The 144,179-nt window shown below is 37.5% G+C and overlaps 1 protein-coding gene across 1 annotated transcript; it reads left to right on the plus strand.

Annotated features, from left to right (window-relative positions):
• Nucleotides 1–15,787: 15,787 nt before the first annotated feature.
• On the plus strand, nucleotides 15,788–106,322 carry LOC131045321 (serine/threonine protein phosphatase 2A regulatory subunit B''beta). Its single transcript, XM_057978897.2, has 13 exons — nucleotides 15,788–16,121; nucleotides 17,979–18,230; nucleotides 18,406–18,511; nucleotides 18,599–18,698; nucleotides 56,157–56,262; nucleotides 56,426–56,516; nucleotides 77,152–77,293; nucleotides 92,275–92,422; nucleotides 92,541–92,650; nucleotides 104,525–104,681; nucleotides 104,770–104,895; nucleotides 105,008–105,150; nucleotides 105,703–106,322. Exons 1-12 carry the CDS (start codon nucleotides 15,960–15,962, stop codon nucleotides 105,146–105,148), a joined length of 1,641 nt encoding a protein of 546 aa, XP_057834880.1. The 5' UTR covers nucleotides 15,788–15,959; the 3' UTR covers nucleotides 105,149–105,150; nucleotides 105,703–106,322.
• The last annotated feature ends 37,857 nt before the right edge of the window (nucleotides 106,323–144,179 follow it).

Below are 144,179 nucleotides of genomic sequence, written 5' to 3' on the forward strand. Positions count from 1 at the left end.
GAGGCCTTAGACTTATTCCTCCTCCTTATGATGGACCTGATATCCTCCCTAGACCTTCTATTCCTCCTATATATGCCGCAGTCCCGCCTCCTACATATTACAAAGGAAAATGCTTGACATTCTTTATTTTTCAACCTAGTAGACCTTCTCCCATTCCTCCTCCTTTAAAGGAAGGGAATAAGCCTATGTCTATTGACCCTAAACCTTCACAACCCTTGGCTAAAGCTATGAGAAACTGTTGTGTGAGAGAACACCGACAGAGACATTGTGCTAAGGCCCACGAACTTGCTTCTCAACCCATTTCCTCCTCGAACACAAAAAATATTGACCTAGTCCCATTTGTCCAGCCTTCGCCTAACCCTAGGGAGGAAGTTCAACCTAAAATACCAAGATTAAAAATGCTTAAAAAAGGTGATGGTTCATGTTCTATTCGTATTAGAGATCCTATTTTTATTAATCTCGATGAAGAAATGGATGATGATGTTGTTCTTGATAACAATGTTGATTCTAATGATTCTAATGAGCTTGTTGATTTGACAATGATTTATCTAAATAATTTTCAAAAGCATTAATCCTATCTCTCGGTGATAGACAAAGTGACTCGTCATTAGAGTATGGTCCTTGTGTTGGAACTTGCAATAGCTCCATCTATCGTGCTCTAAGTTGATCCTCTTGCATCTTGTAGATACATTCCCAAAACAATGTTCAACAAGATTCAAAGGTGGGTGATTTGCTTGATTAGCTTCATTCGTGCCATATATTCTCTCCTCTCTTGCTTGTTTGTAATGTGTTTCCCCTGTGATGTGTTTTTCTGTTATGTTAGTGTAGGATTTTGCCAAGATCAAGGGCACAATGAAAACCATAAAAAGAGAGACAATAGAATGATAAGAACAAATTATATTCTCATCAATATGCAAAATGATCAAGTGGATTAACCAATACAATGAATATAGGCCTGCTTATATAGGCAAGGCCATATGGATGTACGAGCACACAATTATGACATGTGGCTCAATGAGAAACAAGGGTAGGTAAGAAATACTAGGGGTAGGTAGGAGAAATAATATAATATTCCACAAGAGGTGGATGACCCATCGAATGTGGAGTGTAATAGCAAAATAAGACCACAAAAGGTGGAATTTCTCCTACAAGCTCTATCCCTATGTGCACACTTCCCTAAGTGTCTCAAATCCAAACTACGAAGAGATGCATTATCCTAAGTTAACTTAAGTAAAGTGTAATAATATCCAAAATGAATATTTATTTACACCAACACCCCCCCTTAAGTGCAACTTAGGGGAATGAAGACTCAAGTCAACGATGCAAAATGGGTCCCGACTACTAGGCCATGATAGGTGCCCATGTACAATATGCAAATACAAGCAAAACAATGCAATGCAATCTCTCACAAATGGAGAAAGGGAGAAAACCCAGTGGGAAAAAACTCCCCCCCAAAAGAGAGATGAATGTACAAAAGACTCTCAAAGAAGAAGGACAAAACCTCAAAGAGGAAAAAGTCCCCCCCATAAGAGAGGAAGGAGAAGTCAACTGACCCCCCCTAATGACACATCCCGCACCCCCGAGAGAGCTCGCAATTGCTGGAACTTACTCTTGGTGAAAGGTTTGGTGAATATGTTAGCAACCTACTCTGCTGTAGGACAATACTACAAATCAATGACCTGCTCCTGGATGAGCTCTTAGATATAGTGCATATGAATCTCGATGTGTTTGGTCCGCTGGTGCTGGACCGGGTTCTTCGAGATTGCAATAGCACTCTGATTGTCGCAATGTAGAACTGTCAACCGTGGAGTGGTGAATCCAAACTCTGTGAGAATCTGCTGGAGCCAAATGGTCTCAGTCGCTGCGTTAACAACACCTCGATACTCAGCCTTAGTCGAAGAGAGAGCAATAGCATGTTGCTTCTTGCTCTGCCAACAAATGGGGCCCGAACCAAGGTGAAAACTATAACCAAAAGTAGACTTACGATCATCAAGATCGCCAGCCCAATCGGAGTCTGTGTAACCAACCAAGCGAAGTCTTGTGCCTGCTGCATAGTGAATCCCATAGTGATGTGTACCCTGGATGTAATGAAGGATGCATTTGGTGGCTTTCTAATGAAGCTCATGTGGTTCCTGCATGAAGCGGGAAACCATGCCAACTGCAAATGAAATATCAGGGCGTGTATAGGTCAAGTAGATGAGATTACCCACAAGCTGATGATACAAAGTGGCATCAACTGGTGGAGAAGAACAGTGAGCCTCAAGCTTGACTCCTGAAAGAAAGGGAGTTGGGGCAGGCTTACAATCAGCCATATGAAAGCATGCAAGTAGATCAAGAGCATACTTGGGCTGCGATAGTGTAATCCCGGAAGGTAACTGTGAAATCTCTATCCCGAGAAAGTAGTGCAAAAGACCCAAGTCAGTCATAGCAAATCCGTCATGCAAAGCAGATTTGACCCTGCTAATGATGGATGTGGTACTCCTTGTAATGATCAAATCATCAACATAGAGCACAAGTATCAAGTGAGAGTCATCATGTCGCAAAATGTAGAAATTCGGATCGGAATGACACCTGGTGAACCCTGCGGAGAGAAAAAAGGAATCCATCTTGGCGTACCAAGCCCTGGGGGCCTGCTTAAGGCCATAGAGAGATTTCCTTAGTCTGCAAACCAAGGAAGTATCCTGGATGAAACCCTGTGGCTGCTCCATATAAAGCTCCTCATCAAGATCACCATGAAGAAAAGCACTCTTCACATCCATCTGATGTACAACCCAACCATGAGTTGCAGCAATAGCAAGTGTCAAACGAATGGAGTTCATCTTGGCTATGGGTGCAAAGGTCTCAGTATAGTCAACACCTGCAACCTGAGAGAAACCTTTCGCAACAAGCCGAGCCTTATACTTATCCACACTACCATCCGCTGCAAACTTGGTTTGATAGATCCACTTACATCGAACCATCTTTCTCCCCTTAGGGAGATGGACCAAATCCCATGTGTTGTTCCTCATCAAAGAACTATACTCTTCCTCCATAGCTTGGTCCCACTCAGGAATCCCTGATGCTTCCCTAAATGTCTGTGGATCGGAAGCGGTAGAAATGAATGCATGTGGAAGATCCTAATGTTGTGATCGAGTTCTCTGTGTATCTGAAGGATCCCCAACAAGAGAACCCATGGACTCAAGTGTCTATCGAGCCCAACGAGGTCTAGGTGGAGGTGGAGAACGAGGCTCCTCAACTGCAAGTGGACCTTGCGGAGGTGTAACCCTGTGAGTCAGAGTTGTAGGAGTCTCATCATCTGAATCACTAACATCACTATCCACAATGGAGGAAGGTGGAGGAGGTAGAGAGGCTAAGCTAGGAGAGCTTTCCTCAAAGTGAACACTCCTCTCAATGAACACCTCATGTGTCTCTAGATCCATCAATCTGTATGCCTTAACACCCTCAGGATATCCAACAAATATGCAAGGTCGACTCTGTGGTTCCAATGCCTTGCGCTTCTGCGGAGGTATGCGAGCCCATGCTGGACACCCAAAGACTCTGAAATGTCTCACAATCGGTTTCCTACCAGCCCAAGCTTCAAAAGGATTAATACCTTGCAAAGCTTTGTGAGGAACCCGATTCCAGATGTGTGTGGCACAACTGATAGCCTCTGCCCAAAAGGTGGGATCAAGAGACCGTGCATGTATCATACAGCTAGCCATTTCTTTGAGAGTTCTATTCTTGCATTCTACAACACTGTTCTGCTGTGGAGTGTATGCTACAGAATGTTGAAGATCAATCCCCTCTAATGTACAAAAATCCTCAAGTCTTTTGTTCACATATTCCCTTCCATTATCTGTGCGAAGAATCTTGACCACTTTCCCTGATTGCTTCTCCACACGAGTCTTGAAGTCCTGAAATCTGTCAAATACTTCACTCTTATGAATAAGAAAGTGGACCCAAGTGAAGCGGGAGTAGTCATCAATGAAGGTGAGGACATAGCGGGCCTTACTAAATGAAGGTGCTGGAAATGGACCTGCTACATCGCTGTGAACAAGTTGAAGAACTTCCAAAGCTCTCCAAGCTTTCCCTTTATCAAACTTCTCTTCAGGATGCTTGCCCATGGAACAACCTAAACATACACCCTCTGAAAAACTGATTCGAGGTAGACCTGTGACCATGTCTTTAGTGCTTAGTTGCTGAAGATAGCTGTAGTTGAGGTGACCAAACCGCTCATGCCATAGCTTACTTTCTGAATTTGAATGAGTAAGCAAGGCCCTAGAAGGTGAACTTGGCACAAAGTGAGAGAAAGAATAAAGCCTTGAGTTGTCATTGACTTGTCCCACTGCTACCAAGGCATCATCAATAAGTTCCTTTACCACAATTGAATCTGGTGTAAACTCAACCTTTTTCCCATTCCCATAGTGAGTGATTTGGTAGATGGAGAGAAGGTTGGTAGACAAGTTAGGAACATAGAGAACATTCTCAAATGTTCCATCATCCATGTCAACTGAACCTTTCCCTTCAACCTCTACTTGTGTACCATCACCTATGTAAATGTGAGGTGCCTTAGATGGCTCCAATGAAGAAAACTGCTCCTTTGTAGAACCCATGTGATATGAGGCACCCGAGTCAAGTATCCATTGCTGTGAAGAACCTGTTGTAGCCACAAATGCTTGCCCTTTTCCCTTAGATTGTGAGGAAGAGGAAGGAGATGAATCCTTCTTTGTGTAGGCGGATGGCAAGTTGATGTTGTTTTTCTTAAGAAGATTAGTTAACTCATCAACTTGCTTTGCGTGGCATCGATGCTCATCATGACCATACTTCTTACAATATGCACAAGTTGGTTTATCCTTCTTAAGTGGTGTCCCCTTCTTGGAAGAGGATGAAAAATCGCCTTGTGATGGAGAGGGTGATTGTCCTTTTTCCTGGTGTGGCTTAGACTTAGAGTGCTTCTTCTTCTTGTTGGAATCTTTGCCTTGACTTCCTTGATTCCCTTGATTTGCCACGAAAGCCTTGGACTTTGAAGACTTGAGAAGTCCCATGTTCAACAACTTAGATTGTTCCAATATTAACATTTCTGTGAAAGCATCAAATGAAGGCATAACATAGGAACTCCCCACTATCAAACGATGAGTTTGGAAGCTAGACACAAATGCTGTATATTCTGGTGCAAGCTTGTCCAACAAGTTGAATATCAACTGAGCATCCTTTTTGTCAATTCCACAATCCTTAAGCTTTGCTCTTAGCTCATTTGCTTTGGTGACATAATCTTGGATTGTATCAAAACTCTTGGGATCCAAGTTGGTGAGCTCATTGTCAATTTTGTAGCCTCTGATTTCATCAACTTGACCATACAATTTCTGAAATATATCCCAAGCCTCCTTGATTGTTGTACACTTCTCAATGTGAAAAATGAGGTCATCTGATACATACTTGCACAAAGTTCCAAGAGCCATGCAATTCTTTGTGAGCCATTCTAACTGAGCATTAGGATCAGCCTTAGGATTAGGTGGTGCTACTATTGTTCCATCTATGTAATGCGTGAGACCTTTTTCCATTAATTTACTCCATACTTTAATTTTCCATGATGCATAATTATGTGGAGTTAAAGGTGGAAATTTATGAGGACTCATTGCAACAAAAATGAAAGAGCACAAAGAGAGACACAATCACACAAGACACCCCCCCAAATTCACTCAATCAAAGAACCCCCCCAAAAGTGATGATTTGACACTTTATAATTAGTGCGTATACAATGGGCCACTTGCAAAAGATGGCAAAGTGGACTTCTGATTACAATTTTACAACCACCTCAATAAGGTCAAAAGAGACTCAAACTAATAATGCAAGAGATCTAAACTAAGATCCAAGCACATTACAAGCACCTAATAGGCCAAATAAGACCAATATCTGAAAGTACAATTCCCACTCAAAATCTCTGAAATCTGATCATAGATTATGAAAGTAGATGAAAAAACATGCACTTTAAAAAAAAACGGCACCTGAAAAGGAGGTCGTATGAGCTCAAACGAGGCCTTTGAAGTTGCAGAATTGAGGATTGGACAGGTACAACTGAGAGAATCCAAAAATTCTGAAAAACATGTGCACCAAAATCAGAAAATAACCACACCACTGCGAAGATCATGAAATTTTAGCCCATTTCAAAAAAAATTGCACCAAAAAAGGAGCAAAAATGAGCAAGATATGGCCTTTCAAAGTTGGACTGCAAAACTGAAAAGCTCAATGGAGAGGGGGTCAAAAAATTTCAAAAGTCTGATGATGTAGCGCTGACGTCAGAAATTTACTGGCTTAAATTTGACGGTTGTATGACCGTCGCGTAAACTTTGCCTCCCTGCTGACTGGGCGTCCGTACCGTACGGACTAATGATTGGGTGCGGTGACTGTGCAGCTAACTGTGCGTACGGATGGATGACGTGGCTTTGTGACTGGGTGTACGCTGTTGACCACGGGCCAGTGGCTGCCTGCCACGTGGCGGGCGCAGTTCCACCTGTTTAGAGTCGCCGGTGGAGAGAAGGCGTCGCTAGAGAAGGATATTCCGGCGGGCCGAGAGCCGAGGTCGCCGAAGGTGGAGGGAGCTGCTGGAGAGTGTGGGCGGCGGCCGGCGTCGCCGGAGGCGGGAGCTGGTGGAGCCGGAGAGTGAGGCCAGGGGCCGAGGCGGCGTGCGGAGCGAGGCGGCGGCGGGAGCAGGTATGCGGCGGCGGCTCCGACAGCACCTACAACAAAGGTACAGCCTTGCAACGCAGGGTATTACAGAGTACGAGGGGGTCTGCGGACCCCCAAAACAACCAAAAAAAAAAAATTTGATTTTTTTGATCACTTTTTTTTTTTTCGAATTTTTTTTTTTTTCAAAAAATAATAAAAAAATTATGAAATCTGTACGATAATAGCCAAAATGGGGGAAAAAAATTTCTCACCAAAATAGGTCGACTTTATAGTCGAAATTCATGGAAACGGCCTCCCGGATTCAACGGTGATGTCCAAATCACTGTATGACGCCCCCAAAAAATGAAGATCCCCAAATCCAAAAATAGAAGCCTCCAAAATGTCTCAAAATAACTAATCAATGAAGCCCCAATGGCTCTGATACCATGTAGGATTTTGCCAAGATCAAGGGCACAATGAAAAGCATAAAAAGAGAGACAATAGAATGATAAGAACAAACTGTATTCTCATCAATATGCAAAATGATCAACTGGATTAACCAATACAATGAATATAGGCCTGCTTATATAGGCAAGGCCATATGGATGTACGAGCACACAATTATGACATGTGGCTCAATGAGAAACAAGGGTAGGTAAGAAATACTAGGGGTAGGTAGGAGAAATAATATAATATTCCACAAGAGGTGGATGACCCACCGAATGTGGAGTGTAACAGCAAAATAAGACCACAAAAGGTGGAATTTCTTCTACAAGCTCTATCCCTATGTGCACACTTCCCTAAGTGTCTCAAATCCAAACTACGAAGAGATGCATTATCCTAAGTTAACTTAAGTAAAGTGTAATAATATCCAAAATGAATGTTTATTTACACCAACAGTTAGGTTCTCTTTGGATGAACTTTGTCACTCCATTGGTGCAAGGTAATAAAGAGACTGAATCTATTGTGACATTCTTCTATTTGTTGTCCCTTGTGTTGTCTACTTGGGAACAATGCAAAGCATTGAGATCTCTTTTGGTCTCTTCCATGTTGACTCAAAAGATACATGTTCCCTTCTTCCATCATGCTTGTGGTTCCACTACCTTTGGGGGATGAGGTCAATTCAATGCAAATATTCATGATATACATTATTTATCATAAGAGCATATTGATCCTAAAGTTAGTGGATTCCTATGTGTTTTTTATGTTTTATGACCATCATCCTTTTTTGGGGGCATCTCATTGTGGTAACATGCTTGTCTTTTGGAAGCATTCTATCTTAAATTAATTGCTCCCTATAAGGTGTATGCAATCACTTTAACATGGGCGCATACAATTCGCTCAATATTTCACTTTATGCATATACTATCACGTGTTTCGATACTCGAGTTATATTGCAAACATAACCTTTTGCTTTGTAATTTGGTATTTTTCTTTTTCATGACTCACAATAAGCAAACTTTGCTAGGCTAGCAGTCATGATTCTCTCTCTTTCCTCTCTCTTATGATGTCCCTTTTATCTTGATATTGAAGTAGTAAGATCCTAAAGTCCCTTTAGGGCTTAGTGTGTCTTGTCTATTTGATATCTTTATGAAATTTTTCAATACAAACCTTTGTACTTTACCATGAGTATGCTTAGTATCATACTCTCACTAAAGTGGGGGCTAAATGTAGCATCCTAAATTATACTTGCCTACAATTTTGTCCTCGCTTAGGCCTCACTTTGGCGTTTGTCCTCTAAGGCTTGATTGAAGCTCTGATTTTGCTCACACCAGTCGCCAAACTCAATTTATTTCACTATTTGCACTTTCCTCCCCTTAATCTTGGGACCCTGATGTCCGAGACCAGGGCACCCAACACCATGGTCCTCTCAAAAAGGGCCCATTTTGGGGCCTCATAATAGTCACTCAGTTTGAGTGGGAACCTAGATCCTATGTCGGCCTGTGTTGGAAATTCAATTTAATTTTCAAATAGCATGTATAAAAGGAGGTCTACCCCTCTCATTTTAAACCTAACAAATGAATTCAAGATATCCTACACACTAGAGAAGTCAAGTGAGCAAGCAATCAGTCTTATTTCAAGCATTGGAGCAGAAGTAAAGTCAAAATTCAAGCATTGGAGACGACATTCATGCTCTATGTTTTATGAAGGCTATCTACATGAAACCCTAATTCCTTGTGAAGGAAAACAAAACTCCATTAAAAGGTATATCATTAGTGTTTTAGATATTTTCAGCCTTTCCCTCAAAAGGAAAGTATTTCATTACAAAACTTCATTTACATTTCAATTCTATTTCATGGTTAATTCCAAAACCAGGGTTTGACCTAAGGCAAACCCCTATTCCCAACAATTTTCCTCTTTCTACTATGTGAAAGAATATGTACAAAGCTACATTTCAAAGGATCAACGAGATTCACAAAGATGAACATGTTCCCTTTTGGACGACGAGAAGTTTAAAGGACCAAGGTGACCACCACCACGGTCTCGATAATTCTGGCCGAACTTTTTGGAATAGATTCAAACCTTCATCTACTACTTAGATCCAAGTTTGTAGCTCCATTTAACGAATGTAACTCACCGTTTATGTATAATTGAGCTTCAATATACACACATTTACCCTAATTTCAAGATCTTTAATTAATTTAATTTAATTCACAGGGAAAGAAAAACTCTATTTAAGAAACTAGGAATCTAATCAGAATCTAGATCTATCAAGGCTAGATCTATCAAATTCCATCTTTCCCTAATGTGATGGTAATTAAGTGAAAATTAATGGTCTTACTACATTCTAAGGTGAAATCCTAATTTTTCACCATTATACAATCATGATTTTGGATAGATTTTGATTAGTTTTTAAGATGTTTGACTGGTTTATTGGATTTTTGGGAAGAAAACACCCAGGAAATAGAGAAGACACAATGATTGAATGAAATTTTAGGGTATTAAGGCCATTGGTTTCACTAATTTAATACAAGAGAAAACACTCTTAAGACAAACACAACCCAACTATTTAGGTGGGTGTGTTACTCTCCATGGACTCACAAGGTTGACATTTGAATCCACTCCATTGGGAATGGAAAAGTCCATCCCCTTAGTGCCCTTTACTATGCAAAAGGATAGATAGAGAATTTATGGCCTTATACCACCAAACGCCTCTTACCTTGGAGGACTAGCCTTGCCTAAGGTAAACCCTAGCTTAGTGTATTAAGACACATATGATAGCACTTTCCCTCTCTAAAAGACACCGCTTGGAGTAATGACTAATGGCATTAAAGTCTTCTAAAAAAAAAGGTTTTTAGTGGGGGACTATCATGAACAGTGAGCCTGTATGTAATAGCCTAAGATTGGGGGCTCTTCCACTCTCCTCACCAACTAGTCTCAATAGACTAAGGGTCTTGTGAATTGGTGTCGAATGATGTTGGGTACTCTTTGAGGCACACATTTCACTCTCCCCTCTTTATATACCCCACTAGGAATGTGGCTATGGTAGAATCTTGGTATGGTGAAATCTCTAAGCAAGTCTCCTGAAAAATAAAAAGGGAAAATGTATGTGTTTTCTTACACCCAATTTTGTACAAGCACTCGAGGGGAGAGGATATACACACACACTTTTGAAAGAAACAAAATGTGCAATCTCACCAAATACATAAGACATGATTCATTTCATTAATAAATAAAAGTACTATCTAATTTGAAACCCACAAACAAAATAACATCTTGCAACACAATTATCAATAGTTGAAATTTTGTCTTTTCCTAGCAATCGCTTCCTACATAAAATATGTTAGTAGTTTCAAATTTTGTCTTTCAAAAGAGAAGGGCAGACTGCACAAATCTTGTTAATGGCAAAAAATAGAGAACCGATCAGCAAAAAATGAAACAAAATAGAATAAACATTTTGGAACAAAAAGGCAAATATAATGAACAAAATCGTTGAAACAAATAACAAAAGCACAATTATAACTTATAGATGCACACCTACATAGACCAAATGCGCAACAAGAAGCGAAATATGTGTTGACAATCTCAACAGATGCGGTGAAGTAAAATATTTGCTTAGACGTTAGTAGTGAATGCACAAAATTAGAAAGACCAAATAAAAGCACATGAAAATTGTTGGCCCTCTTTTTAAACTTGAAAATTTTAAAAAAATTTGTGCTGAATGCCTTGTATGGTGAACCTCCTAGTCAAAATCTTTGATCATCATCAAATGCCAAGCTCTTTTCCATTTTGAAGCAAAATCATAAGTTGTCATAACCAAGACCTTAGAGAAAAATGTTGCAAATTTAGAAAAATCACATGAAACATTATCTTCAAAAATCCACAAAGGATGGTGTAAAATGACCTTATGTTTATCAGGTGAAAGTTGATAAGAGATAGGATTTATTGAGACACAATGACCACTTAGCAAATTTCTCAAAAGACCATGATAAAAATAAAGTTGATTTTATTGGCCTTTTTGTCAAGTCGCTAAACATTCTTATGTCACTGACGGGGTTCCATATCGCTATGGAAAAGTTGATGGAGAAGTTTGAAGTTAACAAAAGTTTTTCAGAGGCCAATAGAGAGGGATAAAAGTAAATTTCTCAATTTCAACAAATCACCAAAACTTTGTTAACCTGCATGCAAACCGGTTGAAGATAAATGAAACCTTTTTGGTAAGTTATGACACTTTTGCAAATCACGAATGGAGTAAAGATGAACTTGGGTTCATTATTTATTCAAATATCGGCAACTTGAAGCGCTTTCACAAATTACCGATGGAGATGACAATGTAAAAGCATTGGCAAGTTGGGTGGCTATACAAAAACAATGATTTATTGTCACTGAGTTGCTCAATTTTTTAAAAATCCCGATATATTCAAACCTTAATGTTATCGACAACGTTGACAACAAACAAAAGTTGGCCATCTTGCACAAAATTCTGAAGGGAGTTTTGGTTTGTACTCAAAGACTAAGAGGGAGGTAGTTATTATAACTACTCGCAAATAACTACTTTATCGAACATTGGGTGCAAGATTTGTAACAATGTTTTTAGAAAGTTTTCAAGAAAATACAATTGGTAGGTTCGAAGCCAAATTTCGTGCAACCTTTGCCAGTATCCTTCCCTCTCTAGCCAAAAAAAAGAGCTTTGGAATAGCCTATCAACACCCATCAAAGCATAACGGTACAACGGATTTTGTGCGATAATATTGTTGGAAATGCTTCGGCCAACATGATATGCAGCAAATGGATTTGGTGAAAAGGCTTAGAAACCTAAAGTGAATGCAAGAGACGCTTCCACGATGATATCCAACATCATCACCCCTGTGCCTAAATGAAAGAGTTGGAACAATTTATAAACATCTATTAACACGCACCAAATGCTCAAAGAGACGTCATCGCAAAGAAGGAAATGAAATGATTGCAGGTTGTGAATAAAGTGATGTGTTAAAAAAGATTTAGAAACTTTCAAGCGATTATAAAATGGCAGGTGTAAAGATGATTTATACAACCTTGGATGTATCTTCTCTGCCTACGCAAAATGAAGCGTTGGAAACAATGTATGGACACCCACCGATGCATAAAGGATAGAGGAAGTTCATTTGATATCATAGTTTGAAATGCTTTGGCTGACATGCCTGGAAACTGTGAAAGAATTTGCATAGCAAGAGATCTATTGATAAATTGCCTTCAAAGATATCACGTTTCATCGAATGTGATGATTCCAAGATATGCAAATTTGAAGCTTTCTGAAAAAATGCAATTGTCAAGAGTAAAGCCAAGTTCCATTACCTTTGCCAACATTGACGTGGAAGCTCTGTAAATAGTACGTGGGCATGAACCAAAACAAAATGGTGTTCAACTATCATTAGAACTTGTAGTTCCAACTGCCTTAGTGGAAATGCATGCAAAATGTGGAAGCATAGCCGAGGCATGTGAAATGTTAGACATGATGTATCAAAGAAATGTCGCCTCATCACATCATATACAAAGAATGGATTTGTTGAGAAGGCTTTAGAAACTTATAAGCAAATACAATAAGGCAAGTTAGAGGTGTGGCGGTTGTGTGGGCATGCTTTCTCGGTGCATGTAAATCATATATGAATATGGGTTCATTATTTCAAACACCACTTTGTTATTTGAATAGTTAAATTGTCGCAACCTTTGTTTTTTAAAATCGGCCTGGCACATGGTATGCGGAATGTGAAGCAAAGACATAGTTATACGTAAAGTGTTTGACTAAATTCCATAAAGAATGTGATCTAATGAATGTTGTGATCATGGTCTTTAGGTGGTAATGCTGCATTATGCATGGAAATTGTACGATATGAATATGAGCGAAATAAGGTTATATTCATTCATGGACATAATCAATTGTATCATTGAGAAGAGGCCTCAATGCACCGATTTTGAGAATACCATGGAGACCTTATGGTCATCACAACAACGAGGAATATTGGTGTCATTTGGAATACTAATACAAATCTCAAGAAAGATGTGGCTCACATAGTGTTCCGTAAAGACCAGAATGTTCATGAATGCAGGAAGATACATTGCTACTTCAACAAATCCAATGCCATATTCTCTTTATGATGTTATGTTCTTCAAACTATCTTTTTGTAAAAGTGACTTATGTCACTCATGTAACCTCAAGTTAGAATTCAAGTTTAGCTTTTGTAAAATTTAGTTATCCTATCTTGTTTCGAAAAGGTAGTTATTAGAAGTCATTACTTGGGTAGTTGTCCTAAGTTGGTACTTCAGGTAGTTATCCTAAATGGTTACCAAAAGTTGGTTATCCTAAGTGGCTATTTAGGAAGTTATTCTAAGTAGTTAGGAAAAGAAGTTAGGCAAAGTAGTTATGAGGTAGTTTTTTTCTCCAACCTATAAATACAAGGCTATTTAATTTGTAAAGGGAGGACTCTTCCTATGGAAAAGTTATTAGAGAAATAGTTTGATGACTTTTGTGTTTACCCTTTGCATAGAAGAGTTCTTGAGATTGTATAATTTCATGGAAATAATAAAGGATGCATTTAGCTTGTATGTTCTAGATGTGCTTCTTGAGTTATTATTACTGATTTTTCATGTGTCAAATTGGTGATATCTTTTGTCTCAGTGCAAATCATTTGTCATCTATTGGAATGCTTATACTTCATGTGTAATGTAACACAATCAAGCTTTGGTATCTTGGTTTGGATGTGCTAGAGTTACCCATTTCTTCGTATGTTGAGATATGTCACCCTTCTTTCATCATTATTGCAAGTTAAAACTTGTTTGTGCTTAAACCCCCTTTGTATCTATCATCATTTGTGAAATCCTATTTGGTGTTTGCATGTCTGCCATTGGGGTTTCTTTTACTCACCTTCTTTCTTTAGTTTTGTCTCCTTTTTGTACTTTCATGTAAAAAGTACACAAAATCCCCAAAAACCCCCATCATACGAGGGAGCTACCCCTCTCAAACACAGAGGAAGATTGCAATCTCTCCAACTGTTGGAACGGTTGTCACCACTCTTCGGGCGAATAGGGTCAATTTTGAAGGAGAATTCACAGTGACAAATCTGTTTACCAACAAAAATATAACAAAATCACTAATAGAATGAGAAAATGCATCAAAAGATGCTTCAATAGCATTGATATGTGGAACAAATGCATTGATTCGAGACCTAGAATTGCAAAAACACTTAAAACTCGTAAAAAATAGATTTGTGGAATGTGGGTCCTATTGGGCATGCCAAAATGTATGACTAGAAATCTAGAATGCATAGATAATCCTAAGGTAACCACAAAACCATTGAATCTATGCCAATTTTCCAGCCTACCAAGGAAGAATGTAAAACAAGTGCAAGAAATTAGAAAGACATCAAACAAATGTACACCATCAAGCAATCATCATGATTTCTCCATTGCTTTTGAGTCTTCTTCGAAATGTTGTTGGATTGATAAAATAAAAACTCAAATGTTGTGGTTAAAGAAATGATAGAGGAAAATATCTGAATATATGTAAATGGAAGGAGAAAGATCAATGGTCTAGTTTGAATTTAGCTTAGAGTAGATCGATGATCAAGATCACGTAGGAGAAAGTGGAGGCTAAAGATGGAAGAGGGAGTGGGAGGAAGTGGAGAATTAATGGAAGCGAAGAAGAGACAAGTGGTTGGATTGTAGATGAAATTAAATAATTAAAATTCTTTAATTTTGAGGTGCATAAGGATAAATAAATAAAATAGATATTTTATTTATTTTGAGAAGAATAAGAGAAGATGACTAATTGAATAAATCAAATAATTCATTCATCTATAGAAGAGTGTTAGCTAATTCAATAATTACAATAATTATTTAATTATGATAAAGTAAATGTATATAAATGATAAATTAATTAAATAATTAAATAGTGAGGATGATAAAATTATTTATTTAACACTAAAAGAAAAGGATAATTAATTAAACACTTAAATAATTAAAAACTATTTAATTATTTCTAAAGAAATAATGATGAGAAATGATGATGAGGAAGAGGTCAATTTTTGGTGTCTATAAATAGAAGATAAATTTACAATAGATGGACTTGATTGTATGACAAAAAGCATCCTTGGACTAGATTAGAGGCATGACCTAGTCCAACATTAGTTTAATCTTTGCTAGAATTCTATCACAAACTTAACATTGTAGATCAATTTTCAAAATTTTAAATCCAATCATCAATCATCTTCAAATTATAGAATTTAAATCTATAAAAAGACAAACAACTATAAAAACATGGTTTGATGCATGCAATTTCAAGAAATGAAATCATGAATAAATATGTTCATGATAAAAAAAATGCTACAAAATAAATTTGAACCTTATCCTATAAATAATAGCCCCTACTTTTTAACAATAAAAATGAAATTGAAAATTTTCCACCAACATCATAAAAAAATATAATTATATAAATAATTGATTTATCCTATAAAATTTATTAAACCATATAATTACACAAAACTTTTAAATTTTCTCATCATCACCCATGATTTTTTTTTCTCTTATGTAACCCTCTTCCATAAAATCATAGCCTAACTATAATTTTATCATTTACAACTTTCTATCTCAACATAATTTACATGTACTAATAATTACTAACTATTTAATTACTCAATTAAATCGAGCGTGTGGGGTGTTTCATTCCCGAACAAATTCATGCCTTAACCGTGAGGTCAACTGTTTCATTAACCCTAGTAAAAGAAGACCAGTGATACAAATCAGGAGCGCGTACAGCCTGCGGAATTGTTTTAGCCAAATGCGGAATTATATTTGAGGAGGAAATCGAGGCTTGCTTGAATCGAAGTTAATTGGTAAACATGGATGTCTGCGTGGATTGGGATGTGTTGCAGTTGCAGGAGATGATGATAATGCAGCCGGGAGGGGTAGGTGGAGGTGGAGCGCTCAAGGGCAATCCATACAAAGCTCACATCGATCACCTCTTTTCGCAGTGGCTCTCCCTTCCCGACACCGTCAAACTCGTACGCTCTCTTCGCCATTTTTTTCTTATTCGTTCCTTGCTCTATATATTGCCACCAAAATTATTTAGCATTTGATTCATGCACTCACAATCACAACTCTTCCTTGCTTAGGTTAAAGGAAATTTTTTATTGGCATTCATATCAGTCAAAACAAATCTGGTGATCATGCCCATTATAAGTTGTCCCACAATAGTCTCCAGAAAACAGTAATAGTAAACCTTTCCCAATGCTTTGGAATCAAATTGGCTCCAGGCAAGGTTCTTCCTTATGCCTTTCTGTTTCGAGCATACTTCTTGAAGAAAATGGACGAAATTGTTCTTCGATCTCTTGGCCAGGCCAAGTAATGTTAGCAACTTTGTTGTTGGCATGTACACGTCTGTATTACAATTGTATTATTTATCCAAACTGAAGCTCAGTTCATGCTTGTATAATTATCATATCGAACCTTATAGTTTTGCAAAGAGAATGTCTCTTGGAAAAGTTTCACATTCTGGAGTAATTTTGACACTACTCATCAGCGGTCAGCTGGTTTGGGGAAACTTCATGTCATGGTGCGAGATGCCTGCCAATGGGAACCGGAATCAAGAATTATTCTCTTCGAATTTCATAATGAAAACTAGTTTAAACATATAATCTTGAAATTTGAATGAAAGAGATGATAGATGATCATCTGTATATCTGTATAAGCAATTCCTTCCAATTCTTTTTTTCTAACCACTATTGTAACTACCTCTCTAAGCTAAATGTTCAATTTTACATAAAATGAACAGTCCCGGTGGCCTTTTTTAAGATGGTTTACTTCACTTGCTTTTGTTCAAATTGAAAATGAATGTACGAGTTGACAGACACAAGTGTAGTTTATCATGCTTCATCAGCATGAGACAGAGAGTGGGAGGGTTCTTTCAGTATTGCTCATTTGTCTTCTTTTCCTTGCATGTTGTATGTTGCCTTTTTCATTGTAATTGGAAGGTTTATATATAATTTTATTTCTTTGATTATCATTGTTGTTCATCTATCTTTTTTCTATTCCGCGTCCCATGTTTCTTCTTTCATTGTAAAATTGGAAAGCGGAGATTTTTCTTCTCTACATTTTATCTTTAGTTCTATTTCTTAATTCAAAAATTATATGCGTATCTATTTTAAACTTGGATCTTACATGTGACAAAAAGCATTCAAAATATTTGAGGTGTCAATCCCCATATTCTTCTACCTACATGGTTGTTGATCGATACTTAAAAATGTTTTAGACACCCCTTGGTGCGTGTGAGATCTAATTGGAGATGGATCTGTAGTGAAAAGTCTCTGACATTATATCAGAGACAACCTTTTATGCTATCTGATAAATGGACCGTCAGTGTATTGGGACTAATGCTGATATCTTCTTGATTCTATAAATGTGCATTTACACTCTTGCTTGATCTCATCCACTGCTCTTCCCGCAGCTAATCAAACCTTTGGCTACTTCTTGAACATCTATTTTCAAAAGGTGTGTGGAATTCATAATGCAAAGCAATCAGCAGTTAATAGAATCTTATCCAAATATTGTATTAGGAGTCACACTTGCCAAATGCTATTCTATGTTTGGAAAATATTTGTTGCCATTTAGTGTGTTACCTTCAGCATGCCTGGAAATATAGAGTTTGCTTCTCTTGTGTCTGGGAGGATTAGTTTGGTAATGATCTAAACATCCACTTGATTTCCTTGCCTTTCTTATTTTAATATAATCTCTCTTTCTATGTTGTTAATATAAGGGTAATGTCATTAATCAAAGAAGCAAAAGCAGGAAGCCCTTTGAGTGTTGCAGGGAGTTCCTATGTAGTCATATTTTAATATAATCTGTTTTTTTATGTCCTTAAGGTAACTTCATTACTTGAAGAAGCAAAAGCAGGCAGTACTCTGAGTGTTGCAGGGAGTTCCTACAATGCAAATACAGGTTCAAATAATTCTGTATTGCCAAATATGTTTCCATCTGGCAGTGCACCTCCACTTTCGCCAAGAAGTGTTTCTGGTTCCCCACGGTCAGTCATGAGACGACATGGAGCAGGACCTAGTTCTCTTGGATCTCCTCTGAAATTTTCCAGTGAACCTGTGAAAGAAGTCATCCCACCGGTAGTTGTTACTTTCCGAATTTTTCTTAGCTGCTTTACAGCTTCTGATTCCATTAGATCATAGCACATGCAATTTGGTATGTAAAAAAAATCAGTCTAGTTTGCATTCAAATATATAATTCATGAAGAAACATGCATCTTGCTATAGTTTAATGACTTATTAGCTTTATCCACAGTTTTACTTTCACAATGGTCCACCACTTCCAAAGGAACTGGCAGAACAATATTTGGCAAGAATTGATCAGCTTTTTTTCGGACACATGGATGGCTTACGAGTAGAAGGTCTGAAAAAAACATAATTTCAATTGTATGTTACTTTTATGACGTCAGTGCTAGTTTATATTGTTGATGGTAAGATTTCTACTACAGACTTTAAAGCTGTGACAAAGGAAATTTGCAAGCTACCTTCATTCTTTTCGAGTATGCTTTTCAAAAAGATTGACGTGGATGATACAGGAGTGGTGACAAGGTATGACAATATTTTTGACCAATAAATTAAACAATAGGATATTTGGGCATACATGATATGGATTATTTCATCCTAAATGCTAGTTGCTATGACTTTCTTTGTCTTAGTCTCTATGGAATCATTAAGTCACAACTGTGGAGGACAATCTTCCTTAGATTTTGAAAACATAGGATTTTATAAATGTTATTTCCATTGAAAATACTGCTGTCCGATTCCAATAAAAATTGCCAGCTTTAACTTCTTTGAACTCAAGAAACTGATATCTATTTGATGTTGTATGTTGCATTGCACCTGAACTATGACTATGCACATGTCAAGAATTCATCTTCTGCACAAAGGATGAAATTAGGAGGATTATGCAATGATGTTCTTCTTCTATGTTATTTGTAACATTAGCATTAAAGTTGAAAATACCCTGTTTGTATTCTAGACTTTGGTAATGATTTGGGGAGAAAACATCAAATTCCTATTAAAAAATGTTTGTTCTTTCTATCATAGCAACAGTTTATTCTTCATATGCACTCCTAATTTGATTCTGATTTTCTGTCTGTTATGCAAATTACTTGTTTTTCTCATGTTTGGATGGACTGCTTCCCTTGAACTAATCTTCTCTTTATAAATGTACTTCCCCTAAGCTGTAAGGGAAAATTCTACTTTCCACCTGTTTTCATGGCATAATTCCATTTTGTAAAGGGTTGCTGCTTAAATTTGTATTGATGGAGCTTTCTTTATTACCGTCAATGGAGCTTTCTTTGTTTTCATTGCATTGAAGAATCTATTGAAGCTGTTGCAACTTATTATTAACATTGCCCAAAAGCTCCCGTCACCTTTCAGGTCCATAGCTTTTGTGAGATTCTCATTCTTTGTTTCTCTTTGCTTAATTGTAAGTTTGCATAAAAATCCGCTATAAATAGTAATCTTGATATTTTTTCTTTTCAAAGCTTTCATTTAAGAGTTTTGGATCTTCCTACATGTTTGAACTTTTGAAGTTGTATCCCTCTTCCAACCAATATTGTAGCAGCTGTGCATTTTAATCACTGGTGCAGGCCAAGCACAAATGAAAAACCTTTTCGTTCAAAGAACAATTTGAATTCTCTTTATTTTAAGCTTATGAAATAAGCCTGAATATGAAGAAGCGTAGGACATGTTTGATTAACAGTTGGTTAGGATTAGTATGATGATTTCTGGTAAGGGTGTTCATATCCCATAAATTATAATATGTAAAACCCTGTACATATTTAACCAAATAAAAGCATCCTAATTGATGCAAAGATCTTATATAGTTGGTCCACATCTTCATGCATCTCTTACAACGTAGTCTTTGAACAACAAATCAATATATTCTGGCGATTGGGATGTAATACATGGTTACAAGCTACACAAATGATAGGTATTCAAGATACAAAGAGAAACAAATTGATATAAAATGATGGAGAGTTTGAGCTGATATGTTGAATAACTATAATGTAAAGTTAACCCATCATAAATTAAGTTTGAAAACAAGCAATGGTAAGGGTCAATAAAATATCATATATTTGCATGAAATCCTGATTTCATTACATCAGATTGTCACTTGATCCACTGTTTGAATACGAAAGTTGATTACCTAGGTTAGAAAATATTTATTTTGTTCCAATTTTCTATGAAATTGGTGTCAATATCATGTTCTGTTTCACAAGTCCTCAATTACTTTCACGAAAAGGTAGTGTCTTGTCTTATCTTATTTACAATTTGATGACATGATTAATTTATGCCGCAATACCTAAACAATACAATTGCCAATTTGATACTTTAATTGCTATATGTGGTACTGGTCAATAAAACTTAGCATGTGATTACAAGATTTAATAAAGTTCTTCCTTCGGATGGTTAGCAATTGTCTTTAGACAAGACTACTTGACCAACAGAATGAGATTACAAAATACTTCCATCCTTTGTAATCCTTTTAGTGTTAAAAGAGCCAATGCATTTGATATAAACGGCCTCTCTATTGCTTTTGTTTCATTTCAATTTCACATAATTGAATGGATACTGTAGGTTAAATAGTGCATGGTATGTTACAGGTTTAGCTACATTAACTCTCCATGGTATTTGGACACAAAATTATATTTGATGAGCACTTAAGTTATCATTACTGGGAAATGTATTATTGTTTGCATATGGAGTCTCCAAGTTGTGCCCAGTTGCCTTTTTTGGGCCAATTGTTGTCACACAGCATAATGTAGTTTTTTGATTTTAAATATATCATCATGGATCATATCTCTGGTATTACACTCTTAAGTTTTAACTGTAGGACTAAGGACAATGCCCTAACATTTTTAAAGTTACCTCCAGTAAAGTTTGGGTCCTCAACTTTGCGTGGCCTTGCCAAGTAAGAAAAATGTTCATGCCATCACCTTAAAGCTTTAAGCCAATGTTGGATTCGAATTATGGATTTGAATTTGAAACTTTGAATATGAACATTATGAATCATTGTAACTATCTTCTGGTTGAGTAAGAAGCCCATTGTCATGGATATAAAGCTTCAACATTCTATTGCTGAATGCTGAGATATTTTGAAAAATGTGCTCTGAAAAAGTGAAAGCTACAGTAGCTTCAGAATGGCATCGAACATCGTCAACCCGCTTGTGCTAAGGTGGAGAAACTGACAGTTGTTGTCTTGAGATGAACTATCTTCAACTCTGATATGGAATACACCCTGTCTCAGATATGCATAACTGCATGCAGAACACCATTAGGTATATAATACACCTCGAATATGATCTCGATACAGCCCTGAATATTGCTTAGATCCAAATTTGGCCCTGGTAATCTTGTGGATCCAGTCTTTCTAGTATAGTATCTAGGCTGTATCTTTTTTATACCTTACACTCTTAATCAAACATAAGAGTAAGGATAATGCTATGACATTTTTCAAGTTATCTCAATTAAAATTTGGTTTCTGGACCTTTCGTGGCCTTGGCAAATGAGAAAAATGTTCATGCCATCATTTTAAAGCGTTAGGCCGATGTTAAATTCTAATTATGGTATTTGAATTTGAAACTTTGAATATGAACAATATGAATGCATTGTAATGGTTTCCTTGTTGAGTAGGAAGTGCATTTTCATTAGTATGAAGCCTCAAACATTCTGTTGCTGAGATATTCTGAAAAAATATGCTCTAAAAGATAAGGAAGTGTAATGTCCCTTTTTGTTAATGCCCTAGTTTTTGCCCTAAAATCACAATTCCAAGCCAAGCAAGGTGTAACATGCTAAAACGAAATAAAGCAAAATAAACTACAACTTGCAACTTTTAACAGAAACGAAAGAAACACTATATTTTTTTTTAACATTAAATACTGAAATAAAATTAGGTTTTAACTGAAACATGAATTAAACAAAGATCTGAGCAATAAGCAAGTATGAATAGAAGATACAAATGTAAATTTAAACATTTTTATTAAATTGAAAAGAGAGGTTTAGAAAATACATTTCTTCTGATGCCAATATTCTAAACTGTCATAACTTTATCAATTGATCAATGAGGAGGGAAAGTATCATGAGGGTGCTTTTTCGCCCAACCACGGACTTACTAGTCCCCTGTGCCATATCTAATTGGATTGGCCCGACCTTTCGCAGGGAGGTAATGGGAAGTTGAACTCATGCCATCTGAGGTTTGGTGTATAATCCTACACGGTTCCCTAGTCGGTCATACACTACAGGATACCCCTAACTAGTATGACCTCTGATTAGGGTGTGTATCTGGACTATAGAATTGACTGACGCTCATAGTAAGAGCACCACCTTGGCCAAGGTTTTCAATGGATGCGATCACACTTAAGTGTGACGTCAGTTCCACCCTTTTCGGCTTCAACTTAAGGTTCTAGGATATAGGTCTAGAAACAAGTAAGATTTAACTTATGGTTGACCATATTTGTACTCATATAGAGACTCTTGGCCATACAATAGTTTACATGATTTTTGTTATCAGCACTAATTCTAATTAGAGGTTTTTGAGTAATCTTTCTCATAAATTACTGCATGAAGTATTAGGGAAATAACTAACCCCCTAGATCAGGAAGGTAAATGGCTTATGAGCCGCTAGCTGCCCATACATTCTTTAAGTTCTTGAATGTACATCCTGCATGACATGACTCTGCTGTCATTGCAATGTTGGAATGTTCTTTTTAAAAAAAAATTGAAATGCTAACCGCATTATGGTCACTGCTGTTTGACACATATCCATTTTTCTTCCTAAGCTAGTGTTTTAGTTCCAACACATGCTAGAGAAGTATAATCTCAGATTGAATGATTAGCCTCACTGCTGTTATATTTTTCAGATATGGATCATTCTGAGACAGCTCAAATTAAGAAGGTAATTTCTTCATAATAGAAGTCTTTTTGTTATGCAAACCCTCTAATCTGAGTGGTATTATTCTGCATATACTTACAGCTACACTCCCATTTTTAGGTTATAACCCTGCTGTTGGTTATTTCTCCCAACCATCAAAAACTAAAGGTCTTCCATACTGTGGAAGAACAGCCATGCTGTAAGTACACAGCCATACTGTACTTACTCAGTATGTAATATTTATCTTTTGATAAAATGTTACTCTCAGTTGTTTACTATAAACGAAGAGTTTTATATATTTCTAACTATCAAGAATTCCTCATAATCATACAATATTAGGCCCTGAGTTTTATGATTCACATCTGTCAAGATTGCACTCACAGCCATACTGTGATACTACACAACGTATATAAGTTCCTTTTGTCAAAAGAAAGAAAACAACATGGCCATACATTTCAAGGCACTATACATATGTATTCATTTCTAGTCTAGAAAATTCAATTCTCAGCCATTCTAAGTATGCACAGTCATACTGTATATGCACAACCTTGTTGTGTATACACAACATGGCTGTGTATTATCATTTCGTGCAAATAAATATATTTCTTCATATATGAAACTCAGCTTGTTAACACAAATGTTCACTAAAAAAGAAAGGAAGGGTTTCTTTATCATTAACCCTTTTGAAAACTCTATGAATTGCAGCAATTCATTAGACAAATGCAGAATACAAAGACGAACGTTTCTTCCTTCCCAAATTTAAGGTGACTAAGGCAAGAACAGAGAACGTAAATTATTCCTTTCAGCTTTAGAAATGAAGCACATGACCTGGTGATAGAGAGCAATGAGTTGCTGTGCCTTCCCTTACAGATTGAGCAATGCCAAACAAGTTTTCACCAAGCCTAGCCGCTAGTAAGGTTGCAACGTTATAAAATGAAGAGCACCGTAGTAAACAAAATGCAGAGCTCTAATATTTTTGCAGACCAAAATCCCCGAAGGAAGAAAAATGCAGAGCTAAAAATCCTCCAAAACTCCTGTGAATAATAATATGTATTGCCCTTCCAAACAAAATGCCTATATGCTTCACGATATCGATTAACCTCTCTTTTTGCCCTAAAATTCACGCCAAATGCATGCATGATTCCTTCACGGGAAAGGTAGACAAGTCACACAAAAATCCCTGCCTCCGTTTCTTCTTAGCGAAGGTAAGAGTCACGCCAAAATGGCTTCCTTCCCGACTCTTCTAGAAGGATCAATTACATACACATGATTTATTCATTTCCCTTAAAAATGAATCTCAATATCAATAAAATATGTGCCGAGGATTCATTTATATTTTACCCGATGAGAATTTTTAATATGACATCGAGATAAGCATAGGTTTATATAAAATCGATACCTTTGTTAAATGGCACTGTAAACTTTAGCGGCTTAAGTGTGATTAATATTAAAGCCCTCCCTTTTTAATATACTAAGCTATAATTTAAATTAACCATAATAAAATCGGCCAATGCAATTTTTTTAATTTAATAATTAAGAATAATAATAATAATAAAATTAATAATAATAACCAACTAACTTGGAAAATCATCGATGACTTAAAGTCGTGAAACCCTAAAACCTCTAAATAGACCAATTAGGGTTACTTGACGCGTTAGGCTGACGAAATAACATGGTCAATCATGAGACAACTTGACTCACGGTTAGGGTTTCCAAATGGCATGAGTTTTCCCTCTCCTTACCTCTCGACCTGATGATACTTCCCCTCCCTTCTCGGAGGACGACGAACTCCTGCCTGCACACACTTGGCCAGTTCAACCGGTTAGCTCAAAAATCTTGTCATAATCCTGATATTTTCAAAATATCATTAACAAAAGTAAAACATCTTAATGTCATAATGTTAACTATCAAAGCATCAATCTAACAATTATGAGTCATTAATTCATTGTTCTAAGCGCAATTAACATCATTCAATTATGCATAAACATCCAGGGCATCATCATTCAGTTAAAACATGAACATCTAGGGCACATTCAATCAATTGAAAACATGAAACGTCTAGGGCACGATTAAACATCTTGCAAATACAGCATAAACAACTAGGGCACACATATAACATGGCGTAATCACAACATATAAACAACTAGGGCACAAGTGGTATGTAACATAGGGGATGAAATAGAATTAGAGATATCGTTTATCAATTTAAATTGTTGACCAAGATAGATCCCAGTTGAGATCCACCAAAACTAGAGTATTATTGACTAGTGATTAATATGGTTCAGATCTGGACTGATTTCTATATTAAAGACTGCTGATCTAATCTCTTATGCCTGACTTCTAGAATTGATGTGCTCTTTAAGAGCCTTGATGCTTCTTCAGTTGTGTTCCTTGTTGCCACAACAAGAGGCAATAACAAGAGGCAATAACGTCCAACCAGGACCGGATCTATCTCTTGGGGTAATGAATTCATCACTTAGACCACACGAGGCAGGAATGCCCAAGTAGGACTAGATCCATCTCTTGGGTAATCAGTTTCTCACTTAGCCCAAAAGAGGTAGGAACGCCCAACCACGACCAAATCCATCTCTTGGGGTAATCAATTCATCACTTAGCCCACAAGAGGCAGGAACGTCCAACCAAGATTAGATCCATCTCTTAGGGTAATTAACTCATCACTTAGCCCACTTGAGGTAGGAACATCCAACTAGGTAAAGATCCATCTCTTGGGACAATCTAACTTGGTTTGGGTGGGGAGGGGTAAACTTCATCTCCCTAACTCAATTTCCTCCAACGAGGGTAAGGAACATTATCTCAATCATATGATATTCATATATCTAATTTCATTAATGGTGTTCAACCATAAAGGGTTAAGAAAAGGAGGCATGATAGGGTACCCAAGAGATCCTCTACCCTAAGCCCAAGAGCGGATATACCATCCCTCTTGGCCTCATGTAGCCTTCCGCCATTTCATATGAGGTGGTGTACCTAATGAGGAATCCTATAGTTGTTTCCCATCATCTTACCACCGTTCTTCTTTATCTCTTGTTTCTTTATTGGATATGTTGTTTGTAATTAGGGCTGGCGGATTCCAATTGCCTTGGGCAACATTGGAATCCGCCTCCATCATATAGGGGCAGGCCCAATACCTCTTGGCTCACACCTAAAAGGCTTCCACGCTACATCCAAACCCAACTCGCCTCCTTGATAGGGCCGACCCTATCCAATTCACTTAAAAGGAATTAAAATAATTAAATGTTCAATTGCAAAGAAGGCCGACATGATTAAGAAGTAATATGACTCCTATAAATATAGCATATACTTCTCATTATCATTATTCAGTTTTAAGTAGATGCAAAATATATTCGGTGAAAGCGAAATTCATATCAAGGCAGTTGGCAACAGCGAACTTCACTAGATGGCAGTAGATCTCTAAATAGGAGACAGCGAACTTCATTAGATAGCAGCAGATCTCTAATTGGAGACAGCGAACTTCATCAAAGGCAGCAGACCATCTCCAAAATATAGAGAACTCCATTGAAGGACTGTGAGCTACTTGAAAGGTGCTGCTACCCTTGCTACACAAAGAAAAATCCGATGAGGAGGACTGCAAATCATAATCTTCATTAGCAAACTAATTGTGAAGACTTCTATCTCTTCTTCCTTGTGACTGCAACCTCTATACTCCAGATAAGTGTGTAATGTTCAGTTGAATTCAAAATCATAATCAGATCTGAGGATCCTTTGGCTGGGTTTTTTCCTCCTAGGAGGTTTTCCCAGGGTAACTGTGCTTTGTCCTTTTGCATTTCATTTCCTTTACTATGCTTAAGTCTGGAAAACAATAAATTAATTAACCTAGTTTAAACTAATTCTGATTTTCTGAGTTTTATTCAATCTGAAAATACTAAAAATAACAGGATATTGCTTCAATATTATGGGCTTGGCTTCTCTCCCCACATTTTTGCCCTCGCTCCCATCTTTCTTTACATTTGAAACACAAGTTTTTTTGCTTAAGGTACTTTGGATTACAGATGTGTCTGTGCCTCCATTCATCTTTGCATTTGTAGCGCACCTTTTTCTCTTTACCCTTGTCTGGCTCACAAATATGCCGAGGTCCCCTTTTTTCCTTGCATTGGAAGCATTCTTTTTTTCTAAAGTTATCATGGTCATCTCTAGAAATAAAGTCTCTCTTATACCTTAATAATGTTCTCGATTTTTAAAGTGACAATTAATTAAATTGATTTTTATTAAGTTGTCAGAAATAAATAAAATATTTAAATGACGACTTAATATTAATTAATTTAATAATAATAAAATATTATTATGTCACTTTATTAAATATATTTCTCCAAGTCGACCTATCCTCTAGATACTTCCTAGAGGGCTTTATAAGGAGGTCCTTGGGTTGTGGCAAAGGTATGCTTGAATTTGATAAATCAACGACTTAAGATTTTTGGAGACATAAACCTTCAGGAGTTTGACAGAAGAGCTGGACGAAAACCTAGTTCATCCAAGGAGTGGATTCGTGACAAAGTCTACATCTATACCAAATTTGTAAAGTCTCCATTGGAGACAAATTTGCAATGATTAGTATTTGATTCAGAGAAACAATAGATATTTTGTTATTATTGTTACAAGGAAAGAAGGGCATTGTTTCTGAAAATTAATATTGTTGTTAACCGCTCTTTAAAATATTTACGATGATTATTTTAAAAACGGGGCTTGTGAAATATTGTGGAGATAATGCATAAGAGCCATTCCAAATAAAGCTTATTTGTCTAAGTTTCGAATCTCGTTTCATTATTGCTGTAGAGCTGAACATTAGAAATATTGCCTAAAGAATAAATTTCATATTTTGGAACTTCATAGCGGTGGAGATTATTTGGCTCGGGTCATAAGGTTGGAATGTATAATAGAAGGGCAATGAACTATCGCCGTAATTATCAAACAGTGAATCGTATCTGTCTGGCATACATGGACACAACTCCTAATACCTTCGCAGAGGTTCATTACACAGCCTGGTAGATGCGACACAAAGCCCTGTGAGCTGAATTGGCTTCATTGAGTCCAAGGATTATAGTTCATGTTTTCAGTGACAAGAGTTGCTTCCGGCAAGCACAATAGTATTCCAGAAATTAAAGATTGCAGGTGGGACAGACTCCTTTGACAGGTGGTTGGAGTATCGATTCCATATAAGTGTGGAGCTTTTGGACTGTATCGTGAGTTCAAAGTATAGTGTGACTTCCACCGGAGAAGACTATCATGCATGCGGAGAAGGATAATATCGCTGCTTGCTTCCAGGCGGGAGTTGTGTGACATAGCCATTAAATGCCAAGCGCCTTACAATGCAGACATTTCCTTCTACATCGTTTTCCTCTATGGATTCTAAGTGCAGGTCCAACACAAGGTGCAATTTTTAAACTGTGTTCTGTAAATAAACTGTAACATTGGATCCTTTGTTGAAAGCAATTCCAGTATTGAACATTGTAGAGCATAGCATCTTCATGTTTGTGCATTATAGTTTATGCTAGATGGTTGCTGTTCATTCACTTGCTATATCTTTGTTTAAGTTTTAGAGGAAATAAGTATATCAGTCCTGGTACAAGCAGCAGTGGTACATATTCATTGAGTCCAGAAATAAGCATTTTTTGTCTAGAGCAGATTTGGGGTCTTTTCAATTGTATCGGAGCCAAAATTCTGCCAGCCTGTGGGATGCTAAGGATGATTACAGAAATGGAAGAAAGGGAAAATGAACGAATGGTATAACAGATATCAAAGTATGAAGGATCTACTAACATTTCAAGAGTATCAAAGTTTGACAAGGATTGCAATACCCGTGAATGAGGAGGTTATTATAATTTTTGATGAATATTTAAGTGAACCTGAGGAGGTGAAGGCTAAGGAATCTTTTGACAAATACGACATAAGAAAAATGAAAGAAGAATTGAATCCTAAATCAAAATCAAAAGATTCCAAGTATGATGAAGCAGAGTATTGTCTTAGCGACAAGTTGGATGGAGAAATTGAAATGAATAAGAAGAGTGAAGAGCTGAAGCTAGTAGAAACATTCTTGGAAGAAGAAAACTCAGAAGCCATTATTGAAGATAGGATAGTGAAGAAAGAAGAATCACTTGTCGGTGATTTGTAGCCCACAATTGATCATGGAAAGGACAAAATTCAGTCAGCATGTCTAGAAGTTTGGATTCCTAACCAAACACATGGAAGCCCCAAGGAGGGTGAAGCCTTGTTCACAAGTTCACTTCAACCATATGCAGATTTGGACAAGCAAGAATCAATCCAATGTTCAGCCCAGAGTAAGATTGATTTCCCTTGTTTTGCACACATGATTACATTGGAGGAATACTTGTTAAGATCATATGAGGCATTTTGTCTTAGAGAGCTGATTGTAGAGACTAAGAAATTGCCTAACAAGAAGGTTGTTCAGTTTGATAATGTTTGGTTCGTCACAGATACTTCACCATGGAGTTGCTTGAAGGCAAAAAACATAGCAGCTAAGGAGGTGCAGTTATGGATCATTTTAATGATAGCTAAGACATTTGGGAGAATGTGTGTCTTTCAGCTGGAGACCTCTCATAAACCAGCACTTATGAAGAAGCAACCTATGTTGGAAGAAGATGCAATAAAGGACAATGAAGACACTTTGAAGAGACGTGAACATGATTCTAATTTTCTGAATTTGACCAGCAGTCCTTTGTTATCTCACGAGCCTTGCATTGAGGACATCCAAGAGTGGTTTGATAAGTATGGGGTGAAAGTTAAAATTCAGGTTGCTCACAATCTGATTTTGTATCAGCAGTTGAAAAAGAGCATGATGATTCTACTTACTATTATGATGGTGATCCCTTGACTGAGCATGATGGTGACCAAACTTCCAGACATGGATATTGTGGAGAAGATGTCATGAAGGAAGCTGATTTGAAGAGGCATTATTATCTAGACTAATCGGAAAAGTTGTATGAAGATAATAGGCCCCATGAGTTAGATCGTTTAAACGGTCAATTGAAGGTAAATGAGGATATGATTTTTGCAACCCTAACTTACTTTACTCATAAAATGATGGCAGATTATTGTTGGAGGGCTCAAGGGAGACACAAAGGCCTTGAAGGAGAATCATCTCTTGTACCCACACCTAAGGAAGAGGAAAATAATAAAATAGTAGAGGGGGTAGAGGATCTTCATAGAGAAGAGGATTTAGTTTGCAACCATGAAGAAGATCCATGTAATTTTCAGTTGGATGCTTCTTTTGGAGCAGCCTTTGTTGAGGAGCAACCTCTCAGTGAAGAAGTTGCAATAAAGGTTCAAACTATGATCAAAGGAGAGAAGATTATTTATACTTCTTGTGGGCCATATAAGGATGATAGTGGTGTAATTGGGGAAAAAATTATCCTTGATTCAGAATGGAAGAGATCTCCTTGTTTTTTGACATCTCGTCTTGAAGAAGGTGATTTCTTGACTGAACGTGATGCTACCTTAAACTCAAAAAGTTCTGATTTTCTGATTGTTGACAGCAGCACTGCAGTTGGGACAATTGACAACCCTGAGGAGGGTGGTTTTTGGTGCGGCACACACTTTGGGACAACAAAAATCAATGGCACACCTATGAACATGACAGCCAAGAGGATGGAGGCTCGAATCAAGCCTGAAGCATGTGATTTTCAATTAGAGACATTTCTTGGAGCAGCACTTGATAAAGAACTGTCCACAAAGAAGGAAGGAGTGTTTGAGGCTCTTGAGGACACTATGGAAAGGTACGATTGCCATTCTGATTTTTTGCTTGGCAACAGCAGTCCCTTACCTTTGCATAATCATGAGAAAGCAGCTACTTCACATAAGGATGATGGTATTGAGGAGTCTCCCAATATGGGCACTCGAATTTTGTGTGAGGAATGCATTGAAGATTCAAGCCACAAGGTTTATGATTTTGTACTTCAGACCTTGAAGGATGTAAACAAGTCACAAGTTACATTACAAAGAGATAGGAAGGCCAAGTGGTTGACTGCCCAAGCAAGACAGCACTTACAAGAGGAACATTTGGAATTGTGTGGACATGGAAAGAGGTATGTTTCAGAGATTCCTGTTTGTATACATCATCGGGACCAGGAGTTACTTCTTTTAGTGAATCCATTGAAGGTTCAAGTCATAGAGGAAGATGGGATAGCTGAGCATACACTTGGTGGATTAGCCACTTGTGTTATACCTACACATGTAGAGGGAGGCATAAGTAATTTGGTTAGGCTTTTGGTCATGCATGGAAAATTTGAGGAGTTATCTCTTTGTGAGACTCACATGGTAGAGCTTACATTTTCTGGACCAGCCTATGAAGGAGTGTACATGGATGGGGGCATTAGAGATTTAGCTTTGCTTAAGCATGTGGACACTCTTGGAGAAGTTATTTTTACACTTCTACCTCATGATACATTATTAGAGTATGGAGCCATTCAATTTTCAAGGAATGAAGTGTACATAATCAATGTTCTTCATGATGGAAAGTGTTTACTTGGAGTGAATAAGTTTCCGCTGAACCTTGGTACATGGCAAGCTGAAGCCACAAAGATTTTAGGGACAGCTGCTGATTGGAGGAGATGGAGAGGATTGTATCGTCTTTCTTTTATTGGAGGTTGGCTTATTGATGCATTCCCATCATCCATTGTCATTGGAGGTACTTGTTGTTTCACTTGGTGTGAGATTCTCAGTCGAATTGCTGCTGTCCTCAATTACAACAGGAGCATATCGTATATTGTCATGTCTGATTATGCCCTTAGGATGATCATTGTTCACATCCTTGGGAACTCATACAAATTTATATGGACATTGGGCGTTGGTGGTAGGATAAGAGACTTCTATCCCTCCACTTTTCATGGATACGAGAGTGTGATGATTTGGGATCAGTCCATCAGCTTGGTAGTGGGATTCTGGATAACAAAGTTGCAGAATTCAGCACTATTGACAGCATTAGAGTGGAGCAATAGAGTGATGTGATATTGTTCATATGGTTAGTTTGGGATCCTGCTGGTGCAATAGAGAATTGCTTGAGGACAAGCAATATTTGGGCTGGGAGGATTGTAATGTTCCTGATTTTTAAAGTGAAAATTAATTAAATTGATTTTTATTAAGTTGTCAAAAATAAATAAAATATTTAAATGATGACTTAATATTAATTAATTTAATAATAATAAAATAATAAAATATTATTGTCACTTTATTAAATATATTTCTCCAAGTTGGCCTATCTTCTAGATACTTCTTGGAAGGCTTTATAAGGAGGTCTTGGGGTTGTGGCAAAGGTATTCTTGAATTTGATAAACGACTTATGATTTCTGGAGACAAAAACCTTCAGGAGTTTGACAGAAGGGCTGGACAAAAACCTAGTTCTTCCAAGGGGTGGATTTGTGATGGAGTCTACATCCATGCCAAATTTGTGAAGTCTCCATTGGAGACAAATTTGCAATGATTAGTATTTGATTCAGAGAAAAAATAGATATTTTGTCAAGTATTATTGTTACAAGGAAAAAAGGGCATTTTTTTTGAAAATTAATATTGTTGTTAACGCCTCTTTAAAATGTTTGCAATGATTATTATAAAATCGTGGCTTGTGAAATATTGCGGAGATATTCCATAAGAACCATTCCAAATAAAGCTTATTTGTCTAAGTTTTGAATCCTGTTTCATTATTGCCGTAGGACCGAACGTTAGAAATATTGCCTAAAGAATAAATATCTTATTTTGGGACGTCATAGCGGTGGAGATTATTTGTCTTGGATCATAAGGTTGGAGCAAATAATAGAAGGGTAATGAACTATCGTTGTAAATATCAAACAGTGAACGTGTCTATCTGGTGTACATGGACACAACACCTAATACCTTTGCAGAAGTCCATTACACAACCCAGTAGATGTGACACAAAGCCCTGCGAGCAAATTCAAATTCATTGAGTCTAGGGATTGTAGTTCATGTTTTCAGCAACAAGAGTTTCTTTTCTCAAGCACAACAGTATTCCAAAAATTAAAGATTGCAGGCTGGACAAAGACTTTTGATAGGAGGTTGGAGTATCGATTCTATATAAGTGTGGACCTTTTGGACTATATTGTGAATTTTAAGTATAGTGCGACTTCCATTGGGGAAGACTATCATGCATGTGGAGAAGGATATTATCGCTGCTTGCTTCCAGGCGACAGTAGTGTGACATAGTCATTAAATGCCAAGCACCTTACAACGCTGGCATTTCCTTCTACATTGTTTTCCTCTATGGTTGCTAAGTGCAGGTTTAATGCAAGGTGCAATTTATAATCTCTATTCTGTCAATAAACCATAACATTGGATCCTTTGTTCAAAGCAATTCTAGTATTGAACATTGTAGAGTATAGTATCTTCATGTTTGTGCATTGTAGTTTATGCTAGATGGTTGCTGTTCTTTACTTGCTATGTCTTTGTTGAAGTTTTAGAGCTTGGTATAAACAATAGCGGTACAAATTCACGAAGTCCAAAAATATGCATTTTTTGTCTAGAGTAGATTTGAGGTCTTTTTAGCCTTTCCTTAATATAGCAGGTTTTGTCTTTTGATGTTGTGTGTTTAGAGTATCCTTTTTCCCTTGCTTGGGTGGCACCAAGTCAAGTCGCTTTTAGGATTGCTTTTTGGAGTGTGGTAGGGTCGAAGGCACTTACTAGGCCATGGAGTGTATTGGAGAATCCTTCTATGAATAGGTAAGTGAGTCTCTCAGATATTTTGGGAACCGCAATTGCTAGTCTTTGAAATTATGCTACGTAGTTCTTTGAAATTATGCTATGTAGTCCTCAAGGGTTCCCCTTTGCCTTATTCTTGTTAGTTCTTTGAAGCGTCTTTGGTGGTGTTTTTGGTCGAACCTTTCAATGAGTTTTTTCTTGAAGGCATCATAGGTCTTAATGCTACGATGGCATTGGGTGATTAGGCCATGGTGCCACCAATCATGTGCCAACCCTTCTAGATGAAATATGGTGAATGTGATTGCATCTTCCTCTAACATGGGGTTAAGGGTCAAGTAGGTTTCCAATTTTTAGATCCATGCATGGCCGTGATTTTTCCTGACCCATCAAAATTTGGGATGGACAATTTTCCAACTTTGTGTTGTAAGTCCTGATTATGTTGAATCCTTTCCTTTCTATGGTTACTTATTGCCTCCGCCTCATAATACACTATGAATGGGATGCTTCTCTTGACTTCGGGGTCAAGTCTTGCATATGCCTTAGCGAGTTCATTCATATTGGGTGCATTACTCTCCCCATTTCCCCTTGATGATTCCTCCCTAACTAAGAAGGGAGGCCCAATTGTTCTTGGGGTTGATCCTATGGTGGCTTTATTGTCACTTTTAGATTGGCTAGGAGTGTCATCCCTCTCATTCTTGGGGTTAGGGCTAAGAGTACTTAAGGTGACGTTTATGTTTTCTAAGGCTTTGGCTTATTATTCCATAAAGGCCCTAAATTCTTGTTCCATTTGTTCTTCTCTTGTGTTGTCCTTTCTTATTGTAGTTTTCCTCTTTTCCCTTTCTAGAGCCCTCAAAGCCCTTTGACTAAGTTGCATTAATAGTTGTACGTCTCTTAGGCTGGCAGGAACATGCTTTGATACCACTTGTAATGTCTTATTTTGTTAATGCCCGAGTTTTTGCCCTAAAATACAATTCCAAGCCAAGCAAGGGATGAAATAGAATTAGAGATTATTTTCTAAATTAAATTGTTGAACAAGATAGATCCTGGTTGAGATCCACCAGAACTAGAGTATTATTTACCACTGATTAATATGGTTCAGATCTGGACTGATTTCTATATTGAAGACTGCTGATCTGATCTCTTATACCCGACTTCTAGAATTGATCTGCTCTTTAAGAGCCTCGATGCTTCTTCAGTTGTGTTCCTTGTTGCCCCTTTAAATATATAATTATTCTTTGCTTGGTCGCTGATCTCTTCTTAATCAGGTCGGCTCTCCTTACAGAAATTATTGTCCTTAATTAGGTCGGCTTTCCTTAAATGGTTATGGCCAAGATTTATTATTTTTATAGGGTGGTCCTTGTATATATTAGCCACCTAGGCATTTATCTAAGATGCAATTTGCTAGTTTTATTGCTGTGTATTCTGCTCTTATAATAAGCCCTAATCTTGGGCAGGGATATGACAGGAAGCTTCAAAATGGCCATTGAACATTGCTAGCTAGCTTGAGCTAAGGCGGAGAAAACTGAGTTGTTGTCTTGAGATGAACTGTCTTCAACCGTGACATAGCATACACCACCTTTCAGATATGCTTATCTGCATACATGATGCCAATACATATAATATAATTCATCTTAATATGATATGGATAGAGCCCTGAAAAATACTTAGATCCAAATTTGGCCCTGGTACTCCCTTGAGCTTTGTCCAACCTTTTGAGTATGATATCTAGGTTGTATCCCTCCCGTAAATCAAACAAATAAAAATTCAAAAGAGCAAAAATCATACATATATAGAATGAGTAGGATAAGAAAAAAGCAAATATTATATATCAAATAAATATCACATTCCATTTGTTCGCCACTGTTGACCAAGATATTATTGGCAACTGGAAAGTTTGTGTGTAGGTTTGACATCCATGTTGGAAGTGTCACAAAATCTCAAGCAAAGAGAAAGATGTCATTGAGGGATTGATGAATAGGCCACACATGGGTCACATTGCAAGTCATGTGGCAGGACAACTGTCAAAGAATGAGGAGGATCGACCCGAACCTGGCATATGAGAACCAATCTTGACAGTTGATTGAAGGATAAATAATGACCAAGTAAATCAAAGGCAAAAATGCTATATAAAAAATAAAGACATATAGATAAAGAAAAGAACAGCTAGGAAAAGAGGGTGGTGGAAAAGAGCAGGCAAAAAGAAATTAAGAATAGAATAGGTTACTTGTGTGTACTTCTATGCATACTGCATAGAATCACGCAATGATTATCAAATGTATAAAACACTTTCAAAATGAATGCAAGCAATGATCGGTTCAAGTCATCTGTGCTACAATTATATTTTGATGTGATGTAGTGGGAATGCTGATAATTCTCAATGCTTTCACTTAACATTAGAATCTTAATGAAATGGTTAAGTTTGTTCAATCCACAGATTCTAGTATACCAACAACTGACCTTTAGTGTGACATCATTTAACAATTGGGACCAGAGTAAGCAATTTTAGGGAGCTGCTATGCCTAGGGTGGGCTCTCAAGTCTGTCTTGGGCTTGAGTGATAAACTGGTGTGGTGTCTCTTGTTGTTAGGTAGCTGTTAATCTGCATAGGGCTGGAGTTTCCCTTGTTGGGTCTGGTTTGAACTTACCCACTCAGGACCTAATGCCACATTTTATTTGTGGTGTTGGTAAGTTTTGAAGAGCTTTGCTCAAGTATGCCTTTTGTGAGTATGGTGAGTCAAAACTATAATCTTTGTTGTAAACTTGAAGTTAAATGAGTCAAGAATTTGATTCCATAGCAATTCATGATACGTTTGTTGAAAATATTCAATTTGGTTGTATATGTAAAACCAGTAAGAATGTGTTTAAATTTCTCAAATGTTTCCCTAGGTGGTTAATTGTAGCAAATGGTTGCTACGGTTTGTCAAGTATTTAATGAACTTGGGGAAATTCCGGTGATCTTTGTTAGGTAGTCTAAGTATTGGAGTAACTATGAGCAACCTTTGTCCAAATTTCAAGTAAATTTTATTCAATTTACAGTATTTGCACAATAGGGTTGAGTATGCTTCATGTTTGTTGTCATTAGGAAATCTGTCCAAAATTGGTGAAGCAGGTGTCAAATTTAGTTAAATGGAGTTTGTAGTGTAACGATTGTCTTACCTTGGAACAAGTTGAAAGGTTGCTTGATCAAGAATCTATCCGGTTTGCTCAAAAGTATATTTATAATGGTGAAATGAAGCTAAAGTGTGGTTAGCAAGGGAGATTTATGATCTGTTGTATAAAGTTTTGGAAAATTGGTGTGAGGGAATTCTGCATGGGTATTTGTTATAATTTGTGTTGTCTATATAGTTATGTCACGAGGAAACAGAGTTTCTATTTCTAAGAGAGCCATGGGGTAAATTTGTGAATGCTGTTCCCTTTTGGATTAAGAAGTTAATGGTTGATTGAATTGAGATTATGAGGATTGACTAATCTCACTTGTGTTAAGAACCATGTGGAAGGAAGAGCCTTGGTATGATTTCCATTCTTGATTAATGTTAGAAGCTGATCATGAACCTCAAATGAATAGGGAAAAAGATTGACCAAGTGTAGAGGAAGAAGATCAATAGGTTTAGTAGAGATGGGATCCCAACAGAAGGACAGTATCTGACTTGGAGGAAATCATGAATGCCCTAGAAAAGGGGGGAAATTTCTTTGTTAATACTAGTGTGATAAGTGGAGATCCAGTAATAGAAGAAGGTAAGAAGACATTTTATATGGGTTTAGGGGATCAAATCAATGAAAGTTGGTTGGAAGAGAGACAAAAAGCTGCACAACACAATGCCAAGTGCCACTTGAACAAAGTAGATGATTGCAAGCAAATTTCACCACAAAAAGTTGAGCACTAAGTAATGAACCTATTTGAGTTTGCTGAAGGAAAATGTTTTTGTTTTAGAATAAATTGTATTGTCTAAATTGGTAGAGTCAAGTTCTTTGATAATGGATGGCAGTAGTAGTATGCTTTTTTGCTGAAAAGCTAAGCAAAACACTCACAAGTTTGGCATTTAATGAAGGTTTAGCTGATATGAACTTTGCTATTTTGGGATTTACCTTTAGCACATGGGTCAGAGGAAGTTAGTTTCTTATGAGCCAAGGAAGTTCTTGTTCAAGTTATGTGCAAAGTGTTTGGTTTACAATCTGGATCAAATGTTAGTGGGCAAATTAATAACATTGCAAGAGCAATGGCGAGTCTGATAACATTTGTTGAGGATTGAGTAATGGGATTATTGGAGTTAGCACCATGGTAAGTGTACGCTTAAGTTGATTTACCCAACATCATGCACAACTGGATACCACAATAATTCATCTGCAAATGGCTCATACAACACAGGTTTTGACTATAAGCAATCTTGCACATAATATTCCAATATCAAATGCTCTGAATTCCAAGTTAACCTATGTTCCCCCATTAGTTCAACAACTACTACCAGTGCAGAACATGAGGTGTCAATGGAGTTGTTGGAATATTGAGGGATCGAAAATGCTTCAAAATATTTTCACATGTGTGAAATCTTGCAGAGAGCCAAGTGACTGCACTTGAATTGAAGTCAAGTTAGTTTGTGACTACCTTGTGTGATGGTGCTCATACTTGGTACTAGAATTATGACAGCTAGTAATTGACTACAAGCAACTAAAGGATGCCTTCATTAAGGAATTTAATATCCCAAAATTTGAGTAGAGTATATTGGTTTAAAGGAGATCAAGTAGTAGTGGTTTGAGAGTTTGTGAATTTACGATGCTTGATTCAAGGAATTTGTGTCCATGTTGCTGTATGAACTGCACCCAATGCAACATACATAGTTTGAGGGTCACTAGCTCCATATTGAAGGTTTGTCTTAGAAGACTTATATGGATCAAAGTGAAGTGCTAGAAGCTACATCACACATGGAGGTACTTGGAAGTTTTGATGGAAGAGTAAACCCATTTTTAGAGGCATAGATCATGAATATGGCTACATAGTTGCAAAATTTATCCACAGATGTAGTGTAGAGTCAACTTGAACTCTGGTGTATCTAATGCCAAGAAGAGAGGCATTCTAAGATTTCTTGTCCAAGAAGGAATGTGAAAGCATTGACCATTGCATGTGAAGCCAATGGTGAGACCAAGCAATGCCCATTAATTGAAAAGGTGAAGTATATCAAAGTTTCTATATTGTGGAAGATTTGCAATGATTCAACACATGACATTGTGGATTGTTAGATAATAGATGAAATGAGTGAAGCATGCTTGTTTGTTTTGCATCAGACTTTTGCAGGCCAATCTAGTATGCAATAGGGGCTTCCTCGATGTTTAGCCCCCGTACACAAAAATAATATACCATAGCATAAATGAAAAAAATTTAGTTGTTGAAATCAGAACTATGGATGAAGAGGCTTAGGTTGTGGAGGAAGGTTTTATTGCCAAAGTAATTAAGGATGATCTGTAAAAGGATTTTAAATGTGGAGAGAGGCTGACCATATGTAAAGGAATTGTTCAAAATTCCCTCAATGTGCACACTACACATTAGGCAATTAAACTAAAGATTGTTTAGTTGTGCAAGAAGATTTTACAGAAGGATAAATTGCAAAGAGGAGTTGGCATGATCTGAGTATTGTTTGGAGATGGATCAAACTTAGAATTAGGATACATGGGAAGCAAAAGTGTATCACAAAGATTGATCCCTATGTCAATATTACCATGTAGAGTGGAACTACCACCCAACCACAAAGAGTTCCTAAGCTAACCAAATAACAAGTTCAACATGTGCCATAAGCAAGTGCAAAATATCCAAATGGTGCCATGTAGAAGGATATCTTACATTAAGTTGCAGATGTTATTCAAGGACTTCAAGGGGAGTTGTATGCTAAAGACATGGAGGGTAAAAGGAAAGAAGCCCAAGAGAAGACTACATAGGAAATTGTGAAACTATTTAAAGCTTTTTGTCTTCTAAAGACACAAGTCTTACCTTATTGAAAAATGGGCTTGAGCAAACTATTGGGGAAGGAGAGTTACTTAAAGAATTGTGCACAAGAAGAGTGTTAGATTACAATCAAGAGTTATTGATTGCTGTGGTAATAAATGGTTGGTTAGTGTTTGACATATTTTTTGATGCTAGCATGGTAGTCAATATTCTCACAAAGGATGCATGGATTGAATTTGGATGCCCAACATTGTAGCCATCCCAAAATTTTTTTGTTCATGGCAATAAGTCTTGGGCAGAACCTGTCAAAGTAATATGTGATGCTGAAGTGAATATAATGGGAGCCAAAATTAAGGGAGATCTCAAAATCAACGAATTAGCAGAGGAAAGCTCTCACCTTTTCTCGATGGGTTGATTGTGGTGTTACATAAACAATGCAAACATGTGATTGAAGAGGAGGTTTATTAGCAAGAATGGGTAACAAGAGTAGTCATCCTGTTGGATGCAAGTTGAGGACTGGCATATGTTGTGGCTGTTGAGATAGAAGATGATAATAATGGCATCTATGCCATCTATGCCATTATTGCACAACATAAGGAAAAAGTTGCAATAATTTGATGATGAAGTATTATGCTGGATGAGTGTATATTTAGAATTTGATACCATGAGTAGTATGTGTGATTGATGGATTTGAGAAGAGTATGAGATAGCAAGCAAACAATGTAATGGAATTCACATCAAAAGAATGGACACCATGTACGTTGAAGTTCTAAGCTAAAAGAATCTAAAAATGGGGAAATGTGCTATATGCTGCTAGAGCAAAAGCTCCCTATAAAGAAGCATGCTGAAGACAACAGTAAAAAGGGATGTGTGTAGACCTACTAGAAGACAAGAAATACCCAAAACTATTATGTGGAAAGCATGCACACATCAAGCACAATCATGTGCAGAAAGTGGTGAAAATCAGAAACCATGAAAAACAAGACAAAATTGCCCACAACCTATCCAAAACTAAGGCCAAAACAAAATATAAAAAAAGGGAATACACGAGTCATTGCAAATATCTACTACAAGATGAAAGCAAGAGCAATTAGGGGGAAAGCAACAACCAAAGCCTATAATGGAAATCATGCACATGCTGAGGCCAAGGAACAATGCAATAAAAAACTGATGGAAAATAAGGAAATTCCATCGTTCAATTGGTAAGATTCAACAAACCAAAATAAAATTTGTATTAGGTCAACCAACCAAATAGTGTGTACTAGTAGGTATGTGCAAAGGGGACTTTTCACAAATTTTTTGAGTTAAAGAAGAATTAGAGGCTAGAGTAAGAGTATAAGAAGAGATTCAATAATATGAAGAATTAGAGACTAGAGTAAGTGTATAAGAAGAGAATTCAATAATATAAATAAATCAAATATAGCAGAAAAGTAAACAAAAAGAGGAGACTGAAAGATGCAAAGTATAGAAGATAACATGAAAGATTAGTTAAGGAAAAGTAGCCAACAACAAACAAATAATCTCATTGCAAAAGATAGAAATGATTGGAAGGAAAAGCTTAGAAACAACAACAACAAAAGGCAATAGATAACAAGAACTAGGTAATACATGAATGGACAAAGGGCAAGGAATAAGAATGTTTCCCCCATAAAAGATGGAGCTGTATTTTGAGGGAGGAAGAACATAGGAAGGGCAAAAAGAAATAATGTGTATGTGGGACTCAAAAATCAAGGAATACATTTTGGAATTGTGTAAAGAGTGTAGAGTAGAGAAGGCATCGAAAGTCTGAGGATAAAAGAGCATGAAAAACATTAAAGTAGGTAAATGTACATAGATCCCATTATTGCTTGAAAAAATCAAAGAAGAAATTGCTAGAATGACACATGTATAAAGATTGGGCAAGTGTAAAAGAAGTGATAAAATTAGGATATGTGCATATGCAAAGGATGGGATCTAAAAAGGGAATCTTCTACATGGTTCAAGAAGTGGTATAGATGTACAAATTTGAAGGTAAAATGGGAAAGATGCGTTAGAGATGCAAGCAAGATTGATTTGGCCACAAGAAAGGGGATTGGGTCTGCAACAAATTCAAAAATATTTCACACGGAAGAGCACGAGTCCAAATATGTAAAGTTCACCACAAAAACCAAGGATTGATATCTAAGTTACCGGGTTCCTCTAAACCCCCTCCGTACCCATGTGGATATGGCTTAGGTTTTGTTGTGACCTTTTTCACACATCGCCCCATTGTAGATGGGGACCCCCTGTTTTTTCTTTTTAGGGTTTTGCTTTGGTGTCACAACTGCTAATCACCAATCTTTTTGCAAATGAGGAGTTAGAGTTTTTCTGAAGTCATGTTGAGCCAAGTAGAGAGTTCATGCTCGGAATCATGTTTGAACGTTGTCAAAGTGCTTAGAAGGTCTGAAGGACAAGGATCACAATTGCTTTGGGTCATTTCTGACAACTTTCTATTTTTAGGAATTTTTGCTTTTTTGCTTTTTTATAAATTTAGAAAGTTTTGTTTTTGGCACTTTGGGTACATTCCGAGAAATAGCTTTTTTGGCTTGCTTTTTGCTTTTTTCTGCTTTTTTGAAAGTAGAACCTGGGTTTTGTTCCTCAAGTCATTTGTACCCATGTCTAAGTACAAAAAGCAGGGTTATGTTTTTTTTGCTTTTTTGTGAAATTAGGGTTTTGATCCTCAGGCCATATCATTACTGCCCATGTTCTCAGAATTGAAAAAATTGGTCTTTAAGTGTAAAAAGCATGGTAAAAACCCTAATATAGGGTTTTGTTCTAGAAGATCATTCCTCAGACCATATGATCAGTACCCATGTCCTCAGAATTGAAAAATAATGTCTTTGAGTGCAAAAAGCAGGGTGAAAACCCTAATCTAGGGTTTTTGTTCCAGATGATCTAGGTATGAACACGACAAGTCAGAGATGGACATGGCAGTTTGAATGAAGATGTTTGGAAGAGAAGTGGCATGAAGATGAAAGTTTGTCCAAGGGAAGACCAAGTTTGACCAGCCAAGCACATGAAAGAATGGCAGACAAAGGGTAAATTTTGCCCAAGGCATGAAGCGACTTGTCAGACATCTTCAAACTTCGCCCAGGGTGTGGGTGGCTTGCCAAGCTCTAAGTCCGCCTAGGCATGACATGGTGAAAGCTAAGACAAAGTTGGCAAACAAACTTCCAACTCCGCCTTGCCTAGTATAAGATGGCAAAGGTTATGCAAAGTCCGCCAACTCTTGGCAAGACCCTCATGAAGTCTGCCTAGGCACATAAGAAGGCAATGTCCAAGCTACTCCAAACTTTGCCTTGTCCAAGCATGTGCCAAGTCCGCCTTGGCAAAGAAACCATCAAGTCAACAACATGTTGGAAGAGTGTCAATGCACACCTCAAAGTTCGCCATGTCCAAGGACATTCAAAGTCCGCCTAAGCATGCAAGAGGTTTAGATGGCAAAAGAAGCATGAACCCCGCCTTGTCCAAGGAAGAGCAAAGTCCGCCCTGGCATGAAACACGTGAACTCTGCTCTCTTCTTGACATTGCAAGACATCTTCAAACCCCGCCCAACATGTTAGAAGCATGGCAAACATTGTTCAAAGTCCGCTAAGGCACATGAAAGATGGTAGATGGAAGGTAGACAAACTTCCAAGTCCGCCATATAGAAAAGCAAGGCAATGATTAGAGAAAAACAATGAAAAGATGGCAAGGTTATAAAGCAAAACATGTCCAATGGTCTTCCAAATCTGCCCAAGTCAACCAAGCACAAGAAAAGATGGTAAGAGGTCTTCAAAGTCCGCTCCTATGGTGGATGTCCAAACTTCTTCAAAGTCCGCCCCAAGGAGATGTCTAACATGCTTCCAACTCTGCCTTGTCTAGAGGAAAGCAAAGTCCACCTAGACACATAAAGCAACATGTCAAAAAGGCTTCAATGTCCGCCTTGCCCAAAGACACATGAAGTCTTCCTTGGGAGAATTGTCCAAGCTAGTTTGAAGCTTGTCCAAGATGAAATTTAACATGGCTGAAGACACACAAAGTCCGCCTAAACCAAGAAGCAAGATGGCGAGGTATACTTGTAGTCCGCCCAAGGGGTATGGAAGTATGAACGTGGCATGGAAGCAATAAAGTTTGCCTAGCTTGGAAAAACATGGATTAAAACAATGGGTTTTGACATGTTAAGAAGAAAAGCAAAAGGTTAGAATTAAGCTGGATGGCTAAACCTATATCAAGTTCGCCTAAGACCAAGTTGAAAAAAGAAAAACAAGAGGTTAAAACATGTCCAAAGAAGCCTAGAGTCCGCCTAGGCATATATGAAGATGGGCAAACAAACTTCTAACTCCGCCCATTAGAAAAGCAAGACAAGGTTGCAAGGGAGAAAAGCAAAACAAAGAAAGATTGCTTAAATTTCTTCCAAGTCCACCATAAGGAAGTGTGTCCAAGAGAGTTCAAAGTCTGCCTAGACATAGCATGGCAAAGACCAAGAAAACTATCAAAGTTCATTGTCCAAACAACCTGGATGACATAGCAAGAAGCAAGACATCGGCTAAGCACACTTCAAAGAGGAAATCAAAGTTTGCCAAGATAGATAGACACACACATTCCAAGTTTGCCTAGGCCTAAATGGAATATGTGAGGATGCCTGAGCAAGACATAAAAATTCGCCTATGGCTCAAGGATAAGACATGAAGATGATCAACTTGACATGGCAAAGGAAGAAAATGGCTAGAGGAAAAACAAATTTGACAAAATAAGCACAAGAAATCAAGGGTCAAACAAACTGATGGGTTGGAAAATAAAAGTTTGACACATGAAAAATGGCGCTGTGTGGAATTTTCCACAACTAAAAGAATCAAATTTTGACTAAGTGTTGGAGAAGAAATAGGAAGAAAGAAGAAGAATAAAAAGGGAAAGTAAGGAGAAGATGAATAAAATCCTTGTCCAAGGGCGGAGTTTGTTCTACTCAGCACAAGCTAGATCCAGAATTGAAGGCAAATCCACAAGCAAAGTGTGTTTGAGCATAGAAATGGTCAAAATCTTGGCTAGGTTCTGGAGGATCCACATGAAGGTGTCACAAAATAAATTGACTAGCCGGCTAAGTATGGGAAATACTTCACAGAAAAAGTTCCAATTTCCTTCATTGTGGCAAAGGCACAAGGGAATTCTTCTCCAAAATCCTAGGCACTTGAAAGAGTTTCTAGGCATCAAGAAAGAAAAGTCTCTAGACTTGGCAAAATATGAAAAGAAATTCCGGATTTCTTGAAGGATTTCATCTCTTGAAGACAAGCTCCCAATCAAGATCAGATAGTGGCAAGAAGACTATTCCAAACAAACTTCCATACTTAGGCAATTTTTTGGCACAAATTGGAGAATTCAAGGAGGACATTCAACAATCAGATTGTTCCAAGTCAACCTGTCCAGGTTCAATGAACCTGACTTATCTAGAAGCTTGTAGAAGGAACATTCACAATGCAACAACTTTCTATTTTATTATTGGTTCATATTTAGCAAAAAGGACAAGTGTCCTCAAATGTAATTTTCTCATTGGTCGAAGGGTAGTTAGTTGTAACAAACCCTAATTGGGGTTTTATTTTGTAATCTCGACCGTTGATTGAAAATCAATCCTAGCCATTGAATTTTAATTGGGGTGCCATAAAATTGAGCTCACCCCTCATTTGTAAATCATGGGAGCATGTTGAGATAAGTAATTGTAATAAGTAATGCATTGCTCGAATTGATGGTGATTACCTCTCTTATTTTGGAGTTGGCATGGTTCTTATCCCTCATCATAATTTAGATTTTATTTCATGTATGTTAGAAGAATGCAAGATTTGATAAGTATTGATTTATGGTGAATTTCCGCTCATACTTTTGATGAACAGATGATTTTTGTTCATTGTGTAAAGTTAGTCTGAGCTTATTCTGTGGAGGATTTAACTTCTACTTTGAGTAATATTGTTCAGCTGTTGGTATTATTCACGAATATGGAAATCATAAGCACATCCCTTGAAGATCACACTCACTTTGTGTAGTTGTCCTAAGCGTGGCGAAGCAAAGTGTTGTTATTGAAGTCACCTAGTCAATACTGTCTCTTGAATTCTTAGGAATAGATTAGAATTTCTAAACCTTATCTCCTTTTCAGTTTTCTTGAAGTCCATGATCCAAAACCCAAATGATAAATCTCCATTGTGAATTGAACAAACCAGGTATAAGTCCCCCTTGTATTTCAGCATACATAACCAAGGTAGCTATCTAACATAAAGTCGCCCATTCGCACATATAAACCTTGGAGTCGCCGTGTGGTCTTGGCACACGTAGTGATTTTGTTCAAGAGAGGGTAGAGTATCCTTGGATATTTTATTCTAATGTTCGGTAAATGATAAAACGCATACCAACAAGTTCCCCATTGGATTCACCTAGGGTCCCTCTTGGGCTCCTCGGGTTCCTTATGTGTCATTCATGGAAGGAGCCACATGGAATTTGGGGTGCTCGAGAGGGTCCTGTTGACGTGTATTTTGTACACAATCATACACAGAATAAAATACCCAAAGGCATCTTATCCTCTCTTGAATAAAGTCGCTAACTGCTGAAGATATCGCAAGAAGGATCAGTTAGGATGACTCCAATGTTCTTTTTAGTAGGGTCTCTACGTGTGGATAAGCACCAGTGGTCGTTGTGATTGCTGTGTCATCAAGGGGCCTTACGTTGCCGAAGATTTTAAACTAAACAAGCTTTTCAAAAAATATCAAAAGGATAGGGTTTGCAAGAGGTCTGATCTAGTCTAACCCAAAGAATGACTCAATGTGGACAAGACTTGGTGAGATTCTACCAACTTCAATATTGCCATAAATTAACAACTCAATTGAAATTGATGCGATCTTCTAAGGTAACAAATGATTTTTCAATACATCAAAGATCAAGGACACTACCACGAAGGTACATATCCAAGATACAACAACGATTGAAGGTTTAAGCGATTCAAATATCTCCAGTCGACCACGCAAGGCGTTCCTACAATCAGCAAGAAGCTAGTGGTTTGGAAAGCGAATCCTACCAAAGATCAAGTCCAACACTTTGTCCCTCGAATTAACACACTACTTTGATTGAGAATGATTCAAGAAAAATGAACAACCATGAAGATAACCAAGAGAATTGCAACAAAACACCATAACTTCAATATTTCATTGATCTCAAAGCCATCATATGCAACAATTGTTTGAATTCCTTTCTCAAAGCTCAATCTAGCTACAAAAGTAAATTGCTTCTAAACTTTAATCTCTCCCTAATAACATCAATAATTTGATCTTCTAATTTTCTAGTTACAAAAAATGAAAGAAATGAGGGTATAAATAGCATCCTCAATTACAATGAACGGTCCAGATCGAAAGAAGATCAATGGCCAAGATTATGACACCTAAACCCTAATTAGGGTTTGTTACAACCATTACATAACATTTAATGCTTGACCAATGATAAAATTGTATTGCTTGGACACATGTCCTCTCTAGAAATTTCCACCAATGGATAGCTAGGGTAGGTACATCGGAGTTTGTGCCACCTTCTATGAATTAGGTACATTGAACCTGGACATTGTTGAGGTGGACCAATCCGACTAGAGGAGTGATGACTAGGATGCCACCTCGTCTGACACTTGTAGCTTGGTAGATATTCAATTTGATGTCGTTGAGAAGCTATCTTTAATTAACTCTTGTTCTAACTCCTTTTGTCCTTGATTTGCAGGATGATCGATGTACCTCGCCCTGGAATACTGGATTAGAAGAGGTCGCCCTTATCCTGATGATGCTGGATCGAAGAAGGCCGTCCTTGTCAATGTTAGACTGGAGGAGGTTGTCCTTATCTTTGCTTGATCGTCCTTGATGAGACCGTCCTTGATCTGGCTTGATTTTCCTTGAGGAGAGTCTTCCGACTTGTAGATCTTTCGAGCTTGGAGTCGCCAACTTGATACCTCTCTTGAGAGCTTAACTCTAAAATGCAAAATAAAGAGATTCGCCTAGGCAAAAATCGATGTTTGGAAGATTCCAACGTGATCCTTTTCAAACGAACGTCCACCTTAGCAATTCGCCACCGTTGGGGTCTTTGACGTGATCTTAGCAGGTTCGCTCAACTCCAATCAAACTCGCACTCCCTTTTGATGAAGCTCGCGCCTTCCTTTGAATGGAAATTCGCACCTTGTAATTGATGAAATTCGCTCCACTTGAACACAATTCGCACTTCTCCTTTACTCTCCAAAATCGCATATGAATGAAGGTTTAAATGATGATTTGAAAATGAAATTTTCACCTTCCTTTATAGGCGCTTACCCCCTCCATTACCTCTAGGCCGACCTTTTATTTTAAAAAAACAAATTTTAATTAAAAAAAAACAAGGGCCGACTTTGTAAAAATAAAAGAATTTAAATCCAAGCGCTCCAATTTGATTTTATTTAAAATAATAATTAATTAATTAAATGCCTTCGTTTTTTAATTAATTCGATTTTTTAAATAGGCAAAATTAATTAATAAATGCTCATGCGCAAATTTTAAATGCTATTAATTGAATATTCAAATTTATCGATTTTTTAGCATTTAATAAAATTCAAAAAATGTATTAGCGCCAAAATTTGGGAGAGGTAAGGGTACAAACCACATCGCTCTGGTCCCTGGGAGAGGGACAGGAGCGAATTATCATCTTAGTCTTGATTCTTTTGCCTTTTACGTTCAAAATCTCCATCTTCACGTTGAAATTGACATCTTCGACAAGGATCTTGAGCTTGATTGACTTGATTTCGTAGACGAATGCCCCTTGTGACCATTATCGCCCTGGTCCCTGACTGAGGGACAGGAGCGAACTTCCATTTTTAGCTCAAATTTGTGATCTTTGATGTTCACTTCTTGTTTGTCGCCTTCCAAATGACGTTTTCAACCTTATGCATCTTTGTTTTGATGTGATCTTTGGAAGAAAATGAGTGATGTAGTTAATATCGCCCTGGTCCCTGGCTGAGGGACAGGAGCGATCTTGTCTCCTTGCTCTAGTTGATCACCTTTTAACGTTTAACTCCCTCGCATATCATCTTCTCAAGACACCTTAGACTTTGTGCAACCTTGTACGTCCTTGACTTAGCGTGATTTTTGAAAGAACTGGCTAGTATAATGAATATCGCCCTGGTCCTTGGGAGAGGGACAGGAGCGATTCTTGGTATCCTGGGCTCATCTTTGTTCCTATCAACTTGCAATCGCCTTCACAATGTAAAACGGTGTCCTTTGATCCCTCTTGAACACTTGAAACGTGATTATCATTCAAAACTCAAACCTTTATAGAGATTTCGCTCTGGTCCCTGATTGAGGGACAAGAGCGAATTTGGGTATATAGTATAAATCTTTTATCATATTAACTTGCAATTGTCTTCAAGGTTCAAAATGATACTCTTTACTCCCTTTCGAACACTTAAAATGTGAGTGGCAACTTAAATTTGGACACATTTGAATATTTCGCTCTGGTCCCTGACTGAGGGACAGGAGCGAACTTGAGCATATAGTGCAATTCCTTCATCTTTGGCGGTCCTTGCAACTTCATTCTTCGTCGAGACACCTCAAAACGTCATCGCCACCTTACACCTTGACTTGGAGTGACTTGAATTTGGGTGGAAGGCAAGATAACTAACATTTCGCCCTGGTCCCTGGCTGAGGGACAGGAGCGAATTTTCATTTTCAAGCTCAATCACACTTTGCCAACTTCCAAAATTATCTTCAATGGACTCGTTGTGCCCCCTTTCATTCATCTTTGGCCTGGAGTTCGTTTTAACTTGGCAAGAAATTGATCTAAGGAAGAAATCGCTCTGGTCCCTGACTGAGGGACAGGAGCGCCTAGGCCAATATGGAGTTCATCAGGCGTCTTTCAATCTTCAATTTGGCTTCAACAGGTTCGTTATACCTCCTTTACTTGCTTCAAACTCAAAACTTACTTGATCTTCACTCGAATTTTGCCCTATGAGGAAAATCGCTCTGGTCCCTGGGAGAGGGACGGGAGCTATCATCAAATTTCGCCCTGGTCCCTGACTGAGGGACAGGAGCGAATTAGTTTCTAGGCCAAGTTTTCCTCATGTTAGTGCTTTCAAATTATATTCAACTGATAAAATGCACTTCCTTGGTTCTCCTCAAATCGCGAAATTGTTGAAATCTTGCAAGGACAAGGCAATGCTGGATTTTAAGCTCCGGTCCCTCACTGAGGGACAGGAACGATTTTTGCTCCTGGCACATTTCCATGCTTGTGAAATTCTTCAAATTATATTCAACAGAAAGAACATGCCTCCCTTTATCACTTCCAATCCGAAATTCGTCTTGATCCTGCAGAGACAGTAAAATTTTGAGAAACAAGCTCCGGTCCTTCACTGAGGGACAGGAGCGATTTTGCTTCCACAGGCCAAAATATCATGATTTCAAGGGTTTAGTCACTTCACAAGGCAACAACAAGACCTTTCCAATGCCCAGAATCAATCATCAAAATTCCAAAATTTAGTCAAAATCATTCAATCAGACAAAATCAAAAATCTCATCATTAACACTTAGACAAATTTAGACTTGCACTCAAAATTCCGACTGAACTTAGGCAAATTTACTGGACCTCTGGCGAATTCACTTCATTTCAAAACTGCATCCTACGGGAGGAAGCTCAAAAACTCTCAAGACGGATTGGACTCTGGCCTGAAAACGTCAAAACGGGAACCCTAAGGCTTGACCCTAATCCAGACAACTGACACACTAAACCAAAACCCTAAAAAACGAAGAGAAAGGCGAGCAAAACGAGCAAAAAGAGGGGGTCCCCATTTTAATGGGGCGATGTGTGAAATGGTCACAACAGGTCCCTAGGTGAATCTTGGAAGAAACCAAGCGATCCTAGGGGTACCCAAGGGTTGTCCCAAAAAAAAGTTTTTTTTGTTTTGAAACATTTTTATAAACAAAAACTGTCTAAGTACATAATTTTTTCCTTAAGTGATAAAATTGTGAAAATGGCATTTGTCATGAAGGTTTGTGTTGTTTCAAAGGCTTTAAGAGACTTGATTACAATGAGGGAGTGACGAGGAATTGGGATCTAACTCTTGAGTGTGTTGACTAAGATGTTAATGTTGCACAACTTGCCAGAAAATATCTTTAGATGAGGCATCCTGTACAATACATGGCTAGTGGAAGTGGCATTGTAACTCATTGTGGTTCAAGTGAAATTGAACCAAATATTTTGATGCTTTTGATGAAGATTATTAAATATTGATTGTATTTTTTATTGTGTATTGACATTTGACAAATTATTGAATTATGAACTTATTACTATTCTCATTTTTGCAAATGATGAGTTATTTAAATATTTTTATAATTCTAGAATTGTCCATATAGGGTTTAAGTGAGAACAAAAGAAGAACGTGAGGGGCCTCACAACTAGCATTGTTAGCAAAGCTTGTTGTCTTGATAGGAAGGTTTGGTTATATGATCCTTGTTTTGGAGTGGGTTTTGGGTTTAAAGGGTAGTAATGATGTTCTTTATCAAGGTGGTAAGATAAGGTTTGTGATTCGTAGGGGGATGGCCATGGCTATAAATGTAAGCAAGGAGTTGAATAAGATAGTTAAAGATATAAAAACAAAAATGTTTGAGGGGAAGAGAAGATGGGGATTAAAGTAAAGGTCCATAGAAGAGTAAGGGATCTAGGGGGAAGAGATTGTCTAGAATTGTCCATAGAGGGTCTAAGTGAGAATAGAAAAAGAAAGTGAAGGGGCCTTGCAGCTAGCGTTGTTAGCAAAGCCCATTGTCTTGTTAGGAAGGTTTGGCTATATGATCCGTATTTTGGAGTGGGTTTTGGGTTTTACGTGTAATAAGGATGATCTTTATCTATGTGGTAAGATAAGGATTGTAATTTCTAGGGAGATGGCCATGGCTATAAATTTAAGCAAGGAGTTGAATGAGAGAGTTAAAGATATAATAACAAAAATGTTTGAGGGGAAGAGAAGATCAGGATTGAAGTAAGGGTCCATAGAAGAGTATGGGATCTAGAGGGAAGAGATTGTCTAGAATTGTCCATATAGGGTCTAAGTGAGAATAGAAGAAGAAAGTGAAGGGCCCTTGCAACTAGCGTTGTTGGCAAAGACCGTTGTCTTTTTAGGAAGATTTGTTTATATGATCCTTGTTTTGTAGTGGGTTTTGTGTTTTAAGTTGGCATTGGGTGGTGTCATAACAAGTATTAGTTTTGCTCAACTATATTAGTATTACAATAGGGTTTGTGGAACTTCAACAACCAAGCAAAGTTGGTTTAAAGGCTTTGAGGTGTTCCACCTTACTCCTCAATTACAAGAAAGGTGTTGTTGAGCCTTCAACCTTTGTAAGAGCTCAAGTAGTGTAGGGCTTCTAAATGTAGTCAAACTTGTGTAGGGAGTATTGTGCATATGGGACCATGTTAGAACTAGAAATGAGAAGGTTTCTAATATGCAAAAGTTGGAAGAGTGATCGTTAAGCATGCATTTGGGAACCCCAAGGCATGGGGACACCCAAGGAAAAGACCCCATGGTCTTGCTAGGAAACCTTCACAATTTCAACTTATTTGCAATTAGAGAAGATATTTACTTGGGTTTTGTTGATTGGAGATATTGGTAGTAGAAATTTGGCATGTAGGGTCGACATCCATGTTGGAAACGTCACAAAAGCCGGAGTCGAGAGAGAGGGATCTCCTCGATGTATTGATGAACAAGCCACATCTGGGCCACATGATACGCAAATTACAAGAAAATTGTCAAAGAATAAGGCCAAGCTAGAGGACCAATACTGATCATTGATTTAAGAATAAATCTTGCCCAAGTAAATCAAATGTTGAAAGGCTAAAGAGTGAAAGACATGAAGAGAAATTAAAGAAGGGAAAAGAGCAGTGAAGAAGAGGGTAGAAAAGAGCAAAAAGAAAGAATATAATAGAATAGGTTAAATGTGTCTTCTTATATGCACACTATGGTTAACCATGTAAATGATTATCAAATGTATAAAACACTTTGAAAATGAATACATGAAATGGTTGTTTTGAGTCATTTGTGTTTTAAAGTATAGTTTGATGGGATGTATTTGAAATGCTTAGATAATTCTTAGTGCTTTCAATTAACATTAGAATCTTAACAGAATAGCCAAGTATGTTCAGTGTACACACTCTAATGTACCAACACCTGACATTTCACCTGACATCATTTCACTCCCTGGTCTTAGAGTAAGCATTTCATTGGGATCTTGGAAAGCTGACTCACCTGGGGTGAGCTCTTGGGTTTGCCCTAGCTCATGTGATAGGCCCGTGTAATGTTTCCAACCCACTGGGTGGCATCAGTTTGTGTAGGGCTAGAGGGCATGGCCCTGTCTAGTGCTAGTGTCAAGCAACAAGAGAATACACCTCGACATCCAGCTTCATCCCCCCTTTGGGATCAGCTATGATATTTCCTAGGAGTGAAAAGCCTTTGGTTTGGGTATTGTGTTTCAGATCTTAGGTCAAGGAACTATAAGGTACCTCACTTTTAAAAATGGTTCCAAGTCATCGTGTTTCCATCTCAAAACCTACAATTGTGAATTCCAAAACGCTTGTTATTGCAAGCAATCTGTTTGTCCCAAAACAAATGTCAAATAACTGTTTCATTATGATTGGAAAACTACATACCATGACTCTAAAAGATGAGTGACATGATGGTACATAATAAACCTTTGAGGTCACTTAGGCTTCCCTAGCAGAACAAAATCATCAGCTAAAAAATGCATCCCAAATTTGGGATTAGGTTAAGGCAATATTTGTCACAATCCATCATCAGAAGATGGCTTGGTCTTGTGAACAAAGTTGGATGAGTCTTTTATATCTCTTGAAATGCAAGTTGTTAACATCAAATATAGACAGAAATGATTGCCTTGTTATAAAAAACCTGCTCTACACATTTTTTAGCTGTTTGATTTTTTCCCTGTTTCTCATGTTGTGGGATTAATCATAATGCAAGTGATGCAAGTTTATAGATGGTGTTTATGTTCATTTGACAGATCTTTGAGGTCACTTGGGCTTCCTTAGCAGAACAGAATAATGAGCCAATAGAAGCATCCCAAATTTGGAGATTAGATTGAGGCAATATGTTTCACCACCTATATGTTCACCTGGTTTGGTCTTGTGGACAAAGCAGGATGAGTTTCCCACATCTCTTGAAATGGAAGGTTTTATGATCAGATATAGGCTGAAAAATGATTGCCTTATAATAAAAAACCTGCTACACAATTATTTTGGCTGTTTGATCATTCGCTGTTTCTCAGATTGGGATTAATCATAAGGTAAGTGATGCAAGTGTAAAGATGCTGCTTATGTTCATTCGGTTTCTGTCTACATTTCTGCTCTTCATTTTAAAATTATTATATCACTATGTAGGTAAGTTTATGAATCTTTATCTTCTAATATTTAATGCTGTGTGACATGAAGTTTTTGGAAAACATGGCAACACAATTATTTTAAATTTTTTAGATTCTTATTATTTAATGACTAAAGGGCAATGGATAATAAATTCAACATAGATGAATCAACATACTATCATGCAATTAAAAATCTAAATACTTTGAATTCTACTCTAACTTCTTAACCTCATCGTTTGACATTTATTGATAATGTCCAATGGATAAATCATAACAATTGCAACACAATGAGATATGAAAAATAAAACATTTGAAATTTGATATTTATGAAACTGAAAGTTAGAAGTTGAAAGTTGAAACAATAAATTGCAGTGGCAAATTTGAAGACTGGTACAATCTATCATCTATGTTGATAAAAGTTAAAAGTTAAAACCATGTAAAAGATAATTCGAATCCCTGACAGAAAAATAGTAGTAAATAAGAAAGCTCGGATAAAATAATGTAGAAGCTGTTCAAATATTAAAAACACCATGGAATGATCTCTGCTTGTAGCATCTCTGTGATACAGCTGGCAATCTATTTTGAAGTTGGGATTTTACATTAATATTCTCGCTCTTCTCTTTCTCTCTCCCCTTGGCTTCCAGCTATGCATACAGGAGTTGGGATTTTTTTTAATGCAAGGCATGTATTATAACCCACTTCAATGCACTAATTTAACTTGCATAATACTACTGCAGTAAATCCTATGTTTGGCACATATACCACATGAGTAACAAAATTGTTGCAAAAGAGTAAACCTTGGTCAACAATTATGCTTGTTTGGAAATATTCGCCTAATATTATGCTTGTTTGCTGATAATTTTGTTTTGTGCTATTGGCTTTAGAGTACATTGACGTCTTGTATACTCCCTTTGGTTATCCTATATCATTATAATTTCCAACTCCAAATTCCATTTTCTGTATATTGATCATTGGAGGACATTTCACAAATACTCAACCTTGTCTCCCATCAGTTATAATTTTCAAATTACATAGAAAATTGCTGCGTTTCGTCATATTAAGTTTATTCTTGATAATTAGTGGTTTGTAGTCTATTTTCCAGAGTAGGCAGATATGCACATGAGTGTTCCCAGGTGTGTGTATTGCCACACCTGATATGGATACACGTATGGTATGGCTTGGATACGCATTGGATGCCATGCCCATTCGTGCCCAAAAACACTTATTTTCCGGCTGTGTTGGATACCGTGTGATTTGATTTCTGGCTGTATTGGATACCGTGTGATTTGATTTTTAAAAAGGCTGACATGAACCTTACCAAACTCAATTTAAAAAAATTAAATGTGAAATGAATTTTTATTTTTAAAGTTTAGATTATTATTGTTTATTTAGTTCTTTATATTCAAATGTTTAAGTTTTAATATATTTAGATATATTTTTTTTTCATTATATTAAAATTTTACATTATTCTCTTTTAATTTATATATTAATAACATTATTGTTAATTTAGTTATAGGTCCTGGTTTGTATATTTTTTTTGTATATTGTAAATTGTTAAATGAACTTATAATTATTGATGTAGCAATTATGTGTGGATATCGCTTTTAAAATAATGAAAATCTCCACTAATAACTTAGAAACTGTGTTAAATATATGTGGATGTGTTTTTATGAACGTTGTATCCAGCCGTATCCATATTAGGGTTCTTAAAAAATGGCTGTATGTGTATCTGATACCGAATCCATATCTGTATCTGTATCCGTCTGTATGTCTGTTCAACTTTGCAATTTTCTCATCAATCTTGTTTCACATATCCATAGCTGCAAATATCATTCAAAAACAAGGAAAGAATGAGAATTCAGTCCATTATTTGACTGGGTAATATTTGTGCTCAGATTTTTTTTCCATCTATATGAGTATAGAAAGGGTTGCATTAAATGGTCTAGACCACATATACATGCACTTGAAGCTGGCCTTGAGATTGCAGTGTAGCAATTGTGCTATGTTAAGTAGGAAGTATTGCCATTTTGAGCATCCTGCAATTGTATGATGCGTAATAGCATATCAATTTGTGACACTTTCAAGATGAATGGGGTGCAGGGACCAGTTTGTTTCTTACTGGATTGACAAGAAAATGGTGACTATGGACCAACCAACCCAAATTTTCTCAATTTTGAAGCAGCCAGATAGAAATTATCTTACTCAGGTCTCTAGTCAAAATTATACTTTTGTCTTTTCATGTTTTAAGTTCACCAGTATAGAATATCATGAAATGAGTTTGTTTTTAGACGGTATTTATTCTGCTGACAAATTGGTAATGGCAACTTTTTCTTAACATGTAGTTGTAACTCTAATGATGGTGTGAACAGGATGATTTCAAGCCTCTATTGAGAGAGCTTTTGGCTACTCATCAAGGATTGGAATTTTTGCAGAGTACACATGAGTTTCAAGAAAGATATGGTACATCTTATGAAACCTTAAATTTTGTGCATTCTTGTGGAAAATGCCTAAGACTGAAATTTGATGCCAAAGCATGCTTGATTGATGTACACTTCATAGTTTTTTTAATAAATTATACTATCATCAAGAAAAATCAATTCAATTTGAAAAATGAATGCTGACATTAGTTCTTTCCTCATCGTATCTTATTGAGCATAAGGAGAGTTGGGGTAATGGCACTTAATTTAATCTTTGAGATTTCTTGATTTCTGTGGTGATGGAGGGCCACACAGGGGGTCTACTTATATTTAGTTAATTGCATACAGTTCTCTAGCAATTGATGTCTTTTATGAAGACAATATTTAATTTTTTTGAAAGAACTATTTCATAAATAGCAGGGAAAAACATTGTGAAATATCTGGAAAGGTCTTTACAGAGAGTTTTGTTTCTTCTAGGTTTTCAATTCAATAGTGCAAAGATAGGATAATGTTTGTGAGAATATTTGTTTGGTTACTTTTGGCCTAGAAAATCTTAAGAGCAGGACCCTTACTATTATTATTTGTATCTCTGTTTCCCAATGCCAGCCTTTCCAACACACAGTTAGGTACCATAACATCTGTTTTTCATGTCATTCATTGTTGACATGAATTCTGGCAATTTTGTTTGGAGGTCATACTTAGGTGCCATAAGATTGAATCTGATCCAAATTTGATTTGCAATTGAGTGGACAGCACACTCAAACTCAAACAAAGGAATGAACCCAATAAGCACAACTACCACTGCAGTATAAACTAAAGATTTATTGAGAATGATACAAGAAGGGATCTATTTTAAGAGGAAATATGAAGGTATAATGTGTTTTTAATATCCGGATGGCAATTCTTTAATGGCTATTTTTAGAAGGAAGTTGTTCACCTTTGATTTTGAATAGCCTAGATTTGCATGAAAATGAGCACCATCATGCTTCTTCTTCTTTGCTTTTTTTAATACAACTCAGTTCCATCACTTTTGACATGGGAAATATGATTCCAAGTGGTCAAGCCATTTGTCTAGTTCGTCTATATTGATTTTGCCTTCAAAATTATGGATATCTAAATTTTTGTGTACTTTAAAGGGTATTGGGTTCTTTAAAGGCTTGCTGGAGGAAGATGTTGATATTGCAGGTCTGATTGTGGAAGATTATTGATGAATTGTTCCATTATCTCTCTCCTTTGAGTTAACTTCTAGTTTTCTTGTTGCTTTCCATTCAAGATGCTTTTAATTGAGGCTGTTTTATATAGTTTGTCCTCATTGATTGAGACACAAGCATGGAAAAATTGCTATGATTGATTGGGACACAAACATGGATAAACTGCTATGATTGATTGGGACACAAACATTGAAAAATTTCTATGGTATTGCTGAGCCAGATTGATTTGCAATTTAGTAGACACCACCCTATATTGTAGATAAGTAGTGCGTTACAAAAACAATGAACCCAATAAAGAAAACAATGTTGTTGCAATGAATGCAAATAGTGCTAAACAGGGATGTCTCCTCCTTGAAAATGTAGAGTATTTGGAAATGCAGACATTTTTGAGATGCAGGAATGGGGATGTGTTGTGAGGTATTCACACATCGCCCCATTGCAAATGGGGACCCCCACTTTTTTCTGCTTTCTAGGATAGTGTTAAGAGTCCTTAGCTATTAGCCTTTGCATTGAAGAGGTATAGATGGCCAGGAAGCCGAGAGTTAGGAAGATGGCTCTTCTTTTGGGGGTGAAATGAGGTCAAAATGAACATATAGAGAAAGAGGTCTGGTGGAGGAACTCTTCAAGATCAAGCCCAATCAAGCAACGCAAGGAAACATCAATTGGGTCAAGTATGTAGGCAACTTCAAGTGCCCCTCTCTCAGAGTGAATTTCACTCTTATTGCCTCAGGTTGCAGGTGAGATCATATCAAGGTGAGTTTTGAGGTCTTTTAGTACATAGGAGCATAAACTAAAGCATAAAGTGGTAAGGTTCAACTCAAAAGTGCATTTTCAAGCTACTTCATGTGCCCTTAGTTGAGAGCGAAGTTGTTCCTAGAACGCACCATGAGCCTAGTTTTAACAAGCTTGAATGAATGGAATGAAGGAGAATGAGCAAGAAAACACTAAGTGTCAAGTTTCAATTCACTTCATGTGCATCCACTTTGGAGCGGACTTCACTTCATGTGCATCCACTTTGGAGCGGACTTCACTTCATGTGCATCCACTTTGAAGCGAACTTCACTTCATGTGCATCCACTTTGGAGCGAACTTCACTTCATGTGCACCCCTTGTGGAGCAAACTTCATGTGCTCAAGACTCAGAGCAAAATTCTTCCTAAGACCTCATGTTGAGCATGCTATGACGTATTGGAGTTGGGAAAGTGAGTGTAAGTGAGCAAAGGAGAGTTCAAGAGTTGATTTGAAAGTAACTTCAAGTGTTGATTTGAAAATAACTTCAAGTGCTCCTCTTGAGGAGCGAATTTCACTTCATGTGCTCTTTGATAGGAGCAAAGTTTCCTATTTGGCCTTCCATGAGGTAAGTTTTACATGTTTTCATGATTGAGTGTTCAAAAAACTTAAGGTTTGATTCGATGAAGCAATGAAAATGATTGAGAGCAAGTTTAGTTCTGATTTGAAATTCACTTCAAGTGCATGCAAATTGGAGCGAACTTCAAGTGCATGGGTTGTGGAGCGAACTTCATGTGCATGAATTTTGGAGCGAATTTCCCTCATTTGCCTAAGATAGGTTGCAAAAATGCTTATAAAATTATTGCCCTGAGCTGATTTGATGCTTAGAAAAGAACAATTTTGAGTTTAAGAGAATGAAAGGCAAGTTTGAGGGTCACTTCATGTGCATCCAAGTTGGAGCGAACTTCATGTGCATCCACTTTGGAGCGAATTTCCTCTAGAGGCCTTCCCTAAGGACAATTTGTCATGTTTGCATCAATAAATGGTGGAAAGACTCAATGTTAGAACCCATAGAATGAAGGGAAATGAATGAAAGAAAGTTCAAAGACAAGTTTGAGGGTAACTTCAAGTGCATCAAGATTGGAGTGAACTTCATGTGCACCATTCCTAGAGCAAACTTCAAGTGCTCTACTTTAGGAGCGAAATTGCTTGTAGAGCCCTCTTCCAAGTTAATTTGATGCCTCCACCTGCATGAGGGATAAAGTATTCAAACCTGAAGTGATGAAGGGAAGAATTGAACTAGGTTTGAGAGAACTTCTATTGCCCCTTATTGGGAGCGAAATCCTCTTATCAAACTTGCAAATCACATAAAAACAAAAATTATATCAAATTAAGAGATTATAGAGGCTATATGTCATGTATGTTTGATGCTCATTTGTTTGTTTTGCAGGAGATGAAGAAAGAAATCAAGGGGATCACGTTGGAGGAGGATCAAAACAAGTGTTCTAAGGAGAAGATTTCAACATCAAGATCAAGTTACAAGGAAGATATCCTGAAAGGGACTTCATAGACAAGCACAAGAAGGTGACTACACAAGAAACATTCACTAATACAAGGGCATGATCCAGCTATTCAAGGTTTGATACATTGAAAGAGTCAACAACATGAAGGGAGTCACAGAGAAAGAACTCCAAAGGAGAAAAGCAGTTTGGACATCAAGAGTTCATTCCAAGGCAACATCAATACTTCAAAACTAAGAGTATAACTTGCACCTCCATGATTGAGACATTCAAGAGAATAGTTTCAGAAGAGTTAATCAAAGTTAGAAGATCATCATCATCACTGCTGGAGCTAGATAATGATATTCATTCATGATGATCTACCAAGTCTACAAGTGCAAGTTGAAGTGGCATCCTAATCATCATCCCAGTCACTACTCCGCCAATCAAAGAAGTTCCACATCAGCATGTCTAGATGCAATGTACCTGACTCGTCTATGATGGTGCAAACTTTGAGGCACCTACCCCTATTATCTATTGGTTGAATATTTCAGAGGTGACATGTGTCTAAATGTTGTAATTATTTCATTGGCCAGAATAGAGTTTGTTGTAACAAACCCTAATTAGGGTTTCATTGTAAAATCTCGGCCATTGATCTCAAATTGATCGGAGCCATTGAATTGTATTGAGAGTATTATAAAAGGCTCAAGCTCTTCATTTGTAAAGGTTAATAGATAGTTTTAGAAGAATAGAACAGTGAATAGCAATTAGAGTAGAAGTTAGATTAGGAGAAGGCAAAGATTGTTGTCACACCTTGTTGTAAAGAACAATTGATTTCATTGAAGTTATGGTGAATTTGATTTGTTGCTTCAACAACTTGCATGGTCTTTACTTCGCAATTTATTTTCATGTTGATTAGATTGGATGGAGGAAATTGTTGAATGCATTTATGTGGAATTTGTTTAGTCCATACCACTAGCCTCTTGCTAATTGTACGTGTGCGTTGCGTGGTCAACTGGAATGATATGAGCTTAACTTCGCATTGTTATGTGTCCATTGTTTATGCATTAACTTGAATGGTGATCAATGTTTGATGGTAATGATTTGAACATCTTTGAAATGTCCTTAGAAGATTCTTTTCCCAAATTGTCCTCATGCAAAATTGATTGATGGCATAGTGGAGGAGTTGCATGCAAGAATATGGAATTTGAAATTACTTCTAGAAGCTTCTCATTTTCTCCTACGACATGTGCTCAATTGATATTTTGAATAAATAATTAATTTGCCAATTAAATTTATGATCTCAAGTGTGTGTGTCCACTATTTAATTCCTTTTATTAAAATAATTTCAACCTTATTCAATTAAAACATTTCTAATCAACAATAATCACAAAATAACAATAACAATAATAATAGTAGTAAGTTTTTATCAAGATAGAGAAAGAGGGTTATGATAGAGAGGCCATCGATCCTTTCTTATTCTTACTCTTACTGTTTACAAAAGGATGAGAAGATTCTTTCCCAATTGCTTCGTCTGCTTTTCTTTTCTCTTCTATATATGCCAATACTCGTGACTCTGCAAGGAGCCCTTTACCATTTGTCTTTCCTGCACAAAATTTAATGCCTTTTTGAGGGATAAAGCACAAATGTGCTTTCACTCGAGTATATGAGCTCTTGTATGGTTCTTTGCAATGAGAACAAATCCAAAGGGGAGAGTTTGGGTCCGTTTTGAAACGAGGTTCATTCCCAGCACTAGAAGCACTTGCCATTCTACAAACCAAAATGAATAAATAAAACAAAACTAGAGAGTTCATTTCAATTTGTAAAAAAATTGCAAGGAAAAATTTAAAAAAAAGAAAAGAACAACAAAAAACTTACCTCTTTTGTTGAAATCTTCCTCTTCAATGTCTTCGAGAACAAATCTACACTTGCAACTGCGTAGGAGTAGCACAAGAACCAGCTAGGAATAAGCAATAATCAATCTTCAACTCTCCTTGAGAAATGGTAAGGAAAAAACGAAGTTTAGCAATGGAGCAAAGAAGTTATGTTTTTCATTCTATTGGCAAAAATGAAGTAGCTTTTACCTTTTAGTGTTTTAAATCATCAAATTAGGGTTGGGGGGTCGAATATGCCTTTTTGGCATTAAAAAACAATTTAAAAAAGTAAAAAAGATTCACTTTTCCGTCAAATTCTTCCTGTGTTCTGCAAAAGTGGGCAAAATTTTGCCCGGGTTCTTTTTGGTTGGCAAGGAAGAACCCATAGGGCTTAAACAGGACCCTGTCTGGACCGGGGAAGAACTGACCCATGATTTGGACCTCGGGGTAACCGGACAAGGACTCGGGGGGTCCAGTCAAGGAACCCAACAACTTAGATTAATATCAATCTTTTATTTGAGTATAAATATTTATATCATTTTCTATTTTATTATTATATATATTTTATTTTATTATTTTATATATTTTAATATTTTAACTTTATAATTAGGACTTTGTGATCAACAAAATTTTGTTACAGTTCAAGATACAATTTCAACTTGACTATCTATTGTCAGATGTTTACAGCATGCTGTTCACATCCCAAACATGGATGGATTATGAATGAATGCAAGATAGTTCCGAGATATTGATCACACTTGTGACTTATATCGAGTTTATAACTTTCTCAATATACACAATTAAGTTACAATTTCTCATGATCAGAGGTGACAACAAATGTATAGTTACATGAGATACTTGCACGATCTGCAAAATGCAGAGAATTGACCCAAGCATAATGTGAATGAGAAAAACTTTAGACAACATGTGTCACACCCTTGTTGATGGCACCTACGTAGTCACTCCTACTCTTTTGGCAAGAGTTAGTTGAGTAGTGATAGGATCAACATGTTCCCTTCTTGTAGAATAACAATGTTGCAGATGGCAGCCAAGTTGTGGTTGATGGGAGTTGGACCTATAGGTTCACTAACTTCTCTTGGGAGGAGCTCTTGATGGTTGACTATTATTTTTAAATGATAGGGTGGAGTTTGATGTTGACGAGTGAATTGTTGAATGGGTGTTGTGGTGATATCCTTATGTGGCTTGGAGGGTTGGTAATTCTATTTAATTCATTTCGTGTAAAGAGGTGAAAGGGGTTCAAACCTTCACTTTTCTAGGTCTATCAGCTCCTCCAAAAGTGTGAATTCATTTGCTTGAAACTCTTCCCTAACATATGCCCATGCTCTTTGTGGATCTTAAGGATTTTTGATTACTCTAGAGTTTGTGCCTTTGTGGGTGCTACTTGGATTGGTAAGTTTCTATGGATCTCACTTAACACTATGTTAACCCAATTTTCTTTTATCCTAGGACACATCAAGCATGAACGTCCTGGGAGAAAGAAGATCACATGAGATGCTTTCAAACAATTATGTTTGTATTTGCTTGTTTGATTTTTTTTGACTTCTTGAATATTGTCATTTTTGTTTGAGTTTGAATGTTGCATGCCTCATGGCAAACCGAGGGCTTATGTTCTTATAATTTTGTTTTGATTTTGATGACAATGATTAATCTAATCTAAACTAAATGTATGTGGGAAACAAACTATATATATTTTTGAGCTTTTCTTGAAATCAAATTAATCTACCTGCAATTTTTGAAGGAAACTAAATGCTCTAGATGCAAAGAGTTTTTGATATAATGTTGGAGCCTCTTGATTTCAAGTTTTGGATTTGAATGTTTGTGAATTTCTAGAATACTTGATGTTGGGATTGAGTGTTTTTATAAAGGAAAGCAAACAAAGCTCAACTACTTTAATTTGTTTCTATCTTAAGAAATAAACTAAGAATCCTACTCTAACCAAGAAATGGCAACACAAAGCTAATGTTCTCAAGAAAATTTGAATTTTCTAATCTCTAATTTAAACTAAACTTTTGGAAATAGGAACCTGTAAGATAAAGAATCTTCACAAAACCTTTTTAGTGCTATCGGTGGGGGCTTGTGTCCTTAGGGATCCAACTTTTTGTATCCTCCACTATACAACGATTGGGACCTCCTCTTTGATGATAGTTTGCATAGGGAAGCACCAAATCTGGGGAATTGGAGATTACTTGGAAAGAATAGGAAGCTTTGAATCTTCTATGAAAAAAGGGAAAATGCACAAGTAGTCTTGTAAGAGCGTCATAATGTGGTGGGTGAAGGCTGTAATGCAAAGATGGTTTGCTTCTCTAGAAGTGATCCACTAGCCTTGTGCTAGAGATCTACTATCCTTGTGTTGGGCTCAAGGGAAAATAGAAAGAGAACTCCTGGCAAAAATTTGGCAAAATTACAATGAATGATCAACTTTTGTTGCTAAAGGCAAGGGAATATAAATAGGCAAAAAGCTTCAAAATTAAAATGAATGAGATTGGAGAGCTGATGGATATATTATTGAACAGCTAATTGAGAATTTAGAGGAGAGGAGAATCAATCAACAGGAGTAGAGGATTAGTTAGGATTGGAAAGAACTCTTTATCACAAACAAAAAATGGAGAAATAGTCAGAACCAAATCAATTACGCATTTCCAAAAACTGACAGTATTGTATGTTTTGGGGCTTTGGTTCACCCCTTTTGTCAAGGCTTGTTGCCTAGGGGACCCTACAACTTAAGTTAGGTCATCTAGATGACTCTACAACTTATGTTAGGTTGCTCAAGTGACCCTATAGTCTCTTGAGGAACCCTTCAGTCAAAGGTTGACAAAAGGTCTTTGGAGGTGTGCAAGTACTTGGAACCCAGTTCAAGGGCTGAACAAGATGGACAAGGGGCTGAAAAAGAATGGGGGAATTTTCATCAAGTCAGAAGAAAGTTGAGAGGAAGTATACTTCATGCCATGTGGGTCATGAGCTAGAGTGACCCTATGGTCTTTTGAGCAACACTTTAGTTTAAGGTTGACAAAAGATCTTTGGAGGTGTGCAAGTACTTGGAACCCAATTTGATGACTGAACAAGATGGACAAGGGGCTAAAAAGAATGAAGGAATTGTCATCAAGTCAGAAGAATGTTGAGAGGAAGTGTACTTCATGCCACATGGGTCATGTGCCAAATAACCAGATCATCATCAAATTCTCATGTTGGCAGTGCAATTTTATGCACTTATAGGTTCCACATGCATGAGATAATGGAGGTGAATTTATCTACCATGTAACTATTGTGGCACCTTGAGGCACACCCCACTAGACTAAGAGACAAATGCCATGGCTATGAAACACAAACACAACACACAAGATTGGCCTCAAACACACAACACAATCAAGCATGGTTTCTGTCCACAAATTCGTTCCACACAAGAATCTCAATACAATGGATGTATTCCTTTGAATTTTGAACTTTTACACACAAACCCTAAAAGGATTGAAATAAAGGTGGGATTCAATAAAAGCTCAGAAAATCAGAAAATGCTCAAATTTGTACATAAAATAAGAATATATCCCTAAAGGTCAGGACCCAAGGGGTGTAAGATTGGATGGGTTCACCAAAATGAAAGAAAATAAAAACACAACCTTTCAAATAGTATAGGGTGAATAAATGCAAATAGGCAGTAACTAGTAAATACCCTAGATAAGTAGCTGAGTCAGTAACAACACTAAACATGCATTTAGAAATGACAAAGGTGGGATCAAGGACTTAGCCTCTAAGTGGCAATAGAGTGCTTTGCTGATTTAGGGCTGGTGCTTTAACAGACTACTGAATGATCCATTCTTTGCTTTGGTTTAATTCCATGCTTGTGTATTTGATCTCTGTTTGCGGAACTGACCTGCATGCTTTTGACTGTTTGTAATCTATTCACCTGAGGTACTTGAGCTGGTGTCTGCATCTTAGAGGTATCGACAGATACTTTGGAGTTTTCTGTTCAAGTTATATCCTCCATAGTCAAAACCCTTGTGCTGCATCAATGGTTTGAATCTATGATTGGTGAACTTGTGGAATAAGGGGACAATGGACTCTAATTGGGGATAGTGATGCAATCAATATATAAGAAGCCATAATTAGTATAATTAGTCAATTTTGGTTTGTAAGTGAGGGAATCTATTGGAGCTCTTTCCCATGAAAATATTGGAATACATAAAGAAAAATTAAAGAACTCAGCCTACCAAAAGAACCTAAAGAGACCAACCAAAATTGGAAATTGAGAGGACACCCAAAACCACAAATACCAAAACTAAGGACGGTACAAATACTATCCCTGAAAAGGAAATCTGCACAACCATTAGGTAGGGACAATGATTATGCATGTGTAGAGATCAGCTTCCTACTACAAGAAAGCAACGCCTCCATAATTCATTTAGAACCCTCATTAATTGTGTCCTAAGCTTCTAAATGTAGCTTTTTTCCTTTCAATTTCCTCCGCCTTTGTTTGTAAGAAATTTCCACAATTAGGTTTGGTCTTCCTACATTCCATTTGAGAGATAGTAGGAATGTTAGTAGAAGACAAATTATTTTCTACTTCCACCACTTTTGTCAAAACCCTTCCATCTTGCAACTCTTGCCTGATGGCCGCCTCATGAAAAATTGCAGTTAGTAGTTGGAGGGCTCGACTCCTTTAACTTGGCCATATCCTCAAGTTTGGAAGGACTCTTATTAAAGTGTTCACTCTAGTGCATGCTTGGTAAGAAAACTACTTCTCAAAGAACAACTCATGATTTCTCCATATGAAATCTTCATCTGGGCTACTAGATTTTGGGATCTGTTCTTGCAAAACACAGAGAAAGAACCTGAAAAAGTCTTTGAGGTGCTTTCTGCCAACTTATGCCCCAAAAGATTACAATTAAAACACCTGAAAGGCATTTGCTCAAAATTAACAAATTGAGTGCAAGTATCCTGAGGGGACAAAATCCAAATGAATGAAAGGGTTGGATAATTCTACCAATTCATAAACCTGCATGAATTTGCGTTGAAAGTTGTACAATTTAATCCATGTTGGAACCTGTGTTATAGTATTGGCTATAGGATCAAAGAAAGGTTGGCAAGGAGTGAAAAAATCCACCAACTTTTGAAAAAACTAGGGGCCATTGTTCCACACATAGTCATGATCCTTGACTTCTGGAATGAACGAAGGAAAATCCTCTTTCCAACAAAGACAGGGAGAAGTCTGCAATTTTGTTCTAATCAAAATGCATCCAAATCATTATTTCCTCGCAAGAAAGTTTCTTCCTACACAGTGACATACCAAAGGTCTTATACCAATATCCCCTCCAATTGATTTTAAACATATGTCTGAAAAGAAAAGGTCAAGCATTTCATTAATCATCCTAATCTGAACATCCCCCAAAGAAATAGAGATTGGATCTCCACGAGCTGTCACTCTTAGTAGATACAATCCGGATTGTTGATTTGAAGAACCAAGGTTTGTTGAAACTGTTGTTCTCAAATTCTGATCCCCTTCTTATCCCCTATGATGAGAAAGAATAATTCTGTATGTAAATGGAGAAATCAAGGAACAAGAACCTTAGAGCAACATATGACAAGGTTTTAATAACCTTCTACACTTCGAACTTATCCAAAGTTCAGGCGGGTATACCTTATGTGAATACTTTCACACTTTTAAACAAAACCCACAGTAACCATTGTCCAAAAACCAGTGGATCCTATCGCCTTAAACAAGAAACTGAAAAAATATAGTAAAACTTAGGCTCATTTTCAGTGTTGATCCTCAAGAGATTTAGAAAAGAAAACATTAACAGATACCAATGCCTTATCCGGGCTACAAAGTCATCTATTTTAAACAAGAACTCCAGAATGAAACATATCCATGCATCTCAATCACTTTGGCTTTTATCAACTCCACACATGCCTGACATATATGAGAATCCTCCCATGTTATACTAAACAGTGTTCATCAAATTCAAAGTTCCCAACAAATAACCTACTGATAAAGATATTTCTCGCGTATTTAATTCCCCTCCTGAAGAAGAAAGCTAAGAAACATATCTATAAAGATTGCATTACAATCCCTGTTCAATTGAAATAACCCTAAGTTACCCAAATGAAACTAGTAAAATATTCGAAAGCATACCAGAAGACAACACAAATTATAGGCTCAAAGTTAATGGTCTGTATATTTATATTCAATCTGGAAAATCTAACCAAACTTGAGATAATTTTCTGTGAAACACTCAGAAAAAACGCAGATAAATTTCTGCAGAGTTTCTTTACAAATTCTTGTGATCCCTTTTTTCATTGTCCTGGTATCCATTTATAAAAGCATGGATGCATACAAGCTTTGGACCCTTTTGAGAAAGTTTGTTACAAACCGAATTACTCTCCAAGAAACGGTTACATGTTCTTTTCAACATCTACAGCTTCTTGCGCCTTTTGTTCCGTCGCAACCTCTTCTAACTGCTTCGGAGCATCTTCTTTTTGTCCCACATAATTGTCCTTCCATTCCTGAAAAACATCATCACTTGGCCAAGCAAAACTAACAACCTTCTGCTTCATGTCTTCTAGCCTTTTCCAAGTGACCCTTAAATGTCCAATTTCTGTTTCTATGAAACCGTAATGAGATTTCACCTTTTCAATTTCTTCAATTGTTTGGACAAATAGGGAGGTGTCATCAGTTTTGATAATTTGATTTATCCTTAGGGACAAATTGTGGTCCACCTCTTTCAACCAGGTCTTCTCTTCTTTCAACTGAATTGGACCAATAAAACCTCCTGGAAACAATTCAAATTTATGATCCGAATATTCTTTTCTATAAAGCTGGGCTTTTCTTTTCACACTTGCCCTTTCCTCTGAGAGAATATTCATCTCTTTTATAAACTCACTGGTAGACCTTAGAGTGTCATTCTCCTCTGCTTCTGGATGCGATGAGCACATGAGCTCCAATTCCTTACCTCTGGGCATCCACTTATTAAGGATTGGTTCCAAAGTGGCCTCATCTTCTCTGAATTTGATCATAACATCCAGAATCCTTTTCATATTTATGTATACAATGGGGGCCTTGACTGAGTCAACAAACTTCAAGATTGTGGCTTTCACCTTCTCTTCATATTTGTTTGCAAACAAGGCTTCAGCCTGTTTCAACCTTTCCAAGTCATGTTGGACACTTTCAGGTGATTGGGAACCAGAAGGCATAGGAGAAGGGGGGTATTCTACAATGGGACTAGTAGGAGGGGGTCTTGCTGGAGAGGAGGCTATCATGAGTGTAGAAGATTCACCTGGATGGTGCTGACCTGTCAACTGACTTCTTTAGCCTCATTGTAGGCCTTTAAGATAGTCTCCAACTTCAATTGGAGATTAGCTCTTTCTTGTGCCTCTCTCTCTTCTACTACCACATTGAACTTTGCAGTTTCCAAAACTGTGCTTGCAGCTTCCACTACCCCTGTATCTTGGACTCTCTTAACAATCATGCCTTCTAAGAGGCTAGAATCTGGTACATTTTTCCTCCTTTTGTTCTCATCCTTCTTTAATGACCACATGACAATAGCAGCATTATCCTTGCTGAATGTCACTCCTTCCATAGGCTTTGTTTCTTTACTACATCAAGCACTAGAGCATCAGCTATATCCCATTCAGGGAGAATTAACACACCAGCCTTTGCTACCATTTCTCTTCCTTTCTCAGGGGTGATAGTTTTAAATTCTTCCATCATTTTTTGCTTTATCTCTTCCTCCACCTGAGTTGTATCTCTGAGAGGCTGTTCACTCCTCCTTTGTTCACATCTAACCTTGAATTTCTCCATGTTTTGCTTCCATACAAATTGCATGAAAGCTCCTGTTGTGACAAAGTTACTGTCAGCCAAGAATTCTTCACTGGCTTGTTTAACAGTAAGGTCCAATTCTTGGCCTTTTAGCTCACCTTCAGTCAAATTCATTTCAGCACTAGGTGGGTCTTCAGGCATTCCCTCTTTGGTCTCTTCATAGGTATAAGCAATCTCACCGAGACTCCCTAACTATAATAATTGTTCAACCACCGCTTGCTCATCTCCAATGTGGATAGGGGACTGAGATGGAGAATATTGAGGTTCATTAGTTTCAACTTCCTTTCCCACTCTTTGCCTTTTAGGGGAATCCTGAATGTCAATGACATCTTCAATTTTCCTTTTCCCTTTTGAAGTGGAAGGCTCACCTGTCACTGGCATCATCACAGTGTACTTTGACATAGTCACCAGGTGGGATAGCCTTAGCAAAGGCAGGCTTAGCCAAGACCAACTTATCAGGATCATTTTGCATTATGGCCTCCCTTTTTTCTTTTAAGGTCTGCATGAGGTCTTCAAAATAGAGAATCAAGAATTGGATTTTCTCCTCAAAAGGGTTGAAGCTAGAAAGAGGATCATAGCTACTGTCAAATTGATGGATAAAATCAAGTGCCTTCTTGTATGCAACCCACTTCTCCTTCCTTAGTTCCTGCTCATCTAAGCTGAATTCATTTTTGATTAAATCTTCAGGGAACTGAAATTGGTGAGGCCTACCTCTACACTGCTCTCTTTCTGAACATGCCATTGAAGAAGTCCTCAGGGTCTGCACATCTTGAAACTGCAGTTGACAGCCTATATGGCTTAAAGAATTCTTCAAAATATTTCCATCCACCCTTAGTGATTACAAAATGGTGGGCCATGGTAATAGTTGGGAAAATGGTCCCTTTACCCCTATTGGTTAGCTCTGCCTCTTGCACTCCTCCAATTTGTCTCAGTACTTCTGCAATCCCTATCTTTAATGGGACCTGATAGGGCAGTAAATAAGGGGTACCTCTAAAACCATACACTCTGAAAACAGTAGAAACAGGGTACAAATACATGTCTCCCCAATTGTGAACAATCTTAATATCCTCTGCAAACTCCTTAGGTCTGAGGAATTCCAAAAGAGACTTAGGAATTCTAGGGTTTTCTCCGCATAAAAGGATTCTAATCTTAGATGCAAAGCATCTATCAAATTTCAGAAAACTGGCATCTTCTCTATCCCAGGATAAAAGAGTGCTTCAAAGCTGAACAGGCATCTCTTCCTTATCCTTTACCTTGATCAAGTCCATTTCCTTTGCAAAGTAATCAACACCTTTGAACAAGAACATGTGTATTAACATGGAGTACCATCCAAACAGCCTATCCACCTTACCATTTTTGATCCCTACTAGCCCTTTATGAATTGCATCAGCAAGGTATGAGGCATAGTCAAATGTTATTGCTAGGGAGGGGTTTAGAATTTGTGCAATCATTACCGTGTAATGGGTTGGCATATTCTTTTCAACATCCTCTCCAAAGATCTGACATAATGCCCAATACATACCCTTAGCTCTCAGAGTGAATAAATTGAGGGAGAATGGTTCCATTGTGCTGGGGCCTACAACTGTTAACCCCCCTATCTTAACAAAGAATTCTTTCAATGGGCCACTCCTAAGATGATCCCTCTGTGCATTGTAAACCTGGGCTAATGACTCAAAGTCAATAGGCTCTAACAAATTGGAGGCCTCACTGAGTTTAAACACCACCTTGAATTCATCTTCATTTATTTCAATCAATACTGATCCCTTTATATTCCTAATGCATCTTGCCACAGGGCCATAATTCTGTGCAATTATGGTCAACAGATCTACGTCCATGAAAACACCTGGGACCACAAGCTTTCCTACATCCAATTCCCATATGCTATTCAAAGGAGCTGGGGAATGTCTCTGCCCAAAACCGACTTTGAACAATCCTAAACCTGATATTCCTATTTCAGGGTCCCTTAACCAATTGCCTTTATCATATAGGCCATCCCCAATTTTCAGACGAGGGTTCTTTGGTACTAGCTCTTTGGCCTTAGCCTTGACATTGGTAGACATGGTTAATTGCTCTAAAAAATCATCACAGATGTTCCTGTCTTGATAATTGACTTTTCCTGTCAACTCTCTTCTTGGTGCCATTCTGAACAAGCAACTATACCACTAGAAACTAGCACGGACCTCTAATGAAATAATTCACACAACAATATTTGGAAATAGACCAGAATTATCAAGAAAAGTACAAAAAACCTGATTATTCGCCTGAAGAGAATCGCTCCGCACCAATTTGCTCTGCAACAAACTTCGATGAAACAATACTAACAATCAAGTTGATGCGGACTCAAAAGGACAAGCTGGCATTGAATTTTTTAGAAATTAACTCCGCATGCTTCGGCTTTCTTTTTAGAATTGAATTCACCAAATCGAATTCAAAATTGGCTCCAACGGGTCATAACTCCTCATAATCTTTCCTCTGTTTCAGTCTTTCGCTATTTCGCAGTACATAAAACCTTTGCAGCTTTCTTTCGCGAAACAACGCTGGCCGTTGGATCACAAGAACTTACACTGCCTTTACCTCCGTCTGATCTCTCTTTGTTAATGTCGGGCCCCACCTCCTTTTCGTGACTTCGCGGGCTTTAACACTTGTGTACTTTTCCTTCGCGAAGCCACGCTAGCCGTTAGATCAAGCTCTAATCACCCGGCTTTTAACTCTAACCAGGACTGTCAACCTCACTAACTAATCGCGCCTCATCTTGACGGCTAATGGTTTTCGCCATTTCGCAGAGGTTAAGCCGCAGGCATATCTTCGGGCCACGAAACAACGAGAACCGTTGGATCGACCACGAGATGAATACTTTTTAACAAGCTTCAAACCTTTTAGGTGGGCCCTTTATTCGGAAATCACTTACTCTATTTATTCGCCGGTTAACAAATGCCACATGGCAGTCGACCATTAGCTCTAGAAACTCCTCTGGGTTCCACCCTGAATCCGCCACGTGTTCTCTTTACTATTCCCACATAATTGCCGGTTACACCTAGGCGGGCCCTCAACTACCCGTCAGAGCCACGTGGCATTCGACACATCACTATCAAGTTCTACGAAATACAGTAGCTGTCATGCCACGTCATGCCTTCGTGTGATTTCCACCTGTCTTTCACCATTTCGCGAACATTAATCTTCGTTTGGCTTGCGGCCACGAAACCACGAGGATTGTTGGATCAAAACAGATCTGATCGGCTTTTAACTTCGTGCCCTGCTTGTCCCTTGGGCCCACCGGCCTTTTCGCCACTTCGCAATGATTAACTTACTAGCATCTTACCTTCGCGAATCCACGCGAGCCGTCAGATCTCAGGAACTTGCTCGTTGTTTACTCTTTATATGACAACCTTGCCTGGGCCCACTGCGGACCGCCAACTGAGCGCCCCGTCACTACTCTGTCATCGCCAGCTGGATCTACCACCTTTACCGCCACCTCTAGCGGGACCCGCCACCTTTTTGCTACTTCGCGAAAGGTAGAACGTGCGCATCTCCCGGTCGCGAATCAACGCGAGCTGTTGATCTTTTTCCAACCCGATCACTCTTTAACCAAGGAAGACTGCTTGTCTCTGGGACCCGCCATGTGTTTTCGCTGCTTCGCAAAACATAAACCAGGTGCATCTCGGGCTAGCGAATCAACGCGAGCCGTTGGATCACAATCAAGATGCAACTCTTTTACCCGACGGTCAGTCCATCTGGTTTGGCCCGCCTATGCCTTTCGCTACTTCGCGATCGGTAACTCATGGGCATCCTAGCTTAACGAAACCACGCGCACCTTTAGATCAAAAGGAACCTGCTCACCTTTTAGGAGCCCGATTAAGAAATTAAAACTTGAGGAAAGACATAGAAGGATAATGCGCTGATAAACCCGCCTAGGAAAAAATGTAAAGATGGGGGGGGGGGACACTTTTCACGACCAACGGACCCTCTTTTAAGTGAATAAAGCAACACGGAAATAGAATTATAAGGGTTTTTCTTAGACACGAGCGATTTAAGACTTAAACCCTAAACCCTTATTTGGACCCAAAGCAATTAGAAGTAACAAGGCCATACCAGACTCAAAATTTTCATAAACTTAGCCAAATATGGGAAAAGAATACCCATTTTTTAAACAGTGATAACAGAAACCTCACCAACCATTTCCCCTAAACTATCACACACCAGATGTGGGATGGTATAATGTTGTTTTAGTTATTGGCACTCAGCCAAAATGGGTGAAGGAATGAGATTGCACAAATGTTTACAAATTTGCTACAGCAATGGAAGGGATTTGGGGCATTTTTGCATTCTATGTAAACCCTATCTGTTGCTGTTGTTGCCTTTGACCACTTGTGCAAAAGGTCCTTTGTGTGTTGATCTTGTGATTCAGGGGCTTCTAAGAAGCTCTGCCAAAGAACTAGAGAAACAACCTTCCACATCGCCAAATAAACCATTCGTAGGCACCTTTGGAGTGGTCTATGTTCACTCTCCTTCCTGCATTGGACAATCTCCTGCTGCCAAAGCTTATGACACCTTACCATCATCCTCTGATGCCCATCTTTGCTCATGATAGTGCCATTTGCATCCATATTCCTTCCTTGTGGTTCTCTATAGGACATAACAACAACAACAACAACTTATCAAAGTGATATTTAGGGGCATAGACATTTCTCAAAGTGAAGGAAAGCAGGAGCATGTATTGTGAAGCGTAACAGAGTTCCAATATATACTGGAAATCAGTTTAGAGCCAAGGAAATTGAGAATGTTCTTCTAGAGAGTTGCTGGACCTATTGACTGTTAGCTTCCATTGCAGAGAAGTCCTCAAATTCCACCTTTTCTAACCTGCCGATCAATCCTATTGTTGCACACAATTAGGAGAAATTCACATGCCTGAATTTTGAACTATTCATAGCCACTGCAACAGTTGACAACCCAATCCTTTATTTCAGAGAGGGAGAGGGCCAAATGCTGACAAAGCGCCTCACTAGGGCTTCTTAAGAGAGGCTATCAATCTCAGTTGCAGTTTTTTATCTTCTTGCAGCATCTTTGGCTGAACTGAGGTTGTATTCACTTCCCATATCAGACAAGGGATCTGTATCTCATTCAAGCAATTTGTCATCATCCACAGGGTGCTCCTTCCAGACTCTGGCATCAAGTTGGTTAACTTGTGATCAGTGTGAATCATTCTCCGCTGTTCCTTTAGCCTTATAAACCGTTCTTTTGACTTTCTTCTGCCATTTTTCAAATCCTTCCATTCAATTCAAATAGATCCCATATTATTTCAATTTCCTCTAGCCTTATAAACTGTTCTTTTGACTTTCTTCTGCCATTTTTCAAATCCTTCCATTCAATTCAAATAGATCCCATATTATTTCAATTTCAAATCAAATTATCTTACTGTATTCTTATTGAACAGTAGAGTTTAATTAATCACAAATCCACAAGGATGAATTATAGAAAGGTATGTGATTAAGACACTTTAATAGGGATGGGACTCATTCTTCTATCACCAGTCCCGGGATTGTTTTGTTTCCGTCAAGAATGGCATACATGAGGAGAATCAGAGTTCCAAGTATTTTTGAAAGAGGCATTATGGAAATGTCAAAGGCTCTGTTATGTGATGGGAATGTTGGCCCACAGGTTTTGGTTTTTAAGGTTTAAGTTTGTCCATAGCATTGCTGTTAATGTACTGTAGCAGCAGGAGACATCATTATTTCCTGTGATGGATGTGTATTTGTCTTGTTGATTTTGTGCCTCTCCTTTTATTTGTTTGACAATATTTATTCAGCGGGTTCTTTCCAAGCTGGAATCTTTTTGGTTACCTTGTCTACCATCACCGACCTCATCCTGGCTGGCAGTGTTTCTTTTTCTTCCATTGAAGTTCATTGGCTCGTTGTGTAACTGACATCTTCTTTAGTGTTTGGCCTTCCCTCTTCTTCTTCGTGAGCCATATTGGGTCATGTCTTGTGCTATTTATACATATGCCGAGGGACGTAAAGAAGGTGATCGATATTCTGATTTTTGATGATTATTGGTGAAAAGCTCAGGACTTTACTGCTGTGATCTTGCATCATCTTCAATCTTCTGATATAATTATTTATGTTCAGCTGTGTTCGTCGGTGTATGAAGATTTGATCTCTTATCATCTTCTTCAACTTTATTTGTAAGCAGTATTCTGATAGTCTTCTTCTATTTTAAGCATTATCAATCATAGTTAGATGATTGTCTACTCAGCGTGAGAGTTCTGTACTCATCTTGAGCATTCAATAAAATCTATTTTTTTTGGGTGTGGCTGGGTTTTTCACCCTCAGGTGGAGGGTTTTCCCAGGATAAATTGTTGTGTATCTTGTTCTTTTAAGTTTTCTTAGTTACTGTTATCTGAGTTTGTAGCTTTCTGGTTCTATTTTTAACAGTTGCTGCTTGGCAGGAGTCTTGACATTTTCTCTGCTTGAAACAGGGCATAGGCAGCCGGCATACTAACTTTATATTCTTTGACTTGTACTCTTGTAGATTTCAATACATGCCCAAAATATGCAAAATAATATCAGCTTGAAAATTATGTAAACACGATTCCGATCCAAATAAAGAATCACATTGACTTCCTAAACAATCTTTGCTGTAAAATTGTATTGGAGTTATTTTACTTGCAAATTCAAGGTTCTATACAAACTCACAAATAGCAGGCAGCATCTATTTTGGGAGGAAGCTGTTTCATTTAAAAGCTATGGCTAGAGGTGGCCAAACGAATCAAACTTTTGTGTTAAGATCATTAGAACTCAGTAGCTATATTTTAATTACTTAACTGCATATTGTTATCATCTCAATAGCTATGATATCTATTTTTGTCAAGATTGACTTAATACTATCTTGTAAGGTGCAATTCCCCTTGACTGGGTAATATGCTTTCACTGTAATTGATTGGTGGGCCTCCTTTTAAAATTTTGATTCATTTGGTAAAATCTTGCAGATCCTCCCTGCAGAGTTGTTTCTTGTTTGTTCTGCTGATTGTGTTTTCAATGCCAGAGGAAAGGGTACCATTCAAATTTTACTTGAATATTGTTTTAAGTTGGTTTGGCTTCAGGTTTTGGCCTGGTAACAATGCTCAGGGTTGAACTGGGCCCTGACAATGTCCTATACTTGGATATTTCAAATGAAATTGGCATTCTGTTTAAACTTTCAAGTGATACATGTTGATGTTTTGAGTGTAATGGACAATTTGTCTGCAATATCATATGGAAATTATTATTTTCTTTCCAAAATGAGTATTGCATGTGGTCAGCTATCTAAACGTGTAGATACATGTTAAAATGAATTTAATATGTTAAAGTATTTGCAGATATTTATGAATCTAAATATGCAAGTATAACCAGTATCTTACATGTAGAAGACATGATTTACTGAAAGTTGCACTTTAAAGTACATAATATATGCTACACATCAATGTTAGTTTGAATATATTTCAAGATTAGCTAGGAATTACTGATTTCTAACTTTCACCTTTTTGATGTGGGTTCCATCAGCGGAAACTGTGATTTATAGGATTTTCTACTACATAAATAGGTCTGGAAATGGCAACATTACACTGAGGGAACTGAAGCGTGGAAATCTAATACCTGCAATGCACCATGTAGACGAGGAGGAGGATATTAACAAAGTGTTGAAGTAAGATCCTTTCCTTTGTTAGGTGTTAGAGTTGGCTTATAATGAAAATATCTAAATTAAAATGTTTGCTTTTGTTTAGTTCATTACAATCATCTGAGCAATTTAAGTTGGATTCATGGGGCATTTAGCTTCTAGATCATTTAGACTAATATGAAATTTGCGAGGTGAAGAAAACACATAAATTTTCTTTGCATGAGATTTCTCTGAGCATTCTTCTCTGTATCAAAATCACTCACAATTCTGGAATGCATTTTTCCACTATGCCATGATAAGCGAATTCTCCCAAACTCTGGCTATTTGCAATTCATGTGTCTGAAATTTTAATGTTGCACTAGCAAATATAACGGACTCGCCATAGTTGAAAATCTCGGACTCGCCACGGACTCGGCAAACCAAAAATTTCGATTCGGACTCGGACTCGTGAAAGACTCACGAAAGACTCGGCAAAAAAAAAACTGCAGTTTTACAAAAAAACATAAAGAAATTAATGCATTTAGAGAACATAAGAGCCATAATTGAAACATTACACATGTCATATGATCAACAAACGTGCAATATTTGAAATTTCATCATTCATACTCATAGTTTCAAACTTTCAACTCTAAAATGTATAATACCAAGATTTCTTCAATGCTAATTATGTTGTTATATGGAGCCTAATCAGACTCAGAGGTTAAATTTTCCCTACTTCCATCAGCGCAGTTTCCCCCTATATTTTTTGATGGGGGTTTGGGGGCAGCGCCCCTTGCACGCTCCCTGTCGTGATATAGGGCGGGGTCGAGGGGCAGCGCCCCGCGAGGCCAAAAATACTTTTATTATTTTATAAAGGCGTCGGGTGTTATTTTTCTATTGGCCCACGTCCAATTAGGGTTACCCCTTAACCCCCAAAAAAGTCAAAAAGGGGGGAGTTACGCCAAATGAAGGCAAAAAAAACGAAAAAAAACTCTTTTTTAAAGCTTGCCTGATGGTTTTTCTGGGTCGCACGAGTCCATCTGAAAGACTCGCGAGTCCGTCCAAAAGACTCGCGAGTCTTTCAAATGGACTTGCTAGGACTCGCCTCGCGAGTCGACTCGTCGCTCCCACGGACTCGCGAGTCCGTGGCGAGTCCACAAGTTTTAAAACTATGGTACATTCCATCAAAATAAAATATTTGTTCAGGTTGAAGCATAATGAAAAATTATATTGATAGTTTACAATGTCTTTTCAAATGAACATACAGGCCCAAATCAAGATCTGATAATAACAAATATTCTTTTCCTACCTTTTGAGGATTCATGTAAGTTGCGACTTATGTGGTTGACAACCTACTTAATTCTCTAATGCCCTCTATATGAATGGATAATCTGCCTCTCCAGCTTAACTTATAGTATTGAATGGCAAAGGCTGCCACCAATTTGTGTCCATTAAACACTCGTTGGTACCCTTAAACCAAATGTTGTCTACTCAATATTAGCCAGTTTCCACTCAATGGACCAAAAACTGTGATTGATTTCTATTTCTGATAGCCTTCTCATTGCTCGGTGCATGCCCACAACTGCAACATCATTCAAAGATTCTAATAATGGGTTTCTATTCTATGCTACCTAGGAAGCAAGCCTTCGATGCTTAAAAATTTCAACAAGATTGAATAAAGTGACTTTTAATATTTCCCTTTAATTTTCACGTAAGTAACTAAATTAATTGAAGTAAATTTATCTGTAAAATGTCTCTTTATTGGACAACTTAAAATAATTAATTTAATTTATTCCCTTATATTTCAACATTAGCCTACGTGAACTAAATAGAATAAACGGTCAACTTCAATTACTCGACAGAGGACATTATAGTTCTCCCTTCCTGAAATTGCTTGCCCTCAAGCAATTGTAGATTGGGATGGTGCAAAATTTGTTAACCTTTCTAAGTGGCATCCTCAATGGGCAAGTCTCTTCATTTGATGTGTTACTTCTTAATTACTCCGCTTCTCAATTTCCTCCCTTTGAATTGAGAATAGCATCAGGAACCAAACCAATCTGCCCTCCTCATCCAAGGGTGGAAGCTTTGGTGATTGAGTTGCTGGAAAACAGCAGAATTCATAATGGAACACATTATGAATTCTGCTATTTTCCAGCAACTCAAATTCATAAGCTATTTCACCAAACCTTCAAACAATCTTGTAAGGGCTATAGAAGCGAGGCTTCAACTTCTCTTCACCACTCTTTTTCAAAGAAGACTACTTGTAAGGCCGAATGCACAAGAAAACTAAGTCACCCACCTCAAAACTTCTTTCGACTTTGTAACTTTCCGCATAAATCTTCTACAGATTTTGGGCACTTTGAAGATTGGGCACTTAGAAGATTATCCTTAAGAGACTCAAGGACATCTAATAATGCTCACCCAAGTCCAACCATCTGATCCAAGCCTTTTGCTGTCCCACAATGTAATTATGAAATATCCTTCCACCAATTTGTTCACAATCTCCATTTGACCATTTGTTTGAGGGTGGTGATTGATGTTCAGGGTTAACTCTATGATAGCTAACTTGCACCGAGAAACCTGATAACCTGATCACTGAGGATGAAATGGCAAAGAAGTGTGCATATTTGGTCAACAAGTCAATTACCACAAATGCAATCTTTGGCTTGCTCCTTTTGAAGACCAATAATAAAATCCATTGCTATATTTTCCCACTTTTGCTCAGAGATGGGTAATGGTTGCAATAAACTTGCTGGGAAAGCATGCTCTGACTTGTTCTGCAGACAAGTTATCCACTCACAAACATGTGCAGGACATCATCCTTGAGACCCTTCCAAGAAACTTTCTCTTCGACATGTTTGTATGTTTTGAAGTAATCCAGATGTCTTATAAGTGGTATATCATGAATGGCTATCAAAATCTTCTCCTTCAACTTTGATTTAGGAACCAAATAAATCCTATCCTTATAGTAGATGATATCATCCAAAATCTTGTATCTGTCATCTTGAACCTTGCTATCCATCAATTTGCATGCAAAAGTATTCGTGGAATACTCAACTAAAAGATGAGATTTCTGATCAGCTGAAATCTCTGTGAGCAAATAGTGGGTTTTTAGGAAAGTGCATCTGCAACAATGTTTCTTCCCCTTCACATACTCTATGTCAAAATCATAGGCCTGGATTTTACTAACCCACTTTTGTTGATGCTCATTTGGATCCTTTTGCTTCAAGAAATATTTCAGACTGTTGTGATCAATTCTAACAACAAAATTTCCACCTACCAAATACTATTTGAACTTTGCCAACTCATGCATGATGACAAGCATCTCCTTATCATTGATGAAATATAATTGCTCAGTTTCACAAAGCTTCCTGCTCGTATAAGCAATGGGATGCCTGTTTTGCATAAGTACTGCTGATTCTCTCTCTTCAGGCATCACAATTTGAAAAAAAAAACACTGAGAGAAATCGGGTAATTCTAAAACAAGACAAGTACTCATTACCTCCTTAAGTTTGTCAAAAGTGTGCTGAGCCTCATCCAACCATCTGAAAGCTTCCTTCTTCATGAGATTCATAAGAGGTGTACCAAGTTGTGAGAAACCCTTCACAAGCCTCCTTTAATAGTTGCGTGGGCCATAGAATCCCCTCAGCTCTGTTTGTTTCTTTGGTGGGGGCCAATCCAAAGTGGCCTCTATCTTCTCTTGATGGACCTGGATTCCATTTGCATAAGTTAGATGTCCCAAATAAAGAATCTTTGTCAATCCAAACTTGCACTTGAAGCTTTGGCAAATAGGGACTTTTAATGTCCCCAAAGTAGAAATACCCAATTTTTGCCCTAATTGAAGTGGGATAGGGGTTAGAGATACTTGTCACTTTGATTGAAACCCTGCAAGTAAGTTAGAAAATATACAATAATCACATTTCATTAAATAGACTTATTAATTAGGAAATACCAATCATACATATGTAAAACATAGTCTTAATTACAAGATTAAATTATGCTTGAGAGAATTCAATCATAGAGGGGCACAGAATAGGGTGACTAGATAGGGTGCCCTCGAGACCCTCCATCTTATTCCCCCTTGACCTCATGTGGCCTGCGCTATCCATGAGGTGAAATACCTAGTGAGGTGTCCTATAACCGTTCCCCTTAATCTTGTCACCCCTATCCTATGTCTCATGTTTACGCATTCATTCACCATGATAGAGAGCATCGGGGCCATCACAATAGGGTGCCCTGAAAGATTATCCTTCATAGGCCCAAAGGTAGTACCCTTTGTACCCCTTTGGCCTCGTGGAACTCCCCGGCCTTATACCATGAGGTGGCGTACCTAGAATATAAACCCAACAGTGTTCCCCTACTTGTAATCCTCTCTCTCTCTCTCTATCATGGCTGGAAATTCTCATAATATATGCAAATATACTGGTATAAATTGAGAACATGTGCCGGAATATATTTGACATATAATAAACCAACTATAGAATTCAGATTTCTATTTACTGATTTATATATGAATAAGCAATCATAAAGCTGAAAGTAATTCTCTTACAAGTTTGTGGAGAGATAAAGTCAGACTCTTTGTAATTGCTGAATCCGATGTGGTTGATGCATGGAGGATCTCTGATCTGCACTACACTTAGGTTGTTACCGTCCCTGATCTGAAAGAATATCCTTATAATAATTAAGGGTGCTGTTTCTCATATTCCTCCCCTTCTCTGATAGGGTTGCATTTAGTATATTTCACAGGATGGCAGCAAAGATGCTCTGATACCACTGTAATGTTCCCTTTTGGGATTTGCCTTAATTTAATCCCGAGACAACCAATTTAACTTAAAGTGAGAGTTGTAATATATTAATAAACATAATTCTATCAGACTGAATACATTTCATTATAATATTGAATTTAAATTTTTAATAATAGTTCAGAGGGTAGAACTTATCTTGATAACTTTCTCTGATTTGTGTACTTGAGATATATGCCTTAATGTTATACATTGCTTCTGCTCAACTGAACCTCCAAATTGGAGCCATAATAAAATAGATTCTTCATAACTTGTGCAATAGTTCTCCCTTTCAACCTGCTATCATTTGACCATAAATCATCTTCATTTGTTTCCTATAACTCTTCACAAATATGTTTTAATCTTAACCATCAAATCTGTCCAGGAATCCTTCATAATCTGCTTCACCAAGTATTCCTAGATCTGCTGAAGTCTTTTTCATATATCTGCTCATTGATCCTTAATATAATTCTATTTTTAATGTCACCACCAAAAACTATCCTTTTATATGATATTATATTGAGGAATATCCATTCTCTTCCCTAGAATGATTTTTGATTTGCCTCTTTATATCTTGTAATTGGATATAATAGGCTGCGTTCCTAAAAGACACCTCCCGTATCTATTCATAATCACTTCTTTTTCCTATAAGCTAATCACACCATTCCAAGTACTAATCAGTGCATGATCCAGATTGGTAATGATTTAGAGGTTATCATAATCGCTGCTCCCCCACATATTAGTTATCGCATATTATATTCACTGACCACTTCAATATTATTAGTCACGATGGTCTTGGCTTATCTTTATAGTTATTAATATAATCGCTGCTTAGTCTGATCGTTGACTACTGCTATTGTAATAATTCCATCTTTATCTTATAATTGTTTCATAGTTTTTCAAATCGCTGCCCATGATATTATCGTTGAAGATTGGAATAGGAATTGTCCATTATCTTTTCTCATTGATATTTAGTTGTTACTGTTAACCGATGTAATTAGTTATCTTCGGGTCTTCTTATTCTGAGTCTCCTTGGTTAGAATAACAAAAGATTTCTGTTTAAGGGTAAGGTAGATTATCAAGTTGTATATTATTGCACCATATTTAATATGAATTAGTGTTCCATCTTGACCGTCTTTATCGATCTTTACTTCTGAACTCATCCTTTGCGCAGATAATTGCAACTCTTTGTTAATCCCTTCATATATAAACACTTTAGTGTCATGATGGAAGAAGGAAGCCTGTGCTAATAACAATTCACCGCAATTCCTTCCTCTGCTCCCGATGAACGCTTAGCTTACAAGTCTTTATGACTTTGGTCTTATTGATCAGGATCATATATCCAGATCATCCACTATCCCCTATTCACATCATTCATAAAGATAATACAAGGAGCTTTCTTAATGTTAACAATACTTGATGAGGTTCAGTTTGGGGACATCACAGTCTAACTAATCTCAATTGATTAGGGAGATTATTGGTGCATAGAGAAACCAGGATTTGCATAATGAGAAACTGCAATTATAATAAAGGAATCCATGATCTGCATGATGAAGAAATTGTGAAGTCTTATTGTAGTAAGAGAATTTCTTTGATTAAATCTGCTGATCAAAGAATGCGAGTCGCCAATTTGGGTATTAATTTGGGGGCATGACAGATGGTATTAGAGTGGGCATGATAGGACCGTGCCTCCATGATGGCCAACATCTCATCAAGATGCCTAGTGTGATCCCCCCATGTCTTCCTGTAAATAAGGATATCATCAAAGAACGCCAAAAGAACTTTGCACAATTGCTTGTTGAAAATATGGTTCATGCAAAATTGGAAGGTTGTGGGAGAATTAGTCAAATCAAAGGGCAATGACCAGGAACTCATAGTGCCCATAGTTAGGGGCATAGACATTTATCAAAGCGAAGGAAATCAGGAGCATGTAATCTTGAAGCTTAACAACGTTCCAATATATATTGGAAATCAGTTGAGAGCCAAGGAAATTGAGAATGTTCTTCTAGAGAGTTGCTGGACCTATTGACTGTTAGCTTCTACTGTAGAAAAGCCCTCAAAGTTTGCCTTTTCTAACTTGCCAATCAATCCTATTGTTGCACACAATTTGGAGAAATTTTGGGCATTTTGAAGATAATCCTGAAGAGACTTAAGGACATCCTGGCTCTTCTTAATCCAATCCTTAGCCTTAGGAGCTCCTTTGTCACCAAATGCCAAAACTACGTAAGATGTAGTATCATAGCCATACAACACTTTGAAAGGAGTCATCTCAATTGACATATGATAGGTGGTATTCTAACAATGTTCACCCAAGTGAAACCACCTGATCCAAGCCTTCTGCTGTCCCACAATGTAATTACGCAAATATCCTTCCACCCATTTGTTCACAATCTCCGATCTTTTGTTTGAGGGTGGTAATTGTTGTTCAGGGTCAACTCTATGCTAGCCAACTTGAATAGCTTTGGCAAAAAGCAGTGAGAAATTAGCTATCCTGATCATTGACAATGATCTTTGGCAATCCATGGAGTTTGAACACCTCTCTGAAGAACAACATTGAACCCTAAGTTGCCTTAGATTAAGTGTGCATTTTTGGTCAACTAGTCAACTACCACAAATACAATATGTGCCCTGCACCCTTCGAAGACAAGTAATAAAATACATTGATATATTTTACCACTTTTTCTTAGAGATGGGTAATGGTTGCAATAAACTTTGCTGGGAAAGTATGCTTTGACTTGTTCTGCGGACAAGTTATGCACTCACGAACATGTTGCAGAACATCATCCTTGAGACCCTTCCAAGAGAATTTCTCTTTGACATATCTATAGGTTTTGAAGTAATCTGGATGTCTTACAAGTGGTGTATCATGAATAGCTATCAAAATCCTCAACTTCAATTTTATTTAGGAACCAAATAAATCCTATCCTTATATTAGATGATATCATCCAAAATCTTGTATTTGTCATCCTGAACCTTGCCATCCATCAAATTGCATGCAAATGTATTCTTGGAATACTCAACTAAAAGATGAGCTCTTTGATCAGCTAAAGTCCCTACTAAGGAACAAATAGTGGTTTTTCTGGAAAGTGCATCTGTAACAATGTTCTTCCCCTTCACATACTTGATGTCAAAATCATAGGCCTTGATTTTACTAAACCACTTTTGTTGATGCTTATTTAGATCCTTCTTCTCCAAGAAATATTTCAGACTGCTATGATTAATTCTTATGACAAATTTTCCACCTCCCAAATACTGTTTGAACTTTGCCAATGCATGCATGATGGCAAGCATCTCCTTATCGTAGATGAAGTATAATCTCTCAGTATCACGAAGCATCTTGCTCTCGTAAGCAATGGGATTTTTTTTTTGCATTAGTATTGCCATGATCACCTCACTTGAAGCATCACACTCTAAAACAAAACACTGAGAGAAATGAGGTAGTTCTAAAATAGGACAAGTACTCATTACAAGTCTATCAAAGTGCGCTAAGCCTCATACGACCATTTGAAAGCTCCCTTCATGAGATTTATAAGAGGTGCACCAAGTTGTGAGAAACCCTTCACAAACTCTTGCAATAGTTTCATAGGCCATAGAATCCCCTCAATTTCGTTAGGGTCTTTGGTGGGGGCCAATCTTAAATGGCCCATATCCTCTCTTGATGGACCTGGATTCCATTTGCATAAGTCACAAGTCCCAAATAACGAATCTTTTTCAATCCAAACTTGCACTTAGAAGCTTTGGCAAATAGGGATTGTGCCTCCATGATGCCCAATATCATGGAGGCCAACATCATGAAGATGCCTAGTGTGATCCTCTCACGACTCACTCTAAATAAGGATATCATCAAAGCCAAAAGAACTTTGCACAATTGCTTGTTGAAAATATGGTTCATGCAAGATTGGAAGGTTGCAGGAGCATTATTCAACCCAAAGGGCATGACTAGGAACTCATAGTGCCCATAGTTAGGGGCATGGACATTTATCAAAGTGAAGGAAAGTAGGAGCATGTAATCTTGAAGCTTAACAGATTTCCAATATATACTGGAAATCAGTTGAGAGGCAAGGGAATTGAGAATGTTCTTCTAGAGAGTTGTTAGACCTATTGACTGTTAGCTTCCACTGTAGAGAACTCAAATTCCACCTTTTCTAACCTTCCGATCAATCCTATTGTTGCGCACAATTAGGATAAATTTTGGGCACTTTGAAGATTAGCCGTAAGAGACTCAAAGACATCTTGGCTCTCTTGAATCCAATCCTTAGCCTTAGGACATCCATTGTCACCAAATGCCAAATCTATGAAAGATGTAGCATCATAACCATACAACACTTTGAAAGGAGTCATCCCTATTGACATATGATAGGTGGTATTCTAACAATGCTCACCCAAGTGCAACCACCTGATCCAAGTCTTCTACTGTCTCACAATGTAATTATGCAAATATCCTACCACCCATTTATTCACAATCTCAGTTTGACCTTTTGTTTGAGGGTGGCAATTGATGTTCAGGGTCAATTCTATGGTAGCCAACTTGAATAGCTTCTTGAAAAAACACTGAGAAACTTGCTATCCTAATCACTGCCAATATTCTTCCACAATGCGTGGATTTTGAACACCTCTTTGAAGAACAACTTTGCAACCTAGTTTGCCTTAGATGAAATAGCAAAGAAGTGTGCATATTTGGTCAACTGGCGAACTACCACAAATACCATATATACCTTGCACCCTTCAAAGATTAGTAATAAAATCCATTGATATATTTTCCCACTTTTGCTCAAAGATGGGTAATGGTTGCAATAAACTTGCTGGAGAAACATGCTTTGACTTGTTCTGTGGATAAGTTATGCACTCACAAACATGTTGCAGGACATCATCCTTGAGACCTGTTGATGTGTTTTTTATGCACATGCGAACACATAATAAAATACCAAGGTATCTTATCCTCTCTTGAACAAAGTCTCTCAAATGCTATGCTTTGCGATCAAATGAGACAACTCCAAGGTTACAAAATGTCAGGCCTTAACGTGTGGATAAGCTCAATGGTTGATGTGATAGTGTTGGAATTACAAGGGGACTTACGTTGTACATGAATGCTTGAATACTTGGACGTTTGAACAATGTTGGAACTTGATCATTTGATATTGCAATCTTGTGATGCTTTCTCTCCTACACTAACTTGAATTTGAAAAAAAAGGACAAAAGGGAAGCGGTTTATGAATTCTATTCTAAAGCCTAGAATGCAAGAAAAGGGTGATTGATTCAATGGAATCCTACTAGGCAAGGTCTCACCATCAACTGAACAATTTGACACAAGCTTAGTGTAATCATCTAAGGTATATTTCAAAGATGTTCAAATCATTACCATCAAACATTGATACCATTCAAGACAATGCATAACAATGGACGTATAACAATTGAAGTTAAGTTCGCATAAAATTCCAGTTGACCACACAAGGCACACTTACAATCAACAAGAGGCTAGTGGTATGGATTAAATGGATTCCACACAAATGCATTCAACAAATCTCTTCATTCAATCTAAAATACTTGAAAGTAAATTCTAATCTAAAATTCTAATCTAACTTGGAGGCAATGAGAACCACAAATGTATGCAACACTAAACAAAATCACCATCAATGGAACAATGACTCGTATGCAAGTCTGCAACATATAACCGACAATTCTCAAAAATCTCTCTTACAAATGAGAGGCAATGGGGTTTACATAGAGCCTCAAAAGAAATGAATGGCTCATGTCGATTCAAGATCAATGGCCAAGATTAAAAGATCAAACCCTAATTAGGGTTTGTTACAACCACCATTACATTGACCAATGAGAGATGAGGGTAAGATAAATAATATTTGATGTAGCACCATTTGTCACCTATTCCCTCCATGAATGAATGTTGACTTGGTACCCTTTGATTGAACGAATGGTGATTGGGATGCCTCTTCAACTTGCATTGTAGATTTGATCACCTATCCTTGAACATTCTTCATGATGTTTAGAATTCCTTGTGATACTTTGCACTTCATCCTTATGTTAGTGAATTTCATTAACTGTTCCCTCCTTATGTTTGGAAAATTTTCCCAATCTTGGAATCTTGAAATATTTCCTTTCTGGTTGCTCATTGATACTAAAATCTATCAATGAGAAGAAAATGTTAGCCATTCTTAATATGAATCATTTGGCGACCATATTTTTGGATTGCAAGTCATATCATCATGGTCTTCACTAGAACAACATAAATGGGTCACCAAATTATTTTGTTATGATTATGAATTTTTTTTACAAAAAAGGCAAGGAGAATGTGGTGGTAAATATAAAACTAAGGGACATTATGTGCTTTATTGTTACCAACTCTAGATTGTTTGTAGGAGGTCCAACATGAATGGCAATAGGATACACAGATTTAACAACAAATTCATCAGCCAGTATTCACTCCTACAACAAAGCCCATGTACACTTGGGATGGCCAATGCTTTTGTTACAAAGGGTGAATTGTTTTTCTGCAAATTTTGCTCTTCGGCCCCAACTATTACAAGAGTTGCATGCAACTCCTGCAGGGCATTCATGTTTTCTCAAAGATGTATGAAAGAACAAAACATACTTTTTTAGACTAGTATGGAAAATGATATCAATTTTTTTTGGAATGTGATATGTGTCAACATCACAAAGGATAAATTGTCAAGACTCTAGGCATCATACAACCTTTGCCAATTCTGAGTGTAGTATAGACAGACATGTCTATGGATTTTATTGAGTGGCTGCCTAAATTAGATGACAAATCGTTTATTTTCGTGGTGGTTGGCTGTCTCTCCAAGTATGCTCACTTCTTCTCATTGGCTAATCCTTATAAAGTATTTACTGTTTGTCAAGGCTTCCTTGACCATCATTGTTGCCGAGTCTGATCGTTGGTATATGGGAATGAGTAGTTTTTTTGTAAGTCACATATACCTAAATTTTTAACATATTGTGATAAAAATAGTAAAATGGTTTGCCTCAGATGGTCATATTTATGTGGTGATTTGTGGTCAATTTATAGTATATGTGTGTGTGTGTGTGTGTGTATAAACTGCTTACAAAACATGCCTTTAAGATTTAGGGAAGGAAAATTCTCAACTACTGTATCACAACTCTAGAAATTATTTTAGCTATGCTTGGGCAGCATGCCAAATTCATACCAGTGTTGTGGCAGTCTCAAATCATCAATGCCAAGAAAACAATACTTTTTAAGAAATATAGTACTGAATTAACCATCTGAAATACGATTTAAAATTGGTACTTGTTGTGCGAATCGCACACCCATCCCCGTCTTGGACAGGGACCCCCCAGTTTGTGCCTTTCTGTCCTTGCGGAAGAGGAGGGGGATATGAAGGGTCAAGTGCCACTAAAACCAAATTCGGCCTCAAGGGCCATATTGCGAAAACTCCCCAATTCTCGCAAAATCGCCTAAATGTGAAGAAAGAGTTAAGGCCTGCAATGACGTTGAAATGCCGATTTTCACCAAGGGATACAAAGGAGATAAAGAATGCAAAGTGCCAAGGTTGACAAACTCGCCCAAGTGCCAAAACTCGCACTTTTTGGAAAAAAAATCAAAAGTTGGCAAAAGTGCCCAAAGGGCCGAATTTGGATCTTTAAGTGAAAATCTGAAAAGTGAAAAGTTGGCAAAAATAACCCAAATGGCCAAATTCGGACCTTTTAGCCAAAATGTTAAAAAGTGAAAGCTGGCAAAAGTGCCCAAAGGGCCGACTTTGGACCTTTAAGTGAAAATCTGAAAAGTGAAAAGTTGGCAAAAATGCCTCAAATGGCCAAATTCGGACCTTTTAGCCAAAATGTTAAAAAGTGAAAGTTGGCAAAAGTGCCCAAAGGGCCGAATTTGGACCTTTAAGTGAAAATCTGAAAAGTGAAAAGTTGGCAAAAATGCCCCAAATGGCCAAAGTCAAACCTTTTAGCAAAAATGTTAAAAAGTGAAAGTTGGCAAAAGTGCCCAAATGGCCGAATTTGGACCTTTAAGTAAAAATCTGAAAAGTGAAAAGTTGACAAAAATGCCCCAAAATGGCCAAATTCAAACCTTTTAGCCAAAATGTTAAAACGTGAAAGTTGGCAAAAGTGCCCAAAGGGCCGAATTTGGACCTTTAAGTGAAAATGTCAAAGTTTTTAAAACTTTTCGAATGCCCCTATTGCCCGAAATTGCCAGGAGCAACTAAATTCGTGGAAGGAGTAAAAGCGTTAAAACTTGGGAAATTTTCAAATGACCCTCCAGGCGTTAAATTAAATTAATTAATTTTTCAAATTGATTTATTGAAATGAAATTGATCGTTCGCAAGTCACAGGATGTCATTAGAGAACCAGGAGAAAGGCTTGAAATGCACATCGAAGAAGAATCGCAATCAAGGCCAGGTGCTGAAGACTAAAAAAAGAAAAAGATGTGGGAACGCACTGCAGGAGCGCGAGAGCAACCAAACATTGGGAACCGTGCTGCTGAACAAAGATGAAGTCCACCACCGGGACCAAAGACCAAAGAACACTCTGAATGCTGCAAGTTTATGCCTTCTCGAGAAAAAGCACACAGCTGGATTTAATTCCAGGAATTCAATTTCTAAAACGTTGAAATTGTTTTATTGTAAAATTGCTTGTAGGTCCGACTCAGATATTTTGAAAGAAAGGGGAAACAAGTCAGTTGTGGACAGTTATGTCTAATTACCGGATAGACTCAAATTGAAGCCAAATAGTGGCAGGTAGTTGAAATTGTGGTTGAATGGATGAGTGAGAATTTAATGGGCATGGGTTAAGGCTGCTAGTTTCTGGAAGGCAGATCGAGACCCTTGGATGCAGTTAATCCTAGCCTTTGGTTCGTATTGTAAAATCTATAAAAGGCAGAGGCCTTTCTTTTGTAAAGGTTTAGACAGTTAGAGATTTTTGTTAGATAGTTAGACTCTGGTGAGAGAGTTAGATTTTAGAGGTAGAATAGGTTAGATTTTAAGCAGTAGCATAGAGATGCTGCAGAAATTGTTGTAATAGGCAGCTGAAATCAATATATAAACATTGATTTGGTGTTTATTGTCTTGTTTTCATCCTGTTTGCATGGTTTCTCTCAGCATTTTAGATAGATCTTTCTGTTTTGGGTGTGCAGGTATTTGATAGATTCAGGCTCATACCATTGAGGATGTACTGATTGTGTATCCTTTTGTATGGTTAACCTGAGCCTTTAAGTGTGCTTAGTTCAATTGCAGGTGTTCGTCTGAGTTGCGCCAGAATTGGGTGCTTAGCTGTGCGTTTGCAGTCTGAAAATCTTCCAAGTCCCTTTGAAGATTGCACCGTTTCTGCAAGGTTGTGAGCTATTCTGGCCAAGCAGGAATTGGTTATGTTGAATCCGTCTACCTGCATACCCGTGTTGTTAGTTTTAGATCTCCTAACCCTTTCCTTTTGCTCTTTATTAAGTAATTCAAGAATCGCAGCAGACCAGCTTGTTGCAAATCGTAAGTCCCCTTGTGCTCCCAGCAAATCACATCGACCACTGAGTAATCCCGCAGTCAAGACCTGACAATCAAAACCTTGAGGTCGTCCCCTTTGATCAAACAAAAAACAGCATTAGGGATTTCCTTATCTCAAGAGAGGATGGGATTCTCAGCGAGTACATTCTATTCTGCGTTGACCAGATGAAGTCGCAAGTTCAGCGATTTTAGACACGTCAACAATACTCATCATCAACAAATTGAAATGGAACAGCCATACCCAATTCACATACATTCAAATAGATAGCAAAACATGGGAACTTTTTGGAGCGACTTTTGAATGATCAGATGGTACAATAGTATCGTGTTGTCAGAGACATTCTTACCGGATTTCCCTTACGAGTGGATGCACAAATACAAGTTTCCCTTATAAGGTCAGCTGTAGCCTGTAAGTACCTTTAATTACCAACAACTGACATGACATGGTGATATTCATTTAATGACACTTTGATCAGCTGACCTATGGTGCATAATAGCTTCTTCATTTTTATAATTACAACCTTTTTCACAATAGATTATCTAAAAACACGCCTCCCTCCTAAAAAATCTCAGACCAAGCTGTTTTCTTGTATGATGTAAATTTTTGGTGTTGTAATTTCAGCTTCAGAATACAAGATAAAGAGTTCAATGCAAATTTTGTAAAGGTCTTTGTTGAATGTCATTTTACATTTGATTTACAGTGTATGGTACTGTGTTCTCTTTTAACATATGTTTTCTGTTTTCTATATGCTAGGTACTTTTCTTATGAACACTTTTATGTGATATACTGCAAATTTTGGGAGCTTGATACAGACCATGATTTTTTAATCGATAAAGACAATCTTGTAAGATATGGGAGCCATGCATTGACATACCGGATAGTTGATAGGATATTTTCTGAGGTTGGTTTTGTTTTCACTCACTTTGTTCTTTACCTGGACAATGAATTCCTCGTTTTCTTTAAGTTTAAATTTTTGGATATTTCTTGTTCTGTTCTTTAATGTCATTGTCATTTGATAGATTCCTAGAAAGTTTACTAGTAAAGTTAAAGGGAAGATGGGATATGAGGACTTTGTTTACTTTATGCTGTCTGAGGAAGACAAGTCATCCGAACCCAGTCTTGAATACTGGTAAGATCTCAACCTATTTTATTGACTTTGGTTTTATGCTTCTTTCTTGAGTCTCATTTGGAGGTAATAGCTTTAATTAATGTGACCTCTTTTTCCCTAGACATGCAATGTAGCATATTTTATATGGTAATGGTAATGATTGATTAAAGAATTACCATGTTAATTTAACCAAATTTTGAGGAATTTACATGCAATTATTAGAATTTTAAGTTTTAGGTGAAGTTTTGATGACAATTTTCTACAGAACAGAGGCATTTTTTAATTTAAGGTATTAGCATGTGATAGGGTTGGAGGTGTGGCTAACGTACCACCTGCCCTCATTACCCTGGTGGAGATCCCATGCACTCCAGGATGGCCCTGGTGTGTTATGGATGAAATGTCTTTGAGTGTGCGTATTTCCAAAATAGGGATATCCGTCTGCACATCTTCAGGCACCCAGTGTCCATAAACTTCGTAAAGCTCAAAATTATAGTGAATGGAGACAAAACAAAAAGAAGGAAACTTCTTTCTCCATAATCTGTCTTTTTCTTCAAAGAAATTGTACTGTACATTTCTTGAAAATTATTTGGATTCTGGCTGTCAAATTCTAAGACAGTACAAAGTAACAAACCTAAATTAGTATTAAATAGTCTAAATAGACACTAATTCTGCTTCTGAAATAAATTAAAAAAATCCCATGGAAATGACTTAATTTAATTTGAAATTTCAAATCTGAATATCTTATGTTTCAATTGAATTTCCAAGCCTAAAATGGCAATGATGAAAAGTAGCTTGAGTATATCAGATCCAATAATTTCGGCTCACTTGAACTCGAGAAATCTATTAGAATTAAGGAAAACATAGTGTAGCTTCAAAGCATAGTCCTAAGTTACTCTCAAGTTTCTGGAAAAATTATGTACTATGTGACATTTTTGGATGGCCTAATATGATATTTGATTCCTTGGTACAAGCCAGGGAAATTGTTGTTTTGATTTCCAGACCCTTGTTTAGATATTCTAATATATGTAGATATTTTGGATTTACTGATTCATTGCCATGAGTTTTTCTGCTACTTGTTTATGTTTTTCCTTTTCTGTTTCTAAGCATTTTTTACCCACAAAATGTATGGTGTTATATACACTATATTGTTAATTACTTTTCCAATTTTTGTTTAATATATTCAATTACAAGGAATCATGATTTGTGGGCCCTTCCTGTGTGGAGAGCCTTTCCTTAGGTTTGGTAGGTTTTGGAAGATCTTACACCTTTTACTAGGATTGTTTAGGCTAGTTGTTTGCTATAACTTCACAGACCAGTTGTTTGCTACCAGGTCAGCCATTTGTTTTGAGATGTCTGTAGTTGAGAAAAATTATAAAATAATTTGTCAAAATTGTCTACTAGAACTAGCATGTCTGAAATTATGTAGATCTGTTTCCATGCACAAAAACCTTTTTACTTGACGAATTGAATAATGAGAATCGAACTGCCTTTCATTGTCACAGTTTTGCAGCCTTATCTAGTGCTTGAATAATTCCCGCAGTTGTGGGCAAGACCTTTTAGCTTGTTTGTTGGTGGTCTTTCCGATGAACTACAAATATTAAGAGAAGATGCTTATAATTTTGTCTACAAATTCTCTCATTACCTTCCAGTTGTTGATTTCCACAAGTAGCTTCATCACATGATGAATTGAATGATAAGAATAGACTTTCTTTTCATTGTCAGAAATTTCCTGGCTTCATCTAGCACCTTAATAAGTACCCAATCGCAAGCAAGACCCTATAGCTAGATTGCTTGTAGTCTTCACCAAAGCAATTTCAGATATTAAAATAAGATACCTGCCATTTTTTCTATATATTCTCTCATTACTAAGTTATTGGGTCCCTCCCTTTGACCCCCCAGTTCCTGGTCTGGTTCATATTGGGTTCAGGTTTAGGGTTGGTTGGTTGTGGATCCAGGCAGGGTCCTGCCCACAGACTGTGGTCTACTGAATTTGCACGGATTTGGCACAAATTCCACCCCCAAAAGTGCTAAACCCTAGGGTATGTGTTGTCGTGGAAGTCAAACTTCGATTTTCTGTTCGTTTCAAGGTGGCCAATGAGAAATTTAGTTTTTCAAGGAGCATATTGAGAGCAAGTGATCAATCGAGTGCCTATCGTATCTGGTGAGAGAAAGGTGGATATATCTAGTTAGAGGCAAGAGATAGGTGGGAGAAAGGTGATGGGATGCAAAAATCTCCCCTAGTTGAGAGCATCAAATTTTAGTTCATCGGTGAAGTTTTAATCCCCGATGCAATGGTCCCGCAAGAGATATTCACCCTGGACAGATGTCCTTTGAATCATTCTAGACTCCATTGCAACGACATTTGCCGTTTGAGGAGGAATAATAACAAGGACATTATATCACCGCGTGATCGGGAGAGGCATTGATATGGTTTTTAAATTTTAATAATAGATCTCATGTGGACGAGTATTAAAAATTACATATTAATGTATTAATTTTTGTATATTACTATATTAAATTTTTTTTTTTTGTTATATATAAAATTTAATTTCATATTTTATATTTATATATTAATATAATAATACTAATAAGCAAATTATTAATATTAATTTTTTTTATTAATATTATATATTATATTTTTTATATAACTAATAAATATTAATAAATAATTTTTTAGTTATTTAATATTAAAATATTTAGTTATATTTAATTCATTTATTAATGGTCATTTAGCTTTTTGCTTTTTAGTTCGTTAAGTGAAACAATTGCTTCTTTCATAAGAACACATAGTTTGCTTTTTAGATTTTAGCTTTTAGCTTTATTTAGTGCTTTAAGTGTTTTAGCTTCGTGTTGAAGCTTTAGATTAACGGTTCATTCTTTTTAGAACACCATCTTGTAATTCCTTTATATACGCTTGTATATTCATTATTAATTCATTCAATATCATTCAATTATTGATTCAGTTATTTTTCATGGTTTCAGAGCGGGTCGATGGGCTTTTTCAAAGTTTAGCGAATTTTTTAATAAAAAATTCGTAGCCTCTTTACGTGGATATTATTTCCAGAATTTTCTTTTAAGAGTTTTTTTATGAAAAGAACTGAATTGGAGAGCAGAGTTTTTTTTTTGGTGACTTACTGAGGGTTTGAAAATCATGGGCGTCGGTTCTCCTTTTGCAGGTTTCTGAGTTTTCCGTGTTTCTTCGTGGCTGAGTTCGTGGTCAAGAAGAGTTTGGCAGATCACGGAAGTTTTTTTTTGTGTTGAGCGGATTTTTTTTTAGATCGTGGTTTTTTGTCGGCTCGAGGATTTTGGCGAGCTAGGGTTGCTGATTTGTGACCATTTTTTGGCACACCACTAATTTGTTTGTCACATTTTTAATTTCTTCTAGGTAGAGGTTTTTTTTATCGCATCATTTTTTTTTCTTAAGACAAAAATCGCAATTTGCGACTCTCTTTTCCCGTGCAACCTTCTCTCTCTGCGATTTCTTTGCAGCGGCGACATGTTGGGAATTTTTTGTGCGTTTTCTGAACTAGTCATGATAATTTTTGCGATTTTTTTCGCCGAGGGATTCTATTCGTCGTGCATGTTTTTTTCGTAGCGGCTGCGACTTTTTTACGACCTGGGTTTTTTTTTTCTGTGATGCGAACTTTGTTTTGGGTCAATGAGTTTGACTCAAAAACTACATAGTTGAACCCTGATAGCAATATCATAGTTTGGCTTGCTATGGAAAATACCTCCTACTTATACATTATATTCATATGAAAACATGGATAAAGCAGGTATATGTACATTATAGAACCTTAACATACCACATTTGTGTTCAGAATTCATTGTCAATACTCAATATGCATTCATAATTCAGAATTCATTGTCAATATGCCAGCACTTGTTTGTATGTAGTTCATTGTTTCTTTCTGGTTGGAGGATATTTTGCTAGTCTTCCATTACTATAATGACCTACAAGCGCCTCTTTATGCACTACAAAGTTTTGGGTGTTTGTGAAATTCATTACCAAGCTGTTATTCATATTTCTGAGTGCTTTTGGCTATGATTCAGACTTGTTTACCTTTCATATCAGTGAAAAGTCCAATATTGCAGACCTGCAACCACTTTTTAATGCACTACCAAGGTCTAAGTGTTTGTGAAATTTATTGCCAGGCTGTTGCTCATTATTTATAAGTTCTTTTGGAAGTGATTCAGACATGTTTACCTGTTATATTAGTGAAAATTCAGTTTTACATACCTATAATAAAATTAAAAAATGTTTTTTTTGAGCATTTGAGTTTTTTTTTCAAATGTGCTGGGAAAAGGGGGACGGCTGGCCATCCTCGGGAGAGTTAGGGGACATCACAGACGTTCCCAACCATATTGGGGACGTGGGGACATCCCCTTTGAGAATCACTGCCGTCCCCAAGTTTTTGGAATGTTTCCCACATATTTTGCAATTTTGGGGACGACGGGGGGACGTCCCCTGGCCGTCCCCAAGTCCCCGGTATGTCTCCAGTATGGGGACGAGGGATTTTAGGCCAAGGACGCGTCCCCGGGTAACGTAGGTTGTGAAGTTGCAAGATGCATTGAATGTTATGGTCATCAACAATCTTTGGAGGACAATCAAATATATAGGGAGCCCTAAAAGTCAAAGCGTTTATCCTAGATGTGAGTGTTGGGCTCATATGGAATATGTTTTGAGTTTTCATTGAGCCCATCACCAACATGATTAGGTATGCTCATATATATTGTCCATGTTTGGGTGAAATTTATGATGGCATTGACTCCAGGGTTGAAAATGTAAGGACCATTATGAAGTCCATTTTCAAAGGAATGCTAAGGATCGTTGTTGACTGTTGGAATAAGTTGGTCATGCTCTTAACCAAGTGTGTCTATGGCACTACTTAAAACGAGCAAGGGTTTGAGCTCTTAACCAAAATCCCTCTTAATATCAAGAGGGAGACATCTCGCTTGGTGTCTAATTATTGAGAAGAGGTTGAAAAGTGAAGAGCACACAGTTATACTGAGAGGGAGGGAGGGGGGGCGTGAGTGGTTGAATCCGTATAATACAATCATTTACCTTTTCAACTTAACAATCACAATAACATCAATTTCACATTATCAATGCCAAGAACAACACCCGGTTTACATGGAAACCCTTATAGGAGAAAACCTTGACAAAATATTGCTTATATAAAACTCTTTTTAGTTTTCACAAACTTCATAGGCACCAACCCACAAGGAACACCAATCCCCTCAATTTATAGGCACCAACCTATTGGAGACACCAATCCCCACAATTCATGGGCACCAACCTACTGGAGGTACCAACTCCCACAAATGAGTACCAACTCAGCAAGAGATACCTATCTCCTCTAAATTGGAAGGCACCAACCTCTCCAATATCTGCTCCAAAAACTTCACTTATTTCTGCTCCAAATCTCCCATGTATCTCTGCACAAGTTCACCTTATCTGCTCAAGATCTGCAATAAAGTCTGCTCCAAAACGATGAAATTTCTGATCCAAATTCTGCCTTAATCTTTGCTCCAAATCTGCCTTATATCTCTCAACAAGTTCAGCTTATATCTTTGCTCTGAATCTGCCTTATATTTCTGCTTGCAACAAAAAATTGATGTGATGAATGCTCTTTATGATTGCTCCACAATGATGTATTTATAGCAAAGTTCCCAGACTCGGACTTGGCAAGGTCGACTCGACTCGTGACTCGGCTATGACTCGGCACAATAAAAAACCCTTGAAATTTAGAGATTTTTAACAATTTAAAACTTGTTTCATGCACCCATTATTGAATAAAGCTTAAAGACACTATACCATCATCAAATATAAGCTAATTTGATCACATACATAAACATACATCCATCACATGCGTACAAATGTAAATTGTAGCTGAAGGAAATAGAAAACATAGATATATAGTTATAAATGTTGTCAAATGTATATAAAATCCATGACATCAAATGTTCCCAAACATATATATAACTGTAAACAAAAACAATTCTATGGCTCAGGCTCTAGCTCATCCTCAGCCTCAGAGTAGTCTGTCTGCCTCCTACAAATGCGTCTAAGGTAGGTCTTGGATGACTGAGTAGCCATAGTCTCCGCCTGTGAGGTGCCTATGCCGGATCGTGCTCTATCCTCCTCTACCATAGCCACAGCCTCAGGCTCTCTGTTTGCTTGGTCAACCCACTCATGGTCCTCAGTGAAGATGGGATCGGTAGACTCAGTGATCCACTCAGACCCTGGATCGATCTCCGCTAAAGTGATCAGAGAGGAGTTAGTGTCCAAAATCTGTCTGGTCCTAAGACGGAGGTTGTAATGAACAAAAACAAGATCATTCAACCTCTCCACAGACAATCTATTACGCCTCTTCGAGTGGATGTGCTCGAATATGGACCAATTGTGCTCACATCTAGAAGCGTTGCATGGCTGACTCAAAATACGGATGGCAATTTTTTGAAGGTTTGGGGTTGAGGGCCCAAACATTTGCCACCATCTATCTGAAATAACGAAAAGGAAAAAAATCAAACTCATTTCCAACTTTAAGGCTAGATTATAAAATCAAAAATTAAAATGCATAAGCCATAAACTTAAGAATCTTAAGTTTACATATATTTCTACCTGGCTGCAATTGTGTCCGAGCCTCTATGCACATGCTGCTTGTGAAGATTGCCCCTTCTCGATTATTATATTTATCCAGCTGGAGCATTGTACTTGAGGCTGTGCCATCAGTACACAACTTCTGAACCACTGTATACAGGCCACTAAGAACCTCCTCATCCGCCTTGAAGTCATCACGGAATCGAAATGCCGGATTGAGGTAATAGGCTGCTGCATGGATGGGCCTGTGAAGCTGGTTCTGCCATCTCCTATCAATAATCTCCCAAATGGGGCCATACTTATCCTCATCTCTTGTATATATGGACCTAATGGCCTCCTTGGCCCTATCCATACCCTCATATATATAGCCCATAGAGGGCTTCTCCCCATCAACAACTCGTAGGAGAACTACAAGGGTCTCAGTGACCTACACATAATGTTAAACAAAAACAATTAAGTCACAAATTAAATTAAAAAAAAAGAAAAATTGCAAAGTTAAATTGTTAATAAATTAAAATTAAATTACTAAATAGTAGATACTAGATAGTAGATACTAAATGTTAAATTGTAATAAATTTACCTGCACGGTTTCTCCACAGGGGGTCCAAAAACCTGGCTCATAAAAAATGCAATTTACCACATCTATCCCTGCAGTGGTCGTAGCATAGGATGAGGAAGTCCACTCCTCACCAACAAACATACGCCTCAAAGCCGCCTTTGATTTTATCAAGGATTTCAGTGTGAGGAAGTTTGAGGCAAACCTCGTGATACCAGGATGAGCCAACTCCTTTTGCCCCGTGTATTGCCTCATAATGCTAAGGACCAATGCATGATTGTAGATAAACTTGCTGATATTTTTGGCCCTTTCAACTATTGATTTCACCCATTCAAGCTTACCAATATCCTCCAACATGAGGTCAAGGCAATGGGCTGCACATGGAGACCAAATTTTTTTCGGATGCCTCTCCATCAAAAGTTTACCTGCAGCAATTTTAAGTTAATTAGAAATATTGATGTGTTAAGAAAATTTTAAATAATCATAGATGCCTCTCCATCAAGACTTCAAAAGTTCAAAGTTTACTTGCAGCAACATAACTTGCTGCATTATCTGTCACCACCTGCACCACATTTTCTTCCCCTACCTCTTGTATGACTTCCTCAATAGCCTCACATAAGTATGTGGCATTTTTCACATGTGAGGAAGCATCAATAGACTTCAAGAACATGGTGGATCCTGAAAATAGAGTTTCAACAAATCAAAATTTAATTTATTCAATGCATTTAGGGAAGTACAAATTAGAATGAATCATGATCAATCACCTCCGCAGGAAACAAGAAAATTTAGGAGTGTTCTATTCCTCCTATCCGTCCAACCATCTGTCATGATGGTGCAACCCTTTTGGCTCCAAGACTGTCGGTGGTCCTCTAGCTCAACTTTCATATCCTCAACCATTTGTAACAAGAAGGGGCCACTTAACTCAGCATCAGTAGGGGCTTTAAACCCCGCACCACAAATGGTTATGGAATCTACCATGCCTTGCCAATAAGGAGACCTGTCACAAATAGATTATGATCAGACAAAGTAGAGTTCAACTTCAAACTATAAATTTACTTTTAAACTTAAAGCAATCAAATCAAAAAGAATTACCTGGCTGCAATAAATGGAATGTTGCAAAAGTACAAAAACTTGCAAATTTGTTTTCTTGCAGCATCATGAACCTCCTTGTTCCAACCCATGCTCTCAAGCGAGGGTTGTGCCCCAAGAGTACTACGCGGCACAAAATAACCATCCAACCTGGATTTCCGAACTCTAGGGCCAAAGGTAATAGTGCCACTAGGAGGAGTAGAAGTAGAAGCACTAGCACTAGGGCGAAAGGGAGGCATGGAAGAACCCTCTCCAACACAGCCTGCGCCTGCGGATGCGGATGCGGATGCGGGTGCATGGCAGCCAATAGCACTTAACTCTTCCAGTTGCCTCTTCTTAGTTAACTTTTCTTGTTCATGTGTTTCTAATTGGACATAACATAAACGTTTTGCCTTAGGAGTTTGTAATTTGCATACCTCAATATCATAGCCAAGTATGCCAGCAATATGGTATTTAAATCTATTGATGCCACCAAAATTAATTTCTTTACAAAAAAAACATTTTGTTTGATTTTTTTGTCTGCCAATAAAGTCTTCAGTATATTTCCAAGCCTCATTCTTTTTAGGCATTGTGAAAAATGAATGTTTTTTAAACGTGAAGGCTGCTGCAATAAGAAAATTTAATAAAGTTATAAACTAATAGAAAAAATCAGCAAACCCTACTTTTAAAAAAAAAAATTGTAAATACATGTTTACAATTTTTTTCTAAAAAAATGTAAGGTTTGCACTTTGCTATAATTCTACTTCTCTCATTGAAATTAAGCTAAAAAAATAAAAACATTCAAGATTTGGAAAGTTAACTGTTAAACTAAAAAAAATTAACAAACAAATGAAAAAAATCCATTAACATACCTAAAAAAACCAGCAAAATCTACAAAGTTTAACACTTACCTCTTTCAAATGAGTTGAGAAGTCTTGCTTTGGACTCCTTGATGCTCTTAATGCAAGCCTATGGCCTCCCCAATGTGATTTGTGGTCTCCTTGATGCTCTTCTTCCCTGCTGGTTGCAAACCTATGGCCTCTTGTTTTCCTTCTTCGTTCTCACTTTTCCTCTCTTCTTCTCACAACTAACAATTAGAAGACCTTTTAGGGTTATATGAAAGAGAAAGTAAAAACAAAACAAGTGAAAAAGCTTTTATTTTTTTTGTTTTTTAAAATCGAAATTAACTACTACCGCGGCCAAGTCCTGGAGCTCGGACTCGGCGAGTTTTGGCATAACTCTCCTGACTCGCGAGTCAGGCGAGTTATGCCCAAAACCCGCCGAGTCAGAGCCTCGAGTCAGCAAAACTCGACGGACTCGCCAACTCGGCGCGAGTCAGGCGAGTTATGCCCAAAACCCGCTGAGTTAGAGCCTCGAGTCAGCAAAACTCGCCGAGCTCGGCGAACTCGCCAACTCGGCGAACTCGCCTGACTCGCGGCGAGTCTGGGAACTCTGATTTATAGCACCAAGGTGTGCTCCAAGTTCTGATCCAAACCTGCCCCAAATTAGAGTCAGGCGAGTTATGCCCAAAACCCGCCGAGTCAGAGCCTCGAGTCAGCAAAACTCGCCGAGCTCGGCGAACTCGCTTGACTCGCGGCGAGTCTGGGAACTCTGATTTATAGCACCAAGGTGTGCTCCAAGTTCTGATCCAAACCTGCCCCAAATTAGGCATAATATCTGCTATAAATCTAATCTTGATTTGCTCTTAAATATGCTTTCTATCTGCTCTTAATCTACTCTTTATGTTTTTTTAATCTTCTTCAAAACAAATCCCCAACGCCCTTCATATTCTCTGCTCTAGGTCTTGGTCTAGATCTTCTCTTCTCTTCAAACAATACTCATTTTAAAAGTTATTTTTAGACCTTCAAAAAGATCTTGTATTAATACTTATGCCACCTGTCAAAGTAGGTCGGCCTTCACAAAGTAGGTCGGCCACATAGAGAGAAACACCATAATTTTAATTTGATTTTCTTTATCCCAAGTTAGGTGACCAACCTAAGAGGGTCGGCCTAGTCAAAAGAAGTGGCGATCCATTAGAGGAGTTGACCCAAATAATTTCAATGCTTCCTTGATTGATGGTCAGCTACCTTTTGATCTTGCCTTTGCACATTAAGCAGACTCTCTTGACATTAATGACGGCAATAGGATAACAGCAGCGGATGCCTTGAGATCAATGACAATTAATTTCAACAAAAAGGGTTGTCTTTGAAATGAGGAGCGGGTTGTTTTGTATACTGTACAATGGGTCCCAGAAGAAGAATTCATGATCATGGCTACCAGATGAATTTTACTTCTTTTATGTATATTGCTCTCTTACTGCATCTTGACAAGGCAAAGGAGATGATAATAAAAGGTGGTGGATACATTGATGAAGAGCCAGTTTCTTGGGGGTTTGGATGAAACACTAATGGGGGCAGTCTTTGGTTTGGAGATGCCACCACTAAGCAGGACACTTCTGGTTAACAATGGGGTGGTGAGTGGTCAATGATGGCCATTTCTTTCTACTATGCTCCCACAGAAAGAGGCTCATAGAAGGAGGCAGGTGTCATGGGGCTTGGAGTTCCTCAACCAGCCAATGGGGCCTGTCATCGCTGAAGGTATTGCCTAGCTTAGCACTCTCATATCTGACAGCTCTGATGAAGAGGTGGAGGTGTACTGCACTGCTTTGGTTTTGTGAGTCACAGACTACTAGCAAGGTTTAGTATTATTTGTTGTGCATCTAATATCTAGGCTGATAGAAGGTTTAGTGTATAATAGGGGAATTTTACTTGTTATCCTTTGAATAGGTTAGAAACCTGGGTCTTCTGAAACTGCCCATATATGCTGTAATGAAATTCTGTATTTTTGTTAATTTGATAATACAAAGAGTGATCCCCATGATTGTCAGTTACCAATAAATGAATAAAAATAAGAATAATATTAAACTAAAATTTAAGCCAACCAATGATAAGGAAAATGAATTGAGTAATACCTATGTTCACAATGTTGGTCTCAATGACGACCCATATGCTGTTGATTACTAATTATATTATTTTAATATTGAGAAATGAATATCTATCATGACGTTCAAGTTTGACAAATTGATAATGAGCTAGTCTATTGTATTTCAAATTTGTAATATTTATGGTAGTTTTGTTTAGTATATTCATGATAAATGGTATTCTGAACTTAATTCTTATTTGGTTTCAATGACAACCCATCTGATGTTGATTACTAATTGTATTATTTTAATATTGAGAAATGAATATCTATCATAAGTTATAACATTCAAGTTTGACAAATTGATGGCTTAGTATATTGTATTTTAAGTTTGTAATATTTTTGGTAGTTTTGTTTAGTATATTCATGATAAGTCGTATTCTAAACTTAATTCCTAGTTGTAGGCTGCAAATATGTATGTTATATTAATTTTTACATTTTTTTTGTATGTACATACCTGGCACGTACCCAACACCAATTTTTTTTGCTGTACTAGCATACCATTGCCCCTTACCTGCACCATACCTGATTCTGATTCGGTAACCTAGAGGCAAAGCTTGTTTTCTAGAGTGCAATGCCTAGATTCTGCATCTGCCAAAACTGTTTTGTTGAGAGATTTGCATCTTCAAATTGATCAATCAACTTGTGTATTCACATCTTTTGAGTGCTGCAACACAAATTTTGGCAGGTTCAAGTGTGTGGACTTGGATAGCAATGGTGTTCTCACATCTAATGAGCTGCAGTTTTTTTATGAGGAGCAGTTGCATCGCATGGAATGTATGGCTCAAGAGCCAGTTCTCTTTGAGGACATAGTATGCCAAATGGTGGATATGATTGCTCCTGAGGTAAAAATTTAATAGTTTTGCCTTTTTGGAAATTTGTTAATCATTAGATATTCAATGGAATTTATTCAGTTTTCTACTTATTATGCAGAAAGAATGTCAATTTACGCTACGGGATCTGAAGCGATGCAAGTTGTCGGGAAATTGTTTCAATATTCTTTTTAATCTGAACAAATTTATGGCTTTTGAGACTCGAGATCCGTTCCTTATTCGCCAAGTGAGAATGAATTCGTATTCTGCATTTGTAACTTCTAATGGCTAATTTTGGCATTATATCATAGGCATGGTAAAACTGTTATGCACTGATTGCTACTTTATGGAATAAGCAGGAACGGGAAGATCCTACATTGACCGAGTGGGATCGTTTTGCACACAAAGAATATATCAGATTGTCTATGGAAGAAGATGCTGAGGATGCTTCTAATGGCAGTGCAGAAGTCTGGGATGAATCTCTTGAGGCCCCTTTTTGAATGTAAGTGTTCCTTGTCAGCATGAGACCAGCTCGTTCTCTTTTTTTTTCTGCTGAGGTTTTTGCCTTATTCATTACATGAATTGCTCCAGAATCGAGTCTCACATGAACTGGTGATTATGATGCCTGCTAGATGCCGTTAATGACTTTGATATTATAAATTACTTAATATAAAACATCATTCTCTAAGATTTTCATCCCTCTTGACAATAACGGACACATGAAGTGATTGAGTGTTAATTCAAGGATATGGAAATAGTATATTAAAGAAGTCAGATGTAGAGAGAAGTCATTCTAGTCTATATAAATGTATACCAGAAGATCTTCCTTGTAATTTGAATCATGGAAAATAATTAATACATGAAACAAAGATTGTGCAAGCACTAAGAGTCAGTATGAATGTGCTGCACTTTGATTCTCTTATAATGTTTTCACTCAGGGAAATTGCAGACATATAATTGTCTTAAGCTTTTGTGTTATTTAAAGGATTGTTTTATTGCTGGTTTGTCATTTGTCTTTCTGATAAAAGTCTTAATCCGTGTTTTCTCCATGCAGTAAAATTGGCCACTGAGTGGATGAAACAATGTTTGGATGTTTCGAATGTCTGAAATTGATGATTCATAGTGGTGATGGTTGTTGCAATTTTAGTCAACTGCAATGTGGAAGGAAAATCAGGAGCACCGTCATTCAGCCATGTGGAAAGGATGGTCCATTTGTGAATGTCCTTGAAACCTGGGGCTATAAGAGGAAGAGAAGTTTCACAGGGAGTGTAAGACTTGGAATATTTTTGTACAGGACTTTTTCCACTTTATTTTTCAATTCTAAGCATGGACACATTTTTGTTTTCAATCTAAAATGTTGAATATCTAATGTAACCTTGTAGGCTTCGGAGTGGCCTTAAACTTGGTAACATTTCCAGAATTGGGTTGTTTCAAAGAGACACATAGATGAGTCTTTAGGTTCTGACATCTCACCATTAATCTGTATGCATTACTATTCTTTTGTGCTTTAATGTGGTCGATTGTTTAATTTGTATTAGAGCTTCAGGGTGTGTACCGTATTGGTCTCCTACTAGATACAGAAACATTGGCAACATTGATGGTGTGTGCATTGGGATATTCAATTTCTGTGTAGATATGAATATAGAGATGAATGTAGGTAGATATTCAGTCACAGTTTCTTGTAAATATTGTCAGTTCCATTAAGCTCAAAAGTAAATTTGTACTGGTGGATTCTTTCATTTTTAATACTTCATATCAATGTGTACCACTTTGATTTTGTTTTTTGATTCATATGTTGCTATGTAACACTCTTACTGTATTCTCTTAAGGTATCTGCAATGGACAACTTTTCTTAATTGCTAAGACATCTTTTACACACCATTTTCTCTGATTTTTGTGCCATTGGAGTTTGCAATCTTGCCCAGGCTTCTTCTGTGTAGTGCTTAAATTATTTGTATCCAATGTTGTGTCACTTGACTTGCAGCCAATCAATTCATGTTGTGTACTACAGTTGTGCAATCTTGTCTAGGCTTTTTCTGTGTGGTCCTTCAATATTTTGCATCCAATGGTATGCCCACTTGTGCTGCAGCCAGTCAATTCATTGAAAAAAATTCATTCATAAGTAAATTGATTGGCTGCAAGACATGTGACATGGCAGTGAATGCAAAATATTTAAGGACCACACCAAAAAATCCTAGATGAGATTGCACAGCTGCAATACAGAATAATCACAGAAAGCAGTATGCACCCAATTAAAGACAAAAGCTGTCAACTGTATATACCTTTAGAGAATACAGTAACACTAAACATCCAGAAACATATCATGCCTCTGGGATTCCCAATAAATTTCATGACATCTGAGAAATGTGAAAAAATTGGCAACACAGGAGGAATAGCCCTCTGTGTCTGTGGGTCCCTGAAACATCCAGCACAATGTAATAATACCCCTGGTTACTACCCAATTGTTATTATTTTTGTGAACGTTCCTGATGATCTTTTCATAATTTTCTGTGCAATAGCAGCACGGATTGGGATATTAAATCCATAATTGCTCAGCAAATAACCATTAAGAAGGACTATTGGTAATACAATTACAAATTTCAGTTTCACACTTCTGAACCTCAAGCCTAACCATGTCACCATGGGATTGAAAGTCAAATTAAGACAGTTGAATGTGGTCTGGTTACATTTCCCCATTTGTAAGCTATAAGAAAACTCAGTAAACATTTACAGAAATACTTCCAGTTTACCATCATAATAGAAGACTCATATAGTGAATGCACCTGGAACCTCAACTATAGAGGTAGAGCAAGACAAAAACACATACAAGGAATGCATCATGAGGCTGGAAAGGCCACCTAAGGTCAATATTATTGTCTATAAACAGGCATACCATAAATAGCAGCCTGAATCTTATTCACAGAAAACATCGACAGCCCTAATTAATGTTAAACCTATGAGCAACACATAAACCATAATGAACTCCGCCTGAAAATGGCTTCTACTGCCCAACAACAAAAGAATGCTCTGAAACTGAGACAGAAAAATCTAATAGTCTAAACCGAGTGAGCAACAACAAAATAAAAAGGATATTTATTGATTTATCAACCATACTTCAATTGAAAGTCTCTATCTTGGATATAGCCCTAACAGAGCAAATAACAACAAACGTAAGGGAATAGTTGCAACTTATGGAGGTCCCTACTGGTATGGCATCTCGGGTCTGTATATTGCCTGATAAGATTGTTGTAGCATCTTCCTTCCTCAGTCAAACTGCAAAAAGAAAGACTACCTTTCTCACACTCCTCTCTACCTCTACTTTCCAAATAAAATCTGCCCATAAATCATCTGTACTGGACACCCTGCTTACAAGGTTATATGGGCAAAATTAGAGGATGGCTGTGGATTTCCCATGGGTGCCATGCTGTAGGCTGACCATGTCTTCAATTTTTGGCCATCTCTTCTCATTTTGCCATATATTCCTTGAGTGTATTTCTTTACCTTGACCTAGCCTTCAATACAGTAGGATCGATAAATAACTTTTAATTGATGGTATGTTAAAATTTTTGGCCGTGTCTTCTCATCTTCAACTTGCTATATATTTCGACTGAAGATGAAGTTTGGTCCTTGCATGATTGTGAAACGATTTTTTTCAGAAAATGTTTATGAAATGGAGTTACCAAAAGTTTCAGGCAATATCATCAATGCTCAACATTGCAATCTATATTTCTCAATATTTGTCTTGACTTTTTGTAGTTACATCTTCAATCCTTTAGTTGAGATTACAAACCCTAAGTATACTAGTTCCTTCTTCACGAAGCTACAAATTTCATTACATTGATCAATACATTCTATTCTCTCAATTTCTACAATATGAATCTAATAGGCTCTAAGAACAACTCTCTAGTCATACTTGAATCTAATAGGCTCTAAGAACAACTCTCTAGTCATACTAAAAATCAAGATACCATCTAGGTAAACAATCACAAGCCTCTACAAAAGTTGCTGTAAGACCTCATTCATCAATTTCACAAATGTATTTGCTATGTTAATCTTAAGGGAATAACCAACCATTCCTACAACCCTTTGTTTGTTTTGAATGTAGTTATTCACTCACCCCTTTTTGATTATGATATGATGATAACTACTGTTTAAGTCAATCTTAGTAAAATATTTTGCTTCACTAAAATAGTCCATGATATCATTTATCCTTGGTATTGGGAATATGTGCATTATAATAATATTGAGTTTCTACACTCCTCTATTCACTATTAATTTTAGTTGCTAGTGCCATATGCACCACACATGGGCTTGAGACCACAAATTAGTTCTTTTCACAACTCTTGCACTTCTTGCTTCAACTGAATTTTTGCTAGTGTCATCTTGTGCACCACCTTATTTGGGAAGAGTACCCTTGGAATCGGATCTATGTGATGATTGATATTTCTTACGAGGTGTTATATCTAGCATATTATCTTATACAATATTCTTGTACTCTTTAAACAATTTTGAAACTTCCTCATGTTGTATCTTCCCTATATCCATGACAATGCCTATTGTGCTTTTAGTGCCAAACACCTTAGGGATCAATACAAAACATGTTCTCATGGCTCAAACTATCCAAGAACTTGTTGGCATTGTGTTGTCATTGATGTCAACCGGTATAGCATGTCACCGGTAAGTATGAAATGTTGACCAGTGAGTATGTATTGGAGACCAGTATGGTATGTCAACCGGTTAGTGATGAGTTGGCAGTGTATGGTTGCCAACTAGTGAGTGATGAGTTGGCAGTGTATGGTTGCCAACCGGTAAGCATATGACCAGTAAGAAGGCATGGTTGAACTAATGAAGAATGTATAGGCAACCAGTATGTAGTTTGATGTCATACAACATGACTCCCACTAGATAAAGATGCTGTCACAGAATGAAGAGAAGAATGACAGAAAGTGTGCTGCCTCAAGAAAGCAAGGAAGACAAAGGGGAAGTCTACCGGGTTATATGTCTAGTTGAAGTTGTGTCTGTTCAAACAAGGAAGTCAGGTTAGTGCAACGTCAGAAGAAGAATGAGCAACAAAGATGTACTCCCATCGGGTATTGGCAGGTCAAGTGCATCCTTCTATCTATTCCCACCGGTTAGTGGTAATACTTAGCTCATCTCCCAACATTAATGGAATGCATCATAACCCTCTGAAATAAGGCAGTCAAGAAATATAAGGTAGTTGGTTGAAGGCATGTACCAAATGACCATAGTGGAACATGAGTTAGCTTCCAGCATGTGAGACCAGAGATGTGCACCGAATCAGCAAGAGAAAGCATGGCGAGCTATCGAGACAGAAGAGGAAGAGCGAGTTGTGATGTGTTTGTTACTTTGGCAAACCGGTTGAGATGAGAACCAAGCTGATGCAGAAGGAAAGTGTTTGCATCTGTAGTCATAGATTTACTCCGAGATGTTGATGTCAACCAGAATGCAGATGTAGGTTGGTGCATAATAGTTGGAGATTGATGGCATGGAGTCATCAAGGATGTTACCGGAATGCAAATGGAGTTTGGTGTCACCGATGTGCATGGTATGTTACCAGTATACAAGCAGGAGATATTGCCGATATAGATGTCCACCGGTAAAGCTAACAAAGAGACAAAGTGAAGAGCTCTTGTTGGATGGAGATGAGCATGATGACTCATTATTGGTACACGTTGTGTTTGGCAAGATTGGTGACTGGGCTCATGTGTTCCCGCCGACAGAATAGAGAAGAGTTGGTATGTAGGTTAACCGGTTAGAGCATAACCGACAAGGCAAGAAGACCGGTAGTATAAAGTATGCACCGGTTGTGTGTTGTGGTTGGTGACTAAGTTTGAACCGACACATTGGATTGAGCTGAGGTGCATGCCGTTAGAGACACCACGTGGAGTCGAGGTGGCAAACATGCGTGAAGTGGCAAATGAACCGTGCAACCGTGAGGTAGTTTTTGACTGGTTAAGCATTTAATGTAGGCTGAGAAAATCACGGGAGAATTGCAGAGGTTTGCGGCTCAAGACAGAACAAAGCACAAAGATTTGATTTCTTGACGTCAACGGTTGATGCAGGATATCCAAGTGCAGATCGAATCTGGTGAAGGCAACTGAGAGATCATTTAATGTGATTGACAGAAGCAGGGTGATGATCAGTTTGTCGTGTTTGCTAAATATAACAAACGAGTATTGGAAGCAGCAAGATTGGCGGTGATGGGTGATCGGTTGCAGGTTGACAATCTCTGAGAAGAGATCCGATCTGATCTGATACGCCTTGTGGTCGTGGAAGGAACCCTAGCGCGCCAAAGTTTGAAGTTACGTTTTGGCGGGAATGCTTGGACATAAATATGCAGACATAAGACCTATTTAGTTTGCTGCTGCATGAGAGAGTGACACTCGTGAAGAGAGTGCAATTAGAGAGTTAGTCAGTCAAAGAGTCCATTGACAAACATAGAAGTGATTGAATGCTTGGAGAGAGAACCGACAAGAGGGGTTTAACTGGCAAGGTTAAGGTAACCGGTAGACTATCACTGAGCTTGACAGTGGTGTGAACCGACAGTGTTTGTACTGATAAGATGGCTGTAGAGAGTGAGGCAGGGCAAAGTGAGAAGAGGTCAGTCAAGTCAGAAGCAAAGCTGAAGTGCAATGAGGCAGAGAACCAAGCATGGTTTAACCAGTAAACAAAGTAACCAGTAACCAGGTGCGGAGTCTGACAGATTACCCAAATCGGTAGAGTCAGAACTGGTAAGTCAGCAACAAGCAGCAAAGGAGAGCAAATAGAGAGACAGTAGGAAGAGGTTAAACAAGGAAGAGGCAGAGTGACCGAAGGAGAATTGAACCAGTGAGGCAGAGGAGAAGTGAAACCGATAGAGAGATTAATTGCAGGGGTTCTTTGTAACCAGGATATTACTATTGTATTGTTTACAGTCATTGTAATCACTGAGTTGGTGTTTGGTGCAGGGGTTGGTGTTCCTTGAGTTGGTGCCCTAAATCAGGGGTTGGTGCCCTAAACTTTGTATTCGTGTTTATTGTGAGGTTGGATTGGAGCAATAGACTCCAACAACATTTCTCACCGAAGTTTTTCTCATATTGGGTTTTCCTCGTATATCCGGTGTTATGTGATGTATCCTTGTGTGTGCTTGCATCTTGATCTCTTCCCCTATCTCACCGGTATGTCATCTTGGTCTTTGATATGCTAACTGGTATTCACATTTAGGATTAAAAGGGTTAAGATTGGAAACCACTGATTCACCCCCCTCTCTCAGTGGCATCTTGTGTTCTACAATTGGTATCAGAGCATAGGTTCCCGGTTAGATAAGCTTTCTCCAGCTTGGGTAGATTTTGGTTTTGAGAACACAATGGTTAGTTTTGAGTCAACTTCTACTCTGGTGTTTGATGGGTCAAACTATTCCATTTGGAGTTGTAGAATGGAAGTCTACCTGTCCTCATTAGGCTATGATGTATGGATGTCAGTTGTTAATGGTCTCTCTAGTCCGGTCAGTCCTCCCACCGGTCCTGATGTAGAAAGACAATATGAATGCAATACTGAAGCCATGAAAGCTATACTCAATGGACTTTCTGGTGATGTTTCTTCACAAGTGGACAGATGCAAATCGACAAAGAGTTTGTGGGACAGATTGAATAAGATCTATGGCAATGAACCTAGCACTGCAGAACCGGTTTGTATGAGCAAGAAGAGAAATGGAACACACGAGTATGCAGAGATGAAGATAGATCGGTTAGCAACAGCAACAATGATGAAGAAGAAATCTGTCTCTTCATTGCTCAAGGGACAGAAAGTGAGATGCACACATCAATAAGGGATAACACAAATCATTCCTACCGACAAGATGTGTTTGGCGGCGATGAAGAAGATGAAGAAGAAGCTGAAGCTGAGGTTGATCTTGAAGGAGAGCTTGTAAGTGCACTCGAGGAACTTAGCAGAGTAAGAAAAGAATATAAGATGTTCAAGAATGCTGCTATTGTGGAACAAAACCGGTTGATTGGAAGTCTTTAAGAGTCAGAGTCAACCATTGGATATCTGAAAGCACAAGTGGATGATGCAAAAAGGGTGAGTGTAGAATCAGACTCGAATTTTCATATCAAGGAGTGCAGGTGCAAAGATTTACAATCAGAGCTAGAGGCCAAAGACCGAGTGTCAGAAGCTAATAGGTGAAATGGAGAAACTCAGGAAAGACCTTGAGAATTGTCAAGATGAGCTCAAGGTGAAGATCCGGTATGATAGCAGCTCTGAAGCTTTGGATAAAATGTTGAGCAAACAAAAACACTCCAAGGATACCAGAGGAATTGGATGTGATGCCGGTGAATGTTCTACAAGCAAGGATGTCTCCCACAAGGACATTCAATTTGTCTCCTCAAATGGAAATAACAAGAGACAAACCTTCACAGTTAGAAATGCTCCAAGGAAGAAGGTTGACCTAATTACAACTGGTGAAGACATGAAGATGAAGAATGCTGCTGGCCACAAGACAAAGCAAGTGTGGGAAAAGAAGGGATCAGATAAAAGGACTGCAGTGACCGGATAGCTCAAGACATGTCCTCGGAGAAGTGGAAATGGAGAAGCCAAACCGGTAAGATCGTCTCATGTTTGGCAAAACAAATTTGTAAGTTATAAGCCCTCGTTCGGTTACTGTTTTTCATGCAAAGATTATGGTCATAGGGCAGATGAATGTAAAATGAGGTCTAGAAATAGCCAAAGTGCTCTTCCTAAGAATAACAATTCAATTTGTAAAATATGTAATGCATATGGGCATATGACCTCAAAATGTACAAACCTGCATATGCTCTCTCCCGGTTATGCTAACAAGAGTCCATTAGCTATTCCAAGAAATGAGAATGTTATATGCTATAACTGTAATGGACTTGGCCATAAAAGTCATGAATGTAGGAACAAGAAGTTTCAGACATATGGCAGCCCTTCCACCACCTCTTCCAAGAAAATTGCAAGATATAGAAACTATGGTCAACATGAAAGAGATGACAAAATGTATAGGAGTCAAAGACTTGCATGGAACCAAAGGAGAAGTGTTCCCGCAAGATCAAGAAATCCACTAGTTCCGATAGCTGGTTACAACAACATGATCAGGAGAAGAAGATCAAACTGGTTTGATAGAAGGTCCTCCAATCATTTGCCTGGCATGAACATAGTCTTCTACTACAACAACGTTTGTGGAGAAAGAACCAATCAGCAAAATGAAGTCAATACTGCTCCCAAGACTGCAAATGAGAAGAGGGAGGCCAAGAAGGTATGGAGGAAGAAGGAAGATAGTAGAACCATGGACCGGCACTATGCATCCAATGCACAGGTGATATCTCCCAAGGCTTAAAGGAGATGCAAGACTCAGGGGGAGTTACATATTGATCATATCATTCACTCCCATAGTTGTAATGGACAATGGAAGGACAAGCTGCTGCTGGTAGAAGGGAGAAGATGAAATGACAGTGTGTGTAGTTAGTGCCTTGGCTACACATCTACATATGTGAGATGGATTGCTGCTACAAGTGTCAATGGATAGCTCAAACTGCAAATTGGCATCAGAGGCATTTGACTCAAGAAGACAAAGGTTAGAGGAAGGTGCTCTGGTGGAGATATTGGTCCGATATAGTAAATCGGTATGTACATTATGCTACCGGTATGGATGCTATTCGATATTGCAGATTATGATCTGTGCAGTGACTCCTGTGGCTTGAAGTGAATAAATTGTGTCTCAGGCGACATTGCAAGGTCCTGAGTGACAACGTATTGGTCTAGTAGTTGATCTCATATGCTTGCATCATTATGGGCAAGTGAAATTCATTGACACACTTTTCAATAATTGGTATTAGATTGGTATATACAATTGGCGTCAGTTGGTGTCTAAGCCCTCTATCCCAAGTGTTGTTGGTTGAGAGGATGCAAAGTGAAATGACCAAAGGGGGAGAAGCAACCGGTAGAAAGCTTTGTTAGTTCCCTTTGCCATTGTTGTCAAAGGGGGAGAGAAAAACTGTAGTATACTAGATACTACATGTGCAAACATCAATGCCAAAGGGGGAGATTGTTGGCATTGTATTGTCATTGATGTCAACCGGTATAGCATGTCACCGGTAAGTATGGAATGTTGACCGGTGAGTAAGTATTGGAGACCAGTATGGTATGTCAACCGATGAGTGATGAGTTGGCAGTGTATTGTTGCCAATCGGTAAGCATGTGACCAGTAAGAAGACATGGTTGAACTAGTGAAGAATGTGTAGACAACCGGTATGTAGTTTGATGTCATACAACAGGACTCCCACTGGATAAAGATGCCGTCACAGAATGAAGAGAATAATGACTGAAAATGTGTTGCCTTAAGAAAGCAAGGAAGACAAATGGGAAGTCTACCGGGTTATATGTCTAGTTGAAGTTGTGTCTGCTCAAACAGGGAAGTTATGTTAGTGCAATGCGGAAAGCAGAATGAGCAACAAAGATCCACTCCCACCAGGTATTGGTAGGTTAAGTGCATCTGTCTATCTACTCCCATCGGTTAGTGGTAATACTTAGCTTATTTCCCAACATGCATGTAATGCATCATAACCCTTTGAAATAAGGCAGTTGGTTGAAGGCATGTACCAGATGACCATAGTGGAACATGAGGAAGCCTCCAGAATGTGAAACTAGAGATGTGCACCAGATCAACAAGAGAAAGCATGATGAGCTACCGGGACAGAAGAGGAAGAGCGAGTTGTGATGTGTTTGTCACTTTGGCAAACCCGTTGAGATGAGAACCGAGTTGATGAAGAAGGAAAGTGTTTGCATCTACAGTCATAGATTTACTCCGGGATGCTGATGTCAACCAAAATGTAGATGTAGGTTGGTGCACAGTTGGAGATTGATGGCATGGAGTCGTCAAGGATGTTACCGGAATGCAGATGGAGTTTGGTGTCACCGGTGTGCATGGTATGTTACCAATATACAAGCAGAAGATATTGCCGGTATAGATGTCCACCGGTAAAGCTAACAAAGAGACAAAGTGAAGAGCTCTTGTCGGATGGAGATGAGCATGATGACTCACTCTTGGTACATGCTGTGTTTGGCAAAATTGGTGACCGAGCTGATGTGTTCTCGCCGACAGAACAAAGAAGAGCTGACATGTAGGTTAACCAGTTAGAGCATAACCGACAAGGCAAGAAGATCGGTAGTATAAAGTATGCACCGATTGTGTGTTGTGGTTGGTGACTAAGTCTGAACCGACATAGTGGACTGAGCTGAGGTGCATGCCGACAGAGACGCCACGTGGAGTCGAGGTGGCAAACATGCGTGAAGTGGCGAATGAACTGTGCAATCGTGAGGTAGTTTGTGACTGGTTAAGCATTTAATGTAGGCTGAGAAAATCACAGGAGGATTACAAAGGTTTGTGGCTCAAGATAGAACGAAGGACAAAGATCTGATTCCTTGATGTCAACGGTTGATGCAGGATATCCAAGTGCAGATCGAATCTGGTGAAGGCAACTGAGAGATCATTTAATGTGATTGACAAAAGCAGGTCGATGATCAGTTTGCCGTGTTTGTTAAATATAGCAAACGCGTATTGGAAGTAGTGAGATTGGGTGTTTGGTGATCTGTTGCAGGTTGACAATCTCTGAGAAGAGATCCGATCTGATACGCCTCGTGGACGTGGAAGGAACCCTACCCTAGCGCGCCAAAGTTTGAAGTTACATTTTGGCGGGAATGCTTGGACATAAATATGTAGACACAAGACTTAATTAGTTTGCTGCTGGATGAGAGAGTGACACCCGTGAAGAGAGTGCAATCAGAGAGTTAGTCAGTCAAATAGAAGTGACTGAACGCTTGGAGAGAGAACCGACAAGAGGGGTTTAACTGGGAAGGTTAAGGCAATCGGTAGACTACCACTGAGCTTGACAGTGGTGTGAAATGACAGTGTTTGTAACGGTAAGATGGCTATAGAGAGTGAGGTAGGGTAGAGTGAGAAGAGGTCAGTCAAGGCAGAAGCAGAGATGAAGTGCAATGAGGCAAAGAACCAAGCAGGGTTTAACCGGTAAACAGAGTAACTGGTAACCACGTGCAAAGTCTGACAGATTACCCAAATCGACAGAGTCAGAACCAGTAAGTCAACAACAACAAGCAAAGGAGAGTAGAGAGAGAGAGAGTAGGAAGAGGTCAAACAAGGAAGAGGCAGAGTGACAGAAGGGGGATTGAACGGGTGTGGCAGAGGATAAGTGAAACCGGTAGAGAGATTAATTGCAGGGGTTACAAAACTCATTTGTAACCGGGATATTACTATTGTATTGTTTATAGTCATTGTAATCACTGAGTTGGTGCTCGGTGTAGGGGTTGGTGCCCTAAATCAGGGGTTGGTGCTCCTTGGGTTGGTGCCCTAAACTTTGTATTCGTGTTTATTGTGAGGCTGGATTGGAGCAGTAGACTCCAGTAACATTTCTCACTGAGGTTTTTCCCATATTGGGTTTTCCTCATATATCCAGTGTTATGTGATGTATCCTTGTGTGTGCTTGCATCTTGATCTCTTTCCCTATTTCACTGATATGTCATCTTGGTCTTTGATATGCTAACTGGTATTCACATTTAGGATTAAAAGGGTTAAGATTGGAAACCACTGATTCACCTCCCCTCTCAGTGGTATCTTGTGTTCTACATAACTTTCTTCCATCCAAATAAATTTTGGTAGTACTATATACTTGTCCTCTTTCTTTCAACATAATCAACCCATGTTTGATTTTGATTAGTGGGAAAATAAGTTGTGAAGGGGCATCAAAACCCTTTGCAACAAAGGATATCCAACACGTAGTGGGAGAACAACAAAAAAGTAGTGAAAAAATACAAGCTACCCTAAAACCATAGCTAATTTATCACATGCCAAATGTGACCAACAAATATATATTTGAACCCAAGGTGCTAACAAAAAAAATAAGGATGGCCAACAATGCTACCCTTGGACCCTTCCTAACGCTTTTAGGACCCAAAACCTAGGTGCGTGAGGCACAAACATGTTTACGACAACCATGTTTTATTTTATGGACAATCTTCTATGGAATATCATCATCCAAAGACTTGGATCAAGGGAAGAGAGGAGGGGTATTCTTCGTCGACCCCAAAGCTAATGAGATAGGAGCTATTAGCTTATCAATATCATATGTATTAGCTTATCAAAGTATCGAAAGCCATATGATCCCTAGTTTCGACCCTTGGCATCAAAGAGTTCAAAAATGGAACAACCAAAGGGCCCATGAAAGATAACCCATTAGGAGTATCAGAAGATGTGATACATAAGGTGAAGTCCCGCAGTTTACCAACCATCAAATGCTCACTGAGGGAACTTCCTGTTGGTTCCCAAAACCACAGATTGGAAATCAAGGGGACTTGCTGAATCCCTAATTGATCCAATCGGTCCTGGCCAACAAACAGGAATGATCAAAGACCAAATTCCTTTGCACTTTAGGCTCCGCTAGACCTAGGTGGGTATACCCAAATCTCCAAAGCATAAATATATTTCTTTATAGTGAATTTAAATTATTGAATCTAGTCATTTACAGGAATGACAAACAATTCCCTGCAACTATGTTTTATGACATGCTTTTAACTTGTTTTAATAATTTTTTTTGTATAATTGTATATGAATAAAAGTTATAATAGAATGCTGTTGGAACTTAGAGTAATTATGAAAGAACAAGGCAAGTAAAAACTAGTAATGTATTTCTCTGGTGAGGACTTTGTGTACACTTGATTTATTCACAGGAAACCAATAGCAGACCAGTGCCTTATCTGACAATTTACATGTTACTTAATGGACATATATTAGTTATCTTTGGAGATAGTGTGAAGAAACAAGACTATCAGTGCAATGACTTCAATGTATGCTATAAGAACAACAAAAACAATTTTGTTATCTTTATAACAACAGGTGATAAAACACTGCAACAAACCTTATTCAGATTTATCCAAAAGATTTTAGATCAACAACATCATATAACATGAAACAATCTTAAGATGAAAACAACAAATCTTGTATATTACTTTCTTGGAACAATTGGCATACTAAAACTGCAGACTCACAAGTACTTCATGACACACTTGCTTGCACAAAATGGATCTTCATTTCTACAGACCTTGTTTTACATAACACCCCTTGTTCCAACAGACCATCCCCCAAAGATCATAATCCCCCTTTATAATACAAAATGACTCCCTATATATATATGACTCAAAAGATATGAGTGAATGGACACACCCTTTCATTAGTACAAACTAAGACTAACAAAATCCTAACCATCCCTCCTAACTGTTATAACTAAAACGGATTATAATGACAAAGACTAATTCTTTCCATCCAGCCGCTGAACACATTTCTGGATATGTCGAAGATATCCTTCCTCTTTGTATGTGAAGGCGTTGAAGATAATGTCTCTGACCGCTATCTCTGCTATAACAAAACTTTCAACCTGTTCCCTTGTTTCATTCATATCCAATGCATCTGCACGGGCAACGCTAAGGGCTGAACTGAGTAGAGATCTGCATTGGGTAATCCACTGGTGTTTATCCTTCATAACCCCTATATTATCTACCACGCTTGGAAATCCATGATTAACAATCCCTTTACATTCCTCATATTCAATATTCAACTCTACTGTGAATCCTTGATGAGTGTCAATTAGTTTTTTGACCTTATTGATCCTTTTGTCACTCAGTGTCTGATCCTGCAGTAGTATGTTTAATCTATCAAGGATCCTCTAGTGCAACACTGTGTTATCCATGTTTCTCTGGTAGACAGTCCAATATTCCTCCAATATCTTCTACATATTTTCAAATCGTTTAGACAATAAGACACATGTTGTGTCTGTCCTTGTGCTCTGCATTCTTTCCTTCAATTTTTTGTTTCCCTTGTGCAATTCTTCGCACTTCTTTCTAGTTTGGATTCATCCGCTATCTGGGGTACAGGTTGGCCCCTGCTTCTCAAAAGTTCCTCATACAATGCTTTATACTTTCCTGCTTCTTTCGCCAACATCTTCATCTGTGCTTTGTTTAGTTTTGAAATATCAACTCCCATATCTGCCGTGACCATGAGATCAACTTCACCGACCTTCAACTTCATCATGTGTCCAAAAGACTTGTCCACATCTATGATATTCGGCCTCTTATTTGGTGGATAAAGGGCCCACAAACGCATAGCCTCATCATCTGGATCACATCTTGATCCAATGAAGATGTCATTCATGCCTTGAATGTCTAACTTGAAAACCTTCTTGTCTGAATGCAATAGGCTATCAAAAATAAAAGATGCACTAAGATCCCAGCCTAGAAAGAGGATAATTCCTGCCTCTAGAAGAAGCTGCCTTCCCCTTTGAGGGGTCATGCCTTCTACTTATGCATCGATATCAACCTTCAGTTTCCTAAGCATCTCTGCCTCATTTTCTGGTATTATATCAAGCATTGCTTCTCTTAGCCTTTTTCCTTTGAAATGATACAGGAAGGGCTTAAATTCCTTCGATTTGATGAACTCGTCATCAGACACAAAAGAGGTATGCTCCTCCAACCTAACATCTACGTCTGCATTCATCCTCGCAACAATTATGTCCTGTGCTTCAGGCTCCTCCTCCTTTTCAGGCCTCTTGAATCTTGAAACAACCTCATTCTCACCTGACTCGCTCTCAACTTCTTCTTCTTCTTCTTCTTCTCCCATCTCCCGCAATATTTGTCTGTTTTCTTCCAGTTTCTAGTTCAGATCCTGAATGATTTGCATAGCCTCCTCAGATTTCTTGTTCCTGAAGATATCCTAGGCTTCAACGTGCTCATGAAAATAATCGCCCAGATTTTGCCCTTTTATGCTCTGGTGGATATAACCCTCCGGGTCATAATTCTTTCGGCCTGTGTGCTCATCGAGGTTATAATCTTCTATTAATCTCTTGTCAATGATTTCATATGCCTTTGTAGATACAATAGTGAAATCACCAAAATGTAAAGTCTTGGGCAAGAAAAATTGCTTGTGGGCACCCCCAAAATGCATTGCATTTGAGACACTCATTTGCCTTGCAATTTCTAGGTAGGCAATTCTGTCAGGTGCAGGCTTTGGTAGCACATAAGGAGCTCCTTCAAATCCAAAAAATCTAACATATGTGAAGTCCTGGCATACATACCAGTCACCCCAATTGTGATTCACCCTGGTATCTCCATGTTCATGGGGTCTAAAGAATCTTTTGATTTCTTCTGAAAACGACCCATCAAAATAGACTCCAAAAGCTCTGTATAAAGGTTGCACAAATAATTCTTCAAATTTGATATAGTGAGATCTCATGAACCGACAATCCCACAGTGACACCCATAATTGAACATGCTGCTCCTGTCCATCCTTGCCATGAACATTTAGCTTTAATTCCTCAGGCCACAACCCCCTGAGTCGTCCATAAAACAAGACAATATGCATTAACAAAGAGTAAAACTTAAAAGATTTGTCGGGGTTATTATGGAGGCTTAAGAAATCCTCATGCATCTTCTCAACAAATAAGTAGCATAGTTGAATTGTCTCAGCTCATGCATTTTTTTGTGAGCAGCAAGTACCAAAGGTCCTACCCGAGCTACATCCAGAACTTCAACTCCTCCCACTTGTCCGCATGCCATATATGTATACTGCAAATATTGCCTGAAAATGTTGATGTCAAATGGGGGCCCGTCTTCATCTGTCAACTTTCCTTTCTCAGCCTTATGTATGGCCAAATTCCACCCAATGTACACAGTTTCCATCTTTGTATACTGTTCTTCTAGTTTTACAAAAGACAGAGGCACGTTAGATTCGAGACCAAGACCAAAAACCTCCTGAATGGTGGCCACTGAAAGACGGATGAATGCTTCGCCATTCGTCAATTGAATACATCTTTTTGTGGCATTGTAAGCCCTAGCCAATGTTTTCATCAACTGGACATTCACAAAGATGTTAGGAACCACAAGTTTATCCAATCCAGTTATCCATGGGTTCAAGATTGGGGTCGACTTACTCCTCCTTGAATAATGATACAAGAACAACTCGTGATCTCTAATCCTGGTCCAGACATCACCAATTTCCTTGAAATCATCTTCTAACTAGTCACGGATGGGCAAGTTAGCCTTAGATCTTCGGGATTTGGCTCCTGGTGAGCTCATTTGATCAATCATGTCTTGATTTAATTTCCGCCTCTGTGCACCCTCTCCACCTTTAGACTTCTTTGAGGCGCTTTCAGAAACCTCGGTGACCTTTCTTTTGCCTTTTGAACTAGAGTCCTCCATATCTGAATACCTTAAGCTTAACTGAAATTCAAAATTTTGTAGCTTAATTTCGCTCCAATCTCTCTATCTGCTTTAGTTTGCTATGCCAATTTCTCATACCAGCTTCTATATATAGATTTAATGCTTTTGGGGCATTTACTCACTTGAAATCATGTTGTAATTCGCCTCATGTAAGCACAAACCTATCTGTTGCCTGTATTTAATAATGGCGGGTGGATTTGTTAAGATTAGATTTTGAAACGGCTAGTCGTCATAACTCCTCTCGATAATTCAATCACTCGGCGCCACCCCGTCCTTTTCATCGACATAGGTCTTACCGATCACTCCATCAGGTATCAGCGTAGCTCATTTATTATAATTCTAATAGTTATAACTTCCTTGATGGCTCTGCCTTCTATCTAAGCTTTGTCTTTACCTTTATATCTCATCAACATAGGTCATCCCGATGTATCCTCCTTCTATTCCTCCGTGGCATTCTTCTCATCGGGTATCGACATAAATACAAAGACGCTACTCCAATGGTTGAAGCTATGTCGATGAGTCCTCCTTCGTGGTCCGCATCTAGTTTGCTACATCGGGTCACCTTATTGGGCATCGGGACAACTTACTTTATGTTTCTCCGATGACCGGACGCCATTGCCTTCGCACTTATTTGTCCTTTTTTTCCTCCGGTCTATCGTCATACACTTCCCGATGAGATCTCCTCATTCACACCTATCTTGGTTTTTTCATTGGGTATCGACATAGCAAAAAATGTCCCCTTCTGATGAGGCGACGATATCCCGATGACTTGGGCTTTGATCGACATAACTCATCCCGTTCAAGTCTCCTTCTCCGTGCCCGACTTGTTCTTCTCATCAGGTATCGACGTAACCTAAAGCACTTTTCACCGATGGTTTAAGTTACCCCGATGACTTAGTATTTTCCACCCTTTGGTATTGCCTCATCGGAGTAAGTCATGCCGATGACACCACCTTTGCCACCTAGCCCATCGGGTATCAGGGCATCATGAAATGACATTTTCCGATCACCCGATGACATTGCCAACCTCTACTTCGCATTCTCTTTCATCGGAGTAAGTTATACCGATAACCTCATCGGCTATTAGCATAACATTTTCTCTTGCCCTCGATAGTGAATGTTACGCCGATGAAACACTCCTTTTGAACCTTCTTTTGGTTCTCCTTCGGAATGGTCGGTGTATGTTACGCCGATAGGTTCTTTCATTGTTTCGGCTAGTCGGTCTTGTCGGGGTGACTTACGCCGATAGCTCAAATTTGATAATTGTGCTGATTAAGCTCCTCTTCATATATTGTTTACACTTGCAACCCTCCATGGAAACTTCATACGTACTAATAGATGGCAAGAGTCTATCACATAGGCCCAAAGAATGTCCTTATAAAGATCCAATATTGTCATGATGAAACTTCCTCATGTAGTCCCTATTCAATGCCAACCCTTAGCATGCCCCAACGATACTTGTTCAATTTTGAAAACAAGTCACAGTAGGATCCTTCTGATACTGCAACATACTTCCTGCATATTCAATCCACCAGTAAATGCTCTTATGATGAAAATGTACATATAAAAACATCAAATAAATAGCACATAATATTTTGCAAAAAATTGTGCTAACACTTCCATCGAGTCGCATCGTCTTTCTTGTGATGAGAGTTAGGGTAAGCCGAAGCCAAATGTCCTACAACAAAGAATCTCTTATAGAAAATTTCAAAGCCTCATAGTCAATTGCTTGGGTCCACAATTTGTCCCCAACAAGTAGGACAATAACTTGACAGATCCTTGGTGGTGTCAATGTCCATGAGAATGTGGACATACTTTACGATCGTAGCATAACATATTCCTAAAAAAAATGACCAAGAGAATCACCAAAAGATTGAAAACAAGATAGATCCCATAATTAAAGAGGAAGATTGGAAAGTCTAACCCAAATAGGCAAAATACTTTAGGATTCAGTAAGAGGGTTGCAAGGTTGAGAGAAAGGGAGTGCTTTCCCCACAACCAAATGCCACTCTCTAGCACTCACATCTTATCATCATATAATTGGAAGGATGCCACAAAAATCCTTGAGCATAGGGATAGAGTTCAATCTTGCCCTCGGTGAGGGGTCTCCAAGCATCCAAAACCAATTTGTTCACATCAAGGAGAGAAGGCCAAAAACCATTGAATAGATAGATTAGAGCATGCTTATAAAATATTCTTCATTATCTAAAATCTCTTGAGCACATATAACAAGGGAATACGATCATTGTAAGGTCTTCTCTTGTTGCAAAGGGCAAGTTGATCCTCATGGAAGGCATGAGGCTCCTTTAGAAAAATTGGATTGAGTAGCTTTCACATTAGGACACTTCACATTGACGATGAGAGAGAAGGAGCGTGTAGAAACATGTGGACCAATCCACACCAAATATCACACGAGTGAAATCCATGAGCACCAAAGGACAGAGGTTGCACTGGAAAATATTCACAATAGTGAGGATGCTCAAACTAAGATTGGTAGGCATAGGAGTAGGATAAGAACACAATCTAAAAATAGGAGTAGGATGCGAGCCATGAGCCAAGATCAACCTGTGTTTGTTACCATTCATTATTAGTTATAAATATTCACTCTTCCATCATGTATAACTCAAGTAAAATAGTGAAATACTTTGATCCACTCAAATAGTTCGTGATATCATTCATCCTTGGTAAATACACACATCTTCTATTCACCATCCTTTTTAGATGCTAATACTACAAGTACCACACATGGGTTTAAAACTAACTAATCAATAAATTGTTTTCACGATGACTCTTGCACTTGTTGCTTCAACTCATTTTCTGTTGATGTCATCTTATGTACCACCTTATTTGGTAGTAGATCCATGTGATGACTGGTTTTTCTTACAAAATGTAATCTATCTAGCATATTATCTAATGTGGTTTTCTTGTACTTTTAATAGATCTAGAACTTTGTCCTGTAGTATCTCTCATGTATCTATGACAATACCTAATGTGCTAGTAGTGCCAAACACCTTAAGGGTCAATGCAAACCATATGTTCTCATGGCTTAAGCTATCCAAAAACTTTCTTCCATCCACCAAACAAATTTTGGCACTATTATATACTTGTCTTCTCTCTTTCAACACGATTAACTCATGTTTGTTACCATCATTGTTAGGCTATTTTTTTTCAAATAACCATGGTTTCCGCAATAGAAAATGACATAGATATATGTCATTATGATAAAATCATGATATGTACCCATTTTGAATTTAATCGAACATTTCTCTTAAACCAATACCATGTATTCCTTTTCCAATCAAGCAATCCTACATGTTTTTAACATATTCAACTCTTCTTGGATTGACTCTCTCAACCATTTATGTATCTTGGTAGTTTCTTGGCTCCTCCATCATGACGTCCTATACAAATTATTAGTCTATAGTATTATTTAATGGTCTTTCATAGTCATATCGTTTTGCTTTATATTGTGAAAATCATTTAGCAACCTTGATTGCTAATTTGGATGGATGAACTTAGATTTCATTTTCTTCAACATTCGAATCCATCTCCCAATGCTAGGTTTACCTCTCTAGTTTCTTTGTCCTGAATTTATTTCCACAAAATGGTGCCATGAATCTTCAATTTAATTTTAGCAAATTTTACTCTATCCAGATCTTTAATATCTTCATATCCAATATATTCTTTTAAATTAGTTATCCAATTTATCATTTCTTTAGGATTTTGACTACTAGCATAATTTTGAATAGCTACTTTAGTTTCCTTGTCGATTCTTGTTATGACCTTCAACATCATTTCTCCCTTGTCTTCTTCTTCACTTTTTAAATTTCTCAACAAGGTCAACTTCTTAAAATTTTTCATCATTTCTAGGGGTAAGGTTTCTTTTGCAAACTTTGTCAAAAGGATCCATCCAATCTTCACAATATTCATAATCTCAAACTTCTCTTCCATCTCACCAATGGCATTAACAATACCATATCCTCTTCATGATGATATCTTCAATCTAGTATAAACTACCTTATATTGGTGGTTTGTCCTCAATCAATCTTGAGAACTATTTATGTTGGTGCTTTTCTTACAAGCTTCTTGTGGATAGCCTTAGTTCAACAATCTATTTACAACCAACTCAAGTCACATGAACCTTCTACTCAACACCCTCTTACTGAAATACTCGTGATACACTTTCTTTTTAATTTACCTATGTTATATCATGAACCATGAATTCCACACTAGGCCATTCAATAATTCACTTGTAAATTTGTTTGTTGCCCCATCCCCCAATTTATTTGACCAAAACTAATTATGAAAAACTGCTCAATCGACTTTGATACCACTTAATGCAATCATGGTCGGAGGGTCCAATGAAGGTTTATCTAGCCACAAATAGATGAATAAACATATAATCAAACTTAATGGATTAACAATACATCAACAAATTTTCTAATCATTCATAGTCACAATAGATATACTTTTCTACAATTGAATTCCAAGATTCCAGGTCTTAATCGATTACGAATGGACAAATTACAAATTTTGAAAGATTGCAATGAATGTTGAGTTATATTTTACTTTCTTTATTGAATTCTAATGATCTTCCATAATGTTTATTATACTCTTTCCTTAAGAATGATTTTAGTTAGTCACAAGGTGACATATATCACAATGCACCATGAAAAGAGTAGTTGACCAAATATTTTGTAACGAACATGATGATGAAGGACTAATGCATCTTGATGTAGTTCACAACTAAATATCCCCAAAGTCACATGTAATTGGGAATGCATTTGTCTATTGTTGCAAGAAATGATAGTGAAGTTGAAAGTGCTAGCTAGTAAGGCTTGGTCATAGGACATAAAATCAATTATCCCTATGTGGGGTTCTATTTCTCTTGAAATTTGAACTCATGTTGTATGGTAAGTTTATAACATATACTCTAAATTGTGAGGTGAGATATTTAATTATAGTGAAATGGGATGGGATACGTGGTAGTTAGAATGTGAATACAAATCTACAAATAAATAAAAGAAAATATTTTTGGGTGATACTGTTGGCAATTGACACTCATTTGGTTTAGTTGTGTTGTCATTGATGGTAACACACATCATTTTGGGTTGGGCACTTAACCAATACTCACTGGTATTCATGTTTCGGCAACCGACATTCAGGGAAACCGACAAACTAGGAACCGGTATATGAGGCCGACATAAGAAATTGATTTGGTAGGTTTACACGACAACAATCAGCGGCATCAGTCACAAAGTTTAATGCATTTATTTTTGTCTAGGCCGACATGTAAATAACTTGTAATATCTTTGTAAGCCGACATAAGGCATTCATGTTTATGTTTGGGAAGGGTATTTAAGTCAGTCCGGTTAGGTTATTTTGAATATACACAGAGAGAAGGAATATATAGTGATATGATATTGTGTGAGCGATGTTGATCGACTGAATGCGAATATAATATTCTATAGTTTGTCTTGGTTATTGGTTTAGAGGTTTGGAATGCGAAGTAAGTTACCGGTAAAGGAGGACATAGTGAAAACTAGTACAAATAGTGCTTGAACCGGAACTCATCCAACATAGTAGATGCAATCTCTAAGTTCATAATTTTGTTTGTAACTCCATATTTGGTGTTTGTAATCAATGAGGCTCCTTTTGTGATGAGCATTGCGCTCTAGGCTGTTGACCTTCCTGCATGTGCAGGTCCCTATTGTAATATTTATTCATTTGGCCAATGGATAGATATTGTGGGTTACCAATCCCACTGTGGTTTGTCCTCTTTGAGGTTTTCCATGTATAAATCTTCATGTTATGGTGTATGTTCTTGTGGTCGCTTCATTTCTACTTACTGTTATATTATTTTATGGTTATCGGTTACTGAAATACTTTGTTAATAAGGTTAAAATTAATCTCACCGATAGAACATTGATTCACACCCCCCCTCCCACCCCCTCCCCCCCTTCAGTGTTCTTGGATTCCAACAATTGGTATCAGAGCTTGATGCCTTGGAGTAAGTCTAATAGCTTAAGGAAGATCCTGAATCCAGAATCCATGGAGATGTGTTTGGAGAAACAACTTGAAGTAGCACTTGAAGACTATGATCCTAAAGGATGCATAACTTAAAGTTGCAAGATGAGTTGAACTCTGCAAAGGAATTCATTCTTATCCTATATGAGAGGCTGTCATCTGCTCAAGCTAGAAGGAAGGAACTTTTACAAAATCAGGATGATGAAGAAAATAATGCCCTTAAAGAACAATGTCAGAAGCTGAGTCAGGAGAATAGTGTCATGAAGAATGCACTAACTCATTTGGGTGCATTTTCCGACGAACTATGAGATTTCTTTTGCTTTGTCGGATTTTACAACACAATTTGTGTCAAATTTCCTTTTTTTTTTGAAACCTTGCCCACGTTCATTGAAATTCCAATGACAATGGTGTTTGTTGGAAGCACTCGTCGGAATTTCGACACAAATGGGATAATGTTTTTAAAAAAAAAGTAATATACGTGCCTTCGTTATACGCGTGGATGGTGCAAAATTGGGAGGAAGCAGGCACATGATGAGCGTTTTTCAAAGTTTTTGAGATTAGGTAAGTTATGATCTCTTGCCATTGCCATTGTGTTATCTATTTTTTCACTGTAAATCTAATTTACGTTTACATTTTGCAGGTTGAGGCAATTCCAAGTGTCGACCCGGGCTTGATTCAAGTTTTAGAAAATTCACCGTTGTTTTTCTCCTGGCTTGCATTGTACATATACATTCTCAAATTCTTTTCTGCATATTAAAAACCCCAAATACTTCTTGCACAAAATAGTATGAACACTGAGAGGGCTTTTTCCTGTACACGATCAAGCTCGTGGTCTTTTTAGTTTTGTTTTGATGTCATGATTTTAATAGGGTTTCCTAGTTTATCTTGCAAATTCTGTTGTTTTGTGTTTAAGTTGTAAGCTATATTATATTTAATTTATATTGGGATTCAATTCATGAGCATCAATGATTGACACAGAGCAACTTACACTATAACAACTTCTTTTTGTTTGGTATATTTGTAAACCGGTTCTTGAATCTTGAAACATGTCTTACCAAATATAGAGCATATATGTCATGCTTTCTGATAGAAATGATGTGTAAATAAAAGGATGTCACTACCTCAAATTATCTTGTCTTGTTGATAGAATTATAAGACTAGTCTATCGAGCTGTCCTTTTAAATAGTAAATAACCATTTTTTTGTGTGTATGGATATTGAAACAAAACGTATCTTAAAATTTTATTTACCTTTCGAAATGTTCCATATTATATGTGGAGTCCACAACCTGTTACAAGGGTAGTAATATTGTTCCCATGTTCTCTTAGCTTTGTAACTTCTATTTTTCTTCTTAATCATAAATATTTAGAATTTTATATTGGCTTCATATTGATTCTTCAGCCTTTTTCAGCCTTTATCACCACCGTCTCTTCACCTCTCCTCAAAATTTCTCCCAATTGGACCCCTTAATGAAGGGAAAGGGTACTTGTCAATTGATATGGTTAGCAAGGGATTTTGTGGCTATGAGGTTAAGGAAAACTACCCACATGATGTTTTTTGTCCTCTTGGTAATATATGACTTGAGATAAAGTTTGGATACACACTAGGTCACAAGGTTGCTTCAAACTCACCACACATTTGCTTTTCTAGTTATGCTATCCTTTGTGAACTTGAAAAATAACTTACATGTACTTGGTTATATTTTGGTTTCAAGACTATGAGTACACACATAAATATTTCTCATCCTCCTAAAAGGTGGTTGAAATTTGTTTTCTATATAGAAATAATGTTCTTTTTGTTTTATGAGCTTGATGTTGCTCTACTCTTAGAGCAGAACTTTGAGTTAATAGGTTACTACTATAGAACATTAATTTTTTGTCAAGGGAAAATTCTAACTTAGTCCTCAAGTCTTACAAATTTTCCCTATATGGGTTGATTAGTTATTATGGACATAGAAACTCTCTAGTTCTTACAATTTTTTCCTATATGAGTTGATCAGTTATCATGGACATAAACTCTCTTAGTTGATATTATTTTGCATATAGTATTTAGTCCTCAACCCTTATAATTTTCCCCTATATGGGTTGACTAGTTATCATGGACATAAAAAGTCTCTTAGTTGATAACATTTTACATATAGTCGAACAAAGGGTGGATGTTTTATGTTATGATGGTGAGACTAGAATTCAATTTATGTAAAGCTATAGTTTTGTAAGTTGTAACTAAATGCACATACAACTGGGAAGACTTCAATTGTCTGTCTTCAATTTACTTTATTCTTGAAAGTTGGTTAGGTTTTTAGCACTGGATTATTGAATGGTAACCTATGTCATTTACTTTTTGGAATCTTCATTACAATAATAATTTTTAAAGAACAATGTAATTCAAATGAGAATGGAGGGAAACAAATTTGTATTTTTAAACAACTTAGCATGGTTTGGAATGAGGTTATTGGGTAACATAGACAAATTGACGAGCTATGAGTTTTTTATGGCTATGGTTTGTAATCCTTGATTCACAATATTCTTATATAATCCTAAAGGAGTGAAATATAAAGATTAAATAGTGTGTTTTCTTGTATAAGATTGAAGTATGTATTTGATTTAGAGTTTAAATCTTCCTGTAGGTGTTTCTTTGGTAAACGCCTCTTATTTTATTGTATACCAAAATATTTGAGGGTGTTGTGTATCAACAAATGTTTTATAATGTGCCTCATCTCCATTAAATGTCGCAGATTGGCTCTATTTAAATCCTCAACAACATTGTTTTCTTATCTTTTTGTTCTCTCAGACATATGAGCTATTTTGATTTCTTGGAAAATTGTGACTATGTATGATGGGACTTTAGATGGTCTTGAGTAGCCAATTAAGTGTAGAAGACAAACCTGTTTAACATGGGCAAACAAATATAAAATTTAAACACACAAAGCTCCGCTACAGCAAAGACCAAATTCTTTTTATTCCCCACACAAATCAGATTTCAATTACATTTATTTATAGGTAAATTCTCATCGTATGAGTTGCATCTAGAAAATTCTAGACTCTCAATAAATTCCCTCTTGGAGGGGATACAAACAACAGTTGATAGAGCATATGACTGTAGCCCTATCTCCATATACGTGGATGTTCAGTCCATTGTAAACAATGCAGACTAATACAAATTTCTCAATCATTGAATAGATTTTCTTGCATGAGAAGTTTCAACTTCAAGATCAATTTCTAACTATAGTTTTTGTGACATAGATTTTACAAACAAGAGAAAGGATAATCACATTAGTTTCAATGAATATACCTACATAAATATAAACATATATATGCATGTGTGGTGCCACAATTTTTGAATAGTAGTAAAAGCACATCTTTGGGGAATACCAAGGAACTTTAATGTTGTCTTTAAAATGTTTCATACATCTATAATCTCAAAATTTGCAGAAGTGCTTATAATATCTTCTTCTTGTCTCTTTTTACACATAACAATTAATCTCCCTTTATAGAGAGTGAAACAGTTTGACACTGAAGGGACATGCCCTTTCGAAAACACAACCAACTAACTGCCAAACAACTATTGAATTCTTAATAGAAACAAATTAAATAAACCAAGATGATGGATGTAATCATCACTACAGTAATATTGGAATTCCTTGGTCCATTTCCTCATGGCATTCTGTAGCGCGTAAGCTCGACCAACCATGTATCTCACAAAGGGTGCCATGTCTCCATTTTCATCAACTCGCGCCCTTGACATGTCTAGCAATCCAATCAATTTTTTCTGCCAGTCATCCATTGATACAATCTCACCATCTTGTAATACTGCAGGCAGTCCGAATAATTGTTCATTTTCCAAAGTCTGGATGACAGTGCTCAATTTCTCCCCGAATTTATGATGTGCCTCGAGCAGGGCATTCACTTCGTCCTTATCTTCTGGGGTTAACAAACCCTCTGTCCCTTGTATTTCATTCATCCGACCTGTCAACCTCTCATGTTCTCTCGTAGCGTTTATGGTGTCTATGTATATTTTCCAGAAACCTTCTGAGTGCTCTAACATTTCTTTTAATCTCATGGATACAATATCATCAACTAGTTTCACAGTCCGAGCTTGTGCATCCTGTAACTTTTTGTTTGTTTTCTCATACTTATATCGCCAATAGACAACATCCACGATTTCATCCAAGTTCGTAGGATCGGTAGCTAACGAAGTTGTTCCCATCTCTGATGTCCCAGGTGCAGCTTCTAATTGCAATATTCTGTGTTGTAACCTATCCTTTTCCTCATGCAACTTTTCATAGAGAGCTTTCAATGTTTAATTTTATCGAACCAAGAACTCCACTTGATCTCTGTTTAACTTGGCTACATCCAAATTCAATTTAGCTATAATTTTGGGGTCTGTCTTCCCCACCCGTTGGCTCATCAGGTGACCAAACATTTCATCAGTATCAGCAAGAACATGCCTCTTAGTCTTTGGATACACAACCCATTGTAGAAGTGCCTTTTGGTCTGGATCATATCCTGATCCGGTGAATATTTTGTCAACTTCTTCGGGCAATGATTGTTTGTCTGGGCACTGCTTTTTCAGAAAACTATCAAACAACACAACTGATTTCATGTCCCATCCGGGATAAATTAATACTCTTGAATTATTTAACAGTTGCCTCCCCCTTTTAGGGGTCATCCTCCCCTTCTCGGTATTGATTTCGACCTGTAACACTTCAAGGGTTTCTTCTTCACTAAGACCCTCACACCTCTCTTTGACTTGTCTTCCCTTGTATTGATACTGGAAAGTCTCAAACTCCGGTGTGTGTATAAATTCTTCATAAAAAATGAACTCCTCATGTTCTATAATCCTTATATCATCAATTTGCCTATGATAATGTTGTCCTGTGGTTAGATCGAATTGGTAAGTGGATTCATATCCACGGGGTAGAGTTTCAACAATATATGGCACAAAAGACTCTGGAGACATCTGAGCCATTGGCTCATGCCTTTGAGGCCCACCTTGATTTTCATTCAAGATATGTGGTGGCACATTGTCAAGTATCTCCAATTCATGAGACAACAATTTGTTTGCCCTTTGTATGGGATCAATTTCTTCTTGCAATATCTCTTCATTCAATCTTCCTTTCCTCTTCTTCCATTCAAAGGCCCTAAGGACCCTGTCGTATGACATCTTCTTTTTGACGGCTTCTTCTCTTTCAATAAAATCATCGATCATCAAAGGCACATGATCTATTCCTTTTAGCTTATGCGAAATTATTGCTTCCTTGATATATCCTTCTGGGTTGAAATTCAACCGAGGATCTCCCTTATCCAAGTGGAAATATTTTAATTTTTCTTTCAACAATCCATAACTCTTTGAACTTTTGACTAGAAAATCAGGAAAAGACAATATACCGGGCATAATAGACTGCTTCCCATGTTCCGAAAGATGTTTGGCACTTGACACAATAATTTTCTAAAAATCTCTGAGTAGGCAGCCCTATTTGGCACAGTTATTGGGAGCAGGTATGGTTCCCCTTCAAGCCCAAATACTCTAATCTATGTATAATTAGAAAAAAAATACCAATCCCCCCAATTGTGCATAATTTGGCTATCCCCAGAGTCTTTTGGTCTAAGGAATTTATTAATTTGTGGGGAAAGAGAGAAATCACATGGTTTTCCTATTAGCTTGTATAAGGGCTTAACAAAATGCTCTTCAAAACACAGATACTGCAAGTTGACATAACTTTGGTCGCAGACAGATAACCACAGTTGGACCAGTTTCTTAAGGCCATCCTTGTCATATTCTTGCACACATAGATCATCTACCCATAGTCCCATACATTGTCCAGTGTATAATAGCATATGCATAAGGTGGGAATAGTTATTGAATGTTATATTCACCATGTCCCCCTTCATCTTCTCTAATCCATGTTGGATCATGTCGGCCAAGTAAGCGGCATAATCAAATTCCCTGGGGTCTTTAGTTTGTATGTCTGTGGTAACTACCATGGCAGGTATATCCATTAAAGGTGAAGCTTCCACACCTAACACTTGAGAAGCACAAAGGTATGTGTGTTTAAAGTAAGGTTTGAACAAATTCACATCAAATGAGGCCTTTTCTTCATCAGAGAACACTGGCATTGCTCCACCTATCCTTGTTCTATGAGGAGACAACCTCCACCTTTTATATGCCCTCTCCATACTGTAATATTCAGCTGCCAAACCTCTTAGGTTAGTTTCTTTTACGCATCCACATTCCAAGTCGAAGACTTTCTCTATATACTCCTTTGTAATAGGAAGCAATATCTTCCCAGAATAATCACATATAGCTTTTATCTGAGGTTCATACTTATCGACCAAGGCAACCATCAGCTCTTGATTCACAAACACATTCGGGATCACAAGCCTCCCTAAATTCATTTTCCATATGTTACAGATAGGTTCGAGTGCGTTTCTTCTTACATAGCTAAAATGAACAATTCATGGCCTCGAACTTCCGTCCATATATCATTTAGGTCCTCGAATCTATCCCTAGTTCCCTCCTCTTTGGTCCTAACCTTCCTTGACCGATGGCTTGATGCTGGAAATTGGTCAAGGAGGTCTTGGTCGAGGGGACACCCCTATTTGTTTTGTCTTTTAGGTTTTGCAACCTCTTCTGCTTGTGCCGCAGTTGGTTCCCTAGCCTTCCTTCTGAATTTCTTAGATGTGGATGGTTTCATGGTATCAGTGTTATGCTTCGCTCTCTGCAAGATTTTCCCAAATTGATGAACTAAATGTTTAATGGTATCAACGACTCTTACTTGGGAATTTAATTCAAATTCCTGCTGATGTGACTTCTGAAATTATTTCGCACACTTCTCGGCCTTTTAAATCATATATTTTCCCTTTAAATCTCCAGGGGTACTCATTTGGTAATTAATGTCCGAGTTAAAATTACTGAAGTCCATCGTTAGAAATTCCCTTCGGTATGTTTTGTTTACGTCTTATCGACATTGGATTCTCATCGATGTCTCTGTCTTCTTTCAATGTCGATGAAACCAAGCATTCACCAAGAGAGTCTTGCTTCTTACCGATACTCATCGATGTACCCCTTGGCATCCTTTCTCCTTCGGTGAAACTCCTCTTTCGAGGACACCAACAGATGTTCAACTGATATTTCATTTTCTTCGATGCTTTTACTTTCGATGAGTCAATCATTGCTTTCATCGACAGTGCAATTTCGATGAAAACTTATATTTCTCCATGGCCTCAATTATTCCTCTTGACAATTTGTTTCCATCGATGCGCTCCTTTGTTTCGATAGGATTTTCTTTTGTTTTATCGATTTGTTTCAGAAGTCTTGCATCCAATGTGTTTCGATGAAAATTTTTCTTCGGCATATACTTTTGGGGTCTCATTGATACTTTATTTTCACTAAAAAGCATCCTCTATGAAATCATGCCCATTTTCTTCGAACTGTGGATGTTGGTAAGTTTGATCCTTCGATGAGTGTTTTATTTTACTCATCGAAGTCCTTGTTTTCATCGATAGGTTCTTTTTCGATGAGAATATGTCTTCAATGAAACCTTTTAGTTCCCCACCGATGATATATTTTGGCCGATGTGATTTAACTTTCGGTGAAGTATATCTCTGTTTACTTGATGGGTTCTCTTCACCGAGTTTCAGCGTGACATGTTCCAATGAGACTTTAGTATCGCCTGATCCTTTCTTAGTTTCTCCGACATGTTCATTTCATCAAAAACCTTCTAAGCGTGATTTAACCAGCATGTTGTGTGTTGATAGGAACACCAAAATTTTGCCGACATGTTTCTAGTCAAGGAAGTTTGATGAAACTCAGTGAAATTTCTTCGTTGGGTATTTCTCTTTTGAGTTGGATCAACATTAAACCCTTTTTACAAAAATATTTATTCTGATGGGAGCAAGGAGGGTTCCTCAGGCACTTTTTGTCATGCGATTTTGGTAAGAAAACTTATGTAGCTTCATTCCAAGGGTGATACAAAGGCTTGGTGATGACAAATTTAGGTGGTGAAAACGTTGGTCATAACAGGACCATCTGTGGGTCCTTATTGGATTAAACAAGTGACAAAGGTGCCCCTGCACCACCTAGTTCAGACACTCCTATTTATAAGAATTTCCTACGATTGCAAAATAAAATTGGAATGAAGATCTATCATCTTGTCAATGACTCATTTCTCTAGCTTGTAATAAAAAAAGGGAAGGTTACCGAATTCATTTCTACATGGCCTTATTAAGTTACCTATTACATCTTCTAAGTGGCCTTATTAGGACCTTACAAACATATTTCATTCTCAAACCCTTGATTAACTATTAAACCCCAATAATGTCAAATAATGATATAAATATGTCTGCAAAGATAAAAAATAGAATGGTGAGTCGATGTAATCAGTTTTGATATCAATATAACATGGTTTTCTGCTCATTTTTCATGTTTTTGATAGTATAATAGTTTGATCACTTGAGTTATCTGTGTTAATACCTTGAAGTTTTGGTTTGTCTTCTATTGGATTTGATGTGGCACTGAACAAACTTCAATTTGGTTTTTATTCTATTCAAATCCATCATTGTTTAGGCAAGATATTCAAGTTTTGTCCAAATTATAAACCCTCGGTCTAGGGTATCCAGTGATTGGTAAAAATGTAATAACTTTTGTTTTCACGTGCATCAAGTCTCCAAACTTGGTAGTATAGAGGGGAAGGATGTGTACAATATGTGTTTAAGCCTACAGGAGACCATGTATGGATTGGCACGTGTGTTGGTGGATGAAGATGACTGAAAATTTGTCTCAGATTGAGACAAAGAAATGAAGTGGCAGTTTGATAAAGGTTTTGTGCATGCAGGTTACTTGGAAGGGAAAGTGGTGGTTTGGATAGATGTAATAGTGAGTTTTGAATGTGTCCACGTGTTTAAAAAGGCAAGGGACACTTGTTTGGGGTTGTTTTGGGTGACTGTCTCAGATAAAGGTATGACTGTCACGACTGATAATGAATTCTTGTGTTGGAACTTAAGTTGCAGTCAAAGGTTAGATTGTTAGGTTGCATTGGGGAATAGTATTGAGTTGTGTTGAAGGTCTCTTAATATGTGTGAGGAGTCAAGATTCCTAAGGTGTAAGGCTTGTTGAATGCTTAAGGGGAAAGTTTATGGGATAGTCATAACCATATAAGTTGTTTAATGTGTTGATAGAGGTTTGAAGTTGTTAATAAGACATTGTGAGTGCTTTAGAGTATGGGGATGGTTTGGTTGTCTGTAGGTGAGTCTAGGTTGTTACCACAAGAAGTGGAGCCTAGTTGTCAATACAAGGGTTGTTGAGTTGTCAATATGAAGGATGCTGTCATAGGAATGTGTATGTGTTCAAACAAAATTTGCAGGCCAGAGTATGTTATGACTAATAAGAGCATTGTTTGTGAGATCAAATTTGGAGTGAAAGGTTGGCTAAGGGTGTTGAGGCCTAATGCATGAATGCTTGACCATAATGGTCATTTGAAGAAAAAAAGAGATGGTGAGTGAGTCATGAATGATGATGGATCTTGGAGATAGGTCCTGATTGTGAGTTTGAAGGTGTTGTTACCAAACAAAGTTGGAACCATGAAGTGTTTCATTGCAATTGTTAAGAGGGCCATGATGGCTCCTCATCATCACATGACCCTCCTTGTGATCCTCTGGGGTTCAGGTTCTCCTGCACCAATTGTGACCTATCTTTCAAGAGTACAAGTTCTCCACCACTAGGCCAACTCAGGGTGTCTTTGAGCTCATGCATTGCCACTACTTTGTAGGCATTGATATCACTGTTTCATAGCATAGTAAACTGTCAATATATATGCATCCACATTATCTTGGTTTATTTCTAACTTTGTGAGTCATGGTGTTAAGTATTAATGGTGTCACTGTCCTCATACTACAATGGTCACTACTTTGATCTTATCAGAGTGCTTTGACATTGTTGTAATATAGCTATTGCTCTTGTGATCTGTCAATGACTATTGTTCATGATATAGTGATACCTCCTGTTCTGGTCATGCCTAGGACAAAATCTATACCTATGCTTTAAGTTTTCTTATTAACCTGAAATTGGCGTTATGTTGATATCCACAAAACCTCGAATTACTTGTCCCCGGGACGTCCCTGCACCGGGTACTTGGAGTACCTGAGTACTATGTTACCTTGTTGAATGTTCAATGGTTTTGGTTCATTTTGCAAGTATTTCAATTTGGTATATTATACTGAAACATCATTTCATAACTAACATTTCAAGTTCTTTATAACTAGTTCTAAGAAGACTTCCGTACTTGCGACATCGTTTTGCTTAGTTTGTGAAGGTTATAGATCGAAGTTTCCATAGCCTGATTTTTTTGCCTGTGAAGAAAGATCATGTCAGATAATATCAACAAAGAAAAAAATAAGGAGACAATTGCTAGATTGCGGTCTAGCTTGAAAAGAAAAGATGATGGAGAATGGTATTGTCCCTGCAAAAATTGTAAGGGCTTAAAGACTAGAAGATTTCTAATCACAACAACTGAGAAACATTGTAGGCAGCATGGTCACATTGAAGGGGGCATGATTATCGTCCATTGCTAAGTTGTTCATTATATTGTTTTAACAATTTATATACATAAGAAATCACTTGATGATGAGATCATGATCATGGTTTATTTATATCGATCATTTTTATATGGGTGGAGCTCCCTAGGGCACATGATATGGATTGCCACAACCCAGAGAATGTGGTTTTCCAAGTGGAGGAACATGGAGGTGTGAATATTGAAGCTGAAGTTAATGATCCTATGGAAGAAGATTATCACGCACCAGAAAACATAACTGAAGATGGTGGTACAAATACATTGATCCATGACATATTTAGTACTAGCGCAACTGATCATGATGATCAAGATGACTTTGATGTTGTTCATGATGTACCTCTACTTGAGAAGGCATACGAGCCCCTTTACGAAGACTCCCAAACAACTCTTCTCTCCACTGTATTGTTGTTGGTGAGCTTGAAGGTTATGAATGGTTTATCCAACATAACAATCTCAGATATGTTAAGGTATGTCATATATGTCATCTATTTTTGTTGTTATTTCATTATAGTTAATAAAGGGCGAAACATGCACCATTAAGATTCTTTATATTAATAAATTATATTTTTGGTTGTAGATTGATAGGTGAGTTTTTGTTACCACCATCAAATATTCTACCTTGCTCATACCAATAATTATCTACCATTATGAAAGATATTGGAATGGAGTATCAAGCAATAGATGCATGTCCCAATGATCATATTATATATCATAAATGACATGAATTTTCAACAGAATGCCCTGAATGTCATATGAGTCGATATCGAATAGATCAACTAACAAAAAAGGTGCCTCGCAAGGTTGTTCGTTATATTCCCATTATTCTACGTTTGCAACGATTATTTAGGTGCGAAAGCTTGGCGCAATTTATGGATTACCATGCACATAATAAAAGTGGAGATGACATTATTCGAATGCCTGCGGATGGTTCTGCATTTATGGACATAGACGAAAAGTGGCCAGACTTTAAAGAAGAACCTCGTAATCTCAGACTTTCATTGGCAACGGACTGTGTCAATCCATTTGGAGAGCTGAGATCTACTTACTTGGTCTGACCTGTTTTTGTTATTAACAATAACATTCCTCCATGGATGTCAGTAAAGAGGGAGCACATAATGTTGGCAATGATTGTTCCAGGTATTTCTTCATTTAATTGTCATCTACATTAAATTATAAATATTGCAGCAAAATTGTCATAATAATTATGTAATGTTTTTGTTCATTCAACTAGGTAAGTACCAAGTTAAAGATATGAATGTATATATTGAGCCTCTTATCGACGAGTTGCTGGAGTTATGGAATGGTGTCACTATGTATGACGTCTCTAGACCAATAGGACAAAGACAATTTCAATTCCATGCAATGCTTGTATGAACAATTCATGATGCCCCAGGGCTAACACATTTTTGTGGTATCTTATAGTGTTCAACTTGCGCATAATTATAAATATAAAAATTATCATATTTAATCCAAATATACATGATCTTGTAGGTCTTCAAACAAAGAAAAAAATTGCATGTCCAGTTTGTGGTCCAAAGATGAAATCTCGTCATTCAAAAAGTTTACGAAAGCAGGTGTTTGATGAGTATAGGCACTTCCTCCACAAAAATCATAAGTATCAAAATATTGAAAAACATCTTTTCAATGGGAAAGAAGAGACTACATGAAAGCCACGAAGAATGACACCTTCCCTATGGAAGCTGGAATATAATAGAATTAATCGTCAAGGTAATGTCATTCCATCTAATGGTTTATGTTTGGAATTTATATTTTTATATTGTGTTTTGTTTACTGATGATGTAATTTATGATGATTGTCGTTGTTAACTTTTTAGACTTATATGCCTCATGAAGTTCGTCAAGGCATTAACGACCACCTTCCAAAGGGACTAAAAATTTATCCTAGACAATTTAGTAGGTTGCCCTACTACGAGCAGCTACAAATTGTGCATTTGTTGATACTATGCATATTGAAAAGAATATAACAGAGACATTATGAAAAATATTGGATGGAAGGCATGACAAAGAAAAAAATGTCAAAATTTGTAGTGACATTCAGGAATCCAATCATGCAATGAAAAATGGCATTCAATAAAATAACGATGTAGACCAGATTAATATAAGTGCCCTTCCTTGCAGGTTATTAACGGAGCAGCAAAGCAATGCTATAAAATAAGTCATATAAAAAAATTGATTTTCCACAGGATTGACATACCTTCATTAAGGTAATTCATGTTCTTGTGTATTTACTATATATTTGTATATTGCATGTACTTTTCATTGCATTATGTTAGAAAACAATGAAAAATACCATTTTATAATTGTTGCAGTATGTTATACCTCTATCTCTCCCAGACCAATTTGACAATAATGTCAAGCAAGTTATATATGATCTTGGAAAATACATGAGGTAAGAAGTGATATTTGTTCAATTTGTTGTATAGATATTATATTTATGATTTGTTTTACTTGTTATGTAATATATTGTATATTATTTTGTAAAGTCTCGTGAATATATTTGCATCTTGAATCTCTTGTAGGCGGTTGTCATCTAAAGAAATCCACAGAGAAGATATAAAATATTGGAAGAGAAAAATTCTTCGTCTAATGTGTAAAATGCAAAAGTGTCTACCTTCAACTTTTTTCAATGCACAAGAATACTACCTCATGCACCAAGTTGAGGAGATTGAATTGTGTGGACCTGTACACACAAGGTCAATGTGGATGGTTGAGAGGCACTTGAAATTTTTGAAGTCTTTGGTTCGACAAAGAGCACATCCTGAGGGTTGTATGGTGGAGGGATATATGGTATACCAAACTATGGTGTACATTACTGAATACCTTCCTAAGTTCGTGACAAAGATCCGTGTAGATCGTATTTGGGATCCCAACTCCATTAACAAATTTGAAGGGGAGTACCTGATGGGGAAATGTATAATGAGGAAAGTGAGAGGTAATTATTCGATATTGAAGTTATTATATATATATATATATATATATTGCAGTTAATTTATTCGTAATCTTCAATATACTTCAGTTGTAAATTTTTAGTTATTTTTTGTAAAGTTGCTCGAGAGTGGGATGCACTACATTTGTATGTTGCATACAATCTTGATAGGATGACAATATGGATTCAACGATGTCAACAATCTGGTCGCGTATTAATAAGGGAAGGTGTGGCTTAATTGGTTAAAGAAACTCACCGTAATGGAGATTTTAGTGTTACACAAAGAGAAATTGAATTAGCATATGGTTTAAGAGATAAACAAGTACATATAAATATATTAATCACCCTTATTATTTAATTTTTTTTCCATTGTAATGATGTACATATTATATATGTTTGACATTTTGTAGGTGAAACACCCCATGATTATGTGGTGCAATGGTCATAAATTTTGCATCAAAAAGTTGGATGACACGAAGAAAACTTGTGATTCTGGAATAAGTGCAGTATTTCAGGTAATTAACGTTTCGTCTAGAAGCGACATACATCCTCGAGTCTCAGAAAATCAATACTATGGGATTTTGGATGATATACTTGAGTGTGACTTTAGGTCCTTCAAACTAGTTCTTTTCGTCATCCAATGGTTCATGCTACGATTGAATGAAAATGATCCTGACAGAAATATTATTGAACATGATAATAGATTTACAATGATTAATACAAGGTCGTTTGAGCGAGTTGGAAATGAACCCTATGTTCTTCCAAGACAATGTGAGCAGGTATTTTATATGATCGAAGAGGAAGACCGGTAAAGTATAATGTGATGGACGAAGAAGAATATATCGAAGAAGTAGAAGATGATATAGATGATGATCACGATCGACAATTAGTTGATGATGTTCCTGATGAAAATGTTCATGAAGAAGAAGAAGAAGAAGAAGAAGAAGAAGAAGAAGAAGAAGAAGAAGATGATGATGATGATGATGATGGCGATGATGATGATGATGATGAGTTCGATGAAAAAGAAGATCAATGACATGAATGAAATGTATTGGTATGCTATTACATAATTAATTCATGATGTCCTAATAGTAGAACCATGCCACTCATAGGAGATGGAGGCAGATAGAGTGTCGGCTAGCCCTCATTTTGTGTGACATTTTTTGAAGTTTGTGTTTATTTATTGAATGTGGACTGTTTATTAGCTATGTGATGGATGGTGATTTATGATACATATTTGATGAATTACAACATATTTATGATGATACATATGTGATGGATTACAACATATATGATAGATTACAACATGTTTATGATGATACATATGTTTCTATTATTACTCATATATTTAATGTATTTATTGTTTATCAAATTGAAAATGTAATGCTTATGATGCTCAATTGTTGGTGCTGATTACATGTATGTATTTTGTGTGATTCTTTCATCCTTGGTGGAAAGAGGTAATTGACTACATACATCATCAACCCTTTTGTTGAGGACCCTGCACTTTCTAGATAAACGAAAGGTAAGGAATTAAAAAATATACAATGATTATGATGTCTTCATATTGTTCATGTTGTCTACTATGTAATTTTTAGCATATGTATCATGTAATGCTTATGATGCTCAATTGTTGGTGCTGATTACATGTATATATTTTATGTGATTCTGTCATCCTTGGTGGAAACAGGTAATTGACTATAGACATCGTCAACCCTTTTGTTGAGGACCCTGCACTTTCTAGATAAACGAAAGGCAAGGAAAAAAATACAATGATATTTATGATGTCTGCATATTGTTCGTGTTGTCTACTATGTAATTTTTAGCGTACGTATCATGTAATGCTTATGATGCTCAATTGTTGGTGCTGATTACATGTATATATTTTGTGTGATTCTATCATCCTTAGTGGAAATAGGTAATTGACTACAGACATCGTCAACCCTTTTGTTGAGGACCCTGCACTTTCTAGATAAACGAAAGGTAAGGAAAAAAAAAATACAATGATTATGATGTCCGGATATTGTTCATGTTGTCTACTATGTAATTTTTAGCATACGTATCATGCAATTTTTAGCTAACATAAGATAAATGAATTACATATGCAAGAACCTGAACCCCTTTGACGAGGATCCTGCACAATGTCATGGATCGACAGGTATAAGTCAATACACCCTATAGAAACCATTTATTAATTGCTTGCTTTCTCTTTAATAATAAGCCGGGTTTTACCAACAATATTTTGTCAATAATTTGATTTTTTTCCTCATCGAAACCACATGTTATAGCTCATTCCACCTTCTCGGCCCTCCTATATGCTTTAGTGACAAGAAAGACTATTTTTATGAGTTTTTAAAACTCCAAAATTACTAGCAAAACAAACAACCCCTGTTTTTCTGACCTCGACATTAGCAAAAAATCTAATACATTTATTAACACTTGAGGCCCCAATTGGGTTTATTCAAATATTAATCTCAACATGAACTTTAGGGTCGACTTCTTCATCAACATTACCCTCATTTGCAAAATATCAACAACATATGGTGAACCATCTATTACAAATTCTTTTAGTCTCTCTCCATGGAATCCTAAAATTTATTTCCTCTCACAATAAGAATCGATCGAAGATTTGCTTCCCATAAAGATAGAGAAGGTTCTAGGTACTTTAAATTTATTATTATATATAGTCTA

This window comes from Cryptomeria japonica, chromosome 8 (assembly GCF_030272615.1).
Source record: "Cryptomeria japonica chromosome 8, Sugi_1.0, whole genome shotgun sequence".
NCBI lineage: Eukaryota > Viridiplantae > Streptophyta > Pinopsida > Cupressales > Cupressaceae > Cryptomeria > Cryptomeria japonica.

Bases quoted from the DNA above. Each gene is read 5' to 3' on its own strand.
- LOC131045321 (XM_057978897.2), top strand. From the start codon at position 15,960: ATGGATGTCTGCGTGGATTGGGATGTGTTGCAGTTGCAGGAGATGATG. The intron at 16,122-17,978 runs GTACGCTCTCTT...TATGTCCTTAAG, and splicing joins TTCCCGACACCGTCAAACTC to GTAACTTCATTACTTGAAGA. The intron at 18,699-56,156 runs GTATGACAATAT...AATGGGGTGCAG, and splicing joins GATACAGGAGTGGTGACAAG to GGACCAGTTTGTTTCTTACT.